Here is a 144,179-nt window from a genome sequence, read left to right as displayed (position 1 = left end):
TTATTCCAGTAATGCCTTCCAGGGCATTAGTCATTTTGCTAACAGCAGCGTTACCACCACCAGGCCACTGTCGTTAAAACCTGCATGAAACAGAATTTCAACTTGAAACCAATAATCAGGCCTTTTCTTCACAGCCTGAACTGTTTTTCAGGATCTAATCTGTGAAACAAATAGATCAAATCTCCTCTTGTTTCATCCTTTCTAAAGCCTCTTTTCCTCATAAGGGGTCCATTTCTATTCACCCTGTGAACATCTCCAAATAGATCTCCTAGCCAAGGAGTACAAATATCCTTCTACTCTTTTTGTCATCTTTTTTAATAGGACTGTGTGATGGCCTTTTAATTGAGATCCAGTCTCCCTGCAGACCGCCACCTTGTTCCATAAATGTTTGTCTGGGTGGCCTTCCCTTATTCACAGCTTCAGGTAAGTTCACCTCCATTAGTGGATATTAAGCCACAAACAGGCACTTCAACAACCATTGTATGGATTCTATGTCTCTAAAATATTCTTTTAAGCATATTTTTGCACTTTTGTTGTGCTCTTTGTGTGCTAAGATTAAATTCTGACTTAGGGGCAGAATTCTGTTCTTGCCTGCCCTGTTAAAGAGAACTTTGATTGCATCTTGATATTTTTGTAAAATAATCACTGTGTAAGTACCAAAGACATCAAACCTGTCAGTCCTGTTTCAACTCAGGGTAAGACCATTGCTCTTCAAAAGCTCTTCTATGCTAGGATGAGATATTATAACAGTAAGAAAATTCTTTAAAATTATCACAGCATTAGGCCTTATTAGTTATTTGTACTTAACTCTGAAGAACTCAGCCTGTATGCTTCTGTTTCCTAATGTTAAAATTGGAGATACAGGCTTTCATATTCTGTTACAAAAGGCAGTCTGCAATGTTTCGTTTCATTCTTTTATGTTCCCACTTTCTTCAAGATTTCTTCTTGCTGTCCCATTTAATCTGAATATAGAAAATTTGTAATGCCAACTCAGTGGCTATGCTTCAAGTTTCCTAGTTCATATAGCATAAGGTAGAAGTTAGAGACCTTGTAGATAAGCTTTGTTTAAAACTTAACATTATGTCCTAGACAATATGTGACTTTAGGATAAAAGACCACAGTAGAGATTTCTCAGGATGTAGAATACATGTATTTTCTTCGGTATTGTAGTGGACTGAGGTGTCCCTGGATCTTCCCATCTCCACTGCCAGTTCCTGTTCTTGCACCACGGTTTATCACCATCTCAGCGATACCTATGCAATGTGAGATCATGTTGCAATCCTGATAAGCACAGCAATCCACTTTTTACAGAAAAAAACCCATATCTCTCTGGTGCTGGTTGGCAACCAGTTGCATTGGCATGCCTGAAAAGGCAGTCAACTTCAAGAGAGTATATAGGGCAAGGGAAGGCTTAAGCCTCTTAAAACTGCTTTGCCTATAGAGAAAACGCAGTTTTAAAAGATGTGATTTAATCTGAATACCTCTCATACGGTGTCTCCAATACTATGAATCAGCTGAAAACATTTAAAGTAGGAAGGTAAAATTAGAGTTTAGAACCATCCATTTCAACAACGGTGTTTACAGTAAGATGCAGGCTACCTCCTTTATCCCCACTGCTGTATACCAGTAGAGCTGCTGATTTAGCAAAGTGATTAAACCATGCCTAATTTTAAGCATGTGAGGAGTCCCATTGGGTTCAAAGAGATTATTCATATGCTTAAGTACATTGCTGAATCAGTGCTGAAATGAAAATAGTTACATAATTACAGGATTATATGAACATAGAGTTGCAAATGTGATGTTTAAAAGAGAAAGGCTAATTTACAGGATGATAGGAACATTTAATTGCAGTATAGAGATGGAAGGAAATCCACAACCATAAATGACAGTACAAAACACAGCATGTCTTTTACAATCACTGTGGCATCTTTAACTTGGAAAGCTTAAAATGAAAACCCAAGCAGGTGTATGAACAGCACAGTGCTGCAAAGAAATTTTCACGTACAGCCTCTGTATATTCCATTCTGTACCTGTATACTTCTATATAAAAATACCTGCTTTTCAATATTCTTAGCTTTTTACTCTACCCCAACACCAGTTTCACTGCACTGTAATACCCAGGTCATAACTGAATCATTTCATAAGCCATTCCTTTATCACAGCTACAGAAGCAGAAATCTGTAACAGACTACTGGGTTATATTGCCTTTTTAAAAAAAAAAATAAAAAATTCATGTATCACTGATTAAACCCAGCATCTATGTCCAAATCCACAGGTTTTAGGGACTTATTACCCAGACTATGATCCAGAGCTAAGCACCAAGTCCACCAACAGTAGAAGGCAGCCCTGCCTTGGAATTAGGGACTACCTCATGTTGCAATGGTGGGTGGCCATAACATCCTTCATTTATATATATTTCCATTTTTTTTCTTCCTACAAGGAAGAACAAGTTACTCATGAAGCTTCTGAGCTTTTACTGCAGATAGCAACATGATGTGTTCAGACAAAATCTTCACATGAACTGCTTCAGGCCTGCACAGCCTTGATGAAGCGAGGGTAGATGCATCAGCTGCTGACCCAATATAAGTTGCCCTGTTTGCAATGCAGAGCTTTCAGAGGTGGTCTACAGATCAGAACAGAAAACCTTTGTGTGCCCGAGTCCTGTCCCACTCTGGATTTCACATCCCTCAATTATGACTACAGACAGGTTTCTCCCACTCTTCCGTTTATAACAAGCAGGTTCTGAAGGGAGACATCTGCAATTATCCACTGAAAGAATGGCCCTGGCCTATCTTCTGAGTCATCTAGCTGGCCACATGCTGTTCTCAGTCATATCTAGTTAAGTCAGTGAGGTTGCATCAATGCAAGTCTACAATTTGACCTCAGCTGTGCTGCTGTGCATGCCCAGCTTCCTCAGCTGAATAGCTGGTGACTGTAGAGGAGGTTAGCAATGCCTAACGATATTAATGAAACTGGAAGCTGTAACTATATATAACAAGTTGGTAAGGCTTTGTTCACATGGCTGTTTCCTTCCTTTCACCACTGTGTAACACAGACACCATCCTCTCAGATACAGCCAGTTTTCAAGGGGTGGCAGTTCAAATGTGGACAGGCCGCTGCTCTGCTTTGCAAATCAATACAGTTTGGAATAAATCTCAATAATCCATGTCTGTGTGAGGGCAGAATAAGATCTGCAAAGCCCACAAGAAAATCTAGCACGCAAAGAGGAAGTAATGAAGACACTGTGTTGTTTGGTTAGCAAGGCAGAACAAGTCTGGGGTGGTTTTATGGGAAGGCCTGATGTGTGGTACTTATTTTTATTTGTTCTTCAATTCCATTGGGTACTTGCTTTAAAAGAAGATAGGGCTATCAAAGCAGCCCCAAACAGTAAACCGGTAACAACTTCATAATAAAGACTTAAAAACCAAATGAATGTGAAATACATTTGCAGAAAATCTTGGTAGTGTTAAGCTATATCATGCCTCACAAAATGGTTTCCCAAACATATAAACCTGCAGAAATACTAGCCCAGATCACCAACATCAACCAAAGTAGAGACAACTGTTTTCTGTGGTAAAACAGAAATACTCAAAGCTTGCTGACAGATACAATATATTGTGCTTTGTGCTTTACCTGTTAGAAGAGAATAGTGTCAGTTTCCCACCATTTAAATCAAAGTTTTTGAAAGACAAAAGCCTGTTTTTAGAAGACAGAAACAAGTTACTTTCAGAGTACAAATCTGGCATCAAAAGTTGTGCTTTCATAGTCCTTGTTACACTATTGTGACGTTAGTACTTGGTACCCTCTGCTCCCGAGATGGAGGATCACATTCATGCCTGGGAGTTTCTGGAGTTACAGACTCACGACTGTGCTGTACCAGTAAATGCCTGTGCTCTATACTCACTGCATCATGTAAGAATAGATGATTCAGGGTGCATGCAATCTAGTCAATGTAATCCCAGCATTAGGAATAGTTGTGGGCACTTACCTCTGCTGAAGAGCAGTTTTGCTAAAGTATGTGAGAAAAGGTTTGCCAGCTTTTCCTGGTGGACTTTTAACTCCTAAGAAATTAGGTAAGTCTGAGAATCTGCATATATGTGACTTTTTGCTGTTTCTCTCCTCCTGACTCACCTCCTCTAAGCAGTGCAAAGTAGCCAGTTTTGTTAGGAATAAATTGCCTATTATGTTTGCAAAAATAATCAAAGCCAGACTTGAGCAGCAAGGGTTTCTCAGCAGGGGAGGACTGTGGCCATGGGGGGCCACTCAGCCCAGGCCTTCTGCCAGAACCCCACAGCAGCTCCCAGAAACAGCCTGGCATTTCTCCAGGCATCCATGCGCACATACCAAGATTTTTATCTGAATGTGATGAAACCCCTGCTTACATTTTAAACTCGCACCCAAACTAAGAAGTCTTAAAGCAGCCCAACCTGCGCAGAAACAAGCCCTGGGGGAGAGCAAAGGAAATTATTTTCAATTTTAAAAGAATTCCTAATCATCAGATACTGTCCCCAACAGAAACACAGTGGCAGCACCGTCATCGTGATTACAGGAATTACTACTCAAGCAAAGGGCAAAAGAAACAAAATGGCATTGTCTTGTCAGTCAGGAAACAAGGGGACAGTTCTGAGATCAATGGCAGCTAACCTCGGCGGCTCAAGTTTAAAGCACCGAATAACAATCCCCTGCAGCCAGAGGTCTGCAAGCCCTGGATAGAATTAAAAAATGGAAAACAGTTCACTTGAATTCATTCAAGCAAGATGTTTCTTTTAAAAAAAGATGTAATGTTTACGTTTCATGAAAAAAAGAGGCAAAGCACAATTTAATGAGCTTCACATATGAAATAAGTGTGATTTTTCACATTGTGAAGCCAAGGGTACCATGCCTTTGTAGGTGGGCTCTGATGTCAAATACTCCCTTAGGCCAGTGTCACTGTTCTGCTGTCCCAGAAACATTCATCCCAGTAAGAACCTTAGCAGCTTGGTGGTTTAAAGGCAAGTTGTAAAGTTTTTTTGGGTTTTTTCCTAATTATTTTCTGGAAGTTAAGAACATATGCTAGGTCTTTATGCAGTAATAAAACACACTCTTCATCTTTCAATTTTTTCTAGTGCTACCATTTTTTAAAAAATTGCAAATTATTAAAGAAGAGGTATTAACAAAAATTGGCAAATTACAAACCAATCACTTAAAGCCACATATGTTAAGCCAAGAATATGTACAAACATCATAGCCTTGCAATTCTTCAGTTTATTTCAGTAAACTGATTCAAAGCTTCTGACACACTTTAAATAATTGGTTAAAAGAGTTGAACAGTCCCACTACCTTTTTGCAGTCAGACATACTAGAATTAATTTCTATGACAAAAGTATTAGCTGAAGGAAGAAAACGAAACTCATCACTTAAAATTATCTTGCTCTAACTTGGAAATACCCTTTGTACATAATCCCTTCATAAAGTATCAACAATCTGATTACCGAACATCAAAGGTTCAACATAAACTACCTTCCTTCTGCATAAAAGTTACATTTTCTACTCTTGGATTCGGAGATTTTTTTTTTATAAAAAGAACAAAGAAGCTTTAAAAAAACCTGGTATTTCCATTTTTAGTGAGCTTTCCTCAACCTCATCAGAATGAGCCTGCAAAACACCAACTGACTGCAAAAACATTTAACTGATTATCAGTGAAACCCTCCTAACTTTGCAATTACTTTTGATTAGCAAAGGGCACTTAAGGAAACATGATCACCAACTCTGCCTAGAAATCTTGCTCTAGATTTCAGCATGAAAGAAGTGAGCAGTGCACCAGGAGCTGAAGGACAGCAAAGGAAAGCATTGATTAAAAAATAAAATAAATAAATAATCAAAGAATGGTTTAGGTTGGAAGGAACCTTAAAGATCATCTAGTTCCAGCCCCCGTGCCATGGGCAGGGACACCTTCCACTGAACCAGGTTGCTTAAAGTCCTGTCCAGCCTGGCCTTGATCACCTCCAGGAAGGAACACCCACACCTTCTCTGAGCAGGGACACCTTTCACTAGATTGGGTTGCTCAAAGCCCCATCCAGCCTAGCCTTCAACACTTCCATGGAGGGGATATCCACAACTTCTCCAGGCAATCTGTTCCAGTGTCTCACCATCCTGAGATGTTAACATAATAAATATCAATAAAGAATGTTTTCCTAATATCTAATCTAAATTTACCCTCTTCCAGTTTTATCCCAACACTCCAGTCACAGGAGCCATGCCACCACATCTCTGTGATGCCAGTAAAATCATAGCCCCGTTAGCCCTTATAAATTTGTTGGCTGTAGGTAGGCTGGTTTTCTCCATTTTTACATACCTATTTTAAGAGAAGATTAAAATCTTCATGAGATAAGACCTGATGAGAAGTAAATAAAACCCTTTATCATCTCTGGCTACATCCTGTCTCCTCAATCATACTTCCATTTCCAGTGTACATCTGTCAAAGATCAGCTGCTATCTCAGCAGATTAAAAAAAAAAAATCAAACCAAAAAACAAAACAGCCTCCCCGAACCAACAGAGTGGCTGATCGTACAGGTTCTCTGTATTTGTGGGCTCCAGTGAGTTTTCTTTCCCAGCTGCAAGTGATGGATTAACTGCGGTTGCTGCAGGGCTGTGGCAGACCAGGGATCAAGGGCAAGTGCAACCTGAGCATTTCCCAGGAAGAACAGTTGAAGCTTGTGACAAAGTTCCCTTCAGCAAAATACATCTTAGGAGCCAGGAGCTCTTCCTCTGGCAATTCAGAGTCCATCTTCCCTCATTTCTAACAAACTATCAGCATTCTTCCGGCCTCATATTTTGCTGCATAGCAGCATGTTTGAGAGCTACATTAAAGCTCTGACCACACCTAGTCAGGAAACAGAAGGTGCATAAGATGCCATAAAATCTTATGAACACAGAGATGGGCCTTGCACAGGTCCGTCTGAGCAGCAGGTGAGAGCTGTGAAGGATCTTGGTATTCTAGCTGGACTGATCAACAAAGTTATCCCCATCAGTCTGCAGACCTCTGGGTGTCAGAGGAAACTGAGGCTCTGTAGGGGCAAGGGAAAGTCTGGAGCTTCTTCCAGCCGCCCCTGACTGCACTTCAGGGATACGGTTCACATCCTTGTCTTTCGGGAAAAATGAAATAATTTATAGGTAAAAGAATATAGTCTATGAGCAGAGTAAAGATTACACACTGCTATAATATGCTTCTGTTCTAGGGCAGCTCTACGGTGTACTTTGGGCTCTCCTCCCCAGCCTGCACCCCAAATCCCAAACTGAGATTCCTTCTCTGAAGCTTTCATGATTCTCTCCTCATTTCTTTCTTCTATCAGGCCACACGTTGAAGTAGTTTTGCCTATCAGCAGAAAGTAGCATTCCTCAATAATCCATTTTACTTTGGATTTCATTTAGGTAGATCTTCCAACAGCTCCAAAGGGCTCACTCTTGCAAGAGATAGCTCTGTGTCTCAAAACGTGAGTGAAGACTGCTACTCCAAGGTTTCTCACAAAATTCTAGCGTGATTTGTAGTTAATTTTTTTAATGACTGCTGTTTCTCAGGCATGGGAGAAATTACAGAATTAGTGAGATGTGAGCAATGTTTCCTTGGCTGTAATGGTGACAGAAAAACTACATAGGCTGAGGATCTATATATCACAGAATATTGTGGATTCCCTGCTGATTCACAATACAGTAAATCAAGGTTATCTACTCATTATTGTTACTTTGAACACCTATGGATTTTGGAAGCCTTATGCCCCTCTACAGCTAAATTAACATCGTGTAACAAACTAGAGTATTTGTGTGCAAAACACCTGGCGCCAGCCAAGTCAGTGCAAGTTTTGGAATGGAGCAGGAGTTTTTTTGGACAGCCAAGGTTTCATCCCACTTTGTACTCCCATTAGTATAGACTAAAATAGCGTCAGAGACAGGCTAACTCCATACTCATATATTAATACAGGGCTGTCCTATGAAAGCATCGCACAAACAGGAACATCCTGCAGAACTGGCCAGAAAGAAAAAAAAATACTGTACTCAAGTGCGAAAGTCCCTGAAGTAGCACTCGTAAAAGTTCGGTCAGTTTTCTCTTAAGGTACAGGATTACAAGTCGGGAGACCCTCCTTTCAATGGCTGGCTAGTACAGATTTCCAGCAACATTAAGTCACATATCCTCTTGGTTCTTCAGCTTTCCTCACTACCAGCTGTCAAAAATGCCCATCTCACAAGCACACTGAGAAATTAAACTTGTTTTTCCAGGCATGCGCTGGTCACAGAACAGAAGGGATGTGTGCATGGTGACTTAGATCACGCAAGTTGAAAATAGGTAGCATGACTTCCTTCAAAAGTACCCAGCAACTGTACTCAGTTTGCGTCAGTCCTAATTCCATGCAGATCATACATTTCTTTGTTGCAGCTTGTAAAGAGTTAATAGTTAAACCAAGAAAAACAAACACTAAGAAAGAATAACACTATTATGGCTACATTATATCCTTTAACATACTTTTAGGAGGGCGAGTATACATATCTGAAGAGTAATTTTCAGACCATTAAGTACAACGCCTTCCCAAAGAAAACACTCTTTCCTGATCACTTCTAGAAATAGCTGATATCTGAGGCTACAAGAGCAAATTGCCATGGATCAGGTTAAAGTAGGATTTAAAACCAGTCCAACTAGACTAGTGAAAAGGCTATACATTCACTCCCATTTGGAATTAAAGTGGATTTTAAAAAAAAAAACAAACAAAAACCCACAACATAATGGATTTATTGAAAGTCTTTGCTCCTTAGTAAGGAGGTATCAACAAATCAGAAACACTAAATGCAAAACATTTCCTTGAATTTATGAAGTAGGTTTTCTCGGCAACACATTAGGTGTAAAGTGGCATATAAAACCACATCAGCTTGTACAAGACTATCTGGCATTCTAAGCCTTTTTTTACATTATGGATTTAGGAAAAATCTAGTAGGTTAATTTAAAAAAAATGTGTAAGAAGGGTTAACACAGTAATTAAATACTTTTTAGTTGTCATTTTATAGGCTTACTCCTCTCTTCAGTTTTGTGAGCAGTGCTGGAAACACTGGATTATGATTTTGTTATTTTGCAGCCCCTCGGTGTTTTCCCTTTCCCCCAGGATAATTTTATTTGTAATAAGAATTCATGAGAGAAATCCCTCAGTAAAGCTAACATTTTCAAAACATGCAGTTTTGGATCCTACAAGGCCTTCATCAGGCATCTCACTTTCCTGCTGAGCTCAGGAGGAAAGCTGCACACATGGTCAGTGGGAAGATTAATGTTCCAGAAGACTTTTTTGAAAAAGGAATAAGCCAGATATTGGCACACATTTTGTATCTGTTTGGTTTAACAATTAAGATAAACCCAATAAAAGCTTATTGCACCATATGTTTAAAATAAAGAATTTAGCATTAAAAAACCTTGGTATTATTTCAACTGGGAAAGCATACCCACCTCTATCACTGTGTTCTATGCATGCATATGCAGAACACAGATCTAGTCGGTAGCTGAAGTCATGCTGTGTCAAAAAGACTACAATACTACATTTATTAGATTTCATGGATGTAGCAAAGGTTTGTTTTTCTGGGGAGCTATTTATAATATCTTATAGTGAAGGTAAGAGATTCCCTTCTTTGCAATCATAGAAATATTCCTTCAGAAGGATTAAATCCTCTGAATTATAACTCAGAAACACTGAGCTCTGCTCTGAGTTTGATGGCAAGCCTGGCTTTGAACACAGTGTTTTTGTATCTCAGTGGAATAGCTAAATCAGTCACATTTGTAACTCCAGCTGCCTTTAGGGTTTTGCAGAGTTGGCTTTGTGCTTCCATTAAACAGAAGCTGTGGGTTTCTAGGTTCCCGACAGCCACTTGAAAGTCAATTTGTAGTTGTTTATGCCTATTTCACTGGAGCTGCTCCTCACGGTGCTAGCCAAAGGGACAGCAGCAAACATGAAATGCTGTGCTACAAGTGGCCCATGAAAGGGAGGCGATGGGGAGCTTTACAGGCTGTTACTAGCAGTCCTGCGTTTCCACCTGGCAGGACTTGGATGCACACAGAGAAATTAATTTGCATGTGGGGCAAAAAAATCACTAAGAGCTGGCCTGGCTGAGGATTCCCTGGAAGATCATAAAAATAAATTGGTGTCCTGGATTTACTCCTAAGATTCAGTCTGTTTCCCTCCAATACGTACTGTATTTTAACACTTACACGTTATTCCCCTTAAGGCTGTCCAGCCACCCCCATTTTACACTTAGTACATTTTATCTTTTAGGAATGAATTAAACCCAGCAGCTCTGCCTGAAAATAAACCCCCAAACATACTTATGATTGCTTTTATCTTCTGAGTTTTGCCTATCATATCCTTTTAATTCTCCAACAAGACACTGCTGTTGCAGTCTGTGGTGACACTATATTTGGTTCCTGTTCTCATGAGACTTCATGCTTGTAAAGTCTAACACAAAATCCATTTTACTTCCTGCCAAAGGAATACACTGTAGTATACAAGCTGGCTTTAATTTTGTTACATTTCTTGTCTAGATGGTGTAAGGTAAACTTAAAATGGAATAGTATAAACAGATGTAATGATTCCTCTGAGCTTGTAGAGAGGCTGAAAAACACCTAGGGTAAGAAGCAAGGACTGAACAGTTCACTTTATGAAGTCAAACTGACAATTATGAACAAGTTATTCTCACTTAAAACTAACCCTGTCTTTTTTCAGGCTATGTCTGGCTATTTGGTGTTTGACTTCCACAGAACACCAAGTGCATTGTCTGTATTTTGTGCCTTTTAACATCACCCACACAGTCCATGTGGGACACCACGTAACACTGACCCAACATAGGGGGAGAGATAGTTCTGCATCTGAAGAGGATAATGTCTCATAACAATATTAAATACACTTGCATGCATGTGGACCCCCCAGACCCAAAGGCCCTACCAGCTGGAACTACATCCAAGCTGGAGGGACCAGGAGTATCTGCTGAGCTCTAGGTTTGGATGCACATCCCACTTGCATCCCACGTTCATCATGTGTTAGACTGCAGTGTAGATCACTGAAAAGAGCCCAGTATGTTCATGAGGACAACAACAACCCCTCTGTGCTCCCTCACCTCCTCCCAATCCCCCGTTTTGCTTGGGGAGTAAAGCTTGAGGGTCAACTGCAGCGCACAGCTGTACCACTCTATCAACATAGTATTAATGTGCCTCTAGTTAAAAATACATTAACACATCAAAGTCACAAAATCTCCTCCTACGATCACCTCCCATAGAAAAGGCTGATCAAAATAAGATAAGAAAAGGTCATAGTGCTGGAGAGACAGAAGCAAGTTTTTGCATACAGTAAGAATATCCCAAGTGGATTCACATGAAATAGAAATACATTTAATGTAGCACTGTGGTACACATCATGAAAGAGGAGGCCTATCAGCCATATCAAGCCATCTTCTGTCATTCCTGAAGACAGCATCTAGAATCAGTCAAAGACTGGGCTAACAGTTCAGTAGTATATCAAAATAAGCATCACATACGCCATGCTCATTCCTGCCCTGTTTGCTTCAATACTTCAGCTCAGAACCCAGATGTTACAAGAGCAAATCTCACCATCTCCTTTTCAGGAACCAGAAGCTTGGCAACAAATAAAACAGTAGCATTCATTCCTGAGTGAAGAGTTATACCAAGGTTAAGGGATACAATCACTATGCTGCCAAAGCTTGATCTTGGGAGCATTTCAAAGGCCAACTTGTTACCTCTAGAAGTATATCTGTCCTCCAAGATGGACTCAGATTGTCTACATTAAACTCCTGCTTTTAATCTGCTTCTAGAAGATCCAGCCTCTAAGATTATTTTGAGTAATTTCTTATCTTGGATGTAATGTGTCATTTTCTTTGATGACTGTCCTACTAAAGGGTTGGTCTTCCCTCTAGGCACTTGCAATTCCAAGTTTTCTTCGGTATTTAATGGTGCTTTCAGCTTAATCCAATATTTCCTTTTTTCCCAAAGCCTCGTTTGCACTGGGCAGGTAAACTCCAACTTCAGATTCAAAGTCTTGATGGTTCAAGGGGAAAAAAAATTAGGGAAACCTTCCACAGTGCCTGGTCAACGTCCAAGCATACACTTTGAGTAGATGCTTAAGTTTCATTAAAGCCTGCTTCTCTGTATATAGATAACGGCTCGGAAAATTTCCTAGCTTTGTGGTTTAACCCCAGCTGGCCACACAGCCGCTCACTCACTCCCCCCACAGTGGGATGGGGGAGAGAATTGGGGGGGTAAAAGTGAGAAAACTCATGGGTTGAGATACAGTTTAACAGGTAAAACAAAAGCCACACACACAAGCAAAGCAAAACAAGGAATTCCTTCAGCACTTCCCATGGGCAGGCAGGAGTTCAGCCATCCCCAGGGAAGCGGGGCTCCATCACGTGTAATGGTTACTTGGGAAGACAAACACCATAATGCCAAATGTTTCCCCCTTCCTTCTTCTTCCCCCAGTTTATATACTCAACATGACATCATATGGTATGGAATATCCCTTTGGCTAGTTTGGGTCACCTGTTCTGGCTGTGTCCCCTCCAAATTTCCCATGTCCCTCCAGCTCTCTCGCTGGCAGTGCCTCAGGAACTGAGAAGTTCTTGATTTAGCATAAATATTACCAAGCAATAACCCAAACCATCAGTGTGCTATCAAAACTGTTCTCCCACCAAAACCAAAGCACACCACTGCACCTACTACTAAGAAGAAAATTAACTCTATCCCAGCTGAAACCAGGACAGCTAGTTAAGTCCCTCAAACCAGCAGACCAGCTGCTTCTCTTCTGCTTCCAAGACAACATGTCAGGATGTACATTTGATCAACACATCATACCAGCTTTGCATTTAGAAAGTCTTCTTGAAAACAACCTTTGCATGCACTGTGAGAACTAAAGCCACATGACAAGACTTCTTTAACCAGTGTTTGGGAAGAGAGCCACCCCCCACACTTGTGATGCTATACACCTATTCAATACAAAGATGTAAAGCTGGAAATTTGCTTTTAGAGAAGAACAGATTTTTTTTTCCTCCAGCTATACAGAAAAATCCTCAGGTTTTATTCTAGGACAGAACAGAGACTCACAATACACATCTTTTTAAATCTAGCCATGATTTTCAGCACTGTGTATAGCCAGTATTTAAGGAGTCTGTTCCCATTTATTGAAGAACTCCAATGGTTATTTGCATTGAAGTACTTTCTTTGCCTTTTTAATCAAGTCACATATAACAATTGTATATCAAAATATTAAGTGAAATCTCTGCACTTATGTATTTTATGCTTATGTACTGTGCCAGTTTTTGCTGGGATAGAGTTTATTTTCTTCATAGTAGCTAGTATGGGGCTACATTTTGGATTTGTGCTGAAAACAGGTGAGGACACAGGGATGCTTTCATTACTGCTGAGCACTGCTTACAGAGTCAAGGCCTTTTCTGCCTCTCACACCACCCGCCAGTGAGCAGGCTGGGGTTGCACAAGAAGCTGTGAGGGGACACAGCTGGGACAGCAGACCCCAAGGGGAGGTCAGCTAATACACCTGTATTATCTCCGTAATATATCCATTAGTAAAGGGATATCCCATACCATATGACATCATGCACAGCATATAGACGTGGGGGAAGAAGGAAGTAGGAGGTGGGTGCATGAGTGTTTGGAGTGGCAGCATTTATCTTCCCGAGTAATCGCTACACATGCTGGAGCCCCGCTTTCCTGGAGATGGCTGAACACCTCCCTGCCCATGGGAAGTGCTGAAGGAATTCCTTGTTTGGCTTTGCTTGTGTGCACGGCTTTTGCTTTACCTATTAAACTGTCTTTATCTCAACCCATGAGTTTTCTCACTTTTAACCCTTCTGATCTTCTCCCCCACCCCACTGTGGGGGAAGTGAGCAGCTGTGTGGGGCTTGGTTGCCAGCCAGGGTTAAACCACGACATATACGAGAGACATCCCACAGCAAGTAAGGGGCTGGACTGGGCCACAAGATTAAAGCTGGTTAATGATCTGTGCATCACGTCCCACTTCAAGATGATTTCTGATTAAAGAAATACATTTGGACTAATCCAGTTTTGTGCTGCCAATTTAGTACCCGACAAGTCATTATTAAGGGCTGAAATAGTGAAATGCTAAACAGAGGAGCACAGAAGTAAAAAAGCCACCTTTAACCAGAAGGCATCCCAAAATGATGACCAGAAAGCAGCAGAGGCACCTCAGAGGGCATGCCCTAACAGTTCAGACAGCCAGGAAAGTGTCCATTCACTTTGCCTGTCTCCTGCAACCCCCCCTCGGTGGGGAGCAGCAGGCAGCTGGGGATGGTGCCAGAGACAGAGAAGAGGCAGCCAAAGGAAAAGCCCTGCAGGACCCCAGTCACACTGCTTGCTGCCTCTCCAGCAAGCAGCAGGGATGACTTGTAGCAGGGCTCTTGTGTGTCAGGGTGCCTCTGTGGGGGCTGCCACCACCACCTCCTTTGTGGTCTGCAGGGCTGTGACCCTTGCACCTCTGCGCTTCAAGGCGCTGGCAGCACTTGACATAACAAGGTGGATACTCTTGGCTGCTCGTGCATTTTCCAGAATAGCCACTAATTCCCGACCAGTACAAAAACCTCAGTAAGTATGAAATTCACATCTTTGGAAGGTTTATCTTTTATTCATACAAGCTACACCCCAAACTCACATATTCCAGTAGTCATTTAGAAAAATTCCTTTTCTACTTGAATTAACATGCTATTGCCCTCCAGAATGATAGGGTTGAAAGATTAAACCCAAGAAGTGTTTGTCCCTCTTAATCTAATACATACCAGAAACACCAAAACAGCAGTCATCGTGCAATAACTGGCTTCCTGAAACACAGCAGCTCTGATGTAGGGCTGATCAGAAGAATGGAAGAGGCAAGTGTTTCCTCATTGCTACTGTTAATAAACATTATATTTTAAATATATAAATCTTTGGAGCCGGTTCACGTTTCATCCTTGAAACCTGAACAACAATTCCATTTACTGCAGGGAGATTAGGCATTTGAGAAATGAGAAGTGCCAGGAAATGAATCCAGAGTTAATTTTAATAGATTCATTGTTACCTGCAGACACAGACTAAGCAAACATTTCCTTTAGCAATGAAGTCAATAGCAGCCTTTCCAGCCGCTGTAATAACTGCCTTTTTTGACATCTCGGTTGATAGTTGTCTGCTGCATATTAGTTTGTTGAACTGACACCCACACAGTAACAGAAAACTGAGATTGTTTTCATTTTAATCTGTACGCTCTAAAGAGATGAGCAGTTTCCTCACGTATTCATGGTATAATTAAGAAGTTATATCAAACAAAATGTCATTATCAGACAGGGAGCTGAATTACCCAGCACTCAGAGATCCATCAGGCAGAAGCCATCAATGGCTGAGGACTCACCCCCGTGTAGGCACACAGCTCCCCGGCACAGCCCATGAAGCTGTCTGCAACAGGGCACAGCACTGAAGCTCTGCTGAAGTTGTCAGGGTTTTGCCACGTGGTAGATATTTACTTACACTTGCAGCTCACTTCTTGGATTAAGGATATTCAGGGGCAATACTAGGCAGTTGCAGAATCAAGAAATCTTCCTGCCACATGTTCTGTGAGCTACTACTGGATTTGTTCCACAGTTCTCCCTCCCTCTGGTTTTGTCTGCTCTCATTTCATCTACTAGCATACTTTACATCAGAAGTGCAGAAGCATGAAGAAGTTACAGAAAGTGATAGTGACAACAAAAACCTAATTTTCCTATTCCTTGAACTTTTTCTTCCCTGTGAATGCTTACAGGCTGAGAAGCATGCTGGCAAGTGGTTCACCTCCCAGCTGTAGGGATTCTCCTGTGCATTTAAATTGCTGTGCTGCTGTGATGAGAAATCATTTATTTCTGTGCCTTTCTGACCCCTCTCCAGGAGTTTTACACACTCAAGCACAAAGGCACATCCTTGCGCACATGCACATATGTATGCATAAATACACACTTAATGCACAAGCAGGTCTTGTTTCTGTGGCACTACAGCAAAAAGATTCTACTAGGTATCAGAAAATAAAACCTGGCAAGCAATTATAGGTCTACAGCTAAATGAACGACTTGCTACTCCAGTGTGTAAATAAGAAGTCTTAATGGATACCACAGCCAAAGCGTACATGGCTGAGGAATTCCAGAAACAAAAGTGTTGATCAGCAGGATACTATTAGCATCACTGCTCCAGCAAAGGGTCGGATTTAAAAACGAGTTATTGCTTTCTTGAAACAGGAGCTGGAACCTCAAGAACTTCACCAGTTCAGGAGTTCCTGTAGATACAGTGGTGCCAGAGAGCCACCACAGTTTATAGATCCACACACACCCCAGCCGATTTCATTGCCATCACAACAGTAGAGCTCAATGAATGTTATCCACAGCTACAGGGCATGGTAAGAACAAGTCCAGAAATTGCCATAATTCTTTGCAGCTTAGAGCTTATTTTTTATCACATACTTAACAAAAGACTTTTCTCTGCCATTAAACAATCAAGATATTTACATTACTTTTCTTGTCTTTCACTTGAAATTTCAAGAGCTGCAGATCTCTTATCAATACATATTCCCCAATAACACGGCGGGGGGGTGGGAAATGAATGCTCCCCTCTGCTAACCATAGCATCCTAGGTATAAAACAGTAACAAAGCCACAAACACCCATATCATTCGGGTACCCTCAGCCTAACCTACCTGCTAATTCAGAAGATGCATGGATTTACTGGTCCCAGGTCATCTCTGCTAGCCCTACACCACCCTTCCAAGGAACCTGAAAAAGCTGAAATAAGAGGAGGACTGATATTTAAGCAACTAAATCCCACTCCAGGTGTTTAGACTACACATTTCTCTAGGATCCATCTGTGGTCAATGAAGAGAACAAGGTGTTTTCAGCAGGTGATTAATCTAACTTAACAGCTACTCTGTAATGGGTAGTATTTTCTTCAGGAGCTCGGAGTCTCAGATGGCCTACACGTGGCAGATTTTAAGAGATGTGCCAATACTTACTATTGCTATGAAGGTCAGTAAGTTTCATATTTATCTATCTTAGAGATAGTAGCAAGAAAGAAAAAGAAAAAAAGCCCAGACCCTCAAAAAGCAGGGCATGCTTCCTTTTCTGATACTCTTTTTTTACAGGCAGTATTGTTCTCTTCCTAGCAAAGTACTGAAGTCAAGAGAACAATGACGGCATAGGCTGTCAGATATCTGATACCCATAATCACTTCTGTGGTTTGGTTTCCCTTCTGATCAATACAGTTTAGGCAACATGACAGATGTAGCTTTTATTTGTTTTCATGTTTACTTTTGTGGCATTAGGGTGCTTGCATGAAGGCCATTGCATTGGCCTTTAAAAGAAAAAATAAGGTGGCAAATCAACAGTGGCCTGAACAAAAGGCAGGAACCAATTATTCTGCTACCACATATCAAATGTTATTTTTGTTATATTTGTTATCATGCATCCCTGGTGTCTTGGTTTTGTCTGGGATAGAGTTAACTTCCTTCTTAGTAGCTGCTACAGTGCTGTGTTTTGGATTTAGTACCAGCGTAATGCTGATAACACACTGGTGGTTTAGTTGTTGCTAAGCAGTGCTTACCCCAAGTCAAGGACTCTTCAGTTTCCCAGGCTCTGCCAGGGAGCAGGTGCACGAGAAGCTGGGAGGGGACACAGCCAGGAGAGCTGACCCCAACTAGCCAAAGGGATGCTCCATCCCACAGAACAGCATGCCCAGTGTATAAACTGGGGGGAGCTGGCTGGGAGGCACTGGTCACTACTCGGGGACTGGCTGGGCATCAGTCAGTGGGTGGTGGGCAACTGTATTGTGCATCACCTATCTTTCTTGGGGTTTATTTCTCTCTCTCTTTTTGTTGTCTCCCTTTTCATTATTATTATAATATTATATTGTATTTCAGATATTAAGCTGTTCTTGTCTCAGCCCATGGGTTTTACCTTCTTTTCCAATTCCCCTCCACTTCCCACTGGGGCAAGGGGTAGGGGGAGCAAGCAACTGTGCAGTACTTAGTTGCTGGCTGGGGTTAACCCATGACACCTGGGTACGTAAACCTCAAATTATGTGGAGAATTTCAAACAAAGAACCAAAAATCCCTGTTTACTCAGTGCATATTTACATATATCTATCTATCTCAGAGAAAGGGCCTACTCACAGACCCAAAATCTATGGCAATTTCTGAAATCAAAGCCAAAATGCATATGTTGGAGGTGCACTAGTAAATCGGACCTGTCCTCAGCTGTCCCCTGGCTCTGGGCCCAGGAGCCACGGAGCACCCTGAGCCACAGCTGCCCCGTGTACCCTGGCTGTGGGCAGGCTGTCGATGGGCTCCCTGGTCCATGCTAATGTCCATAGTCGTACCCAGGAGCTGTTAGCGGGCTGGTGTGAGGCTCGGTGCCCCTCTGGCTACCACATTGAAGGAAAGGCTGCGGAGGTGAAGAGGACCCAAACCGCTCCTGTTGAGCCCTGGTGCTGGCAGGGCTTCTCTCCATGAGAGCCAGGCATCTGCAACAGGAGCAAGGGACCTGTTGCAGGAGCATCTGGAAATAGAGCAGCAAGATTTTTCTGAGGAAGATGAGGATCCAGTTGTGCAAAGGGTAGAGAGCAGTATGCTGGGGAAACAGGAGGTTCTTCACGCCCTGAGACGCAGCAGGGTGCTACCCAAAATCTCTATCAGTACTCAGACATTCAGCATTGGCTAGAACTGAAGGGGAGCCAGCAAAAAAGACCACAGATACTGCTTGTGCTCAAAGATGATGAATGAGAGAAAGGAAGTTTTGAATGAAATCTGTGACCGGGTTGAAGACAGACCCACAAGTTCTCTTCAATGTTTTCTAGAAGTGCTAGTATCTCAAGAACACCTTGGGTTGTGTTAAGCCTTTTCCTGACTCTTTCTATAGCTGCTTCTCCTGTTTAACAATCCCAGGGATGTTCAGTTCTTGCTGTATAGGAACACCAGGATACTAACCAGAGCCCACAAAAAATTTTCATATGTGTGAGCTGTACTGACCTTTTGCTCACTGAGACTGGGATTTGGGGGCACACGCTGACTATTAAGACTAGAGAAGTGCTCTAAGTGTTTAGCAGAGATGATGTTTTACTTAACCAAGAAACTGCTAAGAGCCAGTTATTTTAGAATACTTTATCCCAGAATTCACAAAAACTTTGCCATCTTTATTTCCAGAACGTTAATCAATTCTGCAGCATCCCATAAAGAGGATGCTGCTTTCTTCTATAAATGTGCAATCTTATTCAGGAAGCAGGCCCAGTTATTTATTTTAGAGAGACAATACAAAGCAAAGGCTCACCATAACAGCTCTTGCTTCCTTGGGCTGCTTATTTAAAACAAGGCTTGCAGTATAAAGCAAGAATATAAAAATACCTATGTTTGGAGTACAATTTCAGGCAGGACAGAGAACAGCAGGATCACTTCTAATAGTGTTCCCTCTTTATATGTGCCTTTGAAAATGTAGTAAAGATATCCTGTATCCTTTCTCTTTCTCAAGCAGCTGAGGGAACCATTTTGGTCATAGCTTCTCAGATTTTTGACATCACTTATTAAGTAAGTTGAGACACAGAGAGATATTTACAATGATACCACTCTTCTAGGTTCCAAATGATTTGTTTATTACATAATCATTTATGGCTAAAAAAACCCCCAGATGTTGAAATTAAATCATTTTGTATATAGCACTGTGAATATAAATGGACACTTTGATCACTAGCTGACACAATGGATTGTCTCCCTGAGAATAATTTGGGTATTAGACTTATGTGTGCTTGCCCATCATCATGCCTATAATAAGTTAAGCTACTTAATATGATTAGCTTCCAAAATGAAATTTACCGAATCAGAGAAGACTGCAGAAAATGAGGAAATAAAGTTTTCCTTACTGCTGAGTACTACAAATACTGCATGTCATTTTGGCTATGGGAATCGGAGTTTTGTCTTGTTTTAATTTACGGTACAGAAAGAAGCCACATGAGCACTGTCTTCTCTTTAGACGACAGTTGAAGTGATAGGGTATAAGAAGCTCAAACTTAGATTTGGTTTACGAGAAAATCACCCAGTATGTCAGCTCTACCAGAGGTATCGTACAGAGATTGAAGACTGTTGGAGTCATGGTTGTTGAGCTGTTCTAACAAGGTCTATGTCATCTGAATCCCCAGAGATAAATGTGAGACCTGGCTTTTGTCTCCGGTTTAGTATGAACTAGGATCTTGTTGTCTGCCTGCCTTTCTGCAGAAGGTCAAGAACCATGGCTGTCCCCGCTTCCCCAAAGAAGCAACCTTCTCTTCGTGAAAAGACTGACAAGTTATAGTGCAGGATTCTGCCTGATGCAATTTCAGAGAGTCCAGACAAGAAATTTCTGTAATGTAAAGAAAAAATAAAAGACTTTCAGCTTAACTATCACAAAAAAACCCAGGAGAAACATTATTAACTATAGACACTTCCACTGGCAATATTGGTATTGGTATTAATTAGTGTTGCCAAAACAAGCAATTGATCTTACAGTCATTAAAAACTTGCTAAAGTAGCTTCAGTGTAGTAGCCTTTAGCATGGAAAGGATGGGGCAGATCCATACTGGGAAGGCATTTAGCTGTAGAGATGTCAGCTGAGCTGTGTGTGGTTGTACAGATCAGACTCTGGTTCCTGCAGTCAGGAACAAGGAAGCACAGTCTTTTCTTTTGAAGGAAACCAGTTCTGAAAAAAGGCATAAAAACTAGCAGGAACACAAACTTCGTGAATCCCAGGGCATAACGTTTTATGCAATATAAGTAATGTTATACTTAGAATTAGGTTTCTGGAGTTATTCACTCCCTGATTAAGCTGTGTGAAGAATTACACCAATTAAATGGAATAGACTGCAAGAGAAAAACTTTCCTGTTACAGTGTTTTACCTGGTGGCTGCATTGGCAGAAGCATTTCAAGTAGTTGCAAACTTCTTAAAAATTTGTGTTCATTTATTCATTTTTCAGTCTCAACAATCTTCAGGTGAAGGCAAATGTGAGGTCAGGGATACACGGATGCATAAAAATCAAAAGCTTCTAGGAAAGCACTGAGGTTATCCCTTCTTCTAGGAAAGGCAGGCAGCAACCCTTTATTTTTACCAAGACGGATATAATTGTTGCAGATCTCTTTGTACAATTTTATTGGAGATTCTTCTGAAAAATCGTAATAGGAGGGAGAAGAAAAGATGGCCTTTCACCAAAAGCTAGGAGAACCTGAAAAAACTCTTACTTATCACTGCATAAGAGGAATACACTGTTCAAGAGATGTCTGCAAGCTGCCCTCCCACTGGCTTGAGCCAAATTTGGTTGGAGAGAAACAGAAAAACAGTGGCCCTTGAAAACTCAAAATTGCCCTGCAAAAGCCTGGTTTAATGTTAACACGGACCTTCAGCTGCCATTGCCACAGTCAGATGTTTCACAAGTATTGATTTTCTTGTACTGATGATAAAATGTTATGAGAGTATTTGTGCAGTGAGTGCTTAGTGGCTTTTTTTTTTCAAAGTTAAGTACATTATCTCATCTGTTTCAGAACACTTTCAAAGAAACTGTATGGCATTAGACTGCTGTGAGTATGACTGTCTGCCAAGTCTCCTTTGTCTCTTCAATATTTAATTACAAGTCCAAAGAATGACACAAACGTAGGAAACTATAGTCTGAAAAGCTGTGCTTACTGCAACCCATTTTTCTCAATGACGAGAACAACCAAGTCAGAGCAAGGTTTTTGGCCTAGCCGAACAATGAAAACATTTTTGCATGAATATTCATTCATATTTTCTAAGACTTCATCTGGTTACACTGGCTATCACGTGAAGGATGGGCGTGTGGGGGATTTTCTCGACCCCTCGTGTTTGATCTGTCTGTGGGTGCCCCAGAAAAGCCCAGACCCCTGTGCCCGACCAGTCTGTCAGTGTCCCGTTACAGGGACCCTTCGCTGATCAGTCCCGCTGGATTGCAGGGTGATTCGCCTGACTTGTTCAGGGAAACACACCAGCAGCATCAGGGGGACCCCTCAGCGGGTCTGCCCACTTTATTCAAATGTTACCTGCTGCCGGCAACTGCGAGCACCCACAATGGACTAACACTAACAGTTTACAGAATAACACTCTGTGTTAATATAAAATCATGACAGAATAAGGTTCAAAGATTGCCGGTGATACATACACTGATTGCAAGCAAGCTTCAAACAATATATCTAATAGCAGCTAGCATAAGTTAGTCATAGAAAAAGGTTCTTACCCAACAGGCATCCCTATGGGGGAGAAGACAGGTTCAGCCTGTTGACTGATCCCAGAAGTTACGATGGAGTCTTCCCTAACTCCTCCCGTTGTCCACTTTTATACTTCATTGCATATTCATTTATCATACATAGGACTGGTTACAAGTTTCTTGCTTGTAATGCAGACTAGAACACGCCCTCAGCACTACTGAAGTTCTCTACTAACTGCACATGCTCCTCAAGCGGGGTTTTGCTCTCTTTCAGCAGGGCTATTTGAGTTGGAGGTTGCAATCTCCCACTACCACAATTATCTTTGTCCTGTTTTCAACTCTCATCCTTCCCACTGCTGACACCCTTGATTAGAAACCCCTTAATTCGTAGCAACTTAGAGACTGGGCCACCTTGATCTAACTTAGTGAACACTAAATCAGAGTTGGGAAATCCGGGAGTTTTGACAATTCCCCCTCTTTGGACTTATTTCAGTCCAGGACTAGTGCATTTGCGTCACATATAGGTGGAGCTTGAATGACTCTGGTCACACATGTTGTTGTTACTGACTGGTAGCACGTGCCCAGTGAGGTGCGGTAGCACCTTGCAGGCAGGTAACTTTGAGACGGAGGTGTGCGTTAGTATCACAGTAAGATTATTTCATCTCAGGAAAGGCATTTCACCACAACGTTTGGCTCAGCCACAGACATCTCATAGATTCTTCATGCGACAACTGCTGTGCAGTTTATCAGCTGTGTGGTGCCATCGAGTTCCCGTTCCTGCAGGGAGCAGGACAGACCCTGGCCACGGTGTCTCCACTCTGCTCCACCCTCCATCACTCCGGTCAGCATGTGCTGAGCTGGCGGGGTGTGCTGCCTGGGGAGCTGTGGAGATGTCGATTCTGTGCATGCCAACCATCCTGAAAGCGATAGCTGTGTACCCTAAAAAACTTTCTGTAACACCACGCTTCTACTAGGTTCCCATTTTCTCTAATTCCTTCCCCCTGTCCCCAGAGAAATTTTCCCACACTGGTTCTGCCTGCCTTTCATGAATTTCAGTTTCTGGTTGAGCAAGTTCATCCTCGAAATGAGGTCCCATAGGAGTTACGCCAACCTGCGTAGCCAAATGTCCCATGTGGCATGGCTGTGGGTGTAACTCCACCTCTGTAAATCCACAACTGATCTCTCCTCTCCACCAAACTGCTGAGATCTGCTTCTGGAGCACCTTCACACTTGTTACCACTTTGGCTGTGCACTTGACATGAGGGTGGCGCATATTCATGATGCTGATCCAATGGATCTGCATGAGTTCAGGCATGTCCTGGACACCCCCACGATACGGGGGGTCTTCCCTGTATGGTGTGGTATAACTCAAAGAATTGTTCTGAAAAGCAGGATCAACCCATTTTGATATACAGAGAAAGGTCTTGAGAACAAACCATCCACATGAATCGCTCTCTTACATTAAGAAGCTCACCATGAGGTAATGTACCAGTCTGGTCCATTGCCTGATCACCTTCCTGGAGGGAAGATGGAATTTTAACATCTGTCAGAGCTCTCATATTCTTCCCTGTTTCTGTTCTCTGGGCCATCAAGAAATGAGCTCCTGCAGGTTCAGAGGGAGACTGAACCAGAATCCAGAAGCCTTTTTTCCCTCTTTCTACCTGTTTCCTCAGACTCTTTGGGTGATTTAAGCCAACAGAGTCACGTGGAAAACCATTTTACAGTGCTCATACACAGCTACAGAGCAATCCCCAGCTCAGTAGGATGTATGTCCTACAAAATACAGTTTTATTGTTATATGCCCTGCCCATTATTTATGCAGAATGCTTTGGTTCTGAAGGAAAATTATGGACAATAAGACAATTAAAATAATAACATAGAGTTAAAGAGAGGAGGAAAAAAAAAATTGCCCCAGTAGGACTTTTAAGGTCAAGCAAAACAAGGATATCTCTGGTTACCCTCCAAGCAATTCTCCCAAAACGCCCACAGAGCTGCACCATCTTTTGTTAAACCCCCTATCTTTGCCCTTTTTATAGTCCTGAACAGTAATTTATTCCTGGACTGGCTGAAATACTAAGTCCCTGCTGTTGCCACTACAGTGCTTAGGCAGAACGTACTGCAAATGTCAAACCACTGCTTGTGCGTGCGGTTATGTGTGTCAGAAGTGCTGAGAAGGAGATGAGGGTTTTTTGAGGAGGCACATCACTGTATCGATCTCAAGTGAAGCAGGAGACAGCTCATCACAACAGTGACTCACCTGGCCCCAGGAACTGACCCATGAATCTGCCTTGCTGGTGATGGGGTTTTGCTGGTGATGGGTTTTCTTAGGCTATGAGCTCAACTCAGTTTCTCACTGGGGAAAGCTCAGTTACTTCTTCCAACACCAATACTCAAGTCTTTCATTTTACTCTCTACATGGGCAGCCTAGGAAAGTCATTTTAGACCCAGGCCCTCCTGGCCTTCTAACACTCCTCTGGGTGAGAGATGTCCGTCCTAGAGGGAGTGTCCTGAGGCAAGACAGGGCTTAGAGGGAGCTTCACGGGAGCTTGCAGAGCGTCATTCCGTTTTTACTGGGAAACATTATTTCCTCTGCAAAACCCCTCCACCACCCATAAGCCCAGTCTGGGGAGTTCACAATTATTTTTTTGTCAAAAGCAATTTTTTTCAAATTGCTAGAATCATTCCACTTTTATCTATACCCGCAGGCAGATTCCTACAGAGGGCTATCCACCGTTGCGGTTACAGCCACAGGTCTTTTCTACTTTGTAAAGATCTCTGTACAGTCTGTCTTTCATGAATACACAGACAGACACGCACACCCACCCACCCCCCCCCCTCCACAGTCCCTTTTCCCTGATTGTTACAGGTAGTACAGACGATGTGAGTGGCAGTCTCCTAAAAGCTTTTTGGCTAGCAGACAGGGACACAACTCCATTAATCTATTCAGGTTCTTGAAGAGCCTCGCCAGAACCACACCTGAACCACCTGCCGGCTTTAAGTGGTTCTGTTTCACAATGCCCCTGTGTTAGAGAAACACCATCCCGACCTTACAGGCAGGGAACCGAAGCACAGAAAAAATTAGATGTTGAAAATCACAGCTGCAGCAGAGTTATGAGCAAAAGCAAAGTACATCCCAGGTGAGTGTCCTATTCATTCAACTATCCTATTAACAGTTATATATTTGGAGAGGAAAATGAGGGTAAAATAATGAAGGAAGGAGACAGTATTAGAAAGAAAGGAACCACGGGAAAGAAAGATTTATCATCAACTGATTTTACTGCATAATCAGGCAATTGCTCTCCATTTTGACTGCCTGAGAATGTCCCCTGTTGCGTAACTAAAATGGCATTTGGGGCAAATTTTCACATTTCATTTACTGCTGCTGCGCATGTGGGATGTATGGGAATGAGAAGGGCCACTGGATGAGGGAGCAATACATACTTTGACCCAGGGCCCCAGGGGAAAATAGAAAAGAGAAAAGCACGACAGTGAGAAGAAAACCTCTGGTCTGTGGTTTCAGAATGTGTCCTGTAAATAGGTTAACCGCTGATCACTGGCCAGCTGCCTCTGAACGCTGCAACCCATGCAGCTCCCAGCACTGCTCCCTCAGAGGCACTGGGAGTCAGATTTTTCTTCTGAGGAAATGGCTCAGTTTCAGGCACTCAAGTTTCAGAAACTCAGGCCAAACTCAATTTGAGCATAAAAAAAAGGAACAGAAAAATAAGAAATGGAAAATGAGCCATTCTGCAAAGCGAACTAGAGCCACTGTCCCTTGGGTATCTCATAAATAGCATTATCAGCAGATACCCACCTTTGGGAAGCTGTTTAAAACTCAAATAAACTCTGTATTGAAATAATTATATAAACTATACTTTTTCTAGACTATTCCTGCTCCCGTTTTAATCAAGGGTTTTTTTTTGCAATAAAACCAAAAATGTAGACACTTAACTACCATCTCCCGAGACAATGCTATTATTACGAAAGAAAAGCAGATTTAGAGAGTTAATAATAAAATATAGATTATATTTACTTGAACAAAAAGAATCACTTCATAATATATTGCTCGCAATAAGAACTAAGCCTCAGATTTCATGCAGCAATATTAATTACCAAGGAGAGAAAATGAAACAAATCACGTCAGATTAAGATCCTTCTGAATCACAGCAGAGAAGATAGAGTGCATCTTCTGAATAAACAGATTCTGTTACAGGGAGTAAAATTAGCAGGCAATCTTCAGCGGTGCCTGCCTCTAACAGTTCTCTATATGACTTCTTGTGGGCAGGCCCAGGGGAGAACAACTGATGGCAGAATGATTATTTCAGCTTCCCGTGTTATTATTCTGCAGCCCTTCTCAGAGCAAGGGGATATTAACTATTCCACCTCTTCTCTGCGCTGCGGAGAAATTAGGCTTCGCATCAGCATGTAAGGTATGTGTAACAAATAATTGTTTATCGCAAAAGCTTTTTGATCTGAAACTATGAGAAATGGCACGCAGAAGAGAAAGGACTTTGTGTATTACTGCTGGAGGAATGATGCATTTCAAATAATTGATGTAAAATAAGATTGCCATCAAGAAAGCAATGTGCTAAGCACAGGTTCTCATACATGAAAGACCAAGGTTTTACATGTTGCAGTAAGAATGTTTCCACGGATTTTGGGAGAATCAGCCATTCTCCCATGCAGACCAGGACAGAGTACTTGACAGCGCAGCCTCCCCCAGGCAGCACAAGCCAGTGTCACCAGCACTGAGCCATTCCTCTGCTCTTTGGCTAATGCTGCCTTTTAGGAGCTGGTTCTTTAATTAACGTATACACATTTCATCCCTAATGGAAACAAGGTTAGTGAAGGCCCTGGGCTCTGGAGCAGTTTGTTGCAGACTGCCTCTGCAGAAAGCCTGGTTTTCTGCCAAGGTGGCAAGAAAACTAATGACGTCCATGGTGCCAGAGCCTGCTGGTCCACATGTGTCTTCCTGAGCCCCTCCTGAAGTCACCAGCAACCCAGTAGTTACCCCAGCTTTATACCTTTGAATGCTTCAACCTTGACTTAATACTCTTCTCCAGCCTGCTGAGGAAATTGAGGGACAGACCAGAAATCCTCATAGGGGTCCATGTTGCTGAGATACATCCTACATACGCTGCCACACCTGAAGGACTGCTGGTGTTGGGGCACTGGCCCAGCGCTGGGGTGGTGGAGGTGGGAGAGATGAAGGACCCCTCCACAGGCAGCTCATGGAGGATGGGGTGCCACATGAGGAGCAGGGACACCAGCAGGAGCATGAGCAGGCAGGCAGCCCCCGTTGTAACGCCAGCTCGGAGGCAGGGAGCAGAAATGTTGGCCCCCCAGCTATCACGTAGAAGGGCTGGGGAGATGAGTACCACATTGCCAGCCCACCCTGGATGCCAAAACCTCTTGCGCATGTGTGCCTAGTCAACAAAAGCTGTTATTAGGAGTTTACTTGTAATAATCTCTCTTATCCTAGAAACCCTGTGGGGAATCCATATTAAAAAAAAAGAAAGAAAAAAGAAAAAAAGGCCTTGAAATACTTTTTTCTTAAAATGCAGTGAGGTTACACTACCTCATGCCTATGTGGTGTTCTCAGAAATCTGTCTCCTTTTCTTCAGCTGAAAAACTCTTCGCTTTGCTGAGCTGTGCAGAGATCTTCAAATGCACTATTGTTATTTGGTGACAAGAATGGGGTCAAGCATGAGAGAAGCCCTTCATCCTCTGAACCTTAGAGGTACTTTAAAAAAGTCAGGGAGTTAACTGTCCCTTCTAGAGACAACTGAAATAAAGGTACTAGGCTTTTATTCAGAGCTGGTGGGTAGACTCTGCTGTACGCTGTCTGTTCCCTGCCCTGCAAAAGGCACTCCTTCCGTGCCCCTGTGGTGGGCTAGGCTTGCCCATGCCCATTTATGACACAGTACCGCTGTTAAGAAGTCCTATTTAGCCTAGGTGTTCCTCCAAAGTTCCATACAACAATGAAACAGCAGCTGCCCAGAGATATGACATAATATCTTGCCTTTTGGGAAATACCACCTAAAAAGAATTTACCCACTCTTTGACAAAAGGCTAAAAGAACATTATTTTTTTTTTTCAAATAAAATTTATGCTTAAATCCCTATTAAGTAAGAGATTGGCATACATTGTGTACCTCATCTGGTGTGTATCAACCCAAAGCCACTGGAGGCTGAGCTGCCTTTGGAAGAACAGATGACCATGTGAACTTGAACTCCAAACAAGGCAAGCACCTCTCTGGAGGAACGGAGGGATTCTGCCGACACCACCACTTGCCTTGTCCCCCAGCACCACCATGCCTCAAGAAACTCCCCTCACAGCACTCTCTGGGAATGAGGAGCTTACAGAAAAAAATCCACAATAAATTGCTATTAGTGATAACAAATATTGTCCTTTATTTCTGAAATTCTGTCATAGTTCCTCATTATTTCTGCACTGTTTTAGCTGTAAGAGTCAAACAATCTTCAAGGCAATGAGAGAGCTTTTGTGCTACCTTGTGTTTTCTCAGTTTGTGTCTGCCAAGTCCTCTAAATGGGAAAGGGCTCTGCCTTGGACAGCAATATAAGAGGGATGTACAGAATTTCCTTGCCTTTCTGAGAAGCATTTGCAACTAAATGGTAGACAGTACACGTAAGCAGTACAACTTTCCTTTGCTGTAACTACAGTATAAGATACTTGATTCCTATATAGTTACTCCCACCCTGGAAAAACAGTGTGAAGTAGTCAAATGAGGCAACCTCATGCCAATAGAAACCCTAATTATATGTTGTGGAGTGGAAAAAAGGGGGAAAAAACCCCTCAGTTACTAAAGCAGTTAATAAAATAGGAATGTTTCACCTCAAGATGAGACCTGAAGCCAGAAGATATTTGATGGAATGGAGAACTGGATGCTGGATTACAGGTAGCCCCCAAGTCACAGACCAGCGGGCCCTGCTCTGCCAGAGCAAACATGCACTGGCTGTCATTTCTTCTGGGGACTGCCGTGATTTGGGCTTGGGCACCCATGAGCAGAGTGCCTGGTGACAGCAAATAAGCATAGGTCTCACTATGTATTTCCACCTGCAAGGTTTTTTTTGGTACTTGTGCTTGCTTTGATGTGACACAACGAAGGACCATATCTGTGGATGATCCAGCCATCTTGTGTTGGGATTTCACCTATCAGTGCATTCACTGCCCTCTCTCAAAAAAGACAAACGAAGGGCTCAAAGCTGCTTACCCTACTGAGAGGTGGAATTACACCCAGATCAGAAGAGTTGGGGCCAAGGGTCTTTTACTCACATACTCATACTTCTGCTCAACAGGCAGCTTTCAGAGGAAAGGGAGAGGGAACTGATGTGTGAAAATCAACTACGGACATAAAAAGCTAATTTGCTAAACTACCTGCTGACTTCAGTCTCATTAAATTCACATTTCCGGCAGTATTTCGTGAAGAAGCCGGCATATCCCAGCTGGACATGAGGTGCCAGTCACCAGGGACAGAGGCACTCCCCAGAGAAGGGCTGGCAGGAGCACCCAGCCCGCCGCAGACCAGCTCCACCACCACCCCTGCCCCAGAGTCCCCAGCACACAGGGCCCCCCACCAAACGCAGCTGCCGACAGCACCATCACAGAGACCAAGGCACTGTGGTGCTGTGCCTTGTTGCAACTGGGCAGCCATCAGGATCCAGCCCCGTTAGTGCATAAAAATTGAACTTACTGCTTTTAAATGGGAAGGGAGCTCCTCCCTTCCTCAGCTCAGTTGAGATTTTTTAAAGACTGTATCTTCCTGATGTGAAAGATGGGTATTTGCCTATGTTTTTAAAGCTGTGAAATAGCTAATTATCTTACTGAAAAACTGGGGTGGGGGTGGGTGGGTGGGGAGTGACTCCTGTTCTTTGCAGAGTGTGGCTGAGGAAAGGAAAGTTGCTGTCAATATTAAAACAAACAACCCTGACTGACTTCCAGCTGATTTTGCAATAAGGTAGCGAGGACTGGTTATTAGCTTAGCCTGTGGTAAAACCTTCTTTTCTTCCTTTTTTTTTTCAGTCAACCTTTATTTAAGGCTGAAGATTTCCCGGAAAGAAATATGAATGCATGCACAATAAATCTGAATTTTCTGGAAAGCTCTGCAAAGATGCAGTAAATCTCCTTCAAATATAAAATTAATCTACCACAAGGAGCAGGCAATCAGCAGCAGCTGAGCTGAAGGCCTCTCTGCACCTTCCCAGACCCACCTGGCCTGCGGGGTGTGTAGGCAGCCACGTGGCAGGCAGCGGCCTTCCTGCCTGTGACTCTCGCATGGTGGCCTCAATGGGTCTGCTGTGTATTCCCAGGAAAACTCTGGAAAGTCCTTAAAATCTGCCAAGAAAAACCCTCTGGGCTGATAAGGAAGATATAGGAAAAATGCATGAAAACTTGGGAGATGAGGTTGTCTTAGCCCAAGCAGGCTACAAACCCAGAGTAGGTGGAAAGCCTTCCTCTGTTACGGTGATTTCATTATTTTTACCTCCAGATCTTGGAAGTTTATTCAGCATCCAACAATCCTGGAAAGCAAAGAGGGGAAGATCCTCTTCTTTTCCCAAACCACAGGCCAGCTGTTCATTTCAGGGTAAACAAGCTGAACAAATGCTATCTTTTTTTAGTCCCATCTAACTGGTATTCACTCTTCATTTATCAAAAGACAACCTTCTTGTAGGCTGTCTGTTGTATAACCTACAACATCAGGTACGAAGTTTAAAAAAGACATGCCTCCCAACCCACTTAGATGGTTTTAATATCCTTCTGGTCCTGAGGACACCGCTGCAGCATGCACAGGGGTACCAATGCTTCCTTCCACTAAGGGGTTTAGGGCAGGCGTGATGGCCTGCAGTTATCACAAGAACTCATAGCAGTGGCATGGTCTCAGCAAAACGTTTAGATATGTAAATCTCTGTATCACACTCCAGCCTAGCAAAAATAAAATTTCAAGATCAGTGGCTTTAGCCAAACTCAGAAGTACCACACAGGTAATAGAAAACATGTTAATTGCCAGTGAAGCCAAATACACCATGGGATCTTCACCTTCCACATTAATGGGTACTCAAGCCAAAAGGTTTCTTAAAAGCCATTACCTCTCCTAGCGTACTCTGTTCTCATGCTGCCTTTGGTGGGTTACCAGATCTCACTCAATACACCCAACTCAAATTTACCAGTAACAACATGAGCAACAGCAGCAGCAAAGACATGGGAGCAAGGACAGCAGTGGTCTTGGAATGGGTGCAGTCTCTCCAGAGCCTCTGCACCTCCCCCCTGCAGGTCTGACTGTTGTGTCCTCTCTGCTGTCCTCCCAGGTGTACCATGTGTGAAAATCACACTTGCACGTTGCCACACAGAACTAACTTCAAGTCTTGCTGACACATTTCAATGAAGAATGCTCCAAGACACTTTAACTGCCAACCTTGTATTCAATATTTCCGAGGGCAAAACTGAATATTTTGTCATGCCCCATTACATTTCTAAGTTCAAGTCTTCACTCAGACCCGAACTATATGTTGAGTAATTTTCTTCTTGCATTACACAGACTAGCAAATCATGTAAAGGAAACCATTAAAAGCAACGAAAGCTATTTTGTGATTGTGTTGTCTCTAATAAATAGGGACTGTGAAAACGTATTATATTCAGTATCAATTATTCATATTTCCAACAAGTACCTGACACATCCTCAAGTTATGACTTCTATCCACACTGGCTATAAAATACCATTTTCAGTATGATTGGAATGGCTGTTACTGGCTGTCAATTAAAATATATATCATGTACCAGGCAATAGAAACTGACAACACCAGGAAGGAATAACACTTGACAGCCACTTGGGAAATATATAGGCAAGAGAAGACTGAAAATTGTTGAAGATCTTTATCTACAGCTTCTTACTTTTAAACACTGACCTCCAAGATAAAAAGAACAGAAAGATTTATCTGCACTTGAAGATTTCCCTTACCTCCTGTTGTTCTGTTTTCTTTTCATAACCAGGATAAGTGAAATATTTCCAAATCACAGATTGCATTACGCATATTTTAAAAATGCAGCACCAAAGTCACTCCCACTGCCCAGGATGAGAAATTCCCTTTAGCAGAAATCCTTGGCTGTCATTTTCTAGCCCTTGTACTCAGGGTGGACTGGAGCTAATTACCTGAAGCGAGGAAGTCTTCAGGTGAAGCCCAGGGAAAATTTATCATTTTGTTTGTTTAGCTCTTAGACCCAATGGAACTGGCCTTTCATAGCAATATATCTTTCATGCAGGACGGAGGATTATTTTTAGAAGCTGGGAAGTCAGACCAAATATTCTTGACTCTTGGGTAGGCACCCAGATGCGGACAACTTATGCAAAGTAAATACATTGTCTCAAATATTAAGTCTAGAGATTGCAGAGTTGGCCATACGATTGCCTAACAGTTCCCAAGGCTGGATGCAGATGCTCAGAGCTGTGTCCGATCCCTCCGTCCACGCTGTCACCGGGCTCTGCAGGAGGGCAAGGCCAGGCAAAGCTACTGCCAGAGGTCAGCCTGCACTCCGCTTCCTTACTCACGGGGCATGGAAGAAGCAAGTGGCAGAGACTTAATTGCCCTTTTCAGTTTTAAAGGTTGAAAATGCCAGTTCATCAAATTCGATATAAAATGAGTAAGTGTATTTCTGGACGTAGATCCCGCTTTGCTTAATCCAAGTTCATTGTGCATGCCAGCCTTATGTGAGGGCCATGGTGAGCAGGGCACAGGGAAAGCAGACACTTTGCTCCCCCTAGACCAGAATTTCTTCCATCCCAGACAGAACTGATCACTGTTGTCCTATTTAATTTATGAAAACTCTCACCAGTTATCTAGACTGGCATGATCAAAATAAAGCCTACTATCCATGGATAGAGAAATGCTTTAAAACTTCACTGAATCTTGAGCTCCAACTAGTGGGATGCATTGTTTTCCCTCATTTCCCATAAGCCAAGATCTAAGATCCGAATCAGTCCCTCTTATTATCTGTATTTGTGTCAGAAGGATCACTGTCCAAGCTTACCACTGAGTAGATAAGGCTTAAAAATTAAGTTCTCCGCACTCAGCAGCTAAAGAAAGAATGTATCTTAGGCTTCTGATCTTTTTTTAAATGAATATGACAAGTGTGGAAGGGATAGGAATGTCAGGATGCTACTCTTCTGACTCTAAAGATAAGCATCAATAAACCTACATGTTTATGTTGTGACTTTTCCCAGGCTTTTTGATTATCAGGTTGATCTTACCTTTCCGCAGGACTCCAATCCTTGAGACATACAGCATCCCCTCTCCGCACCACATCACTAGTCACAGCTTGTCCTCAATCTCACTCACAGAAGCTGACCAGAAATTATAATCAGCAATAAACATAAGCAACCAAAAGGAAATGTGGATCTTAACGACAGTTTTTTCAATGAGAGTAAGTATTGGATCTTACCGAGTTGATTTACTAATGTGTCCACCGTTCATTTTGCTACCCCGTGGGTGCCATACACCAGCCCCCGCGGAAGCGGGGAGCAGCCGCTTGTATGGTGGGACATGGGGACTCCTGGCTGGGAGAGGGAGCCCTCCCCGGCAGGGAACACTCACCGAACTGCCCTAGTCTGATTGTCTCACATAGTGAGAGCTGGTGGGAACTTTGTTTTACTCTACCAGTCTCTCACATGTGTCAGGGACCTTTCATACCTCACCATAGTCTCGTGTAGATTTTGAGGACGGATATACAGCAACAGTAATAGCTGCCGCAGACCTCTTAAGTCTAGGTTCACAGTTTGTGGGTCAGGAGCCCCAGTCTACCACCCAGCTGGGATGGTTTATCTCCAAGCTCAGCACTATGGGCACACACATTCATCAGCTGATTTCCCAGTCCTGATTCAGATGGCTGATCCTCCTCCCTCCACCTCAGAGGAAGAGCACCACCAAATGAGGAACAGCAATGGAGCACATAAGTATTTATTTTCATTCCTAAATCTCAAGAATTTACCTGAAAAGGTCTCAGCTGAGGCACAATAGCAGAGACTGTACTACCACAGCGCTTCTCTGATGAATGCCCACAAGAACACTGCCTTGTTTTTTAAACACAGAAATAATAAAGATAATTGACAAGGGCAGCCTCAGATGATTTCATAAATTCTTGTTATGTCAGGTAGCAGGTCCAGAAGCAACCTTGTCTCTTATATGTCAATAAACGGTAGGTACCCTGGTATCCCTTTATGCTTCGCTAATAATCAACCACCCCAAGCCCATTCCTATAATGAAGTGGCTCACTGCAACCATGCCCAGCCTCAAACAAGGGTCAGCTGCAAGTGTATGGATTTACTGCATGTGTATGTTCTGCCTATCCTGCCATACAATCTATACAATCTGGTTGTCGAGTTATGGTTCAAGTTTCTGGATATAATGAACGAGTTTGAGTCCCACTACATGGGTTTACTGGATTCCCAGCCACAGATTAACATTTTGTTTAATTAAGCACAGCCTAGTCACCAACAAGTTACTAAATAAAACCAAGGGACATTAGACATCTAAAAATTAAGCCAGGACGCATATTATACTTCAACAAAGCAAAAGTTGAGCAATTATTCGCAAAGGTCCAGACACAAAGCAGAGGGCTGCAAGCACCAAAATCACAAGGCAGCCCCAGGGATGTGTGGGCTTTGCAGTTGCACAGATGCCCATAACATACCCTCCCCTCCTGTTAAAGATGCTCTACAGCGAAGGGAAACATAAACATTCAGTAAAGAGGAGACATGCCATCAGCTTGATAGCTGGCAATACACAGGGAAAAAGACAACCCTCAGACCTGAGCTAAACCAGAAAGCAGATGTGGGCATGACTGCTTTTTACATTTCCTTTTCTTCTTTCTAAACTTACTGACAATTTTAGAATTTTTGGAAACAGAAAGGGGAGCCTCATCACAAGCAAAGCTTGGGCTGAGGATGATCACAGGATAGCTGCCAAACAGCTGGCCTTCCTCCCCTGCAGAAAAGGCTATGTTTGAAACCAGGGCACGGCTGACTTGCAGAGCTCAGCCTCCCCAGGCAGCTCCTAGCTGATGCAGAGGTGATGCAGAGAGGCAGGGGAAGGGGTCTGCTTGGGAAGTGTTTTCTTGTGACCAGTGCTCTTCAGAAAAACTCTTTGGCAAGCAGCAGTAAAACAAGGACACAGCCCTGAGGGATCTTGAGGGAGCATGCAAAGTAAGGACAATGAGATGAGTCTGGTAAATATGCTATAATATAAAAAAGACAGAATAATTTGGATAAACTGGGGAAAGGTGGTACCAGTCTCCAGATTAGTGCCTGTAATGGAGAACTTCCCATCAATACAGCATGGGATCTATTGTGAGAAAACTGGGCATTACTTACTGGCCATGAAAAAATGGTTTTGCCCATATCCCTGAAAAGCAACATATCATAGATGTGTTGTGAAGTTTATGTGCTAAGATAGCCAGCTTGACATTAATGCCAGAAAGGGGACTGCCTTGAAGTCTTCCCCCCCGCAACCCCAAGCAAGTTTCCTGCAAGTGAGTGGAGGGGTCAGGTGAAGTCTCAGACCTGGGGAAAACCAGCATTACACAGTTCCCTCTTCAGCCTCCCTCCTGCAGGCTTCAGCTGTTTAAAATCAGCTGCCTTTGCTGGCAGTAGGCCATCTCGCCTCCATGAAGGAACTGGCTCCATATGCTAGGCTGACAAAAAAACCCCACTTTCTCTTCAGAAACACCTAAGTCTTTGGCGTTCCTTTTGTTTCTGTTGGCTTTAGTCCATTCTTAGTCATTACTGTGATAGCAATGGCATACAAAGCCTGCCCTTTCCTACTCTCCAGTAAAATACTAAGGGTGCATAGCATAATGAAAACAATTAACATTTTCCATTTCCAGTGCTGTGTAAACATTGACCATCTAATCTGCACAACAAACTGGACAGACAAGCATTTCTACTCTAGTTATTGCCTCCAGCACCTTGAGTTACATGATCCCCAAGCTGGAGCTTCCTAGATCCTTCTCTGGTCTGTTCTCCGGATGGCGTGGCAGCTCCTCAGCATACTCTCCATGCTCATTGCTTTTGCTCTTCCACGGTGAAAGTCACCAGCACCAGCACCAGCGAGCCATTCTCTGTAGGAGGGCAAAATCAAAACCCCTTGACCATTTTAATTTCCCCCTATCTTTCTTTTGCTTTTGTAAAGTGAGGAACCATCACTTCTCCTTTTAGTCCTCTGTTCATCTCTTTCGGCTGCACACCAAAATCATGACAGAGCAGGAGTGTTTTTACAGTAGGTGCACTATAATCCAGGCGTGGACTGGGGCTCTGCTTTTTGGACCTCGGGCATGGCTGCAGTATAAAAACCACCACTAGACTTGGTGCACCCATTGGAAAGTAAGCATAAGGACCACTGGATAAAAGGTCCTGGTTGTTATTTTCTCAAGATGTTTCGTCCAAGCACTGACACTTTAGTGAAACTGAATAAATATATTCAATTGTCCTTAATTCTTTTGTGCAGCTTCTGCCTCGGGGTGTTACATACTATTACTGTGTGCTGTTAAATACCTGTTGCTTTTTATTCCAAGGTGACTAAAATAATTATTTTTCCAGTTACTAAAACATTTGGAGAGCTTCCAGGATGAAAGTGAATACAGGAATGCCAAACATACTGCTCTAACAGACAGCCATCAGTGCTTTATGAACTATCCCATTACATCCAAAAAATATCATTGTGATTTCACAAAAGGTCTTGAGAACATTTGATTTAAATCGAAAGACTCTATTTCTACTATACCAGTACACTGTTAATATTGATCCAGGCGCTCTATGGAGCAATCTAATCTTTTCATTGTGGCGCTATTGAAAATGTGGTCTAGTACACTGGTAAAACTGCATCTTTCAAAGTTACCAACATTCAAAAAGCAAATCATTACATTTTTCATTAATTAAAAAAGGCTTATAATAGCATTAACAATCCTTTCTTGGGAGTGTGTCATTTAGGTAATGGCAGTCTGGCACATTAACTTCCCTTGGCTTTGTCTTGGCCTTTTAACTCCCCCAACTGATTATTACCTAATTTGTAAAGTCTCCCAAATGGGTCATTAGCTCTTAAATAGATTTCTCCTGCTGTTTGGTATATACCCTGGAAACAGCAGGCCGTCAGAGAGATAACTGGTTTCGAAGTAGCTCATTTTTTTTTGGGGGGGGAAAAAGTTAAGGAAACGCCAGATTAAATTAAGTTTGTGAAATGAATCATGGCTTGAAATATTCCTGATACATGATTAACTAAGACATCACACAGAAATTTTTTTTCCCATAAAACAGGACTGGCACCAGAGCATGTGAAAACATATGTGCCCTTGTAAGCACCTGCAACTCCCGCTGCTTCCAATCCGTAACAGCAAGTGTGCAACCAGGCAGCCATCTAATGTGCTAAACTAGGAAACCAGGGAGAAAGGCTCACGGGACCAGGTCCTGTACTCCTGACACAGTGACCTTCCTTCTCTGCCTCCCCAGCTCAGCCTAGAAATCATGAACCAAAAGCAGAGGGACCTGAGACCAGAAGAAAATCAGTTGCATTTGGTCCAAGTATATGAACTGCCCAGGGCAACGTTACGGTTACCAACCAAAATACTGATAATGTTCCCTGCCAAGTGAGAAAAGCGAAAGATAGTTTGGCCTTTCGCAGCCATAGATTTAATTTCTGTATTTCTGTTCTTACTCTGCAATGCGATGTAGGGCATGAGGCTGAAATAAGTCAGTGTGACTAAGTCTCTTTGTACTAACCCGCTCATTTGCAAGCTATTCATGTGAAACAGAACAAGCGACTACTGGCCGGCAATGTCTGCACTGCAGGAACTTTGAATATGGAAGCGTTGAACAAATTATATGTTTCCACGCAAAGAAAATAACACTTAAGGTATAACAGCACTTCAACTTTTTCAACCAAACTCAACTAATATAACTTTAGTATTAACAAATGCTTCCCTATGTTTATGTAGCAACTTCTTTGTTCCATTCTTTCACGTTTATCTATCTTTCAGACTCCCTCCTCTCTCTGGCTCTCTCAGTTTTACTTATTTTCAATGCAATCATCACCTCTTTTTGAAAATAGGTTACTCTCTGCTAGTTTTACCTGGTTTGCTGAAAGGGCAACACCTTTATTTTTATGCCTTTAGCAAGGACGAGATGCGGTGTCCTCTGAGATTGAAATAATTTGTCTGGTATGGCCCAACATACGTGGATCTGCAGAGCATTAATTAACATACCAAAAATCAATGTCCTGACTAGTGTTTTTATAGCAACAACCAGCTCTTCATCACTATGAAGTTCTCCATTTCCTATCCCCATAGTTTATCCCCCTGGAATAAGTCATGTATACATTGTAGGTACTTTGGTCACTATGAGTGCCCTCAGAGGCTACACACAATTGCAAAGCTGAAAACCAGAGAACTCTGTGATTAAAGACTTATAGTTATTTTCCAAAAATGCCTTTACATCTAAGAAATCTGCTTTCTAATTTGTTCTGACAAATGTCACGGCTGGAGAAATTCTTCCTCTAAGGGAAGATTTATGATCTATAGGATAATTCTCTTTCTCTGTATTTTTCAGGAGACTGGATTCATCAAATGCAAACTGCTCTTTGATTTGTGTGTCTGCATGCTCAGTACAAAGAAATGAAATACAAGAATGTGAAGAATGACAACACTCTTTATCTATAGGTAACTTTTTGGAACAGAAATACCATCCGGTGTGATCAGCTGGAAAGTGCTGAGTTACTGGCTTAGAATGATGTGGTAGGAACAGGATTTCCCGCAGAGAAAACTACGCTTCCTCTGTTCTTCACGCTGGCCACCATGTTGGCAGGCACATCGATACCCCAGCAGACGGTTTTGAGCAGGGACTGCCAAAACACCGCATGCAGAAGGTTGCCCTTCCTTCATGGGAGGATTTCAACTGAGGAACATCAGTCTCTTGAGAGGTCAGGGTACCAGCTACTAGCTGAAATGTCACAGGACACAGCCCAGAGGAGAAGTAATTGTAAAGATAACCTAGTTCAGGACTTGTCACCTCTGAACAGCAAAATAGAAATGAGAATGTAACTCTCCTTCCTTGGAGAGGACTCCAAGGAACCCGCAGCAACCAAAACTTGTGACACAGCTGTTTTCCTCTGACCAGGTTACAAATGCCTGGGTAGCTAACGGGCCTGTGATTCGAGGCTCAGTTTGGCCAAAGGCCACAACACAGATCGTCTGAACTTACACTGGCAAGGACTGAGGCCATTCGTGCTTTCAAGTGGGGTTTCAAGAGGATAAGTTATATCAGCCTGGAAAGGTTGAAACTACAAAATCTGATCAAGACCAGTCAATAAGGGCTAGTTTACAAGAAAGCCTCTGAGTAACTTTTGTGCTCAGTTAAAACGATGCTTGAGTTCTTCCCTGAATCATGACAATGCCAAAAATATCAGACTGAGGGGGTGACGAGAAGTTATTAGTTGACTTCACTGCGATATGGTGCCACCTTCTGCAAGCTGCTTTTTTATTCATTAATACACTGATACACCTGAAAAGAAGATGAGGGTCACCCTGGAAGACATTTAAATGTGTGCTGATCTCTGGGAATCAGTGGTAACCTGCAGACTCTCCCTCTGAAACGGACCTGATGCCATAGCTGTCCTGAGCTCTAGGTGCTGTATTTTTGACACCTTCTGCTATTTTGGCTGTAGCACTTTCAAACTGCCTAGGCACCCAACTCAAACCAAGGGCATTCAGCACTTTCAAATCCCTGAAAAGAACCACTGTCTTTGTGGTTCATGAATAAATCTGCGAAAAATACTAGTCTTACCCTGGAAGGGTGATGCTTTAAGGTAATGGAATACTCTGTTCTGAAGTCAAATAGCTTCTGCTGATTTACAGTGAGTCCCATAAGGATATAGGACATTTTAAATCATAAAGGTCTGTAGTTTATATTGTAGAGATAAAGTAATTTTGAACAATATGCGTGACAAATGCAAAAAGTATTACAGTTTTAAAATGCCCAAGACAACATTGAAAAGGAGTCTGATGCTTATAGTCTCTATGTTCATCTCTTTGGTTAGGCTGAATATCATTATTACTGGTAAACAATATGTTTTGTTTTTTTTTTTTAAATAGTCTTTATGCAATCCAACTGAAGACAAATCAATGATGTTTTAATATTTGGTTTTTATTTCTTCTCCCATTTGTGAGTTTTCCCAATGCAGTATTTTTGTAAAAAATCAAAGTTATCATTTGCTGATAAAAGAGGCACTGTAGCATATTTCTAATGTATACAGTATTCAAGTCCAGGTAAAATAAATCAGCTATAAATTAGAGTATTTCACATATAAAAATGCTCTTTGTTTATATTTTAGGCAACAAACTAGTTTCAAACTGTTTAAAAAAAGGCACTTAAAACAACCTGCACTCAGCCAAAGATAATATCCATAATTTTTTGGTTACTGAATAGCTCCGATAGCATTTCTCCTTGTAATATGCTTATCAGACCAATATGCACGGCTGGTCACTCGGTATTACCAGACTTAAGAAGAAACTGAAAATAGCTTCAGTCTTCCTTGTTCTTTCTTATTCTCCTCATTTCAAGGAAAGATGTAACACATACTTGACAACAGTAGTTGGAGTTTTATCCCGGAATAAGCCCCAGCAGGTGCCTCTTGTGCTTTCAAAACAGCTTGTTGAAACATGTGCACGACTTGCATGTTCTTACACGGGAAGACCTCCACTCCCACACGCTGTAACGTGTTGCAGCTGAAGCTAAGCACTAATACTAAGCACTACCCATCAGGCACTAACTTACAGGAACTGTTTCTTTGGTCACATGTTTAATCATGAAAAATGATGGTCTGGAGTGGACAGTATTCTTCTTCATCCTGAGCCATGGCAACCCCCACAGGTTATTTCAACACCTGGCAGTAAATGTTGATGCAGACCCCTTCCTATTTGTCCCTGAGCCGATAATATTTGTCCCAATGGTGCTGGCTGTTTCAACAGGCTATCTGTATGAAGCCATATGATTACTTCCCTGAATAGCCAGGGTACGGAGGGGGTGGGGGGTACTGTATCGAAGTCTGTGGGGTTGGAGTATAAGGTGGAGGTAGGTCAGCTGGGTATTCCATTTCATATTCGTAACTGTATGGTGGTGGAGCCACTGAAATTGGAGAAAAAAGAAAACATAGTTAAAAATATTTTTTTCAGATGCAGGCCCCCAAGTATTTTCTAGTTATCATTCAGACCTCCATACAACAGATGTTAAGCCTCCCGGCAATGCACTCACTTTTTTTCCCCAACTGTCATTATACAGCCACTTTATGTTAGTGCAAGTCCTTCCTCATTGCCCTTTCCTTCACTGCTTAGCCGTGGGCACAGAGGCACGTTGTGCTTGTAACAGTGTTTGGCCATACAGCAGGTGGGTCTCCTCGGTAATTTAAAAGTGCTGAACGCCCCTAGTTTGAGCTGGGTGGCTGGCCATACGGCCATAGCAGGGTGATGTGGCAGAGCTAAACTTTTTCAGGAGAGGACAGCTGGGTTTTCATCATATAACCATTCTCTGCCGCCTCTTTCAGCAGCAACATGGATTTATGCCATCTCGAAATGATGGGGTAGACGGGGCTTTCGCTGATCTCCACAGACCTCTCAAACACTCCCTGGATGCTGAGGAGATCTGTGACATGCCATGCCATGACAAACACAGCAGTATCGCACCTCCCAGGGCAAATGCCAGACATCTTCCCAGGACATTCCCAGGGCTTGGGCTAAGGAAGAACAAAGCTTTCACCTTGATCACTCCGGCAGAGACATCTGAAGAGAGCCCAATGTTTGTCATTTAGGAAACAACAAATAACATTCACTAACAGCTGAAAACATTTTCTCAACTACTTCTACTAATCTTAGAGAAGAAGAGTTAATTCAGTGATCAACAAGATGATAAATGCCGCATAATGATAGCATGGTGGGAACGGAATGTAGGCTCCATATCAAGACCCCATTAGAGTAATCTCTACAAATTTTAAGGTCTGTATCTGCTCATGTCACTATGTTACTGTTAGGGTCCAAAGTCTGCTCATGTCTCTGTTCATGTCACCACGGATGCTTTCCTATCCCCTCCCTAGATGTCTCAAGCAGACTGGCAGTGAAGTAGCACTTGAATGGAGAGGAAACAGAAACCCAGGATGTTTGTAATGGGGGGAAGAGACTCAAATCCCAGTGTGCCACGTGCCACGTGTCCTGGTTTTGTCTGGGATAGAGTTAATTTCCTTCTTAGTAGCTGCTACAGTGCTGTGTTTTGGATTTAGTACCAGCGTAATGCTGATAACACACTGGTGGTTTAGTTGTTGCTAAGCAGTGCTTACCCCAAGTCAAGGACTCTTCAGTTTCCCAGGCTCTGCCAGGGAGCAGGTGCACGAGAAGCTGGGAGGGGACACAGCCAGGAGAGCTGACCCCAACTAGCCAAAGGGATGCTCCATCCCACAGAACAGCATGCCCAGTGTATAAACTGGGGGGAGCTGGCTGGGAGGCACTGGTCACTACTCGGGGACTGGCTGGGCATCAGTCAGTGGGTGGTGGGCAACTGTATTGCACGTCACTTGTTTTTTTTCCCCTTGGGTTTTATTCCTCTCTCTCCTTCTCCTTTTCATTACAGTTATTATTGTTGTTATTGTTATTATTATTTTACTTCATTTCAGTTATTAAACTGTTTTATCTCAACCCACAGGTTTTACCTTTTTCTGATTCTCCTCCCCATCCCACCAGGGTGGGTGGGGAAGCGAGCGAGCAGCTGCACGGTACTTAGTTGCTGGCTGGAGTTAAACTGAAATTTCACAACACCATGAAAAACACTCTCTGCTCCCTGAGACCCCGGCTGTTGGTGTGGCTGAGGCAAAGGAAGGGCATCCCCTTGCCTGCCTGCTTGCCACTCCTGTCCAAAACAGGTAATGGCACAGGGGAGGGTTGGTCACAAACCCGGCGGCCAAAGTCAGGTCACTACTCCAGAAGTGTTCATGACAGCGGGCAACAGAGAAATCATTTCAGAGCTTCCCCATCCTCCAAAAACTGCTGCTGCTGAGAGGAAGAACTGCTCAAAGTAATGTTTGCATGGGTAACCAGGAGCGTGCAGACTCAAACTGCCTGGAGGTGGAGAGAGAGGGGTGAGTCACTGCAGGAACAGACTTGGGGAGGAAAAGGCTACAGCCCTGGAGTCTTCATTTTGCTCTTGTTTTTACAGCTTGCAGTGACTACTAGATTCTGAAGTAGCTCTTCAGCAATTCATGGTTGAGAACGCTGCAGTCTTCTTTCATTACTCATCTCTCTATGCAAAACAATGGTGCAATGATAAGGATGATTATAGATGGTTTTAGTTTAAATGGAAAGTAAGACCACGAGGGAGAAAACAGACACTGAGTGCAGTGAAAGTGATAAAGGAACACATAAAAAATATTGCATTTCTTGCCTGTAAGTATACATAATCCACGTGGGCATTGCTGCAACCTTTGCACCAGGAGGGAATATAAAGGCAGGGGATCTCTAAGAGTGGGATGAGGGGACTTCATCCATGAAACACCATTGCCTTTTATTACAATGAACTCTCGAGTTATCCCAAGGCAATCACTCCTGGATTTCTAATTAACAACATCACTGAAGCAGAGACATAGCTGCATTGCATAAACACCGTTATGCCGTTTCCAGGGTCAGTTTTGCTCTTCAACAATGTGGCCACTTTCACATGGTGGGGAGTCCAAACAAAGAAGCCTTGCAGACCCCAGCTAGCTCAGTGCAGATCCACCTTTGGTGCTCCTGTACCCTAATCCTAGACTGGCATGAATTGACAAATGTGGTGCAGGCAGAGTGGCTCTGCACAGAGCTAGCTCAGGTACAGCCTGATGTACCAGTTCCCACTCACTATGGGCACAAGTGCACTGGAGCAGACCCACGATGGGTCCCTACTGTCCCTTGGGGTGCCCCAGAGCCTCTGACAGCTTATTAGCTCAGTGCCAGATCTGGCTTAGGCTCTGTGCCTCCCCTGGTGCCACCCTGCACCTAAAAAAAACGTTACACCAAAACAATGTTAACTCACAGACAAGCCTGCACTGAGCACGTCCAATGCTCAGCTAACTCTGACCAAGGCGCAAGAGGCCTCTCTGCACCACGCTCCAAGTTCCTATCAGATCAGGCACAGTGCCAGACGGATGCAGAGAGCTAGCTCAGATCCAGCACCACGTGCCAGCCAGCAGTCCCTCCTGGGACACACAGCAGAGAACACCCTGCAAAAATGCCCACGTGCCTTTGTAGAAATCATCTGGGATCCTGCAGGGGCTTGTGAGCCCTGGCCAAGTACCAGCCAGTTTGGGCTGCATTAGATTCCACATGGCACCACTTGAAGCCTTTGTGCTATGATCCACAGGCCTTATTGTCCAGGTTTTCGCCTTTCTGTGGTATGCCAGGCCCCCATTATATCAGACAATGAAAGGGAGCTGACTGCATATGAACAAAAGCAAATACAAGAACCAGAACACAAAAGAAAAACAAGGGATCCATCACCAGAGAGCCTCTGGCACAGGGAGAAGGTCTATCCTGTACAATGCAGCAGTGCCCTGAGTGAGGTCTCAACATGCTACTGCAGGCACCACAAGCCATACAGCTGTGGAGTCTGGCACCTGGCCAGATCTCATCAGCCTACTGGAGTATCTGAATAAATTAGCCCAAGCAGAGTGCTGCACTGACGAACACTGAGCACACTGAGCTGTCTTGCGTTTCCCAGCAGGGAGTCATGTTGTTCCCCTCCCGACTGAGAAGAGCCTCCTGCTGAATTCACATCTCCCATTAACTGTGGAGCCATAACTATCCAAAGATACATTCCTACCGTGAACACAGGCACACTTGAAGGAGTGTCATTTTGCTTCCTTACCTGGGTATGTGCTGATAGTGTTGATGTGTGTAGTTCGGATGACCCCTACTCGAGTCCCACGGTTGTTCTTCATGCACATGCAGATACAGATGGCAATCCCGGCAATCACTCCCATTATAAATACTATACCAAAAACAATTCCAGCTATCGCTGTGCCTCTGCAAGGGGAATAGAAACATGCATTCAGTCTCAGCCAAATAAAGTTTACAAAATAAAGTTCCTTTCTCAGAAGTGGCTCCCATTTGAGCAAAAAGAGTACACATTGATTACTGTAAATGCTGCAAACTTTGATCCATCAGGGCATCTCAATAGAAGATATGACAGATCTCCAAGACCAAAGTAAGATGCCTTTGCAATCATGCCAGATCACTCTGCTGATTTACTGTATATTAAATCCTCCCATTCCAAGGTTATGTGGATTCAACAACTTTTCAATATTACCAAGAATAATTTCTTCCCTTTCCCCTCATCACACAAGACATTTTCTTCCTAAAGGCATTGGTATGATTTTCTTTTTAAAAGAAAGAGTAAGTTATCCCCAGTAATATATTCCAGAAGCATCCCAAAGTGCCTGCATGCTGTGCTTCCACAGGAATGGTTTTGTCATTGTTTTATCTTCGGTCAAAAAGTCCTTCTTCTGTGCTTCTGTGCCCACAGGTTAAGAAGAAGCAAAGTGAATGCCCACTCTTTCACACATCTGCTACTGCTGCCAGTACAAGTATTTGAGGCTTAAATGATTTCTTTTAAAAGGGTCCAGAGGAAAGAATTTAGTTCAGCCTCTGAAGTAATGAATCAGACTTTCCTTGAAATTTTATAGAGAAAGGAAAGGAAGCCTTACTGCACTGACACACAGGAGACAAACCTCACCAAGAGGCACTGAAGAGCTCCCAGTAATACTGAGGGCAAAATCAGCTCTTCTGATGAACCCTAGTTCACTCAGGTTTGTTGTCAGGCACAGGCTGTAAAGCATATGTTATATGAAAGGTGGTATTTATAGCCTACCCTTTTAGGAAAAAAAAACCCCAACCTAGTGACGTACCAGAATATTCTGTGTTCATCGCTTCATCTTCCAGCAAAGATTTCAAACAGCAACCTTGCTGGCAACTTTTTTACTGAACATTTTAGTCAATCCAAACTGATAGTTTGTCAACATGAATAAGCTCCACTAGGAATTATTACAATGCAGAGAATAAAACAGGCACTGCAATACTACGAAGACAATTCTTAAAAGGAGTCTAAACCACAGTTCAACTTCCCCATACAAGCATGTGAACCCATAGCAGGCCTGATTCTCAAAACGCTATTGATAGCCTGTTGGCTTCCAAAAAGTCAGCAAGAGTCAGGATGGATTCAGTATTTGAAAAATCAGACCTTCTGTTTAGGAACCCAAATATGAATTTAAGAGCTTGGTTTTAGGCACCAACTATTCAGGAACTTGGCCAAGATTTACAGTACAATTACTGAATTGTATAGCATAAGTAAACACAGACAATTTGCTGTCTTACTCAAATACACTGTCAGGGAGCTAAATTGCTCTCCGCTGTTATGTAGCAATGATGAAGAGTATATAGGGAGAGTAAACCTGTTAATATCTTGCAGAATATATAAAGGCCTAATTTACAAAACCCTAACTCATGGCAGCAAGCACCTGGCCATAAAACCCGTAGCTCAAAACACTGACGTGATCAAGTGCCTTGATATTAACCACCTGGAGAAACTGAAAAACACCTCCCCACCTCCTCCATATCCCCCATAGTTTGCATCCAACAACAAAAGTGTCTGATGCTCTTGGAAGAGGTGACCAAGAGACCTCCAGTTTACCCATCCTGCTCTTTCTGAGAACATTATCAATACCTAGAGAGAAACTGCCATGTGAGAAAACAGTTTGATTCAGGAGACACTTTAACACAATACTCTCTTAATTCCAGAAAGTTTTCTTATAATGTCACAATTTAAAAATCAGGCACAGTGCATGGTATCCCTATTACAAACAACAATGAATCACAACTGCTTTTGCTACATCTATTTAGTCAATGAATCATTGTGCCCTTCGTTGGGAGCACTGCGTCACAGAGTTGCAGGGAACTCTTGTTATATTGAAATCACCCCTGTCCCATATGGAAGAAGCAGAACCAGTCACTGCTGACCACTGGCCACAGGTCCTGCATTGCATTTCTGCTTTGTACAAGGTCCACTGCTGCCCAGCTCCTGCCTCCCAGGTATGCTCTGCCTGGCTGATCTGCTCAAATCCGAGAAACCACAGCAGTTTCTTGCACTTTTAACAGCTGCACCCTGAGGAAAACCCAATCTCCATCCTAAAGCCTGACAGAAGTGCCGACATACAGCACGTTAGCTTCCCAGTGCTAAATTAAGAGTTCTATGTTAATAAAGCCCATTTTAAGCACAGTTTTAAACAGTTTGTCTCAGCTGTCTCCAAAGGCAAAGGTGTCCCATTTGTTTCCAAAGTGGTCAGCCAGGTGCCATTTGGTCATCTGCCCCGAGTGATAGGTTGCACTCTTCATGCACCAGTGCCTACTGGACACCGCAGCCTCACACCCAAAGCCTGTTCCCCTTCTGCACAAACAGCAACTGCTCCAAAGATTCCTAGTGACTCTTTGGCAGTGTTGGCTGACTGGCACTACCTTGCCTCTGCAAAGAAACAGCATCAGGATAAGACACAGCTGTGGAAAGCCCCTCTGTATCTGCCTGCACCTGAAATTCAAAACCATCTGAGGTCCACTGGCAAAACTTCCAAGCTGGAAAAGGACTCTCAGTCTAAACACAGCTATACTGGAAATCAAAACCCACTTGTGCCAGGCTAGCAAACCCAGGTCAATAAGCAAAATAAGAAATATCTGCTAAAGCATTCTTTTGCTGGTCCCCACCACAGCTCTTTCTGGTATAGCCATGAACCAGAAACAAAAATGGTCACCAATGAACATATTCACCACCTAGCTTTCCTGACAAAACTGGTAAGTGCAGGTTTTGCTCGTGGTTCTGAAATCAGGACAAAAAGCAGTTTAAATAGCTAGACCCACCACTGCTTGTGGATCCGGGTTTTCACACTGCAGGGGTAAATTTAGACCACCTATGGATGGTTATGCAAAGAGAGCCTGGAATATGGAGCAAAAGATGTAGGCCACTTCTTAAATCTGGCTACAGCCTGACTGTGTGCCAGCAGAAAGGTGCTCACTGGTCTTGGTGGGCTTCAGATCAGACCCAGTGCCAAGCATGTGAAACTGTACCAGGAATCACATGTTTGAGTTGAAAAGGATCAGTCTGAGAGGACTCCAGATGTACTTTCCCAAATACCATGGAGCGTAAACCCATCCTGATTCGGAGTCCTGCAGCCCCTGCCACTCACAACAGCCCCCTCTAAAACTGGGAGCACTTAGCCTGTAAACATCAGGCTGCACCTCCTCAGCACCAAATCCTGGCAGGATGACGGTCATGGAGTAGCTGTTCCAGGCACACAGCACAAAAATAAATGCTGGTTCTTTTTGTGGAAAGGCTATGATATGACTAGAATGTAAGAAGAAAAATAAGCGTGCATTTTTTATAAAATAGTGAAGTTTCTCCTCATGCTCTCAGGGAATTTTTGAAAATAAGTGTCCTATAAGTAAATACCTCTTATTTTATATTAAAAAATGCTTGCTTTTTCTTTCTCTGATATTTTAGACTTCTGTCTATATAGACACAGAGGGATACAGCGATTTTTTATGCTATCACCACCATAGAGCTGTTCAAGGGAAAGTGCCTAAGAGAAAAAGGACACCGTAAAGGAAAAGAAGACCTAGAAACCACAGAGCAGAGTCACATAGCAACTAGGAAGTTTGAAATAAAGGGAAAACTTCGAAATGGAACAATGTGAATGAAAACATTATGCAAAGTCCTTTACAGAAGCAAAGCCAATGAAGAGAAAAAGACTGCCACAGAAAAACAATGCACTGAAAGGTGAAGATGGGGGGGAGGCGGGGGGGAAGTAATTTTAAAGCTGTAGAAATGTCATGAGACATTTCGGGGTAAAAAACAGATATTCAAAGAAGCAGCTTTCCACCTGCTTTTAGCAACATCCTGCTGGAAAGAATATAAATCTTATTCACAGCTTAACATTTATGGCCCAGCAGAACCCCGTGCAGGGATCAGGCCTTTTGCTGGGTGGCACCAAGGCCTTGGCAATGCTCAAGCCAGGCAGGGCTCTCACTGCTCTTGCTGCCAGCACGGCTGAGCCGCCTGGGGTCAGAGAACCTGTCCCTTGGGGGAACTGGTAGCCTGGGTGTTTTACACAAGCGGCAGAGGCATCACCAGTGGTGGCTCCAGCCTGCAGTGGCTAGGGTTGAGATGACTAGAGAAAAGGAGAGAGACTGAAGAGCAGCCCTGCTCCTTCGGGCCTTAATAAGTGGGAATGGAGTTAATTTAGTTCCCCTTCCCTCCTCCAGAAGGCTAATACTTTGGGAGTTAGGCAAGCAAAGTGGATGTCAATCTTGCTCAAGATGAATATGACTTTCGTGGTCATGCCCACTTTGGGGACAATGCCTAAAAAAATCTTCTGGCTCAACAGATTAGTGTTTCCTGAAAGAAGAATGATTACTGACTAGGTATCAATTTTTAAATGCATTGCCAAAATCTGGGTAGCAGGTATACATGGCCTGCACTGCTGTATGCCAGGGACTTTGTAGTCTGTTGGCCTCTCTTTTTCTTCTTGAGTTCTGCCGTAACTTCACAAGTGGTGCAGTGTGGAGCATAAAACTTTGCCAGGGAGTCTGGTTTATTAGTACAAAACTGCTAAGAAAAGAAAAAACCTTTCAGTCAGCTTTTCCAGAAAGCCCACAGACTGTAATGCAAAATGTTTTAATCCCACTGCGACCAAGACAGACCCTCCTGAGTCTACCCGCTCCACCCCTGCTTCCCACCCAGGGATCCCCAGCAAAGTGCATGTTCCAAAACCTCTCTGCATCACTGTGGCCAAGGGATGCTGTGCAGCATGCCCCTCCCCCCCAGCCTCCTCCTGCCTCTGAGGTGTCCTCAGCATGGGGGCACGCACAGGTCTGGCTCTGCTTATGGGTTAGAGCAACCCAGGTGGGGCACAGGGGTATACATGCCTGCCAGCCTGGCCTTGCTGGACCAGAGACCTCCTGCCATGCCCTTGCACCCCAGTGCTGCTTCAGCCTCGCCCAAACCCCTCCTGCTGAGGCTTCGGTTGCCCTCCCCTTATGTTTGGACTCATGCCTCTACACCTGCACCTCCTTGGTGTGCAAGACAGCCCCAAGTGCTGGCACCATTCTCCTCGAGGATGCCCTGGGGACAGTATCCATTTGCACGTTCTACCGTGTCCCCACCCGGCAGCACCCCTTACCCCCTGCGTATCTTACAGGGAGGAGGTGCTGCCCAGTGCTTTGCTGGCTGTCCCCACATCCCCGACTCTTCAGCTTTTGGCTACGCAGCCCTCATGCCCCTCCCCTTTTTGCATTTGTTGTCCTTCACAAGCAGATGATTTCTCTTGATTCCTGTTTCCCTTCAGCCCTTCCCCTCCCTGGGAGGCCTTTAAAGGCTTTCTTAAACTAGAGAAGCCACTAAGGGCAAGTAGCCAAGAAGATGCCCTGGGAAGAGCGTAAGAAAAGGGAGGACACTTTCTCCTCTGGCCTCCTTCAGTGATTTGCAGTTCAGCAACTTTCTGACCCAGACAGGTTGGTTTGTTTTTTAAGTTTATCACTCAGTGGATTTCTCCTCTGCAAACCTGCCCAGCCTCACCCTGAGTTCATGTGAATTTTAGCATCCACAGCCTCATGTGGCAAAAAGCTCCCCAGCTTAATTACATATCTGACGAACTGTCTCCTCTGGTCTTTTCTGAGCTGAACGCCCAGTAATTTCACCTGAGCCTCCTAGCTCTCAGCTCTTCAGCTGCCAGCTACCCCTTCTGCACTGCCCGTGATTTTACAGACCTTTAGCATTAAGCCTGGCAGCCAGCTCTTCCCTGTCCTGCAGGAGCCCCATCCTACATGGCTGTCCTACACAAAGGGATTGCTTCACCCTCTGATCACTCCAGCCACCCCTCCTTGCACTTTTCCTCATCCTTTTGTGTTGTTTTCTGAGAGCTGCAGCAGAAGCACATATGACAGGGACATAATAATGCTTGCTGTTTTCTTCTCCATTTTCTTCTTAAATAATCCACAGTATTAGATCTGTTTTTTCTTAACTGTCAAAGAGCTGGGAACTAAGGTTTTATGGCACTATTTACCATAGTACCAAGTCTCATTTCTGAGAGGTAATGTCAGCTCAGATCCCATCAGTTCATGTGGGAGTTTGGGTTCTTTTTCCCTGTATGCATCACGTAGTGTTTATGGGCTCTGGATTTCCTGCCACAGTGCCTGGACTCGTGTCCTCTACTGGAGGACACAGGCTAAAGCTAGCACAGGTGAGCTGAAGCCACCCGTTTTTCCAAAGCTTAGCTCACTCTATTAAGACTGTATCAATTTAGAAACTATCACTGCAGAAGTGACAGAGCTCCACACCAGAGATGCATTTATATTGGCATAAAGGTCTTTTCATCCTGTAATAGCTCACGTTAGCAATTTTACAGCAATTTGACCGGGTATAGCAAGAAGTTGTTAGAAGCATGTGAAGATCAGTATTCCTACTCTGCCTTTGCTATATTTCATTACCATATTAGTGCAAGAAAAATGTGCCATTCTCAGTCTTTACTTTGCTCAGCTGATCTATTTTATCTCATCATCTTTTCTAATTTCCAGTACTGTTTTAGTTCTCCAATTAATTTATTGCCAACTCTCTGCATCTATGACTTGCTGGCGCTACATGTGTAGAATAATATTAATAATAATGTATGCAATACATTTTGGAATACTACTGCTAATACTAATAAATACCTTTTAATTTTTTCCCCTTTCAAGCACTCAAAAAGAAGCTGATAAGGGATTTTTAAAAGCTCATTCTCGGAGATAAAACTACCAAAAAAAAAAAAAAATCAATGATCTTTGATCTTCTGATTGAGCCATTGCCGTTTTGAAAAAAGTACTCTTTGGACTCTTAATCAGACTTGATATTACTTGGAGGGTGGTGTTGGGCTATTTATTTAATTTGGTTGGCAAACCCTGGTTTACTCTGACTGCCAGCTGAAGTGCAGCAGGGTTGCACTCCGTTTTCTCCTGCCTCCGCTGGAGCAGGCAGACCCATTCTGGGGGGTCTGTCCTTCTCCACAGTTGTCCCTTTATTTTCATAAGGACAAAACCATGCAGTGAGTGATCCTCTAAGAGACTGGCTTTGCTCTCCAGGCCTTTTTGGCTTTACGGCTGGGGTACCTTGAGAACCCCATGGCAAAAGCTGATAGAGGAGTGACTGATTGAGCCAGGGTACCCCATGGCTGAACCGATAGCCTTCTCATCACAGTGTTTTACAGCCCTGGAACACAGACACCAGGGCAGTGTGGTCTGAAGAGCCATTCAATTTGGGAATCAGTTAAATAGTCAGCTAGTTGATGCCTCCCGTTTTAAATTAAATAATTAATTTACAGAGTAGCAACTCAAATGGACCAGGCTTGCCTTTGAGAGCTTACTTTGCAAGTTGTACTTAGACAAATTTCTGACTAGTACTTCCTTTAAATACATACCGCAGGGAGGAAGGAGATGATTGTCTGCTTCCATAAACAAATCTCGCCTGCTTGTTAAAACTCAATACAGACTGTACTTGGACAGTATTTCCCTTCTTTTGCTCCTGTTCCATCATATTTAAAGTGTGTTGTTAATGTTTAATCCCTTCCAAATAGTTTCCTCTGTGCCTTTCCCTCTTTACCTTGTTATACGCACCAAAATATCCTGAGTAGCAGCTGTACAATGAAAAGGCAGTGGGTGATCATCCCAGTTGCTGACCTCCCTCCTCCCAGCTCCTTGTGGACAGGTCATCACTTTGAGACTGCTCCATATTGTTAAGCTACATCATCTTGGAAAGGGTTAAAGGACAGTACTTTCCGTCTTTTAGTATTGCCAGTGCCTGAGCAATAGGGTACCTTCTACAGCTTGTTAAAAGGCTGCTGAGCCACTGAAGCGTAACTGTGGCAGGCTTGCAAAACCAGAGAGAAAAATCACATGAACTGCAAACCAAAAGGATATGTAATTACAGCCTGTTCTGGTTTGGGCTGTCATTGGACAGACTTTTCAGACAATTTCCTTTTGAGAAATATGTAGACATTTTATGCTTTCTTCCTTTATGCCAAACCATACGCTTTTCTCCCCACCACTGCTGGAGGTGCTGCTTGGCCAGTAGTGCCGCGAAGTGTTTCAAATAAGCAATCTGGAAAGGCCAATGTAGCTGCTATAGTAAAGGAAGAGTACAGAAAGCGAGCTTTTCCTCTAGCTGGGTCCCAAACTGGTTCCCCTGCCTGTGTATGACAGGTCTGAGAGCCTCCTGCTGCCCTAGGCAGAGGGTGGAGGGAAGGATGGCATCACTTCCACCCTGCTTTGGACTCCGCGTAGGGCTGGCTCACAAATAGTTTTATGGACACAAGGAATGATGCATGAAATATAGCCAGGAGGTGCATGCCACAACATCATAAGCACAATGCTTAAAACACAGTTGGTGTTATTAACTGATCACAGCTAAGCAAACACATTTTGATCAGTCCCAACCTGCCCAGCATTTTCATCAGCCTATTAAGTGCACACATACAGATGCTGGCATTGAAATACAGAGTCCATCTGTTTGTCAGTTCAAAAATTTCAGGATATTTCCAGAATATGAATAAAACCCCCACAACCCAACAACACATATGTAAATTAAAACAAGAGATTAAAAAAAGTCAAACATAGAAGTAATGGGGGGAAAGCCTTTTTTTTGACATTTTCTGTGACAGATTTCTGATTAAGATACTGCAAGGCTTCCAGTTACCACTTCTCACCCTCATGCTCTCCTGCTGCTTCTCTGTCCTTGTTTTGCAGCAGCTCCTCTCGCCCTACCTTTCCCTCTCAGACATCCTGTGCTGTTCCCTGCAGTCATGACCTTGTCTCGCTCTGTAATGTGCTTCACATGCTTCCCTGGAAAGGAAACAGAAGCCATAATGCAATTTCCACTTTCCAAAACATTTCTCATTGTGCTCACAAATCCAAGGCCCAATCTGACATTGACTTAAAGAGAACATTATGGCACAACTGTACCTAATGTAGCCTTTGCTTTAATTTAGGGATTTTTATTCTTTTTATGCCTGCAGTTTGCATTGTTGACTGAGGCTGCCATTCAAAACATTTTCTGAATCAACAGCAATGGGAGAGGCTGAAATTGCTGCCCTACTTCCAGCCCTTTGAGCATCAAAGCAAAAGAGGTCAGGACAATATGGTGGGCTTCCAAGAAGACCATAAAGTTAGTAACCCCCAGTAACAGCTCACTTTTGGCAGCTGGGTTACTGAGTATTAACACTTAGAAGAATCCCAGGAATATTATCTTTCTGGTAATTCTTCACGTACTTTTTCTGAGTGATTTTATTTACACCAGCTTCTGCAAACACTTGACTTTGCACACTCCATGGGCTCAGCCCAGGAGAATCCTGCAGCTCTCCTTTCGGGAAGCTCCTGCTCCAGGAGCCTGGCTTACTGTTGTGACTTCTGCACCTCTTGCCTGTGAGATCCTGAAATCTCTGAGCTACCAACAGGCAAACCTGCCTAAGTTTTACCCAGGCATGCATTTAGAGTGTGTTTTTACCTGGCCTGAAGCCAGGCCTGTAGAGTCACAGTTGCCAGAAAGGTTATTTTGGCCTGTTAGCATGCCTGCTGCCTGCTTTGTGCCTGTAGCAAACCCTGAAGCCAGGCACGCATGATGTGATTGTGATGTGCCAGGGAACATCCCGCACAGGGCTGTTTTTTGGTCAGTGAAACAAATGAGGAGACTCCAAGGGAAAGGTCCAAAAGATAGGGCTCAACTCTTTCCCTGTGAGGCTGAGTAGCACAAAGGCAGGATGGAGGTGACCCACATATTAATTAATTTTAAGAGAAAGAACCATGACGGCTGTAATTAAGAGCAGTTCCTCACAATTCCCAGGGCAATGGGCTAAACAGAGATGAAAATGCTAGATATGGAAACCAAAGGAGAGTTCTGCCATGCTTCAGGATGTCTTTTTGTGTCCTCCCTTCATTTTCTTGCTGTTGGCCTTGATGTCTGTCTTAATAGTTTCATACCACTCTGCCCGTTCCAATCAACTTCACTTGCAATGTTTTGCACAGTGAAGGCTGGTCCTTATTGTATTTAATTTTCTCCATATAAGACTGTCTCCTTCTCAACAGCCTTGTGTGTGCCAGCTAGCCACTGCCCCAAGCACTTCAGCATGAGCTGTAGCTGCTGGCAGAGCTGTGAGCTAATAAACATCCTCTGCTGCCACATTCACTTCAGCTGGAACAAAGAAACCAATGAAAGAGTGAACTGCTTCTTGGCAGAAAACCCTCTACCCCCTTAACATGACAATCACACCTTAATAACAACGAAAATAACAACAAAAATAGCAGTAGCACTCTGTTCATTCGGGTGGCAGGGTGAAAGAGGGCTGGCGTCAGGGTGACTTTCCTCAGCTGTTCAGAGCTGGGACCTGACTCCTGGACAAGGCATCCTCCAGGCATTTCACAGAAGTGCTCGCACTGGCACAGCAGAGACCTGGGCCAGGTGACTTGGGAGGGCAGTGCTGGAAAAGCCTTCCCCTGCTCATTCCTGGTGGCAGCACAAACTCGAATCAACCTCAACTGACCGTGTATCTGTGGCTGAGTGAATTGAGGTAGAAACACGTTATTTCCCTGCCAGTTAAATCCTTGCCATGACAGGATTGTCTTTGAGAAGTAAAACGCCACTGAATTTAACAAAGACACTGTTATTATTTAGATTGCTAATGAGAAACCTGTTTGTATTGTGTAAACATGGCTGTGACCCTGGACTTTCCAGGTTCCCTCAGGGGCTACCAAAGGCGGCCATGGTTCAAGCGTTCAGTCTCAAAATACTCTTAACAGAGGCAAAAGCCCAAACTTGGTATCTTGCATTCAGTCCATGCTTCATATAAAATTGCATGTTGCTGACTCAAGATCTCCTTCCCAATTATGGAAAAGTTGAGGCCAACAGAAACATTTTTTTCCTTCTTGGTGGTCAGCTCTGAAGACAAAAGTAACCTAGATGCCAATCTAGTAGCTTATGTAAATTGCTAAGTAAAACATATTTTTAATATTGGAAGATTTCTGCCTAGATTCAGTGTAGCCCCTAAATAAACATTTGGTGAATCACCGCAAAGAAGTGCGCTATCAGCTCCTGACAGAGACAGCACAAGCCAAATAAGGGCTGTCAGAGGAATGGCCACAGAGTGCAGAGGGAGAAGCCACCAAGCAAATGCCACAGACCAGTTATTAAAAAACCAACTGCAGCTCTTTCTTCTGCAAACTGAATTGGAAGAGCATCATAGAGACTCTCATCCCTGAAATGCTCCCTGCTCATTCAGCCCATTTTTCAGGAGTCCCATCATTCTCCCTCAAAGAGGATCGCAGATCTTCCTCTGGCATCCTAGGATAAATCCTCATCATCTATTTAAAAGATGCATGGGACCTCAGATCATTCAGAGGAACTTCTTTACAGGAACACACAGTTTCTTCATAAATTGCCTCTCTCTGAAGTAAGTACTGTCTTGAGAGAGATCAGTAGACACCTGAACACAGCAAAACCACCAGTGCAAACTGTATTTATCCACAACATCACTGGAAAAGCATCTGAAGAATATAAATAATTGGAGGCTTTGGCTCCCCCCTGTACCTTCTGGGAAGACCAGCAGTGCTCCTACTTCTTTTAACGGAATGTCAGAGGAGCACCGCGACCCACTTGCTGAAGCAGTGCCAGGGCTGGTCCCAGTTACATAGTGACTACACCTGCAACTAGGAAACAGCTCTGACAGTGAAAAGCCAAGCCCCTTCCAGCTCCTGCAAAGCTCAAGGCATGTGACATGCAAATCACAATCCTCTCCTAACTAATAGTACTGTTTCACTTGTACTCTTTCACTGACATTAGTGAGTTAGAAATTATTCCTGGAGAAGCTTATTAACTCTACTTTTTTTTTTTTTTTCTAAATTCTTGGAGATGGAGGGAAGATGAAGGAGATAATTTTGCCATTTTATGCAATAAAGAGGAGGAAGACTGTAACCAAAAGTACTTTTTCACAACAACAACAATGTGAAAATAACAGAATAATAAGACAAATGAACAGATGCCTGCAAACCCCCCTACTTTACGTACCTGAAAAAAATGTTGTTGACTTTTTCAGAAATCTGATTCTCAGAACATATACATTGTGGCCCCAAAATGCATTTATGATTTATTAAATTTCAACTCAAATTGAAGGATTTTACTGCTTTTAGAAATTCTGTCTGTTACAGAAGTGAAAAAGATGTAGGATTTTTTTGACATTTAATAATCTGAAGTGGTTCCTGGAAGATCTGGGAGAAACAGTCTGGATTAAGAGATTAAAAACCCAGTGTTGTAAATTATTTGATCCCATTTTAAAAATAAAATCATAAATTATGTGCCTTGCCTGAGTAACAGTGCAATAGCTTTTTAAAAAGGCAGTTCTAGCTAGTACTGTATATTTTGAGTCTAAATAAATCTATCTGGGCTTTGAATTATCCAGCATAGGGATTTTTCCCTCATATCTTCCAATAAAAATAGTAAGACACTGAGAGTTTAATTTTAGAAATTCTGGAGCAGAGTGAAAGGAAAAAAAATGGTTTTCATCTTCTCCTTCTATCTTCTTTTTCTAATGTATTTTAATATTCATCTCTTACCCCTGTGAAAGCAATAAAAGAGCCTCTTCTGCATTCTTTTCTGCATCAGATTTATAGCACCAATTCCATTTCCTTTTCTCATTCTCTCTTCCCAGGTGCTGTGTCAGAGCTTATGAGGACCACAAAGACCTGCTGAGTCTAAGCCAGTGGACATTCCGGCTCTAAATCACCATTTGCAAAAGCCTACAATGAACTTGAAAAGTATTTACAGAAGTCTTTGCAGGATTCAAACCTTATTACGTAGCATAAGCAAATTATGGTTTTAGTGGTTTGGAATACACTCATTAAGCATGCATGAAGTGCCATTTACAAATGTAAAAGGAGTTAAGTGCTTGAGTATATGAATCATTTTATGTTTCTGGAGAAAAGGACTATGAGTCAGAAAACTAAAAAAACCTGAAAATTAAACTGTAGTTACAAAAACATGCTGTGGCTCTTATAGGTTCCATAAAGTGATGAAAGTCCCTTTATCTGAAGGCAGCTATGCTGAGGATGCAGAAGTCACCGCAGGATAAAAACGTGCACACGCTACATTAAGTAATGTTGAGCTAGATCTGACCTCTTCCACCTCAGGAGTTGTCTGGGGGCTGGCGAAGAGCCAGTTGTGATGAATCAGCAATAACTTCCCTTGCAAGTGCACGAAATCCTTGCTCATCTGCCTGCACGGCCTGGACGAAGGACAGGGAAACCCCACTGAGCAGCGAGGGAGAGCAGACTGAGGACCCAGCCCCTTCCTCCTCTTTCCCTGGAAATGGGATATTGCTTATTCCTGTAAAGCTGTGCAGAAGAGACACCCCTTTGCCCTGGCCCTTCCTTACAGTTTCGGTGTTGCTTTGCCTTGCTTTTTACGCTAATGAGATGTAGCCCTGACTTCCTTAGGCGCGGAGCCCAATGCCCTTCCCCTCTCACGCAGGGAAGGTGAGAAGTGCCCTACCCAAGGGCCTTGCTTGGAAACCTCAGGAATGAGCTTAAACATATGCTTAGGTTTAAATATCACACTCCCAATGAAGTCAACAGACTTCATGTGCTTTGCTGAATAAAAGCCTAAATCCACTGTCTGTCAGACAATTAAAATGTTATCCTTCCATTTCAGTTTTGCCTAAGGTAACAGCTTTGACGCTCGCTCGACTATTTGAAAAGAAACGCTCTGCTCCCTCCTCTCCGGAACGCGAGGAAGCCTGGCAGAAGGCTCTCCCATGCTGTGATTATCACATTTGACAGCAGTTAAACACAACCGGGAACACCAAAGCACAGCCAACCTTCAGGTGTCCTTTGCCATACTGCACGCTCTGGTAAGTTCATGCTCTTTTACAGGTCTGAGCATTCATCATGGCTCTGAAACAACAACACGCACAAGCCAGAAGGGCTCATATCCATGCAAATATTGCTGGCAGCAAAAATGGAGATGTAGCGACAATCTGAGCTACTTCGACAGAACAATCTGTAAACACAACATTTATCGAAGTTTTCCTTGAGGCTTTAAGTACTGCTGTTATGTCACGACCTGTTACTAATCTAAACTTTACATCACTTTGCAACAATGGGAAGAAAGTGACTAAACACTGTTGTATGCCTTGCCAAATATTCAGCATCAAAAGCATCCACAACCGCTAAATCACATATTAATACAGCTTTCATTAAGATATATGCTCACAGGGTCAATTTTTTTCCCAAGTGTCACAGTCCATTACAGTCATTTCAGACATACATGCAACTGTTGGAAAGACCAGACAGGTCAGTCAACAGTGTGGTGGAGTAACAGAGAAAAACATTTTCCCCAGGAAAATGGACCAGATTCTGTCCCTTGGCATAAGTGAAACATGTACCCCACTGATCAAACAAGAATTACACTCTCAAATCAAGAACCGTACTTTAGCCTACACAGCTAACTAATATACTGAACAGGAACACTGTGATGCACAAGGACATATACTCTGCCACACAGCAGGTCCCCAAAACAACTCCAGTCTGGAAACATCGTCACTTAAGAAGGGATCAAAAAAGCTATTTCAGTTTTATATCAAAATGGCATATGCAGGGTCAGTTCAGACATACATTACTAGAATTAATACACTTTAGAGGAAGCTTGCAAAAGAAAAGATTTTCAGTGATCAGAAGAGTATGGCTCTGGAACAGCTTTCCAGTAGATGCAGCAGGGGTTAGCTACTTGAAAGATGTGAATATTAAGCTTGGCACATTTATGAAAGCAATCACGGGATGGGTTGCCTGCGATAGCAGGAGCCCAGTCGCAGTGACCCAGGAGTGCAATGCAAGCAAAAGTCCTGAATTCAGAGCCACGCTGCAGTAGGTAAAAAAAAAAATAAAAATACGCAAAGACATCAAAAGGAGTCATGTCTCTCTGAGTCAGTGCTAAGTCACCAAAGCTCTGGGCAAGCTCTGGGCTCAGAGATTGCGAGGAAGATCCAATTAGCAGCCTCCATCCCATACTTCTGTACATTTTCAATTCTTTTCTTTCTGAAACAGCTGCATGCATCAACTGTTTCCATCCAGCACAGATATTTTTATCTCATCAGGACAAAGGGAGGTGAGATAGTACGCTCGGACAGGTCTCATGGTGTGGGAGTGGCATTCTTGGTCACCTGCCTGATGGTACCAGAAGCATGTAATGGACTAGCCAATCTGAATTGAGCCAACTCAATTAAACAAATTGTACTGTACAGCTAATTTTCTGAGGTACAAAGTAGAATTATGCTTCCCAACTCTGGGGAAGAAAAGTGGTAAATGAAAGAACAGAGTGATGCGAAGCAAAAAAAGGCAGATGGTACAATAGGCAAAGAAAGTAAAAAATGGGACTCTAACAGCAACTACACTGAAGAACCAAAGAGACTAATAAAAGAATTAACTGGTCCTCCCTGCGCCACTAAGGATTTCTCCTTGTGCCTTTCAAACTTCAAAGGCTACTTGGACTCAAACAGGACGAGTTGAATGCAAAGGTCCTGACTCAACAAAACACTTCATCACTTAGAGTTGAGCATATGTTTAAATGCTTTGTGGCACCAGGACTCCAGCGCTTAAGGGGAATGAAGAAAGCAGGAAAAGAAAAATAAGTGGCAGTATGTTGGACTTGGCAGAAGCAGCAGAATAGACTGTGCCTAATATGTGACATGAGCTGAAACGGAAGGAGGCTGGGAACAGAGTTAAGAGTTAACAGGGTTTTAAGTATGAACAGCCTAGATGACATAATGGCTGAGAAGGTCTAATCCTGAAGTTAAATTGAAGCTAATGAGGCACACTGATTTCTCTGAAATGGATCAGAGTTTTACAAGCAGTGGTGCTCTACCTTTGGATTGCACCTTGCTTTTAAAACAATGGCCTTGCCACTTTCACCCTTTATGTGAATAGTAAACATTTCAACCAGACTGAAGGTTTGAGACAGGCATGCTGTAGGAACAGGACAGCAAGAGCACACGCAACGTGGAAGTGAGAGTGGGGGCAATGGGTGTCACCTGGCACAAGGGCATCCAGAAGCACAAGAAACACACCAGAAACCCGTGGCTGTATCACCTGGCACACACATACCCCCATCACAGAGTGAGATCCTCTCATGGTAAGCCACTACGTTTTGGCCCCACGATGAACATACACCCAGGCACAAATAGCAAAAAGGGCAATGGAGAATGAGAACAGCAGTCGAGTAAGGTGTCAGCTGCATTAATTAGCAAATTAGCCACTCATATTTGAGGAAGTTTAACCACTGCACAAAAGCAAAACACAACCAGGACACTAAAGAAGGATCTTAAAACTTCAAAAAAAAAAGGAGGAAAGCAAAACATTACTGTCTATAATGGAGAAACCAGAGAAAACAGGTAAAAATAGGAAGGTGTTTAATCATACAGTTCTCATTCTCAGGCTTTTGCAATGGACAGCTTACATGCTTGAGTGACTTTTTTGCAGTTTCACTGTTTTATACTTCAGCTACGTATATCTGCCTGAACAAAAGACATGACTTAAAAATCAGGTAAATGTATTTATAGCTATCTATCTTTAATGCTACCGTCTTGTCTACAGCACTGAATAGAAGGTATATATGAATATGAAACCCATAAAGCAAGAGAATACAATGACTGGTGTATATGACTTCAGCGTATAATTTAATGGACGTAACTCCTGCCATAGAAATGCACTCGTGCCTTTCTTACAACCTGCCAGGTTCTGAAAAATCAACTATGTGATCTTCTAGCTACTTAATTATTGTAATGTTTCTGTAGTTTGGGTTTGCTTAGGAATTATTTAATAACAATTTTTCCACACTGTGTTTTTACTCTGCTTTATCACACAGATAATTACAAAGAATTAGATTTACAACTTTATTTTTTCTGATCAGAAAACTCATATGGCTAATGTAACATACATGGTTCCATGTTTTATAAAACCTTAATTTCAAACATCAGGGTATCACTTGTTTTTCAGCCTTCATCTCCTGCACTCAACAAAGACAACAAAGCTTCTAACAGGACTGCCTGCATCAATGACAAATCACCATTATTTTGAAGAAGCAATTTGCATTTTTTAAATTGTATGTAAGAAAATAAAATTAAAAGTAGCCTTTCTGTATTTCTAACATCTGAGATATTTATTTCAGAACTACTGTTCAGTACATGCCTCATAGTATAGTCACCACAGTAAGATATAAATATTGCAGCTGCCACAGACGTAGCATGAAGTATTCAGGGAATCATTTCAGTCCCACCGTGCTTTCGCTTTCCCTTATCAGCAACTTATCTTGAAAGGTGTTTCATCTATTTCAAAATGTTTTTACAACCCCCTCATTTCTTTAATGGGTTTGGGGATTATGAACAGAGCCTCTCACCACAAGGGAATCAGATAATTCTCAGATAAACATCTGTTTAGAGACTGAAGGTTGTGCTAGACCTATTACCAGATTACGGGTGGTCTGGAGACCCTGTTGTAAACACTAACTTTTGGGAAGCAGAGGAACAGATAAATTAAATCCTTGCATTTCAAACCAGCAATTTGACAAAGTGCTTTTCCCTATTTTTCCCCACTTCAAAAAGAGGGTTCAGGAGATTTCAGAGAAAAAGGTTTTCCCTACTAATGAGAGGCTTAGCTGAAAGCTCATATGATTTAAACCATGCTGTTCCTTTCTTCCTATTTAATTGTCAAAGGGAACAGCCATGTTTTAATTTTGCCTTTTCCTCATTTACTAATTGCACAGAAAGCTGTAACATTTAGCTTATTTAATTCCTTACAGAATTAAACTCTACGAAACCAAAATGTAAATCATGCTCAGTCATTGACAGTTTAGATTACTGGCAAGCAGTTAGGTCTGACCTGATTTGAAGTGAGAGAGTTTAAATGCATATCCAATACAGGTCATGATCAAATACTCTCTTTTCCTAGTCTTACAGCTACGCTAGTTTTCCAGAGATGCATGCCAAGACAGGGGTTTTGACTGCCTTTGACTGATGATTTGCACCACGCTTCTGGTCCCACTACCCAACCTTCAGCCTCAGGTGAGCAAGCCATCTCAGGGTGATGGAAAGGAGAAGGTGGGGAGACAGATCTCTTTCCCAGCTTCCTAAAGAGAGCCTCACCTCTTTTTAATTAATCAACACCATGCATGTGTGACAATATTCACAATATGGAAAATAGCTTCTCCTTTCTTCCAGAGGACAAAATAGTTGTTTCAGATCCCCAGCTGGCTTGAGAGAATGTAGGCCTATGAATGCTGACAAATATTAATGCAGATACACCAGCCCAGGATCTCGCCCAGAGGGTTTCAGAGTAACTTCTACCCAGCAGCATTCAAATGACCTGCACTGTACTTCCTCCATGTAAAACTACAGTCAATGAGAGAAGAAAGTTTATCCAACTCCTACAGCACTATACTGAGCAGGTACTCACAGTGCAGTCCATTAAGGAGCAGATGCTGGAGCAGGGAAAAAGCATGAGGAGGAGGAGGCAGCGGAGATGAGCTTTTATGGACACATCGCATTTCCCAATCCCCATCGCCTCTGTGTCAGTCAGGGGGAGGCAGACGAGCTGGGAATGAAGAAGTTAAGTTGAGCCTGGGATAAAGCCCAGAGGAGGGAAGGTAAGAAGGGGAAGGTGGTTTTGTCTTTGTTTCTTTACATTTGATTGGCAATAAATTAAATTGATTTTCCTCTGGTCAAGCCTGTTTTGCCCATGATGGTAAATGGTAAGTGATCTCCCTGTCCTCACCTCAGCCCGCAGGGTTTGCCATCTTAGTTTCTTTCCCTGTCAAGTTGAGGAGGGGGAGTGAGAGCGCGGCAGGGTAGGCATCTGGCCGCCATCTAAGGTCAAACCACCACAAGCAGATAAATAATCTAGACCCCTAAATCTAATATTCTTCAATGATTCAGGCTCTCAAAGAGAGATGTTTCAAGAGATCCAAGTACCCAGCACCTGTGCCAGGTTTTCAGCTAATTAGGAGGGAGGATCCATCTTAGAAGCCCCCAGGACTGGCCTGTAGCTGCCTGCTCCACCTCCTCCCCAGAGATACCCATCCACGTTCAGGTTTCTGCCAATTACTCACTGAACTGCCACCAATTACAGCCTGATGTATTAAGAAAACACCATACTGGAGTGAGTTTACCTTGACTGCATGAAGTCTGACTGTCATTTTAGGGCAGGGGACACAGTTTTTCACTGAATGTCTGGTTGTTTTGGTTTTTTGTTGGGGTTTTTTTTTTTTTTTTTTTGGTTGTTGTTGTGTTGTTTTGGAAATGTTAATGTGACCTCTGAATCAGGGCAGAAGAAAGTTCTGCCTCTTCCAAAATTTTCTGCTTGGTGAGAACAAATACAAAGCAATTCACTATACAGATATCAGAACTGGCACAGACCAGCAAAGAATACATTATATTTAAAAATGTAACCCGCAGGTGCTCAGAGGTTAAGCTCACCTATTCTGGTCTCAAGCTGACATGACATAAAATCAGAGGTAGGACGGCTTTTGTGAACTGAGCTGAGGGAACAGGCCATTCATTAAAATGTCATACTGAAACACTGGAGAGAAGTGACAATGCTTAAATGGAAAGCAAAAATAGAATGAGGGGCAAAAAAATCCCTATTTAAGCAGTCAAATGACATTTAAAGAGACTTGATAGTAGCTGATTAACCATCATACCCAGAAAAACAAAAATCTCCATGATTTAATGCAGGAAGAGAAAAATAACAACAATACCAGCACTACAAAAGAAAACACATTCTCTGTCTTTAAGGCTAAACTCAGCAACCAGCTGTGTATCATGTAAATTTATGAAGAAAAAGCTAGATCACACATCTCAGAAAAAGCTAGATCACACATCTCAGAAATACTTGTGCCCACCCTACTAACCTTCCACAGGGAAACCTTAGGTACTTTTTTTAGTATGTGTGCAACATACTATGTGGAGCTGTGAAGAAATTAGTCAGTGCTAGGAGGGTAAAGCTGGGAAATGCAGCCAAGAAAATCATAGCCTAGAAGTTACAGCGGTGGCGGAAAGAAAATTTGCTGCTCTCCTGGGGCTAGCAGGGAGAAGTGGATGGTATTTAGTCCTTTCCCACCCTACCAGTCTCCGCTCCAGGGGACAGGATCTGAGCAAGTTTAACTGAAGCAATCAGGTAAAATGGAGATGTCATGCTGGAAGGGATGGCATAGCTGGACAAACTAGAGGTCACAGACAGGATTTTGCCTCCAGTGGCTGTCTTCACCATCTGAAAAGACAAATGGATTCTTCATACATTCAGTCCTATGTAGCAGGTCTGCTTTGCCAAGGTAAACACTAGAAATCACATTTTTCAAGTTGTCGAAGTTGATGATGGTGTTCCTAACTACATTTTACAAATCTTGTTTAGGACAGCAAATTACCTTTATAAAAGCACTCCTGTAAGGTAAGTAAACGACAACCCCATTTTTAGAAAGGAGGCACAAGCTACTGAACTGCAGCAGTTCCTCAAAAAGAACCCAGGACTTCCAATCCCCATACATACTTGCTGCTTCCCACAGCCATCCATCTCCCTATTGCAAAATAAAGCTTTATAATTTCCAAATGTTCTACCGCACTGATGCGGAGACACTGAGAAGCAATGCTAGAGGCTTCCTCAACAGTCAAGAGCACAAAGATTCAGAAATGCAGGGTTTGATGCAGGCTGTAGGATACTTTCCTTTCCCTTAGTATATGCATTCAAAGGGTCTAACACATGAAGATTGTGCTCCAGAAACTGGTGCTGAGCTGAAGAGCCCTCCAGTGATTCAATTGGATTCCAGAATTGAATTTCCTTCACTATTTGCAAGGAGTTCTTGCCCAAAGAGGCTGGCAGTCATAATTAAATGTACAGCAGTTTGTGGCTACCAGCAAATTTCCATGATCCGTTAGTTTGGACCTGGGCTAAATATGTACTGAAACTGAAGAAGTTAACGGGTCAGGGCACTGATGTAGAAGCAAGGCTGGCAACAAATGGAAAAGTGCAGCCCCAGAATGTACTACCTGTAGTTTCAATCTCATCCAGGCATCTCTATTATAAAACAGACTTTGGGTTTATTGGGAGCTTCTTCTGCCTCAGGCACTGTGGCAAACAGACACGTACTGAAACACTAACCCTTGATGCGCTCAGTAAGTAAGCATTGAGGGCTGCACATGAGCTGCATGTAGCTGCTGGAAGTAGTGAACTTCAGGCATTTTCCTGCTTCTGTACAGTAACCCTTAGATTTTTTGACCCCTTTGACTGGAGGATGAAAGGAATGAGCGAATCCAAGGCAAAGAGTTAGGCTGTAGGTTTGCTTGTTGTGCAGAAGGGGAGAAAAGGCCTCCAGCTTTCCTGAGGTCCAGGTAAATACAGAATACTTCTTTTACTTGGCACTATATCATGAGGCAAGAAGCCAGGTGGAATGGAGTCACTCCCCTGGAGAAAAGACATAGGTCTTCTCACCTATCTATTAATAAAACTGAGAGAAAAGTCTGGTAGCGCATCCCAGTCTTCTTAGTGTTCTTGCAGTTTAGTTTGGTCATTTACATGCATGCGAAATGACAGCAACAAAATCTGCAAATTAGAAGGGCAGGAGTTTACGCTCACTTTGCTGCTGTATAAACATGCAAGATGAAGAGCTGGGGGGGGGGGGGGGGGGGCAGGGCGAGGGGAGTAAATGGGGCATTCATTGTAGAAGTGGTAGGAAAAAGGAGATTGTAATACTTCCATGGAATCCTTATGGCAGACTGTAGAAGAGCCTTTTAAGCACAGCACTGAGACCTTGCTATGCTGGGACCCTGTCAAGCCCTACAGGCTATGCATGGCCCTAGGCCCCTGCCAGTCTCTGTGATGCTCCTTCTTTCACACAACTGGTGCTGTAACAGAGGGTGAGTTATCTGACAAGCAGCATGCATTTCTCAGTTCATTATTACATGTTCAGACCTTAAAAACCAGGAGTGATTAGCGGCACCAATGTTATACAAGAAGACAGTACCCGCTCCCCTGGGAGTCTTAATGGTACTGCTGTGCACTTTTGAACTAGGCGGAAAAGTCAAGAAGGTATGTAATGAAATATAAGTGAGCTTTTGTAGAACGAGTCTGATCAAAATCCCTGCCAATGTGTTCCCCTCCCTTCAACATTTCAGTTCTTTTAATCTTTGTCTCAGCTTCCCCATGTTTCAAATAAACCAGGAAATATTAATGCAATTTCTTTCACTTCAGGAACAGGCATGCTCTTAGCTCAGGACTTGATGATTGGAAACAGTTATTTTGCCTCAGCATTGAGTCTGCGTGAACATAAAATGCTTTGGAAGCCATGATGGCATTAGCAACATCATTCTTTCAATGTTATCTATGTGGTGTAAATCCAACCTTTTTTGAAATTCATTGCCAGCCAGGCAAAACTATTCATGCATAATACATATCCTGGAGTTGGACACAAGATTACTGACATTATAGTACTCCCTATTTCCTTTGTCGTGGAAGCTCTGCATTCCTGGCAAATGGAATAAAAGTATCTTACATCTCTTATAAAGAAAGACCTCTCAGCTATGTTTTTATTTATCATTTCTGAGCACTGACTCAAAGTTTGGTGTCAGTGTAGGCGTTAATCCCGTTCTTCCCTTTCATGAAGTTTTTAACTTGATTGCATTGTTCATAAACTACCTTCAAAACGACATTAAAAGCAAGCATCTTTACAACAAGCACAACACAAGTAACAGCATGTGTTATAAAGAAGGTATGTATCAGTCTTTCTTGGGGTAATTCTAGCCACAACAAAATAAAAAATGAAGCAACTCTGAGGTAAGTCTGTAATTTTCCTCTGAAAGCTGGAAGTCTACATTCTGCTAATACTCTTCACACTTCTATAAGGCAAGACAGTGTCACATTTCAGCTTTGCTTTGTCATCTTTTTGAACTTGTTCCCAGGAAGAAATATGTGTGTACGTAATGTGCTGTACACATGTGGTAAGGGCAGTGCATCCTGGACACAACAGGGCTGTGGATATTCAGGAAAAACAACCTCCAACCCTGTGTCAATGGTATAATGCCTGCTTGTGAGGTTTGCAGACTGTGGACATTTTGGCCTTACTGTGTGCGGTTCTTGCCTCTGGGCACCAATGATCAGATTGACCCCTGGAGTGTTCGCAGTGGAAATCTTCCTGGTTATGGGAAGTGCCAGGACACAGCATCCAGTCTGCACTAACACAGCCCACCCCTACCCCTCATCTCCATAAGCATGACAGAAGAATGTCCAAAGATGGGTTTGACAGATCATAGAATCATACAATGTTTTGGGTTGGAAGGGACCTTTAAAGGTGATTCAGTCCAACCTCCCTGCAATGAGCAGGGACATCTACAACTACACCAGCTTGCTCAGAGCCCCATCTAACCCGATCTTAAATGTTTCCAGGGATAAGGCATCTACAGCCTCTCTGGGCAACCTGTTCCAGTGTTTCACCACGCTCATCATAGAAAATTTCTTCTTTATATTTAGTCTGAAGCTATCCTCTTCTAGTCTGAAACCATTCACATAATTTCTAGGGGATAGCTGTGGGTCAAATGTAAAAGAAACTTAGCCTTTGAGATAATTAAAGACAGCCTGTAACCATGTTCTTCTAAGCTGTCCCACTGGCCACTGGGAGTGTGACTATTCACCTGATCAAAATAATTTTTAAGGTGTTTCCAAGAAAGTATTTTTTAGGAAGTCTGTATGATATAAACTCTTGGCTTTGTACTAGGTAATAGTACAGTGAGTATGATAAATATGCAGAATTAAATTGTGGAGCAGAACTCAAGCTGGCAACAGCTGCTGGCACAGACCCACCAAACATTCAAGCCTCTGACGCAGGTGTATCAGGTTCTTCCCCCACTGTTAATCAAATGCGAGTCAGTATTTCTTTCCAGGACTATATGGAGTATGATGATAGTACAAGGAGTACAATGACAACATTTGTACTAGCAAATTATGCAAAATATCACGTGACATTTTCTTGACAGTTTCAAAATAAGGAAAAATAGAGCTAAAAGGTCTTTAGGGTAGCTTTCCATTAGTGACAATATGTCCACTGATGGAAGGAAGTATTTGGTTTTCCCATCTCACCACTGTGATTTTTTAAACAGAGTAATTGTTAAAACCCAGTCTGCTTTCACTTCAGAATCTCAAATGACAGAGCTCAAAGATTTCTTTGTTGCTTTAAGTTCTCCTTTATTTCACTGTACACCACCTTCCTCCTGGTTTATATCCCTGTGCATAGGTGTTTGCTCAGTTAAAGCCTAAGACAGAAAGACGATATTTCTATTTCATGGGAGCTAATCAGTGAAGGCAATCTTGGGTCTGCATATCACAGCTGTGGAGGGCCGTGTCTGTACCACAGCAGCAGCACATAAGGTGAATTTGCAGGCTGCAACAGTGCTGCATGCCCTGGAAGCTCCTGTGCTCAGTTCTGTAAGGGTCCTGGGGTAGTGGTGCTAAACAGGACAGAAAGGCAGTCAGCATCTGAAAGCGTCTGCTCCTGTATGGGGATGGGCTGCAATAAAAGCCACTGCTGACTGGGGTGCCTGCCACCTCTGCAACACCTCCGAAAACAGTTTCATGTGGAGAGCCTCTAGAGCTTTCCAGAAAAAGTTACTCAGGTTTTCAAAGTATGAAGCAACAAAGTGAGTGCTGCTGCTGCCAAGCCAGGACCCCTCAGTCATGTTACCCAAGCTGTGGCTGTGCCCCTGGCTGTGGGGAGCAAATTTTTCAAAGGAAAACAGTCAAGTGATGGACATGTGGAGAAGCAAGCCTTGCAACCCTGAACAACAGCTTGCATCAGGGTGAACACATGGTTGTAGCTATCTGGCACACATTTTCTTTTCTCTTTGTCAGGACCTAAACAACCTGCCTTTGGGAGCAAGGATGAAGAAAAACAGTGAAGAAGACGATGACCAGGGCAGTCTGCAGGAAGACACAAACATGGTTGTCAGAAGAGGAGAAAAGCACTTGTTACGTGCAAAAGTTATTTTCTATTCTATTCAGAAGTAAATTTAGTCTTGTATCAGAAATCACTTTAAATACGTGACAGTCCCTGCTACCGTTCTGGCAAAAGTGACTTTTCCTTCTGAGCAGCCCTTCAGGATTATTTTCATCCTTCTGGTTTCCGCATCTGGCCAGGCTGATCTCGTGCCAAGGGCTGCTGCTGAGCTCCCCAGCCCTCTGATCCTCAGAGGACCTCTATCAGTCTTGCCTCTCATCCCAGGATCAGGAACAAGAGGGTGGCCTGACAGTCAGCCCTGGCAGAAGCCGACCTCCAAATGCATCAACCAAGGGGAGCCATGACACTGCCAAGGGCCAGCAACAAATCAGGCTCCATTGCCTCTCACATGTAACCGTTTAAAGTCTCCAGAGAAAGAAAAAACCTTTCCTTCCTACCATGTCCAGTAGGACATTTCTTGCTGACAATCCAGGCTGAAATAAAACACCAGGACCTATGCCAGCACAGGCTGAAGCAGAAGCAGATGCAAACCACGCACTGTTCTTCCAGGGTTCTTCCATAAAGTGACACAAAACCCAGAAACGCAAGACCAGAATTTTCCATTTAAAAATTATGCCAGGATTTGTAAACCTGATAGAATGACAGGATTTTTACTGTTCTGATTCATAAATCAGCGATTTCCATCCCAAGGGCAAAGAAAGGATTTATATTTGAAAGCATATTTAGGATTTATTGGCAGGATTTGTACCGTAAAGGCATGGAACAATTTGTAAATCTAATTTCTGATTTACAAAAGCTTTTGAGGATTTTTGTGTGGTAAATCCTATTAATGTAATTTTAATGTCATGATTAAAAATCAGGTAACCCTGCCCCCTGAATGTGGAACCATGTCACATCCTTATCAGTGAGAGCCACTGGAACAGTAAGGGTGCCCTGCCACTGAGCAAGGTTGCCTGGAAAAGCCTTAGCTGCCTACCATGGAGACAGGGGAGACAAGAAGCATGGCTCCTGGGGACAAGGAGCATGGGTGCTGGAGAAGAAGAGACACTGATGGCACAGAGGTCTCCAACTGTTTTCTCAGTACCTTCTTTGCTTGCTCATCACCACCTCTCCTGAGCCACGGCAGGTCAACAGGCAGGGCTCTCAGCCCCAGAGAGGCTGACAAGCGACAACCTCCTCCTTTGGACCCAACTGCATCCCTTCTCCCAGCTCATCCAGGGCAGCAGACAGAAGGGAAGGAAAGGATCTGATGGGTGATCAACCCAGTCTGGGGCAGCTGTCTGTGCAGCATGGCTGTCTCCAGGCTGATGAACCCAACACCAGCTCCTGATGCATGTAACTCTGATGGAGGTCCCTTCCGTATCTATCCCCGCCTGGGTCAGGGCTCCCCCTCACACGCCGAGCGACAGCTCAGTTCACAGCACTGCTTTCCACCGGCTCATCTTCATGCTGGAGATGCTCATGCTTTGGTAAGGACACTACCTACCGTTGAGCTTACTGCTGCCTGAGAGACCAGGTCCAGACACTGCTAACCCTTGCAACGCCAGCCTTCCCAAGCTGGACAAGGTATGCTGCGTCACCTCTGCTGGGCTTTGAGGAGCTAAACTAATCTAGATCCCAAATAGGCTTCAGTTTTGAATCTCTACAGGGTGCGGGTGCGGAGGGTCTGTCAGGGGCTGGGGGCGGCCCCTGTGGGGAGCGGCCTGGGCTGCCCCGTGCCGGGCACAGCCGGTTCCAGCCAGTTCCAGCCGGCTCCAACGGCCCCAGCGCAGGCACGGCCGGGCCCCGCAGCCGCCATGGCCGCCATGGCCGTGGGGAAACCTGCGTGAGGGAGGGCAGCGCTGCCGGCACTGAGGGGGAGCGGGTCAGGAACAGCCCGGCCGGCCCCGAGGGGACAGGGCAGGAGGGGCTGCAGGGGGTCCCTGCTGGGGCAGCTGCAGCCCCTGGAGTGAGCACGCTGGAGCAGGTACCCACACTGCAGCTGTGGCGGCCCCCACACTGGGGCAGAATATGCCCTGAAGGAAGCTGCAGGGCATGGGAAGGGCCCGTTCTGGAGACCCATTCTGGAGCAGGTTTGGCCTGAAGGACTACAGCCCATGGAGAGCCCACACTGCAGCAGGGGGAAAGCGTGCAGTGGAAGAAGCGTCAGAGAGGAGCTGTTATGGACCAACCGCAGTCAAGTTGAGCCTGGGAAAAGGGGGGGTGGCGAGGGTAGGTGTTTTAGTTTTTGCCCTTGTTTGTCATCATCCAACTCTATTCTAACTGGCAATAAATTAAATTAATTTTCCTCAGGTCAAGTCTCTTTTGCCCATGGTAACTGGTAAGTGATCTCCCTATCCACATGTTGACCCATATCAGCTTTTTCATCTTTTGTCTTCCACCTGTGGAAAAGCGGGAGTGAGAAAGCAGCTGGGTGGGTGTCTGGCAGCTGGCCAAAGCCAACCCACCACAAAAACACAGGAGGTGCTGGCACAAATCAGGCTGCTGAGGTAGCAGCACCTGTGCTATCCTTTTTCCATGACTAAAGCTCCACATTTCATAATTCTTCCTTGCCAGTCTGTCAGTACTTCTACTTGTTAGCCTAATGAGTTTACATTTTAGAGAAAAACCACCACCCTGTTCCTGATGTTTGAAAAAGCTAATACAAGACAAAAGAATTCCAACTACTTAATTATCCCCCCCCCCAAAAAAAAAGAGTCCATTACAGTAACGTTAAAAACAACCAGTATCACATATGCACTTGGATTTTAACCAGTCTGTTTTCTGCATTCAAATTTGCCAATCATTTTCTAAGTCTCCCATGTCAGCAGCTAGAACAGCCCGATCCTTTTCAAGCAATGAAAATTACTTTTAAAGAAACGGAATTCCAACTTCAGGGCCAGCTGTCTGCTGGCTAAGATCAGGGACTGACTGCATTTGCTATGCCAGGCCCTGCCAATCTGCATCTGGTAAAGATTTGCATAGAGATGCAGCTGGTGGAGCAAGGGACTGGATATCAGGAAAAATGGGTTGTGAGTGGTGATATAATTCTATCCCTTGCTTGTTTAAAATGTTTAGACAACTCAGTGCATCTCATGGTGCCCTGCTGCAAACACAGGGCGAGGGAAAGAAATGATTTTCTGTTACTTCCAGAAGGAGCTGTAAAGCAGTATCTGATTCCTAGCAGCTTTGGGATTGTGGGCAGTATAAAATGTGGAGGTAATTCTGATTTAATTTCACTCTTAAATTCTGTCAAAGCACATCCGGTAAACAGGGAATATTCTTTATTATGACTAACAGTACCACAGGGTTTCAACCAAGACTATGAACATACTCAGCCAGGAAAAAAAAAGAAAAGAAAAAAGCCTGTACGCACATGCTCACAGATCTGGGAACAGCTGATTCCTTCAGTGTGTTTATACATGGAGCTGATGACAGCTTGCACAAGGCTGCCCAGGACGACAGTGCCAGAGCCAAGAATTTACCTGTGATTTTCACTAGTCCTCATCCAACTGAATTCTCCCCTTGATATTTTCACAAAATGAGCCAAGAGGGAAGAAATCCCAATATTAGCTGAGATAATTCTGATGAATCACAAAAACTATAGTCTGGCTGGAACAAGTCTTGCTCTCCCACACATCAGAAGCGGGCACAATGCAGATAATCCCCAGCAAACCACTGGCTTAGTAAAACAATTAATTACTGACCTTATAAAGGTTTAACAGGATAAAAAAATCCTGCTAACAGAACAGCACAACGTACAATTAAGTTTTATCTTTCAATGGAGAAACCTCATTTGTACTAAAATACGGGGTGATTTATATTTTCTGTTTCAACAGATCATTTAAGATTTAACAGATTGCTGAATAAATTGTTTAAATATGCAAATCGTCTGGGCATTTTGCAATATTTCTCCAAGGGCTTTTTCCCAGTAGTTCTCACCAGATCATGCAAATTACTAGTGATTCAGAAAAGGAAGCATACAATATTTTAATTGAAAGAGTGTTTATTTCAGCTCCAGTTCTTTTAAATCTTCCCTCTCCGATAACTAGAAACATATGACCTCCAGGAATCCCTATATACAGTGGGGTTCATGACAAAATCAAGTATTAGGAGAGACAGAGCACAGGAAATTGTTTTATGTAGATAAAATGAGCTGACTTGGGGAATACAAATCGTACTAAATTACACTATATAGTCTGCCCTGTACACCTAATTTCCATGATAAATGGTGAGCTGTGATGGGCATTCATCGATTCCTTGCACGGCATCCCCAGAACTTCATTTCACCTCTCCCCACACCCTGCTTGGAGGCCGGCAGCTGCCCCTTCCCAGGGGTACGGGGGCAGCCCTGCAAAGGGAGTGCCAGCTGTCAGGCTCGCCACCACCTCAGTGCTTGGGGTGGGGGCAGCTCACCCACCCATGATTGCCACCACCACACGCTGCTGCAGCCAAACCCCGTTTCCATGAAGCACTCCCAACCTGATGCTCAGGGAATCCACCTTCCCACCCCAAAGCCATAAAAAGGAAAGGAGGTTTTCTCCTTCTTTCCCGTAACTGTCTCCTGAGACTAACTCTTTAATTACCCTGCTAAAGCACCAGCAGCCCAAAATCTGAACCTCTGGGCCAGAAAAGGGAAAAAAAAAAAAGAAAAAAGAAAAGGGCGGGGGGGGCGGGAAACCCAGCTTTTTTTCTTAATGAGTCATGCACTGATTTCACTTACCTACTAGCTGGTGACAAGGGCTGGTGAAAAGGTGAAATGTAATTGCATTACAGAAAAACACTAGGCATAATATTACTTTTCCTGTTTTCTTAAAGCTTATCCTTGGTACCAACTTACAGATCTCACTCAGTCCCCACCAGCCAAACGGTTTCCCTCATACGCTTCTGCTGGAAGGAAACCCTGCAGTGGCAGATTTGGGTACGCTGGCTTCAGCATATGCACAGTTCCCCAGTGATCCACTTCAATCAGAATCCAAAAAGAGCGATTTCAGCCCTGCAGCATGGTGTGAGCTCTGATACCTCATGCATTATTTCAGCGTGAAATATTTATAAATTGGAGAACAGGGGCAGGCTCCTTCTCTAAAAAGTGTAATGAATTTTTTTTAAAACATTTGAGCACAACTTGTAAGAATCTGCAACTTTTTTTGACATCCTCAGTTTAATAGCCCAGTCCCTACTCCTCATCCATACAAAAGAAGCTGAGATTTCACCTTGTAACCAATTTATCTTTAAAAATTGAATCTGAAATAAGCAGGTGGTTTGGTATCTTAGGGCTAATTTTGCTTTTCTTTACATTAGCTCTCAACCCCACACCTGTGTATTTTTTTGTAGAAAAGAAGAAAACAACAGTGTTTGTATCATAAGTATCTTTCCCCTGGCAGCAGTTTATATTCTGAAATTAAAATTGTGGTCACAGTTTACAGCGACACACTGTCACAGAACTGGTCCTTAGAAAGCCACAGTGGACTGATGGCAGAAAATCTGACAACTTAAGGACCAAACCAGTATTCCTGTAATACAAGACAGTTGGTGGAAAAAGCCTCTGACAGGTAGATTCCCTCACTCTACCAGATTACACCTGTAAAATGTAGCCCCTGTTTTAGTTGGAAACCAGAAGGTGGGACTTCAAAAAAGCTGCAGGTAAACTGGTCCCCTGTGGGCACCGGCGTCCTGAGCAAGTGCAACAACCTTATAGCTTGGAGGGCTTGGGGCTGAAAAGCACAAATCTCTGCAAATTAATCTTCTGCTTTGATGTGTTACTCCACTAACAAATTCTGCAGATGCAGTTACACAATTGACCTGTTCTCTGTAGCACTGATGAAGCTTTTTTTTACCTACAGATTTAGAAATATTTACCAGCAGAGAACTAATTGACTCTCAGGAGAACAAACCCAATTTTGCTTCTTTGAAACATCAGGAAAATAATTCCAGATGCGTAGCATCTCACAAGCAGGAATACAGCAGTTGTTGATTTCCGAAGTAATTTGATTAAAGAATAACTAATTACTTCTATTTTTCATGAAACATGGGAGTGATTTTTTTTCCTGTATTTCCTGTTTGGCAAAACAAAGGTTAACCGACCCGTCTTCCACTCAGCCCTAAAACATGTGCTATCTCTGTCAGCTGCCAGTATACGCCTTAATTTATATTTCCTTCAAGCCTACACTATAAATAGACTTCTATGGAGGCACTGTGTGTGCAGAAATCCTCATAAATGCCAGGACCACTGTGAATCCAGCCCAGGGAGCCAAGAGGCAGGCACGGAGCTGAGCAACTGACCCTGCCGTGCAGCCTCTGCCAGCAAAGGGGAACACAGATTTCAGAGGCAATGGGCAATTCCTAAGCATCCTTGTTTAATAAACAGACCACAAAAAACGTCCAGTGACAGGACACCAAAAGTTATAACTTGGATTATCTGTGGAATTTTAAACTCCTGGTTTGGAAACTGCACTGTTTAAACATCAGGACAGATGCACCACAGCTAAGTTAGCACATGAAAACGCTCTGCAACAAGACATTTGCATCCCCTTCATAAAGTGATTGCAGGAGAGTACTTAAGTGAGTTGCTAAAAAAATTAAGCTTTTAGTTTACTAAGGGTAGCTGGTCTGGCTTTTAACGACTTATCTCAGTACAAGGAATCTTCCAGGAAATCAACCTCTTGCTCAAGTTGAAAACTTTTTTCCCACCGGGGGTCATCACTCTCCTTTGGTCATTCATTCCTACAGAGCATCATTTCCTTCACTGGCAGTTACTGCAGTGAATGGTACTGTGTGTGGAACAAAACTCTGTACTTAAACCTATTTCTGTCTTGTTGGACATATCCTTACCAACAACAACAACAAAAGCTCCATTTCACTCAGTGCAGCACAGGCTGTGCTAAACCTGTGCCATCTGGTGCAGAGGCACATAGTAAGTACCCATTCAAATTTAGAGAGCAGTTACAGCACGACCCGCAGACCATGGCAGTAGACATTCATGTCTGAGCAACATTAGGTGTAGAGGAATGAAGGCAGTGGGTTGATTAGCATTGATAACATGCAGCTGTGGCCTTGCCTCAGAGGCAGTGGGTTGATTGACATGGATGATGTGCAGGTGTAGCTCGTTCCTGCTGAGTGGTTAAATAGCCCTGAGGATTGTGGGAGGGGGCTGGATGGAGGAAGAGTGGTGTGGTCTGATCTCTGGAGGAAGGAGAGGCAGCACAGACAGTAGAATCTGACCAAGGGTAAAGCCTTGTTGCAGCCTACTGGTTTGATTGTGCTGGAATAATTGGTGCCCCATGTGAGGCTGATTGAGTTGGACCATACAACAACAACTGGTGCCCAATGTAGCTGAGACAAGCTGGAGAACCTGCAACCCGTAACAGACACCATGAGAGGTGAGCCGTTGCACCTAATTGGTATGGATGTATTGCAATATTTGTTATCTATCTTGACTCAAATTGCAACTTTTGGTACCCAATGTAGATGGGGACTAATTGATATGGGTACAGAAGAAGAAAGTTCCACTTTAACAATGCTTATAGATACATTTGAAAAAAGATATGTAAAATATAACAAGAAGACAGTAAGAACTTTGCTAGCAGGGTGCAAAGTAAATGATGTGCTAGTTATGCTGAAAAATGTCTCCAGTGTTTGGACATGGCAAAATGCTGGAAAACTTCTTTTTGAGGCTACCTTGAGGGGCAATAAAATAGCAACATAGCTAACAACATGGAGATTAGTCTTAGACTTACTAGAACAATTAAATGTGGACAGGGAGACAAACTCTATATTTGCAATGCTTATGGATATATTTGAAAAAAGAGGTGTAAAATATGACAAAACGGCAATAAGAATTCTGCTAGTGTGGTGTAAAAAGTATGACTTGCCAGTTACAGTGAAAAAATTTCAGCATTCAGATATGGCAAAGCATTGGAAAGGTACTTTCTGAGGCTGCCTCGAGGGGAGACAAAATTGCCACAGCTTCGTTAACAACATGGAGATTGATCACAGATTCACTAGGACAATCAGATGTGGACAGAGAAATAAACCCTATATTGACAATGCTAATAGATGTATTTGAAAATAAAGGCATAAAATATGATAAGACGGCAATAAGAACTCTGCTAGGGTGGTATAAAAGAATAATTTGCCCATTACGTTAAAAATGTCTCCAGCATTCAGATATGGCAAAGTGCTGGATTGTTACTTTTTGGGGCTGTCATGAGAGGGGACAAAATTGCTACCATGTCATTGACAACATGCAGATTGGTCTTCAATTTACTAGAACAATCAGAAGCAGACAAGGAGACAAAGGCTGCAGTTGAAATAGCCCCATCCCTGGTTGCAGAGATGATGCCCAATAAGGTACCTTTGGTGTCATCAGGTTCTCTGCCATCACCAGATTCATGCAGTCGGGGCCAGCAGGAGGAGCAGAGTGGTGCCGGGTCAAGTGGGCAGAGTTGGTTCCCTTCGGGGCATCAGGGAGATCTGGTCATTGTCCCTTTGCCTGTCTGTGATCCCGAGCCATCTGTGATAGGTTTATTGGAGGAGACCTTGGGTCATGTTCAACAACCAGTCCAAATTACAGCATCAGGACCAGATCCTGCCAAATTCTGGAAAAGATGCGGGAGCAAGCACTTGCGGAAGGGGATATCGATGCTGCAACCGCCATGGGGGCAGGGTGTTAGCCTGCCCAGTGCTTCGAAAACATGCTAAAGCTCCCCCTGAGTGGGGACCTTTCAACTGGGGAGTGATAAAAGTCAAGATCAACCTGTATACAGTATGGAATAGGCTCACCTTATGCTCAATTGTTGTTACATAGTATTTTCACAGCAGAGCTTACCGCTCATGATTGATGTTCAATTGCACAAATTATATTGACTCCTATGCAAATGTTAATGCTTGATTCAAATTGGAGGTGCTTGGCAAATGAGCAATCACTGATGAATTTAGAATACCCCCAGGATGAGCCACACTTTGGGGCAGGGATTCCACAATTGATGGGGGAGGCTCCAGGTAACTCTCCTCAGTTACAAGCTGGCTTACATCCTTTAGTCCTGCAGCAGGGAAAAGAATTAGCTCTCCAAGCTTTACTGCAAGTTCCGGATCATGGCACTCCACAATAGTCATGGACCACAATAAAACAAGGCCCAAATGAGGGATGTGTGTCATTCCTGGATAGGTTGAGAGACTCCTTGGACAAGCAAATACAGAATGGGGCAGCTAAGGAAGCATTGTTACTTCAATTAGCTAAGGACAATGTGAATGAGGATTGTAGAAAGCTGATTGCAGGCATGGCGAATCGTAATCCAACTTTAATTGAATTAATGGATGTATGTGGGAAGGTGGGAACCGCTGCCGTCCAAATGGAGAGTCTGGCGAAGATCTTTGCTGATGCAGTCAGGGTTGTCCGCTGTTGTTACGCATGTGGGCAAGAAGGTCACCTAAAGAAGGACTGTCCAAAGAGATCGAGGCCGGGAAGGGCTGGTGGCTCGGGCTTGGTATGCCATCGATGCAACAAACCAGGGCATTTTGCAAAATACTGTAGATCTAAATTTAACAGTTACTTGTAGGTGGCAACAGAAAGCAGGGAAATGTGAGGAGGAACCGTGTGATGACACAAATGAATCCTCCACAACAATTCCAGGCTTATGCAGCCAACTCGCAGCCCGAACTTCAGGGAGCGCTGGACTGGATGTTCCCACAGCAGCCGCCATCACAATAGAGGATGATGAAGTACATAAGGTCCCACTGAATGCTGTGGGACCCATCGGCAATAAAATGAGTGTGCTGTTGCTTGGATGTTCTAGTGTAACATTACAAGGTTTGTTTGTCTTACCAGGAGTCATTGATGCTGATTATATGGATCAGATTCAAGCAATTGTGTGGACCCCCACCCCCCCAGGTCAATTCCTGAAGGTAGCCAGATTGCACAATTAATTCCTTTCTGGGTGCAAGTTAATTATGCCCATGACAAAGTCTGGGGCAAAGAAGGGTTTGGTTTGACAGGAACACCACAAATTTTCTGGACTCAGTGTACAAAATGCTCAACCAACTCTAACCTGTAAACTCACCTTTGCCAAAGGGACTCCTTCTGCAATATGGGTGACCAGAATGATTGACACGGGAGCAGATGTAACTATTACATCTGCGTACATCTGGCCTCGCTCTTGGCCTGTCTGCTCGGCAGGTTCCATATTGGCGGGAGTGGGTGGTGCAACACTGTGTCCAAAGTCAGTATATGGTACCAGTTCGAAACCCTGAGGGCCAGACAGCAACAATCCGTCCCTATGTGCTTGATGTCCCCATGAAGTTGCGGGGACAGAACGTTTTGGGACAGTGGGGGGGGGGGGGGGGGGGTTATTGGTACCCAGAAGGATTTTCAATAGGGGCCGCTGTGATGGAGGGCATACAAAGACCTACTCTGCCTTTGACTTGGAAGATGGATACCCCTGTTTGGGTGGAACAGTGGCCCCATCCTGAGGAAAAATGTGTAGCCCTCCAACAATTAGTCAAAGAACAATTAGCACAAGGTCATCTAGAACCTTCCCATAGTCCTTGGAATACCCCGTGTTTGTGATAAAAAAGAAATTGGGCAAATGGCGTTTGTTACAAGATTTAAGGAAAGTAAATGATATAATGGAGGGAATGGGAGCCCTGCAACAGGCATGCCTTCCCCAACGATGATCCCATGAAACTAGGACATTTTGGTAATTGATTTAAAGATTGTTTTTTCAGTATTCCTTTACATGAAGCTGATAAATGTAAATTTGCTTTTTTCAATACATAGCAGAAAATAATGACTCCTTGTAAGCGATACCAATGGATGGTGTTGCCGCTGGGTATGAAAAATAGTCCTACTATATGTCAATAGTATGTAGCAAAGGCATTGTCACCTGTACAGGAACGATTTCCACAAGTATATTGTTATCATTATATGGATGATATTCTTGTATCAGCTGCAAATAAGGCTGAACTTCAGCAAGTGTATCCAGTTTTGCAGCAGTCGTTGGCCACCTTTGGGCTATGTATAGCACCAGAAAAGATTCAACAACAAGCCCCGTGGAAATACTTGGGAGTTAAAGTGCTAGATTAAACGCTTGAGCCACAGTCTATCCAGCTCTGAATAAATGTCAGAACCCTAAATGATTTGCAAAAATTATTAGGGACCATAAATTGGGTAAGGCCATACTTGGGCCTTACAACGGAACAACTGAAACCACTCTTTGATCAATTGAAGGGTGACGTTGATTTAACGTCTCCCCGATCACTAACTAATGAAGCCAGCTTAGCCCTAGAGAGGGTGGCCAATGGTCTGCAACAAAGAAAAAAGTACACTGTATAGACTTAGAAACTCCGATAAGTTTATATAGTCATTGCTAACTATCATCCCATGGGATTGTTCAGCCAATGGAACGAGTGCTGGCAAGATCCGCTACATGTCTTAGAGTGGTTATTTTTATCTGTACAACCACAGAAGACAGTAAGCACTCAGAATGAACTAGTAGTAAAAATCATCACCAAAGGACGTACATGGTGCATTCAGCTCATGGGCCAAGATCCCAATTACTTGATAATTCCCACTGAATGTGATTATGTAAGCTGGTGTTTGGCGAACGGTTTACCATTTCAGTTGGCTCTGGAAGGGTTCAAGGGACAAATATCCTATCATCTTCCCAGTCATAAATTATTAGAAACTCATTTGGGCATACAGATACTTCAAAAGCTGCTGGTAGCAGATAGCCCAGTGCAAGGCCCTATGGTCTTTACAGATGGTTCTGGGAAATCGGGAAAGGCAGTGGTCACTTGGTATGACGGGAAGCAATGGCAAGAATTGATACACTTGACACGGGGATCACCTCAATTGGTTGAACTTAGTGCTGTCATTGTTGCCTTTAAAATGTTTTCTCGATGTGCTGTAAACATTGTTACAGACTCCGCTTATGTTGCGGATGTTGTGTGATGCATTGACGGTGTGCTGATTAAGGAGGTAAATTCAGAACAACTATTTTTTTATTAAAAACATTATGGGTAATAGTGAGCCAATGTACACACAGATATTACATCCTGCACGTCTGCAGTCACATTGTATTGTGAAGGACATGCCCGTGCTGATGCTCTTGCAGCTCCCACCTGGACTCCTCCAGTGCTGGATCTGATATGACAGGCCCTCATGACTCATCAATTTTTTCGTCAGGGGGCTTGGGCACTGGTCCGTCAATTTAAAAAATCTTTTGCAGATGCAGAATCAATCATCGCTGCTTGTCCAGAGTGTCAGCGATTGGGTCCCGGACTAATGTTTCCATGAGGGGTCAATCCACGTGCATCTCAGTCCTTGGATCTGTGGCAAACTGATGTTACACATGTGCCTTCTTTCAGTCATTTGCAGTATGTTCCACTGATACAACTTTTGAGAAGGTATGGGCATCGGTCCGTACTGGGGAGAAGGCTCTGGATGCCATGTCACATCTTTGACAGGCTTGGGCTGCTCTGGGGGTTCCGAAGCATCTCAAGACAAACAACGGACCAGCATATTCATCTGCACGCATGGCCAAGTTCCTTGTCTCTTCAGGGGTGGAACATGCTACTGGCGTCCCGCATTCCCCAACTGGCCAAGGTGGAATGTGTTCATCACACTTTAAAGCAACTTCTTGAAAAACAAAAAGGGGGAATGGGTTCTGAGACTTCGCATGCTCGTCTATGGAAAGCTGTGTATACATTGAATTATTTGACTGTGCCAGCTGGGAAAGAATGTGTTGTGATTATCGCTCGTTTCTTGTCTTTGTGGGGAGGTGATCCTCCTATCCGAGCAAAGGTTTTAATGCGAGACCTACAAATAGGAAGATGGACAGGCCTGTGGGATTTAATTACCTGGGGACAGGGGTATGCTTGTGTCTCCACAGATGCAGGGCTGTGGTGGCTTCCAGCTAGGTGTGTTAAGCCTGTTTTAGATCCTAGAATTGACAAGAGTTCATCAGATACCGGCTGTTCCACAGAACCCTTGAGAGGGGAGTCAGAATATCTGGGTGACCCTGATGCAGAGGCTGAATCAGATGTAGCTTTGTGCCTTCTTAACTCAACCTGAACAGCCTTTCCACATATCCTGCCAAGGGCCCTACAATAGATGACAGACACAGCCTTTTTGGTTAAAAACAGAAAGGGGGAATTGTAGAGGAATGAAGGCAGTGGGTTGATTAGCATTGATAACATGCAGCTGTGGCCTTGCCTCAGAGGCAGTGGGTTGATTGACATGGATGATGTGCAGGTGTAGCTCGTTCCTGCTGAGTGGTTAAATAGCCCTGAGGATTGTGGGAGGGGGCTGGATGGAGGAGGAGTGGTGTGGTCTGATCTCTGGAGGAAGGAGAGACAGCACAGACAGTAGAATCTGACCAAGGGTAAAGCCTTGTTGCAGCCTACTGGTTTGATTGTGCTGCAACAATTGGGTGCTTCCATATCACCCTGCCTTTTAAATGGAGCCCTAGAGCTGACAGCATATTAGCTATTTTTTGCAGGCGTGGTCCCTGTTACACACTGACTTCTTGGTGGCAGTATAACTAATTCACTGGAAACTGCCAGACATGGACTATACATTGCAATGTTTGTTGTCCTGCTTCCCGGCATTAAGTGAAGAGATTCAAAAAGTATCAGCTTTACATCAAAGCACCTCGCTTGGAGTCAAACTCTGCAATCTTGTGCTAAGTATACAACTTTGCTTCAGGTTCTAAACGGAGATTACACTGATTTTACATGTGCTGCTTGACAGCTTGAGACATCCAGGGTAGCTGTAATAAATTTATATCCATGTGATCAGTTCAGAAATACTGCTGTAAGATCAGCAGCAAAATGAGTTGATAGCTTGAAAGGGATCCAGTTCCCAATAACCAGAACTGGCTCTTAAGCCACCGTAACTGGTGCCAGTCATGATGCTGACTGGTCAAGTCGGCAGTAGGACTGTGAAAAGCAAATGCCATTTCTGCTCAGATAGATAAAGAGAGGATGGTAATTACCCCTAGGAAGGCGGCAGTCCTCCAGTACCTTCCACCACAGTCCACGAAACACAGCATGAAACTTTCTGCTGATTCCCTGGGAGCTGAACTGGGACCCAGGTTACAAAGGAAGCAGATGTTAAAACCAGTTCATTACAAACTAAACAAAACCCAAAAAACCTACGTGGGTTACAGCAAATCCATATGCTCTCAGCACAATTGCTTGTACTTACAAAATAAATGGTATTTTAAACAGCAGTTTGGCCCTTGTAAAATGATCCAAGAAATGTTACAACATGCATTAGCATAAAGCTACTCTGGTTCCCACTAAACACAAAGGTTTTCAGAAACTTGTACCAGTGTTGGAAAGGTTACTTAAGCTTACACTTCGCTGTATTTTGCAGTAGATGCTTCTTTCTTATGCCTCATTCCTTGTGAGAACCTGCCCAGTGGGCGATCTGAAAGCACATCCCCTCCTACTTTGCTGACCCCACTAAAGTAAAATGACACCTTCTCCTCCTCTTCCTCCTCACTGCCCTGGTGAGGGGGGTGGGAGACCTTGAGGATGGGTGGTCATCTCCATGTAGGCATGGGTAAGCTGGGCATACAGAGTGAGCTGCCTTTCCACGTGCTGCTCATGCAGCCAGAGTGCCAGCAACCTGGCAGAAAGAGGAGATGGTTCATGGAGCAGCCTCAGACGGTTTCTCACACCCTGAAAACAAGCCGGCCTACCAGGAGAGGCGTTACTAGGTGGGTGACGTTCCTCCACAGCCCCTTTCAGATCTTAAACCAATCACTTGACAAAGCTATTCGATGGCAAGATACAGGCAACAACTGATTTGCCAGTGAATAATCAAAGACTTTGAGAACTTAAAGAGAAGCAAAACAGTAAATTCACCCTGACTTTGGGTGGGAGAGGCTTTAAATCAAGGCAATGTCTTTTTAAAGTTCCTAGATCCATGCAGTAAAACATGGGGAAGGAAGTCCACTTCAGCAGACGGTCTCTGGGCAAGTTTCTAGAGCCCATTTGCTGTAAAAAGTTGGATGGTAGGGCATCCTGGTTCATGAAGAGATGGAAGAATGACATGAAGATTCTATGCTGATAATGCATTGCTATGATGATCGGGCTCCAACCATCACTTCCACCTATTTTATTTCGGAGTTTAAAATGACACACATGAACCATGCATCAACCACCACTGTGCACATGGACCAGAGGCACTTATCGCCAGTCCAGTTCTACAGCTTCAACAAGATTCCTGTTGACTTGAAGATAAATTAAGTTGGCATTTTCATGACCATTGGAAACATATTCAGACTGTAGAAATTAAGCTTGAGACAGACATATAAAAGCAGATTTGATTTTTTTTAGGAAAGTCTTGAAAATATCTTGCTAAAAATACAACTAAAAAAATCCTGTCTCATAGATTAAATATAACACTGCTATCAAAAATATGCTAAGTAGCTTAAAAGAATGAATATATTGTTACTGAAATTATTTCAAACAGGATTGAGCTTATTTTCACTCTCTTCTTGACCTTTATTTGAGAAGATGCCCTTAAACTCTAGGTATTTACATCTGATGGCACTAATTCAAAGGAGTTTCCAACCAATACTCAACTATCAGAGAACACAGCGCAATCCAAATACCCCCTCCCTCCCCCATTTAAATCACCATCTTGGACAGCTTTCAAAAACTGGAATGCAATCACATCTGATTAAGACTTTATTTATTATATGTCATGGTTTAGCAGAAATAATGTAAAGATGTTGGAAGGTATGGAAGGATCAAGAATCAGAATAATTGAGCAAGCAGTGAATGCAAGAGCTTTTTGAGGTGTACGGGTGTTTTCCTTTTAAAAAAAAAAAAGGAAGGAAAGAGCTATGACGCCAAGACTAAAAAGTCAGGAAGGGCATGCACTGAAGTCCAATGTACACAAAGATGTACAGTTTTCCAATACAAGGGGGTAAAATTTTGGTCATGGAAAGCAAGTGTTCCAAAAGCCAGGGGAGACTCCACAGGAAACCACTTGCAGAAAGTCTGAGTCTTCTGAGGCCTCCCTGAAACTTTCCTCTGGAAGTAAGCCTCTCACTGCAAACATGAAAATGGGATCTGGGATCCCTATACACTTTTGAACATAGGGGCTGGAGAGCACTTAGTGATATTTTTAATTAGGTTGCACAGATAATTTCTCATTTATTGTCACTGAAGTCCTGAAATACCACAATAAAAATGACACATAATTAGTATGCTGAAATTTTAATTGACTTCTCTTAATGTGCTGACATCACAGGAGAACACATCTTGCTTGTGTTCAGATAAGTTATGCCACAGAAAACAACAAAAACCATCCCTGCACTGCCTTGCCAGTTGTTGTTTGTTCTGGCCAGCAGGTACCCGCCTCTCCAAGGAGAGGGCACACTCAGTTCTCTGGCCCTTGTGCTTCTGGTTTGAGCTATCCAACTAATATTTTGCCTGGCACCAGCTGTAATGAATTTTGGTTGTTATCAGTAACAGCTGGAATAAGGCCAGCAACATACTTTCATATGAGCCGATAAAGAATTTTGGCCATCCAAGTCCCAAGCCACTTACAGCTCTCATATCTGTAATCTCCCATATCAAGACCAGAGAGGGCCTTTTGCATTACTACATGCAATATGCATTAAGGGGGCAAGTTTAAATCTGTATAGAGATGTACGTGCCCTTACGCATTAAAAACACGTCCACAGAAAACATGTATGAATATTACAATCCCACTGTTCCGGGAAAACCATGTAATTGAAGGCTGCACCACAAAGTATACAAAAGAGGAACAAATTAAGGTCACAGAAACACCCTTAAATATATCACCTGAAAACTTCCAAAGTGCATTAATTTAAAATATATCTTTCTCACACACACACATTTACAACCAGGGATTTTGCAGCTACATCCTAAGGTCCTGACTGGCATTGGAAAACTTTAGTGCTAGCGCTAATCCCCAAAGAACCTCACTGCAAACATCCCTCATTACACCGTAATTCTCTCGCTGCCTCCACTTTTTGACATGTCAGACAGTTCTTAATCCTTTTAACTTCTTAATGAAGAAGCAGTTTACACAACAGCAGTGTCCTGTGGAAGGTTACCAATCTGTCCCTTGAGAGGGCTTCCCTGGCACATGGCATGGAGAAAAGGGCTGGGACCCTGGTCACAGGGATGGACAGCTCTGGGATGCACATCTGTGTGTGGGTGGGATGGGGCTCCCAGCCTGGAAGATGCAGCAACAGGCATTTAGGGCTGAGGGGTAACACCTCTACAATGCATAATTTCCTCTGAAGAGATGTCCTGCCGGCAGCTGAGCTCCCTGGGCAGAGGCAGTGACAGCTCCCAGCCAGGGGCTACAGCCTGACCTTCTTTGGGATAGCTGACCTGTGCCTCCACACATCCCTACAGCACAAGGGGCACAGCATTGTCTTCCCAAGGAACAGCAGTGATGATGCTGAGCCTACGTGAAGAAAAGAGAGAAGAGCTTTTTCCTCTAAACTGTTACAGTTCTGTGGTGGACAAGCTGCACTTCCTAGCCCAAACTGCTTTTGTTTTGGCTCCTGGGACTGTTTGGAGCTGCTACAGCAAAAGAGCAAATGCCTGGCAAGGGGAACTATTCCAAGCAATGAGCTCGCGGCCAAGGCTTTTGTGTTGCTGCAGTTGTCATGAGGGCTTTCCAAGTCCACTGGCAGACCAGGCAGGTGGGACAGAGACAAAAAGTAAAATAATCTAGCTATTTTAGCAGCAGCTAAAACCCACAAGAATAAAACAGGACTGGAAACACTTGGCTACAAAGCAGGGGCCAGTTTGAAGTTCAGCCTCAAACAACTTCTTAACTAGGTCAGAGCACAAAACTCAAAGCTGAAGATTTGAATTCATGGGTGGAGAAACCTCCAATCCCTGGTTTATGGCACAGGAACCCGAATATTCAAAAGGTTTGTGTTGCTCTTCAAAAGCCAATATGAGAAGGTATTTCTCGCACCAGAGGAGCACAGGGAGTCCTTATGGTGGCAGAGGTGCTGCAGTGCTCTTCTCTGTATGGGCTAGAGACAGCCCGAAAGATTTTGTCTGCCAGTTTTGGAGGAAAATCTCAGTTCTTCTCATGCTGGACCATATTTTCAGCCAGTGCATGTCAGTATAAATCAAGTGACTTGAGGATTTTGCTGAGTTAATTGACAGTTTGTATCTCATGACACAAGCTGGAAAAAAAAATGAGAGTGATAAAAATACAGCAACAGCTATGGCAGTGCTACTGGTGGTTACGAAGGAGCTGTTGGTTCTGGCAGTTATTAAAACCATTCAACGCAAGTGACAGATAACAGTAATAAATCAGCTGAGTTGTTTCACATATCCACACATCCAGTGTTTTTGTGAGCACAGCAAGTATTCAGCCTGGAAAAACAACGGCATCTCATTACAAAGCCCCATCAGCAACACAGATTAAATTATTGACACATAATGAAGCTGAAGTGAAAACCCTCACTTGAGGGGTAGCTCCTTCAGATTTAAACAACGGCTGCTAACCAGTAACTTGCTTTCCAGTTACCAGTCTCACAAAGCAGTAATTGCTTTTGTATTAGCTAAAAGATGTACTGCATTTTCTCCCGACACAAGGGCTGTATCCAGATGGAGTGGCCTTGGGAGCCTCCTGGGAAGATGTAAGAGGGTAACTGTGCGGCGAGAACATGTCCTCACCACCCGAAGGGCCACTGCGTCCTCCCCGTCGAGGTCTCAGCCTCTCCCAGGAGGCCCCTCTGGCTACCCTGTTCTTGCCAGGCAAAGGCTGAGCACCAGGCTGGATCAATACACCCAAAACTGTGCCCTTCCCAGAGCACGGCACCATGGGCAGGACAGGGAGGACAAAGAGCAGATGTCCACCAGTGATGGGCAGCAGGGGCAGGCACCTGCCAAGTAAGTACACTCAGGATAAGAGCTCATAGCTACCGAGGTGCGACCTGCCCTTTTCCTTCAATTACAGAACACAAACGCCATGAACAATTCTCCTTTAAACCCCACTATATGACAAGGCATAGAAAGAGAGTACCAAGCAGGAGTTTTCCATCCTTGACACAGCCCTGCTCTCCCCCATGCAGTCCAGGCAGCTGGAAGCTCCTCAGGAGTCCTGGTGATTTTCTGGATGAGCCAGCAAGCCTCCGCCCCCCTGGGGAGTAACCTCCCCACCTTTTAAGCAACAAGAACTTCCAAGTAACACAGCTTCTTCATGGAAGAGATGAGTCAACCTTTAAGGAGGGTATAACCTAGTTACTGCAAGTTCCTGGGGTGATTTAGGATTGCAGGTAGTCCTGTGATGACAACAGATGTCTGGAGGAAAATAAATCGGAAGTATAGAGAAACTTAACTGATGCTGTTTCAAAGGTACCTGATGGTAACTGTACCTGACAGATTTCAAATGGCATGGAGATAAATTACAGGCATTATTTTTCTGGACTCCTAAAAATACCAGATGATCTAGTGGACACTCAGAAGAGAGCCCAGGGAGAAGCCCTGGCCTGGCAATCACAACAGACCCCCTGCAGCCTCCCACTGCCCGCCTGCCCAAGTGGGACCCCCCAGCAAGGCTGCCCAGCCCTTCAGAGGGGATCATAGGGCTCTTCAGGTGCCTACGGAGGCATCCTTCTCGATACATACTCACATAGAAAAAAACCCTTCTTTGTAGGGGGTAAAAAAGACCCTCCTTCCTCTAAACAAGGGTCCATGGCTCAAAAACCAAAACAAAAGTTGCTTTGTAACTTGCTAAATTGGAGTGATGTAAACCAGGGCTGTTTCTGTACCAGTGCACAGGCCAGTTCACACGCAGAGGTGACTGTCCCCGCTGCACAAACAATGCTGCTCACCACCTGCTGTGCAAACACTGCCTGGAGGTCAGCTTGTAAGCAGCTGCTGTCAGCCTGTGACTGCAGAGGAATATGGGAGAGAGACCTCGTACCTACCAGCTTGCTGAGAGCTTCAAAATGTTTGATCAGCCGAGGCCTGAAACAGAACAAATTCTTCCTTCTGTGGCTGATGTGAAAAGTCCTTCCTAGGTCACCAAATCCATCCCCTGCTCACACAGGCAGCCACACCACAGAGGTCATTTCATCCTCACCTACTTCAGAAGAAAGGAGGGCTGGTGAGGGCTGTGAGGAGCAAGCAGGAAAAATTTCCTCTCTTGATACGGACTTTTAATGCAAAATAACTTACGTTAGAAGATAGCAACAACATAAGCTTACCAAATGCACACAATAAATACCATAGCTTCCCTCCTAATCTCAGCATGTTATCGGGATGTAGCATATTATTCAAAACATAGAGCAGACATGCCACTATATTTACAGCACCCCTGTCATATAGCAATTTTGAAAGCATTATTGTGAAGCTGACATTTTATTACCTTTCTGGAAATACACTAATTCAATCGTTAAGTTTTGTTCAACAGTTGAAGAGGCTCAGGAACAAAGATGCATTGTGCTTTACTTCATACAGTTTTAAATGTTGTTGAAAATGGAGAATGAAGGCCATAACTTTTCATCCATCCTCCATCCCTTTGAAGCTCTATTCTTTCACTCTCCAGTGGAATTTAGTATCAAATTATCCTTACAAGGAGCCACTGGAGGAAAGCAATGCAAGGTAAGCACATTGGCGATCCTGTCATCCATTTTCATAATTTCAGTTTATGTAAATAGGCCATCCATTTCCAAGCCAAACACAGGGTTACTGCCGTGAACTTAATAAACAATATTAGCTTTCAGCCATGTAAATATATTGGCTATCATCGGACACAGCCTCACTGAGGTCTTCAGGGACTAGGACCATGCAGCGTAGCAAGCGCTCAGCACACTGCAGTGCGGGAGAAGCTGCGCCCCAGAGCAGAGACGTCGGCAAACAGAAAGGCAGACAAAAATAACTTGCCTTAAAAGAATGCAGTGTTTGCACATGACAAAACAGGTTTGTGGGGAGGTTACTAATTACCTACATTAGGTTAACACCAAGGCTTCTCACTCACAGCTGAGAGTACTTTTGTGCTGGACATGGCACACACAGACTGCCCACATGCAAGGCCATTTCCATCCCAAGAGGTTTTCTTCTAAATATGCTTACCCATGGCATATTCAACGTCTATATTCAGTCATCAAACTTTGGCTCCAAGTAACAAAAATTCTGCCCATAACTCAAACAAATCACCTAAATAAAGGTAGTTTATATTGTTTTTAGAATTAAGCAGCCCATCACCTGGAGAAGCCCACTTTCAGGGGATGGCAGACCAGCAATGCCCAGAGACTGTTGCCTTGCCTGACAGGGTATTGTGAGCATAAGACTGAAACAACTGACAATCCTAAGTACTTCAAAACCCTCAGAAGGGAATATGCTACACAAGTGGAAAGCAAAGATGATTACAAAAAAAGCTGTGTTCTTTATACAAAGTAGTGCACTAACAAAATTCTTGTTACTTCTCCAGGAAAATCTAGAAGATTCCAAGAGATATATTTCAATAAGGTCTTGTACAAAACTCTTAAGAGTTGCTTCAGTCCCAACAATGAAAAGTAGAAGTGTTAAATTTATGCTGGCTGCTTATTTTCTCTTCTCTTGGTTTACACTTCCAAAGCAGCAGATGAGAGGCCCAAAAGCTCAGGAACTTGGAGGATTTGAGCCAAACAAAAGAATTAAGAGCTGCTGTCACATACCATTTAAACTCCATCATATTATAAGTGCTACTTATATGTAAGTAATTAATTTTGGATGTCTCCACTGCTTGTCTTCCATTTCTAAATTCTCCCGAGTCTGCTATCAGAATATATCTGATATATTTTTTCTTTTTCTCCCAAGGTCTATCACAGAGGCATCACGGTACAGGAACAAGAGCGCTGCAGCTGTCCTCCCTTCTCCCTGCTCACCACCCCACCAAGGTGGCAGAGGCCAGCCAACCTGGAGCGCTCCCAGCAAGGGGGTCTCACAGGCTCCATGGTGCCTTGAACTCTGAATGCTGCGTGCTGCTGACGGGTGCCACCAACACGGTGCTTCAACAATACAGATACAAGAGCAGGATCATAACACCAGCCGGTACTCTAGAGATGGTTTTAGTGTTGTAGAAAAATGGCAAAAGTAGAATCTCAGAAGAAGACGTATTATATTAATTCTGTGTATACATACACACACATATATACACGTGTATATACATACATACACACATCATGTAGCAAAGATAATAGGCAGCAGCCGCAGTTCCCTGACCTCTCCTTGACAACATTCCTGTTCTCTCCAGTTTGTGTTACTTTACCCAGAGGGCTGCAAACTGCTCCTGGGGGATGCTGTCCTCTGAAGTGCAGGGCATCTGCTGGTGAAGCTAGTGCCTCCCCCTCCATGGAGGGACATGTCTCTCTCAAAGGCTAACTGCTGCTCTCCTAATAGAAATTATTATTTCTGTTCTGTTCCTTTTACTGGGGACAAGGAGGGAGCACCGGTGGTGAGAGAAAGGAAGGAAAGGAAGGGGCACTGCTTAGATCTAAGCCCAGCCTTACCCTGCTATTGGAAGGAAAAAGACAAATGCACAGGCAGAACAGGAATAAGCAGTACATCGTATCACAGACCAAAACTGCAGTTAATGTGATAGCATAAGCACACACATTTGGGATCACATTTTGTATGTTCCTAGTTTACTAACGCTGGTGCCCTACGGGCTGCTCAGCAGCTGGAAATAGCTACAGGGCAGCAGTACCCTAATTATACCTTCATTAGATCATCTGGACCATGGACTGTAAGGAGGACTGGAGTAGAGATCATTTGCAGAGTCCCTTTATACTTCAACAGCAGCACAGCAAGTCAACAAGACACCTAAAAAATAAGGTTCAGTGCATCTTGGCTCACGAATAGATGTTCCAACAATAGCTGTAGATCCTTAGTACCTCTTGTGCTTGTGCCAAACTGTACCACAGGCCTCAATAAAGAGAGAGAAGCTGGAACATTCAGCATGAAACCAAGCCTCCCTTGTGAGCAAAAGGAATAACTCCATTTAATGATAGCAGTAAAAATCTCTTATCTGTGTGGATAAGCCAACAGAGGGAGACACAATGATGAAACATGCCTGCCCGGTTTGCGGTATTAGTACCTTTCCATCCCATACTACATACTTACATATGGAGTAAGTCCCAGAAGAAATCTTGTATTTAAAAAAAAAAAAATCATTACAGGGGAAAAAAAAGGTTTTTATGATAGTGATTAGTTTTCTTTAAAGATTGTGCTAGCTGTGGAATTTCTATCTCGTTGTGGTTATAAATCCCAAAGGAACTTGTGGCTGCCCTGTGAATTAATAGTTCATTTCCTTTAATTTTTAATAACTCACTTATATATGCCGAACTTTGTTTCTGTCCCTTAAATAAGCACATTAAGATTAGAATGAGAGTTTATCTTTCTAGGACAATATTGTTCAAATATTGAAATCGTGCTACAGGTGTTATTTGGATTGGCTGCAATTACACTGTGTGCAGCATCAAATGGCCCTCTTGCACAGCTTTTGACCCAGAAGTATCTTCATTAATAACCCTGCTCTGAGTTGCTGTGATATTACTTACTCCAGAGCAACCAGTATAAAATGCAACAAACTAATCCTCTGAGAATCCTGCAAGCGCAGTGAAATCTCAGAATTGGCCAATAAAATGGAAATTCTCTAGCTGGGAGTAGGGGAGACATGTATGCATCGAGTGTGCAGGGAGTGGATGAGTCAGATGTGAGGGGATTTGTCCTGGGTAACTCCTGACCCTCCAGGAGTGACACACCTTCTTAAGCAGCGCTTGAACTGAGAACAAGGATCATGAAATGGCAGTGAGCATGGACGGGACCATGGTGATTGGAAAAAAAAACAAAACAGAAATAAAAAAATGGTTTTTTTCTAACACTTGGATTCAACAAGGTACTTCAGCTTACAACTTGTCCCATTAGAGCCAAGTGCATGAAATCCCCACTGAAGTAATTAGCTTATTGATTTCCTCAGAATGAGGACTCTGTCCATTGCATCCACTCACCACCTTGAAGATACAAATGCATTTAACTTCTGTGCTGAACTGGTGCCTAACAGACTACCTGAATTCTCTCAAAAGCTTTGGATGTACACATGACTGAAAAAAAGTTACAGATTCTTATCCAATTCAGAGGTGGACCTTTCCCCAAATTCAAAAAGGGAAAGGTGTGTGAAGGGGTATAAAAGAACAGACAGAAGGTAAAACTCTGCCAAAGAAAGGACAGTCCTCTTCTGATCAACTTAATTCCTCAGGCTCAGTCTTTACATCAGCCTTACTAAGTGTTAAGAAAACATTTATCTTTTACATGACCAAACCTTATGGGAAAATCCTGCAGGCTTCCAAACCAGACCTCCACAAGTGATAAACACAAAATTATCTCTCCTTTTCACTGAAAAGTCTTTTCAAAATAGTGCAGTATAAGCAAGCTAATTTCACTGAATTCCTTACGAATGTTTGTTTTTCCCCCTTAGAGTTTTCTGTAAGTCACAGAGAGCATTTCAGTGATTTATACCTTAATGCTTCCATTTTCAGGCCAAATTCTAACAATCTTCCAAATGATGAAAAACAGATGACCCACAGGGATGTCAACAATTCAAGTTTTAGTACCAAACTGTGCTAGCCTTTTTACTTATGAACAATTGAACTTGCATGTTTCCAAAGACTTCCAGTTTTCACTAAAAAGGGTATTCCAGTTCTTATGGCTACCTACTAAAATAACAAACCCTAAACTTCCAAAAATGATCAAACAAACAAAAGAACCTGATCCCATTACTCCCAAACATTTCAAAGCAGTTAAGACACCGGGAGACTTGAATTGGGAGCTGTCTTTTGAGAGCTGCTGTTTGGCAAGCAAAACAGTTTTTTCTCATTTTGAGCTGCTTGTCCCAACACGGGGTCAGAAATAAAAACACAAAGCGCAAAGAAGAGGCAGCCTGTGTTTTAATTCCGGTACTGACAAGGGCTTCCTCTGCAGCCATCATCAAGAGCAGATACCGCTCTGGTCGTAAATCTGATTGCACATTCTCTGCCAAAGGGTATCAACTAGGACAATAGGCATGGAACAGAAAAACAACTCAAAGTTCCAACACTTTGCAAAGGTCACATTTCAAATACCGGTTCTCTCTCCAGCAGATCTTTCTTTAAGCTGTGGTTAATCAACCCACTGCACGCGGAGAGTTGGGTTGCAACTCTGGTTGCAACCTTGCAGAGGTCTCCCCAGGCTGACAAACAATATAGCATGCTTCCACAGGTACTCCAGATGCTGAAGACCATGGATTAAAAGGCTGAACTGCTATTCAACTTTTATACAGAATGAAAGGGAAATGAGTTTAGTCGAATTATCAGAGTCTTGCCCTTACTGATGACATGTTTATAGCCAGCCCCAAGCATTCAGCACAAACATCCTCAGGCTTTGCTCCGTGTGCTCATTCAGGAAGACTCTACTGATCAGAAGCCACAACTCAAGCCAAATGGAAAAAATAATTATTGAACCAGGCCTTTGGCACACCTCTGGGATCATATCAGAAGCCACAGAGCCACAGGCACGAAATGGCAACTGCCAGGTAAATCGTAGTTTTACATATTGTCCCGAAGTGCTTCAATCATGGCAAATTTTGAACATTGCACTGATGAGGAACACAGTTTTATTTTAAGCAGAGTACAATACAACTGTCATGCAGACACAGAACCATGCCCAACCCATATGCTGCTTCACATATTTACTGTGGGATGCCTGAAAGTGTCTAATTTTAATTATTTGGAATCTACAGTGAATGCCAAGCTTCCTGATTTTTTTTTATTCACTATGAACTGCAGAAACTACATCTCTATATTCCTAACTCTTAAAATGTAAATTCTGTCCTTTGGTGGACTCCTCTTACACACCCACCCTCTATCCCATATTCTCCTATCAAGTCAATCAGCTGGGACATTCTTCCTTTCACAAACGTGGCATTCTCTGAGGTTAGTTGCTTTTCTCAAAAGTACTGCTGGATATGAAGTAATCGACGTGAAATGCCAGATGTAGATACACTACACACGGCTTTTTCTTCAGTTTTGCAGGCTGAGGCATGCACACAATTTTTCTGCCTCTTTTCCTCCCATTCTCTCTGTCTGCCTTCCTTCCTTCCTGGCCACATTGTGCAACCTCTATAGACTTAAAACAAAACAAAACAAACCACCTAAACCCTCACCCCCTCCAACATACATTAAGTTCATGTAAATAACACCTGAATATTTCAGTGGTCACTAAACAGGCTGTTACATCCTCACCATCTCTGGTAAGATTTTTCCACCTACTCTTCTTGCCAATCACCATCCACTACCTATAATGAGATCGCAGTTCTCTAAAGCTTTTATTTACTTTTTCCTCCAGTTACTTTTGAAGTCCTTGGAATCATGTGTTTTGTTTTATTTTGTTTTGTTTTTCTAACTAGAAGTTGTCTTAGAGTAAGACATTCTGAAGATATTTACCAAGAAAATTAGCTCACAAAAAATCCACTAGGGTAAACATGAGGGCCAGACAATTTGGGGCCTCCCAGAAGAAATACAAAAAGCACTGTTAGAACACACTCAAATTTGTGTTCTGCAGAAGAAACCCCTTTCATACCTATTCCCACCTCTAAGGAGCTCTGGGGTTTGACTCTGGAGCTGAAGGCAATAATCAGATGTCTCTAACTCCTCTAAATGATGGAAGGCAAAATCCTGCCAGTCGGTTAGTTAGGGAGATACTGTCGTTGTGGGCAAGACTGGGGCATCTGTCATGGAGAAAACATGCTGCAGTTCTCACAGTCCCTAGCCTGGTAGCAAGCTGCAGAAGCAGATGCAGCACAGGAAAACTGATAAAAGGTCCATCACAAATTATTCAGTAGCTTAGAAACTAGCTTCTGAGGAGGAGGGAAGTTTGAGTTTCTCGACTCAAAGGGCTGCGATGATGCTGAAGGCCGGGAAGCGTGCCTCCAAGCTTTCTTCTGGTGGGAAGTGAAAAGGTGGGCAGGAGGAACAGTCTGCGCACTCAAGTATCCCTACACCTTTTCCTTCGTCCCACAGACACAGCTCTGTTATGTTGCACAAGTCCAAACATAAATCTGTAATTTGTCCAAGAAAAAAAAAAACAAAACATTTTTAGAAGGGCTACTAAGCACTAGATGCCAAGCAAATAAACAGAAGGAAATGCATATGCATCAGAGGAAATAATGACAGGCTGTAGCTATTGAAAACCATAGGAAGGGAAATCTAACTGGAACATTAATGCTCTAGCAACTTGTCTGAAAGGGTATCATGAACGTGAAAGAGGAGAAGGACGGATGTGTTACTTCACATTAGAAATGCTCACGAGATTACAGATGACTCAGTCACAAACCTTGAATGCTTACAGATTACAACTGTAGTCCAAGTAAAGATGGACCTACTGGAACATCTCTTACAGGCCCTGGAATCCTAATACTACAGCGAGCTGGTAACTCTGCATCTGTTCTTCATGTGTGGAAAGAAAAACCAGCTAATCACAGATGCACGCAGCCTGGAGGATGTTTGCTGAAAACCTCATCTAACTAAAGAAAAAAAATTCCCCAGTGTCCTAAAAAGATGATGGTTTCCTAAAATAGAAAATTCTAAAACCCTACATGGAATATCTCCATGTTGAATCTCATTTTAATGAGTGAAGAGAGTTAGTTAATAACCTAAAAGCCACAAGCAACTTACATATCAATGATCATGATCTAGTCACACTAACTTTGTTTTAAAATCAGTATATATATTATTGCCTGGTGTTTATAGTCTGTTTGCACAATTGCTGGCATATGGATCTAGAAAGGGAAGAGTGAGAGGCATGAAACAAAACAGAGAGTACTTTAAAAAAAAACCTACTGCACACCAAAAGACTTTTTGAAGAGAAAACATTTTGCAAGAGAGAGTAAACACTTGTGAAAAAAACCATACCAGAGAAGACAGACAGCAGAAAATTCAGAAAGACATGCAGGTTTATAAAGAATGGAGAGAGCAGAGAAATTAGTGGTAAACAAATGAAGGAGCACACGCAATCTCTAAATAAGCCAGAGAGCCAATACAACACTGAAGACTACTAACAGTGTTTAGGACACTGAAAAGGCACTCCTGAAAGCACCCACCGCAGATCAAGTCAAGTTTGCACCAAGTTTGGTGCAAACAGTAGGATCACACATGATGAAAAGAAGGATATTTAAAGAAAAGCATTACATGGAATTATCAGGATACATAGTTTGTGTAATTAAAAATGGTTCTTTAAGAGATTTCAATACACAGCAGTTAACAGAAAGATACGAGCAGATAGGTTGCTAGTGGCCACTTCCAGATTGCAGGGGTCATCTCTTCTTGTAATGCAATTTCATTGTTTTGTCATTTGAGGGTGAGGCAATATGCAACTTCTGCAGGAAAACCTTGCACGTGAAAAAAAACCAAACCCAAAACCAATATAGTGCCAAATAATAAAAAGGGAAGGTGATTCTTATGGAGCATAGTTAAAGTCACAATAACATCTTTTGCAATGCAACTAAACGCAAGGTAGTAACCCTAGCAAAGAACACTTTGCAGGCTTAACGCAGCAGACGTGCTTTGAAGACTGTGACTTAAGGACTCAGAGCTGGAACAAGCTCACTTGTATCTTCTGTGATCATCACAGATAGCTGCTTCAAAACAAGTACTCTAAGAATGATACAGGAAAAAATAATCCTAGCAAGGCTTCTGTCAAAGCCCTGTGCTAAGCCCTGCTAGCCACACTTCAAGAAGGAAATAAAAATATTGGAGTGAGCTCAAAGGAAGGCCAAAGAATTGACCCCTGAGCAGGGCAAAGCAAAACAAAGCAAATCTTACATGTGAGGCTGACAGAGTTCACCCAGCTCAGCAAAAAGGTTGAGAGCTGTCATGATGACCATTTAGGGCCGCGTTTCAAACCTGCAGATAAGGTAAGAGCCAACAGTAGGAATTTCAACCTTTGTTACCCAGCAATGCTAGTAAACGAACTATAGAACAGTTTACCAGGGAAGTTGATCAACTCATTAATGCCTCAAGTTTTCAAAATGAGATTACACATGTTTAAAGAAGACACACCCAAAACAGCTTTGAGGGAAAAAAAATATATATGGCTCAATCATGCAAAATGTCAGGTCAGAGGAGTATAATGGCTTTTGACTGGTCTTCAAGTCTATGAATTGGAGTACTTAACCATAAAATATTAGGAGAATCAAATGTCTCCTTTGAGACGTGTTGTGGCAAACAGCACTTGTAAGAGCCCCTTCCAGTATTCCAAACAATCCAGATACACACAAACCCTTCCAATGTGTCAGAGCCACTTGCACTCAGCTCTGTTTAAATGTTTACATTTGTTAAATAAACATAAAAAAGACTAGATGGCAACCTGGCACTGAAGGCATGGTTTGAACATTTCAGCAGTCACTCTAAAGAAACCTCTAGCAGATCCTTCCCAAAGCACAGATCTGACATTGGCTACACAAATGCCAGTGATGTATTCATACGGAAGTGGGAGACGAAATTCACTTGCTCTATGGGAAACTTCCTTCTTATAATGTGATATCCTACACTATTGTGTCCATCATCCCTAACCATACGCGAGCTTGAATAAGGTATTCAAAAACAGCACCTCCTTCCATGCATGTAAATGGGAAAGCAATTTTGGAATGAGAAAGCAAAAAAACCATCAAAACAGACATTCCGCAGGTGAGCAGGGAAAAAAAATCACTTGTCATTCTCCAACAGTAATCAATCTTAAGTACACACTTTTTTATTTCCAAAGAAATGAAGGATTCTGGTGCTCTATCATCATTTTATTTACCTTAGCCCAGGAAGTGTCTGATCTGCTTTAAAAACTGTGGATCAATTCTGTATTAAAATACCATCACTCTGCCTACTCCTTCAAAGTGCTATAAAACACACTGAAGGGAACACTGGCATGTTCCCCAGGTACCATGGCTCAAACAAAACCTGTGACAGAGGAGTCTTTTTAGAAAAAGCAGCTACCACCTTCCCACTCACTCCTCCCCAAGCACCAAGCGGTCCGTATGACATACCTCTTTTTCCTTTTCTGGTTTTAGTCAAGAATATAAACCAAAAATACATCACAGACTGCATGCCAAAGGTTAAGGAAATAACCGGTGGGGTTGAAGAAACAGAAGGTAAGATGCCCTGTCTTGAAGAACAAAATTTTATGGTTTTGTTTGTCCTTGCACATGAATGTAGTACATACGGGCTCTCACTTACATTCAGCCCAGAGCCTAGAGTCAGGTCCACTAGCATGCAAGCTTCTCTTCTTCCTCACTGATGCAGAGCTGAACAGCTGCACTGGAGTCTGTGTTTTTAATCAAGTTTGCTCCTATATTTTTCTCTAGATAGGAAATATTCATAACCACCCCATTTCACCTGCTGTGGGTTTTTTTTAGCACTGTGAAACATTCTGTTCATACCACAGCATAAAACAGTCAGATTACCCTCACCTAGAATCTATTCAATAAATTCCACCAAAAGCCAAAACACCATTTAACAAAACCAAGTAAGTCAATAAAAAGAAAAGGAAAAACAAAGTACTCAAAGCAAAAAGAACCTCAAATCCAAGTAATTTGAACAGTGGTTTTGACTCAGATATTGTAACAAAGCTTCTCAACAAAAAATCCAAGATTTCTATTTCCTGCCCTTTTCATCTGAAGAGCTTGAAACAAAGTTCTCTCTACCTCTGAAGCTTACCTGCACAAATTACACTCTTGTGCACAATCTAGGGACATAACCCTCAGTTTTTAGCAAGCTTTCTGGTATGCTTCAAAAATATCTGGACATGAAACTTTAGAGGAATATTATTTGTTACCAGCAAGGAAAAAAGCGAACAAAACCAAAAGCAAAGAACCCCAAACCCTGCCACTGTTTATTGCCAAAACAGTTTCCCACAACCAGAGTTTACAAGTCCATGAACACAGCACATCCATTTTTCTCTAAAGCGCAGATATACTTACGAAAGGACATTCCCAATGTAGGCATAATACGAACAGCAGTAGGGAGTAGTCCCATCACAGCAGTAAGCTTTGCAGTCATTATCACACTGAGCCAGACAATCTTCTGCTGAATAAAAATAACATTCATGCGGTCAAACGACTGCAACAACAAAATTCTGTACAGCACAGCTTTAAAGAAAATGCAATCTAACAGTTCTGTACAATCACAGGACTACACTCGAGGCGCGACCTGATCTTGTAATCCTAATGGCAGCCCATTCCCACTCATTCTGCATTTCAGTACGAAGTTCAAAGTTAGCTGTTTTGTGTATGGGTATTTTGTAGCTGGCTGTATCAGTTCCTTCTCATACTTCATCTTTTAAAATAAAAAAGAGCATTTTGAAATGTCAAGACACCACAGGATCACCTTTTTCCATTCCAGTAAGAAGCCCTGAGAGAAACCTGAGGCCAGGCTGCCCGTCTTGCTGAGCTGCAGGGTGGCAGGAGAGACGGAAGCTGTCTGGGAACTGGCTAACTCCCCCAGTCCCTGCCCAGCCCTAGCCCAGGGTGCAAATTAGAGCTGCCCGGGGCTCCCTCATCCCCTGCCAGCTGGCAGCAGCTCTGCCCTCTATCCACTCCAGCTCCAGGGCCATGGCCAGCACAGCATGGCAGTGCCCAGCATGGGGGGCCAGCGATACCCTCTGTGCCCCACTGCAAAAGACTGTCCTCCCCAGATGGAGCCACAAACGTTTCCAGCAGCGATGCTCTGCCAGACTGAGGAACAACGCAAGTGGTGAAACAACAGTAAGAGAGCTGTTTACAATCAAGAAACATGGAAGAAACGTATCCTTTTACTGCCATGAGAAGCTATTTTAAAGCTGTTGACCTCCGGTGCTGTTGCAACTCAGTGTTTTCAAAGTCCTAAGTCAGGTCCCCCGAGGTGAAAACACCGTACAGTCTCTGGGTACTGCCACTACACTGTAAAACATCTGCTGGGATCCCACACTTCCTCCATCTCATCCCAGGCTCTCCTTCCCCACTGCCAGGACCTCAGCTGTGGCCTGGATGAATCCAGACGGAGTCTCTGCCTTCACCTTTGGTGACCTCTTTGGTCACACACTGCCACAGCAGAGACCTGAAAACAAAGATGGCAAACTATGCTTCTGCGCTCCCGATGCGCTGTGGCTCCTATTCCCCAGGCAGATCATGCTACAGATCCCATTCCTGCTACTGCCTTCCATCCGTGCTGGCCCATCTTTTGGCGTGCGGGGATCCAGGTGACCCTACCTCATCCCAGTGGCTGCCGCACTCCCGTTCCTGCCCCACCTCCAGCCGCAGGCTCCCACCTCGCACCAAGGCTCCTTTGCAAACTGACTGCACGGTGAACGGCTCGCGCTGCTGCTCCATCCCAAAACCTCAGTCTCTCGCCCATCAGATTTTAGCAGGTCGGCTCTCTGAACCTGCTCGTGCTTGGCCTCTGCTTGAAAACAAGCACCAGGCGAGGGTGAGGGCCGGAGCGGGCTGTGCAACGCAACACACGGGGCAGTTCACGCAGCTGCTCCCCAAACCTCGAGCCACACCTGTGTCAAAGGAACGCACGCACACTGAACTGGAGCCCCTGACCCATCGGCCTGGATGCCAGCCTGCCCAGCAAGGGCGCCGGGGCGGACGGCAACCTCCAGGAGCAGAGGGGAGGCCCGCGGCCGGCACGGGCCCTGCTGTGGTGGCGCCGTGCGGGCCTCCCCGCGCAGCCGCTTCCTCCCACGGCAGCCGCCCCAGGCCCTTGCTCCGTTACCGGTCCCCTGGCACCGGCACTTGTGCCCCCGCTCTGCCCCCAGGCGCCCCGGCTGTGCCCCGCTACTCCGCCAGCAGCAGCCGCCTGAGGCTCCCGCTCCCTCAGCGACGCCGGCGGTACCGAGGGGTGTCCCGGCCGGCCCGGGCCGCGGGGCCAGGACACCTCTGGGCGCCTCCCCCGGAGGGCGCGGGTGCCACCCCCTGCAGCCCGCCAGGGGCTCACGCACCGCACGCCCTCCCCCAGAGGGGCTGCCGGGGCACCCCGGGCGCCCCTTCCCGCCCCGGCTGCCGGTGCGACCACCGGCGACACGGAGAAGCCCCCGCGCCTGCCTCGAACCGCCGGGCCCCGGTACCCGCGGCGGCTGCCGGCGGGGGGCGGCGCGGGGGCCACCGCCGGGCCCCGGCCCCGCTCGCCCCCGCCGCCCGCGGCTTCGCGCCTCCCCCCCGCCCCGCTGACCTGCCAGGAGGAGGAGAAGGAGGAAAGGGGGGCGCAGCACCCCCAAGGCGGGGCGCCCCTGGGCCCGGCCGCGCCGCCCCGCTGCCTCCATGCCGGCGGCGGGCGCGGAGCCGCCGACCGCCCCGTCGCGGCGCGGGGGCGGACCGGGGTGGGGAGGGTGGCGGTGGCGGGCGGCGCCGTCGGGGCCGGGCCGGGCCGGGCCCGCTGCCCCCCGCCGCGCCGGGGCCGCCCCCGGGCTGGCCCAGCGGCGCCGTGGGTGGCGGTGGCGGGGCAGCCCCGTCGCGGCACGGCCCCTCGCGCTTCCCCGCCTCCCGCCGCCTTTGTCCGCCCGGGGCCGCTCAGCCGGGCCGGGCCGCGGGGGGAGCCCCGAAGGGGTGTGAAGGGCCGTGCCGCCGCCGTGTTCGAGGGGGCTTCTGCGGGGTTTGCTTGTAAACGGGGCTTGAAATCGCCGTTAGTCGGTAAGTGCACGAGCAGGATCAGTGCGTGGGACTGGGCGCGGAGCTGCCAGGCGTCACCGTGCCGCCAGCTAAAGTCCCTATACACACTTGTCCGTGCTGCTCGGTATTAAAGATTTTCCATGCCCAGGCCAGCACCATACTCTGAAGTATTTTTCAAGAGTAATTTTTATAGCTCTCTAAATGCTGCCATGACTAGCTCTGCGCAAGAATTCCCACAGACGGGGCCCAGAGGCCAAAATACTTACCCCATGGTCTCACCAGACAAAAAGGTTAGCTCTGGCTTTGCACGAAGAGCTGCAAGTTGAGGAATGCCCTTGGAAAGGTTGAAGTATGCACGCAAAAATGAGAAACATCCACAGGTGTTTCTGCTCATAAAGGGCTTCCTGCTGCTGGCAGCTTAGAGGGGAAGGCTGACACCCAAACGTACAATGACTTTTCTAATTTTATTTTTTTTTTTAAGGATGTAGCTGTTTTACACTGGCAACAACAACAAAACCGCAAACCACCAAGCCAAATAATTTGAAAACTGGTTGCTTTATCAATGCATAACTGAGTGGTTTTTCAAATGCACACCAGAACCTGACTGTCAACAAAGGCAAACAGCTTCTTATGTTTTTAACTACCCTGCACTGTGTTTTCCTTAGTTTATGCAACAGCCTGAATTGAATGGGTAGAAGGAAATTTCAGGGTTTTTTTTTTCAGAAATTCAGAAATCTCAGCTGGTGAGAGTAAAACTTGGACCAGGTGGGTAACTTAATTTCAAAGGAATTGCATCTGCTTCCTGTGTCTTAGTCTGGTCACAGGCCACAGTTTGCCCCTGAACAAAAGCTTCAAAAAATAATACGGTTTTACCAGTAGATAATATTGGTAGTAAAAGTAAAGAATTTATCAGGTAAAGGAGACTCAAATCTGGTAGGTTAACTCACAGAAACTCTGACATCTCCAAGTTTTTTATTTTCATCAGTCATCTTCGATCACCATGCCAGCCTGCCTTAGAAAAGCCTTTTGTTGGTATTTATTTTCTGTTCTTCCATTTTTGTTGCTGATTCCTTCCCTTGCAGTCCCCTCCCCTTCACAGCTCTCTTGGCAAGTCACATTTCAGTTATTTCCCCAAAACACTGGGTAAAATAGCCCAGTAGCTGTAAGCCAGCGTAGCAGGCTTGACTTCAGTAGTGATTTGCACTTAACAACCTTCCAGACCTTCTGCAGCTGTCACTTTTTCTGTCAGCAGGGGATGAGTCCTTTGAACCTCTCTAACTCCCCCAGCTCTATTACTTCCCAAGTACTGTCCTTTGGACAAACAATTGAAAGGTTCATCTGACAAAGGGAAATACGTCTTCAAAGTAATGCTGAAAATAATCCATGAGAAACTTTCAGTCCAAGGTTCTACCTGCTTCTCCTATGGATTTTCCCTTGGAAGAGAGGAGGGCGTGTGGGGAAAATCACAAAATTAATCCTCTGGCATTCTGTTACCAGCCTTTAAACCGTGCCCATGAGTAATCTGGGGTAAGAGAGCCTGTGGGGTGTGTGGTGCTGCTGCTGTTACGGGCTGTCACAGGCAGCGCCAGGGGCTACTCCAAGGCGGCCCCTTGCCCTGTAAGAAGGGAACCCAGAAGAGGGAGTGTAGCCCTGGGCCTGCTCCTCATTCCAGCTCTACTGTCTGCTCTGAAAACAAAGAAATCCGCTGGAAGAAGGCATGATCAACTTGCCTCCTACTCTGTCCTCGTTTCTACTGCTCCCAGCATCATGGAGGACATTTGTTGAAGGCTGAAAAGAGGGAGAGCAGTGTCAGGGCGGTACCGTCTGGTTGTGCTGGGGTGCAGTGAGGGCCTTCTGGGATCAAAAACCTTTTTGTTTTCTCAAAAAGAGATTTTAAAGAAGACTGATTCATAGCAAAGAACAACAGAAGATTATAGCTAAGGTCCTAGCCACGATGATGCTTTGTATAAACCTCCAGATCAGCACCACATGATAGCAAAATCATCTCTTATCAGAAATGTTTTTTGAAAGATGGTTTTGAAAAGCATGTAAGATTGATAACATCATATTAAGTGTACAAGCCCTGAAGTGCTAATTTTCAGGCACAGTTCAAGGAGAAAATCCCACTGCCAGTGCACTAGTCTTTTGAAACTCGCTATAATCAGGCATCTCTGTCTCCCGAAGCTTAATTAGCAGTTTAGAAACAGTGATTGCACATGTACAGCACTACAGGAAACTTAATCGAGGAAAAGGCACATGCTTGGGACAAGCATTTAAACTGTACCTCTAGACTACCTCTAGAGAAATCACTTCAAAATGATTAACAGAATCTCTTATATACGTACTAAAGATGTCTCTTGTTGAACTGAAGCCGCTAACTGGATCAATATGAGGAATGGTAGGTCTTCTACATGTTTTCCAGTGTGTTACAAGCTGATGAACTCCTGAGCGTGTCCAAAGGAGCCTGGACACACTTGGCAGCAGCAGGAGAGCTGCTGAGTCAGGCAAACCCCTGGTTCTCAAAAGGGGCGGCTGGGAAGATGTCTGCTCAGCTCTGCCCCATGTTATCCTGTAATGACATGGAAGGGAGTCTCACCTTCTGAGCATTAGCCACCTCTGAACACCACATTTTCCTCCTGGCTCTGCAAGATTTGGATGCCGTGGTCCTCAGTCAGGAGCGGTGCCTGGTATCTGCTCTGGTACCTGGGAGAAGCGTAAACCCTTGTTTTCCTGTAGGTTCCTCGTGTTGATGTCCAGCAGTAAGGGATTACAACAGATACACTTATTTCAGATGGCAAATACCATTTCATTGCACATTTCATTTAGTATCTTCTCTTTTCCTACACCATGAAAGAAGAATCAGGGTTAGCTGACAGAGGGCATACTCCAGCCTCTGCTGAAGTTAATGAAAGGCTTCCCAATGACCCCACTCTTAGCTGGACTTGGCTTTTAATTTCTGATTCCTTTCTGTCTCCCTTTAAGTACCTTGCCACTACTCAAAAAGACTTAATCTCTTCTCCTCCTTTAAACGGAAATCTTTTTGCATTTCTAATCAGTTTCATTGCCACTTTGGGATGCTCTTTCTGCTAAATCTTTTTCTGAGGATGGTCTGAATATTAAATGCAATATTTAAAATGGATTTCCAATATCAAACTCTGTCCTCCTTTGACAGAGTGCCATGTCTTTCCCTGACCACTCCATTAGCATGCATTAGGTCTATTGTAGTATTGGCATATAGTTGTACTGTTAATGACTATAACACAAAAAAATGCATGCTTGCTTACTTTTTCAAAAATGTTGTCTATGATTACATTGCTACTTATCCGCACACAAACTACTTTATTATCTCCTTCGGGGTTTCTGATTTCTGCTGGTATCTTTGACACTGGAGAATTTATCGTAGAGCTCCTAGAAGGCTACGAGACAGTCTTGTTCTCTGCACAGACTGCCGATCCCTGTTACATGAGGAATGTACTTAACACTCCTGCCTGTTGCTGTGTAAAGCTCAAAAAAAGCATAATGCAGGAATGCCATTATTCTTAGGCAGCTAAGAACATCTCTTACAGCCCCTTCAGTTATATCTGTCATGTTAAGGTAGATGTAATCTCTGCAGTATAGCAGTTATATGCTACAGAATTATTCTAATTCTAGAGGCAGAAATACTTTGTTTTTGTAGGCTTGTGTAAAAGCTAGTGAAATCTTTACCTTTATTTTGCCTCCAGAAAAGATCAAGGCAGAAGAGAAGATAGGTGGATGGTTTTTTTTAATTATTTCCAAGGCAGACATTTCCCTGTTCATATAATCTTCATGTATTTGCCTACAGGAAGAGAAATAGCAGAACACCTTCAGCATTATTTCTATTAAGAGCAAGGAGTGTCTCAAAAACATCGTATCCTTTCTGGTAGAGCACCAGACAGTGATTTTTAAACCTATGCTGACAGTAGGCATCTGCTCAAAGACTGAATTTCATTCAGACTCCATAAACACTATTTAAAACTACAGGCACTTATGTGCTTTACTGACTTCCTTAATAAAACATTTATTTAATAAACTAATTGGTAGTGCTTGATGAAGCTTAGAAAACAGTAACAACATCTGGAGAAAATTCACTAACCACAGAAGTCTTGGGTTTAGGTATTAGCACTGATTTTTTTCTCTTCCAAATGCCATCCTTCCCAAATAATGATATTTTTTTCATAATTCAGTATGAAAAATCAGAATTGGAGTGATGAAATGGTCTTTCTGAAATATCTGTATTGCTTTTGAGGATGTATGGATCAAAACCAGAAATATAAGAACCTAATCCAAACTAGACTTTTCTTTCCTTTTGAAACTAAGCATTAGCTATTAAACACTGATGACATAAAATCCCTGGCTGAAGTGTGTTAACTATCAAAGCAAAAGGTACCAGGACAGCCTAGCTTATCTGACTAATAATACTTTTTTTTTTTTTTTCTCTCCTAAATTTCAGGTGGTTTATTTTGAAAAATTTATCCTGCACATGGTTTTAGGGGACAATGGTAAGTTTCTGTGAACAGCATCCTTTTTTAGAATGACAGTCAGTGAGGAAGGTATGCAAGAGGATGAGCAACAAGCTGAAGATTACCAAGCTAAAATGTGATATCAATGTCCTGGTAACTGTTATGTTTCATATTCCTTCTACAGAGCATTTTAAATCATCAGCCAAACTTTCAATTATGTTGGAAAGCACTGAAATAGTATGAAGAGCTCTGTACCAAATGATCTCAGTGCCAGGAAAAGTGATGCACCCCAGAAAACAATAAATCCCCATAGTTTGTCAAGGGCTATTACCAGCAGCCAAGATTTAGCATTATTCTAACAGTTTTGTGCCTTAGGAAAAATCCAGCAGCCCAGGATTCAGGGAACCATGAATATGACTTAAATCTGTCTCTCACATTGATTCAGGGATGCCATACCTAAGAATTTGGCCTGGAATTTTAAAATTATATCAAATACTTGTAGAAAATATTTAGAAAATACTAAATATAATCTTCTCTTTAATAAAATCAATTGTTTACAAGTATATATTACTGTGTTGTAAACATCATAGGAAGTGCTGGCTACTGCCACATTCAGTGCAAGCAAAGCAAGACCTCTGAAGACGTGGCAGAGACTAACATTAAATAATTATTTATGAGGAGCAGATGAATACCCCCACTTAGAAAACAATGACCTCAGTGAACTTCAAGTTTCTGCTCCAAATAGAACATTTTTGTAGTTTTAAACTGAATCATTCAGAGCACAGTCATGACGCCTTCACCATTCAATGCTGAGTGGGATTTTAAAAGCTTACGTTGGGGATAGGTAGATGAAGGTTTCATTGGATCAGCAGTTGCTGGTGAGAGATGCATTAGAATCCAAAGAACAGCTCTGTCTGGTATGGTACATTTTCTCTTACAAAGTCTGGTCTTTCTTGTGCTTTCCCAACATATAATGTATTATCTCAGTTTGTCTTTGTTGTTTAGCACCTATTATAAAAGCAGAATGAAGGGATGGTAGGAAGGTCTCTGGGTTTAGGGATATTTCCCACCTCATATAATGAACCTACCAAAATTATTTTTCCTAAGAAATGTACAGTGCGACCAGCCAAATGTCAGTTTGTTATGCAGCATCCAGCACATGGGGTGAGTAGCCTCAAGTTCCCATATCAGTGTCCATTGTAATTACTGATGCTTGGCTGGTATTTGTGACCTTCAGAGAACTTCTGTGTGAAAAATATCGCTAAATTTACTTTTCTTCTTTGCTAAACAGATTTACATAAGAAAACATTTTATACAAACAAACACAAGACTATATTCATTTCAGTCTGCTGGTAAACTGAATTACACTTATATTAATACACTTACTTGAATAAAGACGAAATAGCAATTAGCAGAAACCATCTAAGACTAGTGACAAATGAAGAGGAGCACACTGGGCAGGAGTTGTAGCTTGTTGTATTTGGGGGGAAGGAAACAGTTAATTCTATATTTAGAAGGGAGGAAATAGTTATTCTACTGATGCTTTAGTCTTCTGTACAGGTAGTCTTCCCTAATACTATATTCTTCAATGTTTGCTTGGGCAAAGATAGCTATTTGCTGTTTCTAAAAGGCCATCTTTTGTTTAACATCCTTTTAATCCTCATGGTTGCAACAAAATATACATGACTCTCAATGCTTGTCAACATTGCATGACTTGGCAGGACCCATTGCATTGGAGAAAGCTTAACCTTTCCTCTTGAATCCTAAGGGAGTATAGACACAGCCAATCTGAAAGGATGGCAGTCTGACACGCTGCTCATGGAAATGGTGGTAGAACATCACTAGTTCAGCAGACACCCTATGCTAATGGGCCCTGGTAATTCCTTTCAGTATTCTATTTCCATGGATTGAAACAGGAGAGTAGTATTTGATAACATTTTATTAAACTCTCACAAGAACCCAGTCCCCGTTAGCTGGACACAGTGCCTTGCCTTTCAAAATTCTTCTGGCCTGTATGTCTACACCTCAGTCTTTTCTGTAAAGTGGTATGAGAGACAGCAGTAGTCGATGAGGAGTTGGTGAGATGGGGAAGAGAGAAACCCAACTACCATAATCACAGTTCTACAACTATGAAAGGGCTGAAAGCCACATGTGTGAAGGTGGCCACTTTTATGAGCTTCAGTATTAGAATTGCTATAGTCAAAATGCAGTTGCTCTTCCTTGAGCGACTTCAGGATGTGGAAGCAAATCTTTGGCCATTTCTCTGTCTTACATAAGCATGCTTTCAGAAGTGGCAGTGTGCTTTCATTGAAAATCCAAACAAAATGTTCTAAACTTTTCAGTTAAAGAAGATTACAAATGTTTTGGAGCCGGGTATAACTCATTCAAGTTGGAGGCAGAGAGAAGGGTCGAGACAGCACCATCTATATTCAGCAATGTTCCTAATCATCATGACCAGTGGCACTGGAATTATTATTCAGACTATATGCTCATTAGCACCTTGGCAGCTTGCTAGTTCCCTAGAACTGGCAATAGAAACAAGTGATTTGTATTAATAAACTGCAGAGAAAAATAACATCTTCACAATTGCTAAATGTTTTTGGCTTCCCAAAAAAACCCTCAGCTGAACAACTTGCATCTCCTATTTTCAATGCTGTATGCAAGCATCTTTGTATCAATCCCCATGAAGTAAAGTACATTAGAATAAAAATAGTGTCAGTATTCTTACAGTGGTATTCTCTTCCCTGGTCTGTAAGGAAATAAGGTAGAGAGACTATATGACTTTTCTAATCCGCTATGAGAAGGCAGTGGCAGAACCAAGATTTGAATCTAAATGATCCTGAGCTCCTCTTTCAAGTGCAGTCCTGCATGATATCCTGAATACAGCACTAGAAATATTAGGTAGGCTGGTTTCATCAACAGGTTCCGGTGAGAAAATTAAGACCAAACTGTCCATGAGGCTCTGGCCACACACATAAATGAAAATAAGCTGCTTTAAGAACAATGGCTTTGCTCTGATTTAAAATGCAGCAGCTGTGTAACCCCATATAAAAGCTATAAACATGTTCTTCTTCCTAATAATACACCAAATGCACGCATATGTGCATATACATACATGTATAATATATATGTGTGTAGATATAAATATTATTCATGCATGCATACACACATACATATATATGTATATTTAAAATCGGGCAATAAGCCTGAGTTCTGCTAAACAAACATACAAAAATACACAGCCGTTTGGAAGTTTGGTGAAGCTGGATGGAGTAAACTGAAGCGCAGTGCAGAATTCATACGTGTCACCCACGTTATAGCTGAGGAGTGGTTGGGTGTTGCAGCAAGAGGACAAGGGGCCCAACCTAATGGTATCCTCTTCAAATTGTTCTGTTAACTAGGCGGTGGGTATCCGCAAACCTTACCTGTCACTTCCAAGCCTCACCAGACATTACAGCAGGATTTCAGAAGAGTGAGTAATGATGGATCCTCCTTAGCAGACGGCAGGAAACACCAGAGCTGTTTGTTCTGGTTCTTGGCAGTTTGGCCTTTGAGTGCAAGAGTGGCATAAGATGCTTGTCATGGAGACCCAGTGCTTCTGGCTAAGGCTAGGAGGCAGTCTTCACAGGAGTCACTGGATTCAGAGGATGAAACCACAGCTGTCAAAGACTGTCCCCATGCTCTTCTGTGGTGTCACTGTGTTCTGGCCCTTATATGAGGCAGCCACAGGCTTCCTCCTCAGACTGAGGTCTGACATAGTTGACAGTTTTCAGGTCCTGGGGCTAGAGACAGAGCAAAAGCACAGGAATTCAGAAGTAAGTGCCAAGAACTAATATATGGAAGATTAAAGGTCATCCTTCTGAGAAATGTCCCACAGACATCTCACAATGACTTCTTGCCATAAGAACTTACCGGGATCAAGGAGCTGTTAACACAGATAAAAAATACCATTAATAACATGTCTAACAAGTGACAAATACACCTTCTTTATTCTTCCTAGACACTGGGGTCTTTGGAGGTCCTGGTCTGTCTGACAGACATCAAGGCTCAAAGGCTTTTGTTTAAGGAATAATTTTTGAAGTGTAAAACATTTTCTAGAGATTTCATAGCCAGCTACCGTAACAGTTCAGGTGAACCATTTTCAAACAACGGCCTCCTCTTCATGGGATGCCTTAATTTTCGGGGTGGAAGGTTTTCAATCTCCTAACATTTTTTTAAGGCTTTTTTTTTTTTTTAATTGGGACGCAGCTTGCATGCAATGTCACCCTTGCCAGCAGCACAACAGCTGTTAATTGTGTTCTGCAGAGTTCATCATTTGGTGACACAAGATGTGGAGCTGAAAAGCAAAGGGCTGGAACAGCACAGGCTTGTAATCATAAGGGGGGACTGTTACAATCAAGCCATATACATTCCATTTTGGAACTGAAAAAATTATCTTTTCAGAGTGATGAAAGACTTGGTAAATTGGATTGTAGGAGTTGAGCCAAGAGATCACTAACTTAATCAGAAGAGAAGACATCTCTGTGTAGATTTAGATTTAATTCCAACTATCCAGAATTATCCTGTTATAATGGATCACACAATGGATTACCCAGTATACAATTAGTAACTATTTTTTATAAAGGGTAGGGAAAAAGTGAGCTCTTCCCTCTGGTATTAACCCATGTGCACTGGATGCAGTAGGGGCAACATTTGATCAAGTACTTCAGCCTGAAGACCCATAGGGACATTCTTTCTGAAGCTCCTATTTAGACACCGGAATGGTCAGCTTGTGAAAACTGTTGTGGCTCCTGAATTTGTCCTCATGGTGTCATGAAAGTAACAGTCTGTGCAGATTTATTTATGGACCCTGGAAAGTGGGTGATGGAGGAGGAAGGGACATAAGGAAACTCTTCATCCATGTATTGATGCTGAGTGGCTAAAAATCTGTTCTGTTGGAAAACTGTCTCTGCAGCTCTTCAGAACCTGGCTTGTCCAAGTGCCAAATTTGATAGGTATGGATTTTTACTGAGAACACACCAATGCACTTACAGGAGAGCTGCCTAGACTTTCCTGGAGCTCGGGGCAATCCCCAGGAAAACCAAGAACATTATGTCAATACGGACAGCTGTAACTGAGCTCAGTCCTGCAAACAACTTACACCACAGCTTCCTCTGAAAGAAGCCACTTCATTCTGTACCCATGCTCCCATTCTGCTCCTGGTATCCTCTTTTCTTGTTCTGGTTTGGGAATCAGTGGGGTTGCCTGGTAAGGAGGACTGGGAAACTACTCTGAGTTAACCGTTGCTTACTTTTCTTTTAAACTATGCCAGTTCAGTGATTTTCTGAGACCAAATTTGGGCCAGATGTCGATGGAAGGCAAAACACATGCAATGAGCATATCCTTTCCATTTCCTTTGTTCTATCTGGCGTCCCTGTCTGTCTAAGATAACAGCCTTCTACATTGTATCCATTATTTCTCTTCCTGTTGGATACTCTTGTAATAAAGCACGAGCTTCAAATTCTGTTCGCCTGTTTACAGTGATCAGAGGTAATTACTGTAACTGGTTGATGACCAATAAATGTCACTTCAGGGAAATCAGCTGGAAAACTGAAGCTATGAAAGGTCATTTTTAATCAATTCGTCTCCTGAAAATCTTCTCCAAAGGTCTCTTTTGGTTGTATACTCAGCTAGTAATGCAAAACTGATTACAAAAAACAAGGGAGCAATGAATACAAGTAATCTCAAAGATGTTCCGCAGCCTATGTGTAAGTTTATGTGTCATTATTTACAATAAAGTAATTGTCAATGAAAATTAAGATTTGCACTCAGTTGTCACACAATGACTGATATTTTCTCTATTCAGAGCAGAAAATATTTCTACCTATAAAAAAAAGCTGATATCTTAATTTTAACCACTGTATTGCACCAGCTGGCCACATGCATTTTTACTAAAACATTAAAAAAGAAGTTAGCATGTATAATACATATGTGTTCACAACCATAACTCTGAAAACAAATACTGTTTGAGCTTCTTAAAGGCAATATTATGGTCAATAATAACTGTGTCCATATGACAAGCAGGCAAGGAGTGACCTCTTCAGGAAACAGTGATATCCTAACTCCTGCTTGACAGAGATATCCTTACAGGGCCTGATGGCACCTGGGATAATAAAAAAAAATCAGAAAATACCCATAAAAAATCAGTGTTCTTGAGGATTAGGTAAATCCTGCTTTAACATTCAGATTAAACCCCCCCACTAAATTCATGAAAGATATTTGAAACGTGCCATTTATATTTGGAATTTGTGATTAGAACCTCCGCTGTTGTAAACTGCCATAGAGAAAACATAAATGCAAACTTGTAAACTGGGAAAGTATTGAACCACAGGATCAAATCCCAATCACCTTTTGGCAGCCACAGTGAGAAAGAACAAGAATAAGAGAGCTGAAAGCAAAAAATGAACATTATTCTCGGAAGTGGCAAGGATTTCCTTTGTGAGCTCCCTAACCTTTGTATTCCTTGTTTATCAAACTGTAAATGAAATTGATCCATAACAGCTACACACAGAGTGCTTAGTTCACTATTGTTTTGTGAGATATGTTGAAAACCATCAACAAAATCTGCAGTAGAAGGTAAATTATATCTTACGGTTCAAATTCTACAGGTTTAATAAATGATAAGTAATAAATTTAAAAGTATAACACTTTTGTCAGTGTCAGCATGACAGTAAAAGAAAGAAGGATATTTTTTACTACACAGATTGCTGATGAACTTGTGCTATAGTAAGAAACATCATAACCAAAATTCAGAGAAGAAAAATCTTGGTCACTTGCCAACAGAGAATGTAAAATCAAGGCATATGCATCTTTTCTTATTGTTTGTTCCATTATTATACCCAGATAAAATAAGTCTTTAATAGTGTGCTGTGCAAGTGAATGTATAGTTCATGGTACCATCCACATCTGAAGACTGGAATGTATTTGAATACATCCAAGGACATTTGTTATTTGAAGGAAGAAAGAGAATCAGCATCATCCACATTTTCAGGAACAGAGGTCATCTTACAGTTTTTAACAGGCTTGGATTTTAAAGCTCTGTTTCCTACAAGAACTGCTTTTTTATTGCCATTCTGTTGAGTAAAGAAAAAAAGCATTACTCTGAGCCCAGGGATTCCTGCTCAGTAGCTTTTTCAAATTCTACAACAAAGGCCACCATCACCATCCTCCTAGCCTCAAAAGCACTTGTTGCCTAAATTCTGTTTTCCACAACAACCCTTAAAAAAAATCCCTGTAAAAAATGCAGTTGGTTATGCTGAGAGAGGGCAATATTAAAAATCTACAATGGTACTTCACTTGTTTGTCAAAAATAACTGCTTTTCTTTCTTCTGACAGTGAACAACTTGTCTAATTATTGTAAGCCATTTACAGGTATCTAGGGTATGATGAATCTGGGCATTCATTAGGGCAAACTCTTCTGTATAAAACTAAAAAGAGGAAAAAACTAATCTTATATAATTCTAGGAGTGGTGTCATTACTTCCACTAGTATGGGACTACCTGTTTGGTAAGGTTAAGCCTGTACTTAAAAGCATTGCTGGATCAACACCTAAAAGTTGTAACTTTTACCAAATTGTTTACTTTTGCAGATCACTGCTCATGAACCAATCTGTTTACAATGGTTGTCCTGCATATTTTATAGAAAATTAAACTCTTTCAAGTGACATTTTAAAGCATTTTAAATTGCATACATAACACATAAAAGTATAATAAAAACATTTTAGAAGTCTCTAGAAGTTATTTAAAAGAGACGACTCTTCAGTGTCACTGTTTTCAACATCGATATAACTGAGAACCTGCTTAAGCAGAGTGGTCAAACCCATCCTAAATGTTGGTTCACTACAAAGGAAAACAATGTGTGTAAGTATTTGCTAAATAAGGATGAGCTTAATTCATAAAAGCTTGGTCCTGAAAAAAAATGGAAAAGCCTCGTGGTAAAGCTGGGATGTTCCTTGTTGTGTAGTGTAAGGCTTTCACATCCAGCTAGTATTAGCTGTATTGCATATTTATCCTGTCATTACTCAGGACCAGAATACCATAAAAGCAAAATTTTTTTTGTGGCAGATTTTATAACTCTAGAAATGCTGATATATGCTTCATGGTAGGGATTTGGGAAGCTTGGAGAAGCCCCAAGAGATGCAGCAACAGGCAGAAGGTAAGTGATGCACCCTAGATGCAATTTTTTTATATGACTTAGACTTTCATGACATGTTGGATAACATACATTTCTTCATGCACATCCCACTAACAACTCAAAACATATGTTGAGTTCAGTTGAATAAATGAAACATTGTTGCATAGAAAGATGAACAAGAGTACTGTCTGTAGAAAATTTAATGGACTTGAATGAGTGTCTTAAATGGTAAATAAAAATTTGAATAAAAGGTATAATTTCCTGTTTACCACATAGACTAGAGTAACTTCTGTATTGTTATTCTGCTCTGCTGGGTACATAGTATGCTTTAAAAAGGCTTAATTACATACTTAGCTGGTAGACTGATAGCTCTGGTGGGAGTAATTTTGCTCTATTAAGTCTGAATAAATATGTATTTACCCAAGATGGAGCATTCCTAGTCTCCTGAATGAAAGGTATGAATTGTTGGTTTCTACCCAAACATGAAAGAATAATAATTAAAAGAAACCCCAAACCAGAAAAAGGGCAAAAATGAGGTATTTTTACCTACTAAAAATACTACATGAAAATAAATACATGAAAAGATTTCACAGACAATAAAGCATTGAAGTAACACTTTTCCAGTCTCTCCCCGGTGTTCCAAGTATAAACATCCACAGGTGAGAAGGAAACTCCCCTTACAACTTTAAAATGCCAATGGCCGTATAGTAATTTCCCTCCTTGCAGGACAAATTGTGCTACAGGGGCTTCATAGGCCTGGCAGCTGGGAGGTATTTATGTTCCATGGGGCTTGATAGACATCAAAGAGAGACCTTGAGGAGAAAGTTCTTTCAGATGCTCCCAGCAGCTGCATGAGCAGCTCCACACCAGCCTGTTCAGCACCCATGAACAGGTGCGCCCAGTTCTCTTGGAGTATGCTAGAGAAATGCCCAGCATCTCTTTGCATCCCAGGCCAGCTAGGTACTGTAAGTCTAATTCAACACCCTGCTCCAAGCAGAGCTAACTTCAAAATCAGATTAGGTTGGTCAGTCTTTTTACAGTCACGTTTCAAATATTTCCAAAGACAAAGGTTTTGAAAAATCACTGGGTTATTCACCTGACCTAGTGTGTGAACACCATAATTGGGATCTTTTCACCTTACGGCTGGAATTGCTCCCTTTGTAACTTGTGAACGTTGTCTCCTGTCCTTTTGCTGTGCACCTCCAACCATTCTGAGCCTGTTTCTTCTATAAACCACAGAAAATAGCTGAAGATAGCAGCTGGTCCCCTGGCCACCTTGAAGCCATCTTTTCTCCAGCCTGAACAAATCAAGTTCCGTCAGCCTCTCCTTGCACATCATGTGCACCAGCCCCTTAATGTCCCAGTGATCTGTTCCCAGACTTGCTCTATTGTGTTGGTGTTTCTCTTGCCAGTCCTCCAGCTGGGGTCTTAAGAAAGCCACATATAGGAGAAGCATCGCTTCCCTCAGCCTGCTGGTTACGCTTTTTCTAACTTGGCCCAGTATGTGGTGGGCCTGCATTGCTTCAAGGGTGCACTACTGCTGGTGTTTGACCTGTCGCCACCAGCACACCCAGCTTTGCAAAGCTGCCTCCTGACCAGTCAATTCTCAGCCTGTGCTGCTTCACAGGCTTGTTCCATCCCAGGTGAAAGACTGCATTTGGTGTTGTTGAACTTCAGGAGGGTTTTTTCAGACTGTTTCTCCAGCTATTGAGGGCTCCCTGCATGCAGCTCTCTCCTCTGCTTTGTCAGCCACTTACCCTTGGCTTGGTATTATCCACAAAATTGGATTCTGTCACATGGACCAGGATCACAGGTGGAGATGTCAAACAGTTGGTCTCAGTACTCAGGCCTGATGAACGCTGACAGTAATCAGCTGCTAGCTAGATTCTGAACCACTGAGTACTACTATTTGAGCTCAATGCTCTTATCAGCTTTTCACTCATTTTACAGTCCTCCCACCCAGTCCATACTCTTCAAATTGGCTATCAGCATGAGAAATAATAATAAAACGTTTTTTGCACTTTGTCACTCTTGAGTCCATACTGTGGCTTCATACAGATGCTGAGTGGAAAGAGAAAGAAATGATCCTTGTGGTAACCCATAACTGCTGAATGCAGCTTGCCATCCTCCATATACATTCAGTACATTTCTGTATTTTGGTGCACACCCTTGGACATAGGTGATTTTTCTAATGAAAAACTACAGTACTGCATGACCAAGAATGAGTTATTGCATAGAAGCTCAGAATGATGAAAATAGCTCTGCATCATCATCAGGAAGGCATATATTAAGATTTTTTAATCCCTCTTCTGTTCCAAATCTAGATTATGCCCTGTCTAAGATACATTTAGACAATACAAAGAGTATATTTGCAGCTGGCCTTTGACTATTTCTTCCCAAGAGTTTGCTATGGAATGGCATGTACAACACTGACAGTAGCTGGCCAGAGGCAATGGATGGAGGATTGGCTTCTCCACTTGAAACTGTCCTGTTGAGAATTTAAAGTTGAAAGGTGTTCTTTCCTTGTTTTGATTAAGAATTGCACCAGGAGCTCAGGAATATTCTTCAATGGTCAGAAAGGGAATAGGCTAGATTTGTAGCTCAAGGATCAAGACTCTTTAGGGAAAGCTAATATCTTTTAAGAGCAAGCATATACAAAACCAGGATAGTGATGGTCTGTCTGTAGAGGAAGCACAGGTCCATTCTACAGAGGAAAACTTGCTGAATGTGTGTATTATCCCACTTCTAATGTGGTGGAATAATGGTTTAACATAAGAATGCCTGGTCCAGGCTAGGTTGGATGCCTACTTTACTCAGTACTATGTCTCTGAAGGTGACTAGAAGGGATGCATAGGATGGAGAATAAGGAAGAGACAAAACCACATTGCACTGCCTCTTCAGTCTGAGAATCAGACTTGTTTTGTTTGATAATCGTTGAAGGACCTTTTTTGTATGAATGTGTCTTAATTTCTTTTTGAACACGTAAGAAAGCTTATAGCACTCATAGCCTCTAGCAGTAAGGGATTCCACACCTGAGCTATGGATTGTGTAAGAAGGTGACTTCTTTTATTTGCTTTGAGCCTGTTGCTTTTATGATTCATTTGATGCCACTTTGTCCTTATACTGGGAAGCAGTGAACAATCATCCCTTGTTTACCTCTGCATTATCATGACCTTATAGATATCATAAAGGCCATTTATCTTCTAGGCAGAACTGTTCTAGTCTGCTTAATCTCTTCCTGTGTGGAAGCCCCACACCTTAACCATCTGCTTTTGCTTCACTTTTTCTAATAGTACTGTATTCTCTTGAGATGGGAGATGAAGGTTATGCATCCTGGTTATTGATCCTACCGAGGATACAGCTACCATCTAGAGCTATACAGCAGCCTAGTGATGTTTGTTCTTCTGTCCTTTGTTCTATTTGCTTTTTTGACCGCTGCCAAGCTTTGAGCTGACACTTTTACAGAACTACTTATTATAATTCCAAGATCTCTTTTCTGAATGGTAATTGCTAGTTTGGAGTCCATCATTCTATATGCAAAGTGAGGATTGCTTTTCCTCTTGTGAATCACCTCACAAACAGTGAAATTCATATGCTGTTTTATTCACCCATCATTCTTCTAAGAACCTTCTGTAGCCTGTCACAGTTGACTTTTTCATTTCTTTTGACCATTGCCATGCCGTGAAAAAGTTAGTATCACCTGCAAATTGACACTGCACTCTCTACTCATTTTTAGATCTTTTAGGGATATGTTAGACAGTGTAGATCGTAGCACCAATTTCTGCAACCTCTCTCCCCTTTTGCAAAAATGTCATTTATTCCTACCTTTTGTTTCCTGTCTTTTAGTAGAATCCTAATCCATGAGAGGGCTTTCTCCTTTTGGTCTTTAGCAACCGAATCTCTTGAAGAACTTTCTGCTTGGGGAAGAAGAGGAAGTCTTGCTGAAAGCCTTCTGGACATGAAGTAGACCATGAGCCTGTGATGCTTGCCTGTGTGCTGAGTCCACTGAATCCACTTCAGAGGACTCGTGGATTTGTGAGGCATGACTTGTCTCTACAGAAGAATAACATGATCTTCCCCAATATCTTATTTGTCAGTGCATTTATGAATTTAGTTATTTAGGGCAGCTTCTGTCAGTTTGCCCTACACTGATGTCAGGCCTACAGGTCTTCATTTGCCAGCATAAAAAGAAGAAACAGCAAAAATGATGCTACTAAAAGCTGTTGGGGAAAGGAAGTGGCCATGTTTTGTTTTCTGCTCTGATTCACTTCTGGTAAGTTCTATGTCTGAGTAGATATATATCCTGCTATAGTGTATGATAGGGTCCTACAATAGCTATTCTTCCCTTAAAATGATAATCTGAGATACAGTTAATGAGAAGAATGAGGAAACTCCTCATGCAAGGACATAGATGACCTTGGAGTCCTCATGCGGATCCTAAACCGCCCTGTCATGAATAGAAGTTTTGCACATGCAAAGACTGATTAAAAAAATCCCACCAGTAAAGACCTCAGATTTGTTCTGGTTATTTATGGACACTGCTATGTATTGATGTTTACTGAAGCACACCTTAATATGTCTTTTCCCCTGTCCTTCAGTTTTTTAAAAAGGTAAATAGTAGTTTCATAGGATACCTGGAGCTTTATGCATGCCATATGACAATAAGGTTGCCATGGAGATTTCTCATCCTTGAATACTGCTGTAATTAATGTAGAAGAATTCAGCTCCTTTTATCTGCGCAAGAGTTACAAGACAGTCTCTTTTTTGTTGACTTTTTTTTGAGTGAATATGCATGCTTTGTGTAACAGAGCAAGGCATGTAAATCTAAAGTCTCCTGACCTCTGAAACAATGCAGAAAATATAGAAATACAATATTCTCTGTTGCAAGCAAAGACCAAGATTACAGCCTATGTGAAAAAGCATCAGTAATAACACAACAGCAGCTACTTGCAGTAGGATGCATACAAAGCAGGAGAAAAGATGGAAACATGCTGAATCACAAAATGGCAGCTCCCCTCCAACACTCCTCTTCCTTGTAGTATCAGTATTAATTTGTCATGTATGATATGGAAATGTATCTTTAATTTATTCACTGATAGCTTAGTAGTCACCCAACATACAAAAATCTGACCTGGAGAATTTCTTTTACCTGACCCCACAGAAGTAAATGTGTTGGTGTTTGGAGATTATCACCAAAAGCAACATGTGGCATTGACAATGTAATGTGTTTTGTTTTGTTTTTTTAAAAAAGCTGCATATTTAAGAGCTATTGGATGAAGAAAGGGATTTTGGCTTTAAGTCAGAGGGAATATTCTCTTACAGTTCTGTATAATTCTTTATTTACATTTGGGATGCTCTCCAAGGCTGGACCAAAGTTAGGCTGCCTTATTTATTAAGGCCACTTAGTTTTTTGCTTCCACCCTGGCTGTCATTAAGGGTTCAGATCCTACCTGAACTGGATGATTCTTTTCACTGCAGAACTAATGAAACCATGACTGCATGAGATGCAAGAAAATGAGCTCTTACAATGAAATAGGGTTTCTTCACAACTGTTTAAAAGTAATTTCTGTTTTGCTTTTGTTAACACCTATTTAATTTCAGCACCTCATGTTCTGTATAAATCAGCAAGGTTCTGCTAAAATTTCTACACTTTCAACATTTCATTTAAAAATTTGAAGAAAACAAACATTAGACTGTCTCCCAATAAAAAAACCCCAAGTTATTTCTGGTTTTATATATTCCAGGGTGTGCTGTCAGTAGAAAGTCATGTATGTTCTCAATTCATGTTAATTAACTCAGCTCAAATGCTGAAAGATAATTTCTTATGCTGAACTTACTTAATGCTCTTTTTTTCCTCATGGAGACATAAGCTAAGGTACAAATCAGGCAGAATTTAAGGACAACTGTAAAAAATATAGAAAATATCACATTTCAAACTCTTTGATATTCCATCTGATATTCAGTAGAGCTTCCAGTGGTCACAAGATTTCTTTTTTCACCTGTATATTTTCATCCTTTCTGCTATTTTTGAAGTGGAAATACAAGAAAAATAGCTATTGATAAAAGCCATACAACTCAGTCCTTGAATATTTTTTTTGGTAAGTCTAATTGAGGCAAGCAAACCTCAGCTTTCCCTTCAGCACATTGTCCAGTTTCACATCGGCAATGAAGTTGCCAAGCAGACTTTAAAGTCAATATACTTCAGGAGCAGCAATCACTTCCAGCACACAGGTAAGAGAGGCCAGACCAAGCCACAGCACCGCAGCAGGCAGACCACTACCACAACCAACAGGCTGTTAGTAAAACATACTTTCAGAGGACATACCACTTTGCTACCTGCAGCAGCTGGCTCTTAACCAGAAGCACTTTGAGCAGGGCCTGGACTGGAAAACAGAGGATGTGATCTCAGCTTCTGGCTCCTTCACAGGCTTCTTGGGGCCCACATACTCAAAGGGTTTTCAAGGACCAGACAGGTAGTGAACAGAGGTGCCCAAAGACCTTGAGGACACTGGACTGGAGTCCCCTGTCCATTAGTAAGTCTGTTCTCATCCTCCTTCTTTCAACCTCTTGTTCATCCTGTCTGTTAAGACTGAAAGAGTAATCCTTTATTCTGTACCTTTTAGAGCACCTCATTTAACTGAAAACCTGCTCTCACATTATGGGTAAGTTAGTAGATGAGATGTGCCCACAGATGATGGGGCTGGCACACTGTTCCTTGTCTTCTTAGCAGTTCTTGTGAGCCAAATGTCCCCAGAGGGGTGCCTCCCACTCATCTGAGCGGGACCTTACATCGGCTGCATCAGTGGGAAGTCACAGAAAGGCTGAAAACAAACCTTTCTAGGAGATTAAAGCTGTCAGACCTCTCCACACAGGGCCGCATTAAGTGTGCTGGACCCTAATATTGTAGCTACATTTTCTGTGGAAACGTTTGGTGGTAAGCAAGAGAAAGAGAAAGAGGGTGAGGAAGAGTGTCTCTGCATCTATGCGCGGTGTCTCTGTGACTGGGGTGTTATGAGATATCATAATCTGACACCAGACATACACCTTGTGTCTGCTCTTGATACTCTTCTGATGTAGCCATTAAGAAACTTAAAACATCGGATTCAAATTTCTGGAACCTGTCCACAGCTTGTTGTAAGTAAGCTCTCGTAGAAAATGTACATACCTTATATTTTCATTTCACCTTAGGGTTAATTCCTAAGGGTTCTTCTATCTTAATTTGCAGAAATCTCTTGAAAATTATTAGAAAATGATCCAGTAAACAAGCCGAGCCAGACAGAGAGTGCCTGGCACCTCTAGTGAGCTGAGTTACAATGACCCATATGGAGTAAGAGATAGAACAGACTTTCCTATCTGAGGGGATATTACTGACAAGAGTTTTAAGATGTCATTTTCACTTGCTGAAAAACGTTGTCAATAGAAGCAGATCTTCTTGTCATATGTCTAGACAGAAAGGTTATTAAAAGCATTTGTTGACAAACATTGCAGGTGGTGAGCTCAGTTTGGGATTATTATGTGGTATAATTCACTCTATTATTTTTGGCTCTCAGAAGTTGAGCAGAAAGAGAAGCAAGAGTTTGTGCCTACCATTGCTGCGTGGAAGGCATATCACTGTGCCACTGCCCAAGTAGCAGGTTGGCAATTACACCACAAATGCCCAGGTAATGCTACTGCACTTTAAATGGAAGCCCATGCAGCAGCAAAATTTTATTTAGTGAGCAAGAAACCTACCATACAGGCTGCTGTGGGAAGTCAGTATCAGATGAGACTGCAGAGAGACCGTGGCTTGCCTGAAGCACAGTTTTGTTCCTTATGGGTTTTATGTTATGCATGTGACACTTAACTCTACGTTGCTGTTGCTCTGATTCTGAGCAAGGTTCTCCTGCACAATTCCCTATGTTGCCATACCATATGTTTTAGAAAGGAAGTTGGGAATGTTGAGAATACCCTGCAGTGAAAAATACCTGCCTTTGTGTGCTGTCAGCATTTGTCAGTTCTGCCCTTGGGGACACTGGTGTCCCAGCTGGGCTGAGCTTGCCCTGATGGGGCCTGTGGGATGGGACCTGGCTGGAGGAGGGCACTGTACTGCCCTGATGACCCCACATCCCCCCTTCTTCCCTGTGCAGTCGTTGACGGAGGGTATTTAAGTTACTCATTGCTTTTTTTTTTTTTTTTAATCTAAAAAACCCCAAAGTGTTTGGCTCTCTGACTGTAAAGCCTGCCTTTTTTATTTCTAATCAGAAAGAAGTACCTCAGATTTGCAGACGCCATCAGTACAAAAAATGGACATTAAAGCAAAACCCCAAAATCAGGTGTATCTCCTACTCCTCTCTACCTCAATGACACAGCCAAAGATTGCAGTGGCTACATCAGGCTGTGTGATTGCATGTTCAACGAACCATCTGCTACCATGGCCTCCAGCTGGAGTGTGCCCTCCAGTCCCCACCCCCAGGTGTGTGGCTGCACTGTGCTGCATCAGGAGCGAGGCAGTTTGCTAGCTTGCCTCCCACTTACCTGGATGACTGAATCAGTGACTTCATCCTTTCTGCTTCTGGCTGCTGTCCTAGAACTCATGTTCACTGCAAACTTCTTAGCTATGATTTTATAGAGCCTTACAGGTCACATTTTGAATGTTAAATAGCACAAAACCAAGGCCAGCAATAGAGAGATCTTCAGAGAGAGCCAGCAACCCCATGACTTGTCCTTTTTTTCAATTATATTTTGAGGTAACATCACTGAAGCCAGTTTAGATCCTTTTAGTGAATGCCAAGTCAGTTTTAAATCATTCTAATTTCTTGACTGAAATACAGAATAGTTTCCACTAAGGCAAACTGCACAAGCCTAAATATATTATCTCTATGTTCTTGTTTTATTAACAATATTTATAATGTCCTAAAAAGTGGTTTTTTTTAAGAAATAGGTGTGTGTAGGCTGGTGTGCTATGTCACACTTTCAAAGAGGTGCAAAGACATACCACATTTTTCTGGTATGGGTTAAAGACAGCGTTCCTACTGAGGAATTTATGTTTGTATTTTGCCTGGTATCACTTTGTGGTATATACCTCTGATAAACTCTGAAGCACAAGGTATTTATCTGAAAGATCTGGGATATTTTGGTTTTGCTTTTCAAAAAGTATAATCCCAATTCTGCTACCTTCAGCCACACTCAGACATTATTCCTCAAGCATTTACTTGAATTCATGGGGCATTCACAGATTAAGAGCACACTCATTGCAAGAAAAAATGTCAGGATCCAGTTCTAAATAGTAGAAATGTACAAATGCGTGTGGTATTTGAACTATTGCTTTGAAAGTGAATGACAGTAATAACCCATTAACTGCCCGAGAACAAGTAGAAGTGACCAGTATTATCACAGGTATAGTATTTTTTCCTTCTCCATGGGTCAATTCTTAAGAAACCATCAAGCATCCCTCTGAATTTTTCTGTCCCTGCCCCTGTCCCCAAATTTAAATAACTGAGGAACACTTCTGAAGTGATCTGCTGAAGCTTATATACCATGTGCTTTAAAATCAGTAAGGGTGTGAACTTTCTAATGCTGCTTGATTTCTCTTACAGCATCAAAATAGTTTTCAAAAGACAGGTGCAAAGCACTCACCATGGCAGAAACAGAAAAAATATAATCATAAAATCAGTTTCTAATAGCTAACAATGTTGACAGGCAGACACAAATTCAATATAGATCTTATGTTTTCCCAAAGCTATGCACTGCATTTTATAGTTTCAAAATGAGGACCTTCCACAATGAAAAATGAAATGAGTTTTCTCCTGATGTTCGCTCTTCTCACCATGAATTTCCCCATTAACTGCTGCTTTCTTTGCCAGTCAGATTTTACTTTCTAAGAAGTAAGTGGACATTTTAATAGGACAAAATGGACTGTTCACAGAGTAAACTACTTAGAAGTATGTTGAGATGGTGTCTGCCCCAACAGGGTCCTCTTTTTCAGCTCCCTGCTCTGCTAAATAGTCTTACTGGAATAAACAGGATTGCTTTTATTGCAGGGTTTTCCAGAAATATGCGTAATTGTTCCTATTGCTTGGATACAGTTGTACAGTCTCTGATGCTGAGGATGAAGAAGAGTGCTGGATCTGAAAAATAACAGTCAAGTCCCTGTGGCACAGGAAGGTCTTATTCCAAGGAGAAATGTTTTTGAGCATCCACTGGGTAGTGCAAAACATTGACAATGACAAAGCAATAACAGAATAATATTGCTAATTGGGTTTCAGTATATTTTGATTGGTTTAAAAGCCATGAAAACACACACTGCTAAATATGCTTTTGGCCATTCCAAGTCATCCACAGAGCCCAGGAGGATTAGAGCTAGATTTCTAATGTTCCCAGAGAAGTCTTTTTTAAGCTCGCTTCTCCCCTTATTTCTATTAATCACAAAGATTGTACAATGCTTATTTCAAAATTACTTTTAACAGCCAGTTCAATTCTGACAGCATGCTCTTATCCTTTTCTAAGGTATTATCTTTTTGTATTTTATGGGTCACAGACTAGGATATATGAAAACTTTCCCTCATGCTGACAGCACAGGACAGCCAGACACAAATCCTTGTATCTATCTAAATTAGGCTACCAGACCACAACGTTTTGGTTTTGGTTTATTACAGGTACTCAGCATCCTGCCATAATTCAGAAGCCATTCCAATCATTTTCTTCACTTGATTCTCCCGTAATTGTGAAAAGAGGGGTTGGAAGAAGAAACCACAGTCCTTACTGTAACAACATGCTGTTCCCTTGCCTCCGGGTGCTTGGAACACTAGTCTTGGATGCAGGTTTGAATTTCCCATGTGGTTTTCCACCGCTCTGGAGGCTTTGGAGACCTCACTGAATCTTCTCATGCCTTGGTTTCCCAGCTGTTCTAGTAAGATACAAATATTGCCTCCCTTGTTGGCAGTGTTAAGCAGAGAGAGCTCCAGTTGTAGTACCAACAACCAAATTAGGAAAACCCATCAAGGATATCTTATTTGTAACACCTGGCTCCAAATAGGTCTGAAAGCCTTTCAGCACCTTTACTAAGATGGACAGACAGCATATTCATAAAAGACCGTAAGTCGCTACCAACAGAGATGAACAGGACATTAGGGTGTTTTTACAGAGGAAGAGAGCTGATGGATTTTTTTCCCCATTTTTTTCTGAAACTTGAGAATCGAGTTTCAGTTTAAGTTAATTGCCAGTCAGAGGAGCTACGACAATTTTTTCCAGCTGACAGGTCTGCCCACTACGGCTTTAGTGTGGTCCCTGAGCTGTGCAATGCACTGCTGAAGAAGTGCAATTTTAGGGCTAACATTAAGTTCTTTTATCACAAAGCTGTTGTCGTATCAAATACAGTATCAGCATGTGTCAAAGGAGAATCGTGAGAATAACAACACAGAAAAAGCCCCATAATTCTATTTTTAGTAGGAGTAAAATCTCTTCAAAATTATTCCAATTCCAATGAAATGCAGAAAACTGAGTCATACTGCAATGATTAGAAAGATATTCCTCCTTCTGATGAAAGTTCAGAAGCAACTGGGATTACCATGACCATGTCTGTTCATTTAATACAGGCTGGCTACAACAGTCTTTTGGACTAGTTTACTTCATGATTCAAAATCTTGCCTGCCGTAACTAGAAGCCATTAGCCATCCCACTCACAATCCTGCCATTTAAAACCACTCCAGCTCAAATCCAGGAGGTACTGGATAAGCCATGTTGGTGGTCACCAAGTTTATGTCTGGTCCCTGAGGGCACTGATGGGCCTGACTGTCCCTGCCCAGCCTGCTGAGGCTCCACCACCTGCCCACAGCCCAGGACCCCATCTCAGCCCCCCAGGGCCACCACCCTTTGCCCCAGCGATGCTGCAGCAGGACCAGTCTCCATCTCCCCAGAGCCCTGCCCTGCCCGCACATGGGTCCCCCAGGCCAGGCCCATGCCTTAGCCCACCCTCGGCTCATCCCCAGGGAGGTGCCCGATGCTGTGGCTGGGACTGCCCCGTGTCCCACAGTGTCCTGCCACTGCTCCTAGCTGGGGCAGCGGGACAGGCCCTGCCATCCCAGGGGAGTCCCCACCATTCCTAGTACCCTGGTTCCCAGGGAACCAATGACCCAGGCAGAGCCCTGACAAGGTAGGGCCAGGGTCAACTTTCTGAATAAAAGTTCTATATTAAAATCAATTTTTGGTCTGAGTGTCAGATTTCAAAGTTAAGGAAGATTTGCAAAAATTTCTCATCACTGCTGAACTGTTGAAACCATAAATATTGAAAAAGTAGTCCCCAAATCTTCAAACCGTCTAGGGAAATTCCAACTAGGCTGTTCTTCAGTGCTTTAATAAGCGTGCTTATTCTGGATAAATCATGCAAAACACTGCCTATGTTAGGAGAAATCTAATGTTTCAGCTATGAAACATGTAAACAGAAGTTTGTGCTTCATCGCTGAGGTGTATGCTCACACACCTGTGTGGTGACGACAGAGCAGAGCTTGGAATCACTGCTGCAGAGCAATGCAAGAGGGATCCCATTTCCCCCAACCAAAACCAACAATAAAAAGTATTCCTCAATAAAATTCTTTGACAGCAAGGCAGAGACACGTAAAGAAAGGAAAATCTGCAGAATGGTTGTGATCATATAGGCAGCGGCCTCTTATTAGAATATTAATCTTCATGAGGGCTAAACTGTTTTTGGAATAACTTCTCCCTTCCCCACAGTTTTATAGTTCCTTGGAGAGAAGGAAAAAATTCTCATAGGGTACATTTCAATACTCAGCAGTTTCTTACTTTATGTATTAGTCTTTCCATGAATCAAATAAGTGTATAATGGTTTAAAGGGAAGACTTTGTGTGGGCTGAGTATTGTCAGGAAGCTGATACTGCAGTGGGTTTCTTAATGAAGCGACAAGCATCCACCCAGTAAAACACCTAATAGCAAACTTGTGGTCAATAATGTGTAACTTCAGCTGGATGAAAAACACAGAGGAGCGTAGATGTTTGAGGGAGAAAAGCAACCACAAATGTTATAAGCAAGAATATCGTTAAGCAAAACCTAAACATGCAAATAGAAAACATTCACTACACTGCACTACTTCTCGATACAGGTCAGTCCTATAACACAGGGAAATTAAGGTGTGGGAACCTTGCATGGTGTTAGTGTGGAGTCATGCTCATGCTTTGTTTGTTTACTCATGTTGTGCTTGGCCTGGAACATGCTGCTTCAGAGAGAGAAATGCCTAACAGAGCTTCCACGTTACAAACACATATGCTGCCCTATTATTTTGAGAGCTCAGCGTGGTGCCCTTTTCCCCAAGCTGGATTCCTTCTGTTAGACAGGAAACACCCAATATTGCCAGTCTTCATTACCCCCTGCACCTTTCGGGATGGTTCCAGGGAGGAAATAGATAGCAACTTTTCCACTCCACGTAAATCAGTTTCTTATTCTTTTCATAACATGCTGTTTTTTCAGGGAACAAAGTATCGATTCCTCACCAATTAAAGAAAAAAATGATAAAGCCATTAACTTCATTAATTTTATTTTATTTAATTTTTATTTTTCATTTATTTTATTTTATTTAATTTTTATTTAAATAAATTACTTTTATTTATATATATAAATTATTAATTTATTTATTGAATTCTCATAGTTATAATAAGGAATCAGATTTTCTTATGCCTACAAAAAGCTGTTATGAAGACCATCAACAAGGATGACCAAGGATAGAAGAAAATCTGTAGGAAAAGAGAAAAAACACAAGGATGCAGGGCTATTCAGGTATGAAAGGGAAGCTGATGTTAGATTGTTAACGGGGGGAAGTTGTGTTTGAACAGGGAGCTGGAGGCACAAGATGACTTTGAGGCAGTTGGCATAAGGACAGGCAGTCTGCCTCATCAGCAAAAGAGAAATAAAAAGAAACCTCACAAGAACGTAATCAGAAACTTTGTGAACAAATGTGTAAACCTGTTCGTTCATTTATTCTGTATATAACTATGGTCTTTATTCAGACAGAATTTTCAACTAGCAAGTTAGAGCATGGCACCAGGATCCATTGATGTACTGCAAATGACCAACGTGTAGAACATGCCTTATCCTAAGCACCATGATAATATTGAATTGCAGTATTGAGTGATGATTTTTTTAATCCCTTTAAAGTCTGTTATTTTTTTTTCAGCCTTAAATTAGTTTAACTAGCTTTTATTGTGGGTATTGCAAGCAAGCATCAGAAGTCACTGTTAGCTTGTCTTTTATATAGATCTTGTCACTGGGAGGTTTTGTGTAGACATCAGAGGTGGTGAGGTAGTAGGCAAAAAATTATTCTGAAAGACTTTTTCCACAGTCAACACAGACAAGGAGAAAATACTGAAAAGCACACAAGAGAAGCTGCCTGATAGGCTGTGCTGGTGGAAAATAAACTAGTCTAGTATTTTCAATCCATATAACTTCTCCCTAGGAGGCCAGAGAGCCTTGCTTGCCTTTAAATCTGAGCACGTGGACAGTAGTACATTGGACCACAGGTAGAAAATAGTGTAGATGCTTTTCCTCTTCTTTCTCATTAATTACTCAGAGAATGAAGTGGCAACTGCACAATAGTAAAAACATCCCTACAGATTCAAAATAATCATTATGTACCTCCACCATAACAACAGATTGTTAAACCACAAAAGAACAGATGGGAATTTTGTAGCAACTTAGAAATGAAGCAGGAATAGGCCAATGGGCCTTAACAATAACAAGTTTTTCAGAACCTTCTAGGCAAGGATCTCAAAAGTACTCTAACGTTATACTGCCTTTGAGTCATGCTTTAATATCTTAAGTAAGTATGCAGAAAAATGGAAGTACCAAGTATTACATGACTGAGATAATGAGCAAAATCAATAACAGATCTAGAAACAGAACCCAAAGTTTGTAACTTCCAACACTTTTTTCTTAATAGTCTCTAAACTGGAATTGTTTGCTTGAGTAAAAACAATCTAAATGAACATCACCCCACATTAGGTCCTGATAGGTGCTTTGTACAAAAATCATCTATTCTAGCTTTCTGTCCATAATTAGAGTAACAAAAGTCTGCACTGGCAGCATGCCAGATGAGGTAGGGAGAGTAATCAGTGTCTCAGAAGTACCTACCACAATACTGGGGCTCAAAAAAATTCAACAGGGAAGAAGGAAAACTTATGCTCTTTCCTGCCCTATTATTTTCGCATTGTGTTGGACTGAAAGTTCATAATCTGTTTCAATTTATTTCCATACCTAGAATGGCATATTTCACAGAATTAGAACCATGCAAACCTCATTCCTGCCAAAACACCCCAATATATGCTGTCATGGGGAAATCTACTGATGTCCACTGACTTGTTATGAATATAGCACTTGTCACTGCTGCAGGTTAAGAGATTTTGAATAGTTTTGATTAATGCACCTTGACTGGCCGAAAACAAGGAAAGAATGACTTTATATTTAGATGATCAAATTCCCTCATAAAATATAAATCAAAACATAATAAATTTATTACTTGTCATAAGAAGGGAGATAAAGAGTCCAAAAGATTACTTGCATACTTATTGTCCCAAATCCTGTGATGTCTAGCAAATTGCAAAAGATTCCAGGCTTTCACCAAAATGCAAGTCAGATTAAAATGTGAAACCTTACAGTTTACTGGATATAAAATTTCATAATCCCTTTTTAGTAGTTTGAGATTTATTTCAGTTCTATATTTCCTATTAATCTGCTGAAGAGTAGAGCTGTAATCTGGAAAGAAAATAATGATATTTTGAATTCATTGTATTAAATCATCTTCTGGCTCGCTGCTCTCAGTTTCAGTTCTAAAACTCCAGGAATTACACGTGAGACATATAGTTCTAGATGAATTTTTAAAAATATCTTTCCCTGTAGTTCTTCTTTTAAAACCAACCTATAACATATACAGTTTCTTACCCCACAACTTTCAAAATTCATTTGAGAACCAAAAAAACTACACAACAACTAAAACTCTATTCCAACTTGTATAAGGAAGCATCCTACTAACTGCTTTATTAACACATCCTATACCTTGTGTTAAGATGGCAGCCTGTTCTTGATTTTATAGATTAGAAGTAAATTCTAAAAGCTATACAGAAACATACACTTACTGTATCTGATTTTGAGATACAGAAGTCTAGCAAGGAGTTCGGATGTCAAAGGAAACGTCTGTACAAGTTGCAGCCCAATGTTGAGACACACTAGCTATTTTCAAACAAGAAACAACAAAACTGAAACACATGAACCTCTATGCTATCCTGGCTGCCTGCTTCCAAAGCCTGACCTACGTTATTTTATGTTACTGAAAACCACCTGTAATATTACTGTAGTAATGCTATGAATGTAGGATATTGTAAATCTTCTCTTTCATTGAAAATTGCAGGGGGAGTCATACCACTCGCCTTCAAAATTGTGTGTTTCCTTGCAAAATGGTAAATAAATATTAAAGTGTTAGGTTCACACACTTCAAATATAATTACATTCAAAATTCAGAAAAAAATCCATTCAGACATGATCTGCAATAACACAGCAGAGAAAAGATAAATCAGTCTGGCCTACAAAATAAAGTAAATCAGAAACTGGGAATTCAGAAGAACTTAGAATGTATATTAAAAATAGAACAAATAAAATATCACCTTCCCATACCCAATCAGTGATGCACACACAGCAGAAAAGAACTAACTACTACTAACTACTATTTCTTTCCTTCTCAGGCAAGAATTCAAATGATCTGCTTGAATGTGCAGGAGATTCTTGGGAAGGATAACAGCCCTCTCCTTTTCAACATATTCCTCAGAGCTCCTCATGAGAACAGAAGGAAAATCACTAGAGCTATGAGGAACTTCCTCTCTGTTGTACTCCCAGAGCATGGCCAATATTATATTCCTTTAGAGATTACCCCCTCAGAGGCATTGGAGGATAGCATACAGCTCACGTACTCCAGCCAGTCCCTCTACCTTCATTAGTATCACTACTGCAGCAAGGACATAATTTATACTGGCTTTATAGCCACGTGTGCAAAGCACAGCAGAGAACGTACACCCAAAGCACTGATCTTCCCTTCTCACCTTAAACAAAAAATATCTAAGGATGGTAATACTGGATCTTTCTGATCCAAACCCTAGGAAACAGTTTTCAGCACTTAATCCTTCCTAGAGGTTTATTAGTGATAATTGACCTTGCTGTAGTGAAAGCTGCGTGCCCTTGATTAAGGCTTGCAAAGCTCAAGTGCTCAGCTCAGTCAACTGTATTACAGTAATGTTGATGCCATCATGTTTTACTGTTTGAAGATACTGTCTGCCACTAAACATAAGACATGCAGACTGTCACACATGAGCAGTCAGTGGCTGATGGCCTGTAATTCTCAAATTACAATAAATCTAAAGGAAAGAGTTATTCTGCTAAATATTAGCTGAGTCGCTGCTCATTACAATACAATGGGGAAAATGTGAGGCTGAATTTTTTGAAGGGTCAAACACAAACCTCAATAGATCTATTGTGTTTACAGTTCAATCACTTTTGAAATCTGAATAAAGAAAACTAGGGGGCAAGAATACCCATCATAGTCTTTCGGAATGTTCAAATACTAAAAAAATATTACATATTTAAAACAATTTTAATTTAACTTGTCCAAAAAGCTTGGAATAAGATGTTGTTCCCTGCACTACATTTGAGACCATTTGATCTTTGATCGTAGTGAGACTGAACTTCTCTTAGCTGGAAAGAAACAGGATTCTCATACCCTCCACAGAGATTAAGCATTCTGGACTCAATTAATGTTCTTTCATAATGCCTTGAACTTCAAAAATAGATGAAAACTCAAAATACAAAAATTACTCTTCTGAGAAATAGGATATTATAGTTCACCCAGAATATGTGCCAACCTACTGGGTCTTCTTCATCTCTAGCATGCTGGTTGCACCTGAACCCTGGAGTCCTACAGACCAGCACTTCTTCCACATTGACAACTGTGTGGAAAGGGTGGTGACTGTCTTCTTGGAGCTAATCCCAAAACCCTTTTCTTGCTTTTTTCACTTGCTTAAGGAAAGGTAGTTTGCTTTGGCCCTATACCAGAAGAAAGCTGTAACCATCTCCTGTTGGTTCAGCCACACTAACTTCTTTAGTGGAAAAGTGAAAAACAGGCCTCTACATCCTCTCCACACTTTCCCCTGCCAAACCATCAAGACTCATACAGATCTTGGCTTGGGTTTATCATCACGCAAGATGGTATTAGGATGCTTCTGGTACAGAAAGGCTTCCTCCTCCACTTTCCTTTTAAAATCTGCTTTGGGTTTTACTGCAGTTAGTTATGAGACTGAGATTCAAAGTGTTATAAGCTTAGATGAAAAGCCAGAATGTATTATAGTGCTGGGCCCAACTCAGATTTGTTAATAGAAAGCTTACTCTGCCAGGTTTTACCTTACCTCACTTCAGATACTTACACATTAGATGTCCAACCATACTCACTGTCTAAATTCCTACTGTGGTCAGTTGATAAGACAGGCAGCACTCAAGAATTATTTACTCCATGTGACTGAGATGCTGGCTGTGGAGACATAACATACTGCTAGAGGATGCCTGTCTCCCTTGACTAACAGATTCAGTGCCTGACTCCTAGACAGCCAAACAGATGGATCCTACCCCAGGGAACATCAAGGGATTGGATCAGCTTCCTAGACATTAATACTTTTTATCTGCAGAAAGACTCTGCAGATAAAGTTCGTAATTAAGTAAAGGACTTGAATTCAGTAGTCCAGGTGTTGGAGATAGGTAGATTTTTAAGTAGAAGGTAATACTGCATCACAGTGTTGCGTATTTAAACATCCTGGGCTGAAACATGCTGTGCTGTCTACCCGTCCCCTACACCTGATCATTTAGAGTCACTCAGTTAATTCTAAAGATATCAAGAACAAAGATGTTGCCTGGTTTATACTAAAAAAATCCTATAGAATACTGCATGTGAAGTTGTAGTATTTTTGGAGCTCCAAGTTCAAATGTGGTGAGGAAGAGTCATACACTGTGGGTTGGCCCTTGCTAAGTCTTACCTAAATTCGGCCAAATTATATGCCTTTGGAAACTTCAGTTCATATTCCTCATCAGAGCATCTGACAGCTGCTAATCTCTGTTAATTCCATCTGCTGTGGATTACACCCTAGTGTAGTTCCTTCAAGGGCTGCACAAAATTCCCCACTGCAGCAGGGAGGTTACAGAGGTATTTGTCCTGTGCTGTCAGCGATCCCCACCCTATTCCCAGCAATACTCGCCTGCTTAACGGTGCCCAAAGAGCTGGGTTAGAACTGAGAAAGAGGAAAGACTGGCACAGAAGGAACCTGGGACTAAAATTGAAGAAGGTCTGGCAAGGGTAGGAGAGGAGAAAGGAAGAACCTGTTGATAAGGCCAACAGTGGAGGGTGCAATATTCACCAAAGCAGACTTGGTGTCTGGATGGGGCGCTAGGATTCAGGAAGGTCAGCGTTAGCCACTTCTTAGGAGGTCAATAACCAGGCAGTGAAGGCTAGTACCTCTCTCACTGTCAACTAAGAGTGGAGGGGATGATTCATGCCTGGAAAGTTGGTGTGGTTCATCCTGGCTTTTAGCTACTACCCTATATAGGACTGACAGAAAAAAACCTCCTAAAGAATCCTGCTCCCTCTGCAAATCCCCTGCATATATTTTTATGTGAAATAACAGGTTGTACCATGTTGCAGCACTCTCTAAACTACCAAGCTGCAACAAGGTCTTTTACCATCCCATACCAACATACTCTTCATGCCAGTCCCTCTGCTGCCCTTGTCTTGCCTCATCCAGGGCCCACTCTCTCTTCTCTTGCTTCTTCTTCTCTCTGCTTCTTCCTCGGCTGCTCTCTCTTCATTGGTTCTCAACCACTTCACTTAACCAGCCACAGCTGCACCTGATCTACATCAACCAACCTACCACCCCTGAAGCCAACACACAGTTGTATATTATCAATGATAGCTTCATTCCTCTACAATTCCTCCTTTTTTTTTTCTTTTTAAGATTTCATACCTCATGTTTTTACCAATCATCACAACTTTTTCACAAATAAACTTTTAATACAGTCCAGACAATTCGTCCCTGAACTCATACACATATCCCTTCTTCCATTTTATCTTGGGCTTTTCAGCTTCTGGGGGCTGATCACCTTTCTTCTCATCTGCTTTCTTGACCTCTAGGATTTTGTTTTCTTCAGAGTGGGGTTCTGATGAGCTTATAGTACCTCATCCTTTCACCTCTTGGGTCACACCGGACAGTAACCTGAGTGAGCTTTCAATAGCAGATCTAGGATACAGCTGTAACACATTACTCTGTGCTCCAACAAACTTCTCAATATCCTTGTGGTCACTCCTTTCTTCTATGACTGGAGACACCTTCAACAAGTACATAAACAACAGCAAGAATACCGCCAGGCCAAGCAGCAGCAGCAACAGCAGAAGCCACCCATGGCACCACGCTGCTCCCGTGCCTTCCCCCAGCACAGCCATCACCTCTGTCTGGCTGGACCCGCCACCGCTGCGGGCTGCTGCCATGTCTGGCCACATACTCCACCGCTATCGCCCATTACCCTCAGTCTCTTAACTCCACGGCAGTCAGGCTTCCGTCTCTTTGATCTCACCGGCTTTACCAGTGTCTGATCCAGATCCCCAGGCTCTTCCCACCTATCTCAACATGATCTGGATCACAGGCTATCCCCACTTGGCTCTGCTACATTGGGCACTACTGTCAGTGTTCAAAACTTCAAACGTCCCCATCACAGCCATCACCGCTCATTACACTCAGCCTCATAACCTGAAGGGCCTCACAGGGGGCACCAAGTGTCACAGCACTCTCCAAGCTATCAGGCTGCAACAAGGTCTTTTACCATCTCATACCAACGCACTCTTCATGCTAGTTTCTCTGCTGCCCTCATCTTGCCTCATCCAGGACCTGCTCTCTCCTCTTGCTTCTCCCTGGGCTGCTCTCTCTTCAGTGGCTCTCAACCACTTAACAGCACCAGCCACAGCTGCACCTGATCTACATCAGCCAACCCGCACACCCAGCCCCTGAAGCCAGCCCACAGTTGTATATTATCGATGTTAATTAACCCAGCTTCATTCCTCTACAGTACCACACGTGTCAGGTCATGATTCAGTCCTGCAATCTTTTGTCATATGGATTGTACCTGGAAAGTAGAGAGTACTTGGAAAATCAGATTAGAGGCAATAGACTAGAATTCGAAATCATTTGAGTTCTCTTGCCTTTGCCAACCTAATTATTCAGGCATCATAAACATAGCTCCACAAGAACATAAGAGTTTAAAAATAAAATAAATAGAGCATTACTTTTATTGACCTTCTCATTTTCTGTTTCCACTATCCAGGCATCAAATATTGCTCTGAAAAAAGCTCTTGTTTATAAAATTAAGAAAAAAAATATTAAGCTGTACCTTTCACGTAGTCACGTGAATTAAGAAACAGAAAGACCTTGATGAAAAGAGAGGACTAACTAATACTAAACATGGACCTGGGAAAGAATGGCAGTACAGCAGAGGTCTTCTCATTGCTTGTCACAGCTGCATTTATTCCTGTCACATGAATTATTATAGAAATTGTGCGTAGTATATTCTGCTTGAAAACTAGGGAGCAAGTATAACAAAGCATAGAAAGTATGTACTTTCAGTGCTCACTTGCTTCTATCTGGTACTAAGAGCAATAAAAAAAAAATAAATTTTTAACCTCCTTTCTCTGCCTCCTATCTTCCTCCTTATTCTTCAGTGAAAGAAGAGGAAGGGGAAGGAAAGTTAAAAGGTGAAATTGTTTTGTGCCCCATCTTAGAAATTAACTAATCCTCCCAGGCCCCTTCTTATAACTCCAGCTGCCAGGTGAAGTCTTTTCAACTGCTACTTCCAATACATGATTTTCTGAAGCAACATGTTACTCTGTGGCACCTTCCAGATTCTCATTGTTAAAATTTACAAAGAGAAAACAAAATACAGCTTTTGATATCCCCTGCTTGCCTTTAACCCTGCAGTAAAGAATAAAAAAGCCGTAAAATGAAAGAATTCTAAGGCTTCCTGCCACCCCCCCTGCCAACTGCTTTTAACCCAAACACATTGCCTGCTACCATGCCTGAGCTTTTTTCCTCCCTTCTCTTTTGTTTGTGACTGCAAATCCAAATCTGCCAAGTTGAACAGTTTATATTTTATGGAGTGACAGAAACAAAGTGTTGAGTAAAAACGCCACTCTCCTGAAATTGTTGACACATTGTTTGTTGTTCATAGTTGAGGACTCTGTAGTTATATGTGCTTTCAAGGTCAGCGAGTGACACAAAATCATGGGAAACACTGAGTTAAAAATGTTCAACCTGGATGTGAAAATGCCCTGTCATCCTCCTGTATATGAGCTGATAAAGTGCTTATAAATGTTAATGGCGCAAGTCCGTTAAAGTTAAAACTATACTTAATATTACAAACCCATGCTAATAAGATACACTCAGGGCGGCCCTTGATAACATTACGCGCTGCTACCCTTAAAACATGAAGAGAAAGGCATACATTAGTTATTTAATGTGTCTTTTAGGTGCCCAATGAACCTTTAGGTGAAGCAAAATGTTTAAAGCTCTGATCCATCACTGGGACTACTGGGATAAGTAAAGAGTGTAGAACCCAGCCATCAAAGAAGAGTGCTAGAGCCCTGCTGGTTGGTCCCTTAAAATGTGCATCTGGGTGCATTCAAAGGGAAGTGATCTGCAACCAATGCCTTGGGAGAAGAGCTGACGGATCTGCGTATCCTAGGATCAAACTGGGGCTTGTTTGTAATGTAACCCTCTAGGACTGACTAGTTAAAAAATAAAAATACTAACATATCCGCCTCATTCATTTTGCTTCTCTGTGATCAGCCTATTTGCATTATATTTTTAACACCCCTGCCAGCATAACTTTTGAGAATTACTTTCTCTCAGTATGGTGATGCCCTATTAACTCTTCTTGAGGAGTGTAGTCAGGTGGTGGTGCTGCTTGCCCAGGCGGGGCCACCTGCATCTCCTACACCACAACCTTCTCCCTTGGCCTGTGGACAAAGACTGCAGATCTCAGGCTGGTGACAAAGTAGCCCTTGCACTAAGGGTGCTCCAAGTGGGACAACAGATATCTTGGTCCAGGGTCCATCCCTGAGGACAGTTTCTGACATTCAGAACAGATATCGCTTGCAGGCATCAGTTCAGCTGTAATTATCGTGATCTTTAGGTTATGTTTTAAGACTCTGTGGCTGAGACTGGGAAGGCTTTGTAACAGCCATGGCAGAAAGAGTGCCCTCCCTTCATGGTCTTTTCTACATTATGAGTGCATAAAGCTGTACCAGGCCTACAAGTGTTACATATAAATTGTTAAATCAACTGGCTTAGCTGAATAAGGACAAACAGGAATAAAGTATTCTGTGATTTGTTTATTGCAGTGCACCCTATGGGAATTGTTCTGCTGATTCCATTGCAGACACTTCTTCATTTAACTGTTTCCTACACCTCAAAGGAATACGCTACCTAAGGAACCTAAAAATACCATAATCTACCTTTTCTAAAAAATGGCTTCACTGTACACACCCTACACAGTCCCTGCTGAATGGCTGTCATAACTGGGCAAGCAGCAGGATACTGGGGACAGTATAGTCTTGTTGCTTGTATGTTTATGTTTTGTGACTAAAATAACATAATATAAACATTTTAAAATGTTTCCTTCCTTTACTTTGAAAGGCTATTTCAGCATCATTTCCAGGCTATTTCTTCTCATAGGGAACTATTGCCCTTTAAAATGTAGCTACTTTTAAGAACAGTTAGCAGCTTGTAGAAGCTATAAAATATTACAGATGTACCAGAGTGGTGTGAAAAGAGTGGTAATTAAGGCACAATGTGGCACCTTAATTGAGCCAAGTGGCAAATAAAAATGTCTACTCAGACTTGAAGTGGATCATATTTACTAACTCCATGCTTCATGGCCTCTTGTCCCCTGGATGCCCAGCTCCATGTTAACATGGGCAGAGCCAGATCAAGTGCACTGAGAAATATGAAATATATATAATGCTACCGCCAAGGTTTTGAATAGAAATTAAACTAACCCTTTCCTTAGTGTACACTGAACCAGAAGCTAGTGTGCATGCAGAATGCAGTTTTCAGTATCTCAAAACAAAGAATGGGATGGGGGCAGAACACAGGCCAGATGCATTAGTGGCACTCTAACTATTTTTTGCAGCACGTTTCACAATTATTTATTTTAGGATCACAGGGAGCTTTAGAAAAAACAACAGAGTCATCATTTTGTTAAAATCAACTATATTCATAAAGTTTGCTTTCTTTGTTCAGCCACAGAATCAGAATCAGAAGTGAGGACTCTTCTTTTGTCGTGTCAGTCATCCCAGGTCAGGTGAGACTCCGAGACCGGAGTACAGCTGGCAGGAGAGACAGGGCCAGCTATATTTAGCAGCTGGCCTTTTTTCTCTTCTTTCAGGCTGAGAGTGCATCCCTAGAGCATGGGACTATCGAGCAGGACTGGACAACATGGCTCAGGTGTAATCACATCAGAATGCCAGAAACACTTTCAAATCAGTAGTCCAGAGTGGGTCATATACTTGTTATATATTTCTATGATATCCTATTTTCCTAATCAGTTTGCATGCATGACTGACTATACTTAACCAAAAAAAAAAACCCCAAACAAAAAACCAAAACACCAAAACCCCCTGACACTTCATCGCTGAAGAAAGCAATAAAATGGCAAATGATAAAATTCAGCATTCATTTATTACGTTTTTTGCAGCTGAACAGCCAGATAATACACTTTTCACAGAGTTATGACACCAGAAGCCTGCAGCATCTTTTGGGTGTCATATTGGTATGAAATAACACGTATCTTTCTTCTAGTGTAGACAAGGCTATGAATCATGCATATGTTCTAAAATTTCAGGTTCTAGTATTTCAGATTTAACAGCTTGGTAATCATGCTGTTAAATGCATTTACTTATGGTAAGTTCAAAATTACTTGCAACTTTCAGTCAGCGAGGCTAATTACATGAAGGGAAAATGAACATATTTATTTCTAAAAGCACAGATTAAACCCTAAGTAACAAAAGCCAATGTGGAGGATCTTACTGAGACTCACACTGTAACCAGTGACAATTTTGCTGGAGTTACAACAGGGGAGACAATGGGGAAGTTTACAAGAACATGATAAAGGGAAGATTCCTCATATTTTTTTAGAAATACTGATGTCTGTAAAATAACAAAAGCTATTCATAATGTACTGGAAAAATAGCATCGATTAATTTAACTAATTGGCATCTGTGGCCAGCTCCTTCTCTCCTTTTTTTTTTTTTTTCCTGCAGAGCCAATGGAAAGCAACATTGGACACAAGGGTACCTTAGCTTGGAGGCAATGGTTCATTTTCTTAAGAACAGCATGCTTTTTGCTCGAATCTGTTCATTATTCAGCTTGCCCTCAGACAGTTTATAAGCAGTCTCTTGTGACTCCCTTACAATCAAAATTCCATCAGTTGTGCTGGATCTCACTACTGAAACCACTTGGGTGAACATTTATGGCCACAGAGACTTGAATGCAGGATCAAGGCATACACTGCTTGGTCCAGACTGGATGCATATCCTCAGGGACTCTTTGCTCTTTATATGTTTGATAAGTGTAATTCTTTGACTTTTTAATATTTATGAATTCAAACATCATTTTCATAGGTATCTTCTATAACTGCATATAATTGTAACACCGCAATGACTGTTCCCACTTGTACATCCATTTACTAGAATATCCATGGCTGCAAGCATCCGAATGCAGGTAAAGCTATTTCATTTTTTAAAGGCATTTTCCCAGGTCTTCCATTCAGTAATTTTTTAATGAATAAGTGCTAAAATGTTTGATATCCAACAGATAGGAAAACTAAAGCAATCAATCAGTAACTGGCTTTGTGCTGTCAATCTACACAAGAGTTTTGCATCCCTCATTTGATTTTGAACTTCCCAGCTGAAAGTGGTGAGTAAATTCCTGCTGCCCCTTCTTTTCCTTACATCCTTTGCTGGGCAAGGCTCCAGGCCTGCATCACGCTCAGATGGATGCACTGCTATTATGCAAGGAAGGGCCTCAGCTGTTAGGGAAAAGCTGATTCCTACGGATGTGGGAGATGTGAGGGAAGGAAGACAGGAGCAATATCTCCAAAGGTGCCACCTCATTAAAAAGATCTAAAAGTTATATTAACCAATTCAGGAGCTATGAATTCCATTCTTACTTCCATTTTCAATATCTTGTTTCCTTTCTCTCACTTCAAAAATAACCAAATTAGACTGCTAAAATAATACATCTTCAAAATCGTGTCTTTCTCCTGTTTGATTGATGCAAGTTTCTCCCTGTTGCTAGGAATCCTCCCTGTCTTTGAAGGAACAGAGCAGAATACTTTACATGAAGACTTTTATTCTTCCATGTAAATAGATTATAGAAAACATCATATAATTTTTATATCACTGATACTATTGCTTCGTGTTTCACAGATGAATTAGCACAAAGCAGAAACTTATAGATTTAATAGTGTAAGGTGTCATGTATATTTCCAGACATATAAAAGCATAATAATAATAATAATAAATTGTAATGGTGGATGTAGAAACATCACGTAGGCACGACTGGATAAAGCACACTCCTCTAACTAGGGACAAGTTATTATCTCTAGACATTCGGATTAGTCATACCTGAGTTCATCTCTTCTCCCACAGGCTCACTATGTTTACTGAAATTAATCTCAGTATCAGTCAGGCAGTCAGTCCTAGGATCACTTTTGCTTTAAAACTTTTTCTCATGCCCATTGCCCCCAAACTGAATAACTGAATGTATCCTAAGGTGTCTCTGACTGAGGAAAGTTATAAAGTTGACTAAATTTCTTCTCTTTTTAATCATCTGTCAGCTTTGTAGGTGAGTTCTAGTATGACATGAGCTTTACACAGACCTTGTAACACAACAGTGTTGAGTGCTGATAACTTTTCCAAACCAAGAGGTAATTTACAAATTTATTTTTTCTTTCCAGCAACACCCAGTATCAATACAGGCTAGGTGGAGAATGGATTGACAGCAGCCCTGTGGACTTGGAGATGCTCACGGACAAAAAACTCAACATGGCCTGACAATGTGCATTTGCAGCCAGAAAGCCAACTATATCCTGGGCTGCATCAAAAGAAGTGTGACCAGCAGGTGGAGGGAGGTGGTTCTCTCCCTCTACTTGGCCCTTGTGAGACCCCACCTGGAGTACTGTGCTCTGCTCTGGAGCCCCTAATATAAGAAGGACCGGCAAGTCCAGAGGAGGGTCTGGACAACGATCAGAGATCTGGAGCACCTCTCCTATGAAGACAAGCTGACAGAGTTGCGGTTGTTCACCCTGGAGAAGGCTCTGGGGAACCTTATAGCAGC

The 144,179-nt window shown here is 42.7% G+C and overlaps 1 protein-coding gene across 1 annotated transcript; it reads right to left on the bottom strand.

Moving 5' to 3' along the window:
* Positions 1-40,443: 40,443 nt before the first annotated feature.
* On the bottom strand, positions 40,444-103,835 carry CYYR1 (cysteine and tyrosine rich 1). Its single transcript, XM_056329393.1, has 4 exons — positions 103,641-103,835; positions 101,411-101,516; positions 45,199-45,356; positions 40,444-41,445 (listed from the first exon to the last, which is right to left on the bottom strand). The coding sequence occupies exons 1-4, from the start codon at positions 103,729-103,731 to the stop codon at positions 41,312-41,314; spliced, it is 489 nt and encodes a 162-aa protein (XP_056185368.1). The 5' UTR covers positions 103,732-103,835; the 3' UTR covers positions 40,444-41,311.
* Between the last annotated feature and the right edge of the window lie 40,344 nt (positions 103,836-144,179).

The sequence above is a fragment of the Falco biarmicus genome, chromosome 2 (assembly GCF_023638135.1).
Source record: "Falco biarmicus isolate bFalBia1 chromosome 2, bFalBia1.pri, whole genome shotgun sequence".
NCBI lineage: Eukaryota > Metazoa > Chordata > Aves > Falconiformes > Falconidae > Falco > Falco biarmicus.
The sequence above is the reverse complement of the archived record's forward strand: the minus strand, read 5'-3'. Positions and strand labels throughout refer to the sequence as shown.

Coding starts and splice junctions, on each gene's coding strand:
- CYYR1 (XM_056329393.1), bottom strand. CDS start 103,731: ATGGAGGCAGCGGGGCGGCGCGGCCGGGCCCAGGGGCGCCCCGCCTTG. Junction 101,517..103,640: donor CCTTCTCCTCCTCCTGGCAG/GTCAGCGGGGCG, acceptor ATTTTTATTCAG/CAGAAGATTGTCTGGCTCAG. Junction 41,446..45,198: donor CACTATCAGCACATACCCAG/GTAAGGAAGCAA, acceptor CTCCAATTTCAG/TGGCTCCACCACCATACAGT.